This window comes from Coenobita brevimanus, chromosome 73 (assembly GCF_032717465.1).
Source record: "Coenobita brevimanus isolate Jiangsu-jjx chromosome 73, ASM3271746v2, whole genome shotgun sequence".
NCBI lineage: Eukaryota > Metazoa > Arthropoda > Malacostraca > Decapoda > Coenobitidae > Coenobita > Coenobita brevimanus.
Genome location: NC_137026.1, coordinates 34630604 through 34753307, shown reverse-complemented (window position 1 = coordinate 34753307; position 122704 = coordinate 34630604). Strand labels below are relative to the sequence as shown.

The window sequence follows — 122704 nt, the reverse complement described above, 5'->3', positions numbered from 1 at the left end:
ACTTCCTTCTCTTTTCTCCTGCCTCCTCTTTTCTCCCTCCTTCCTTCTCTTTTTTCTTCCCTCCTGCCTTCTCTTTTCTGTTCCCTCCCTCCCTCCCTCCTCCCTTCTCTCTTCTCTTCCCACCTTCCTTCTCTTTTCTCTTCCCCCCTTCCTTTTCTCTTCCCTCCTGCCTTCTCTTCTCTCCTTTCTTCTCTTTCCTCCTCCCTCCCTCCCTCCCTCTATTTTCTTTTCCCTCCACACCCACCCTGACCCACTCCTCAAGGCTGCTTAGTCACAATATAAACAAAATCTCATCCACTGCAGTACCTAAACACATTGTACACTTCCATGTGTATACCCCTTTTGCTTTAACTTGGCCTTAAATTGCCATATATCCATCTATAATCATGAGTTTTGCGATAGATTTACTTTAGAATATGATGGTCGTTACAAAGAAGTGCTGTGGAGATCATGTAGATAGCTTTGTAGAGTTCTTTTTAGCTACACGAAATAAGTTGTAAGAGGACAAGAAACTGGCCTTTGGTTCCTTCTTCCTTGCATTTGAAAGTAATGTTACGGTGAAAAAAATATAACAAATTTTCTGAGCCCTTTTTTATACCTATTAACTTACCCCGTACGAGAGGTCTTTCCAAAAATTTTATTATTATTATTATTATCATTACGCTTTGTGGTTACATAACGTTTCCTATTAACATACGTGGCTTCCTGTTATCCTCGTACATAAGTTCCTTGTTCAGTCCTATGCGATTTCCAGTATTATGTATTATTATGGCATATGTGATTTCCGGTATTACATATGATGGTAATTAACAACATGGACTTATAATAGTGTGTTGGCTTACCTTTTTTTATTCAGTTAACTAAGTTTATTCAGAATATTTAATTTATGTGGCAGTTTTCCGTCAAGTCCTTCTTTAGTTTACATGTTCCCGTTTTTTTATTAGTCTTGTATGGTAGTGAGACCTGGGCAATAAAGGATGAGGATAATCGTAGGCTCAGACATACAGAAATGATAATGATAAGGTGGATGTATGGTGCATCCAAGAATGCGAGGCCTAGGGGAGCTAGGTTTATGATGGAAAAGTTGAAAGGAAGGATGGGACTGGAGTGTGTTGGTGTTGTGATGAGGAGGGGTTGATTGAGATGGTTTGGGCATGTGGAAAGGATTGGGGATGACAGTTGGGTGCGGAAAATGGGAAGAGTGAACTTTGAGGGTAGGGTTGTGAGAGGCAGACCGAAAAAGACCTGGGACAAGGTCAGAGTGTGACTTCAAGGATAAGAAACAGAACAGGGAAGCTGCCAGAGATCAAGCAGCATGGAGAGCTGCCATTAGGTGCCTAAGGCCGATGCATAGAAGTATGTTGGAGCCTTTATAAATGATAGGAAAGATGCGATTCATTGATTAATTAATTTGTTTCTTTTCAGATTGTAGCAGCCGATGTGAGGGTGAGGCCACCATGGATGACAACAGTAAACGACAAGGAACCAGGTGAGGCTTCGTACTGGGGTTAATTAGGTGATTAGAGAGGTACTGAGAGGTTAACTGACATATTACACAGTTTAAGTTGGTGGTTAGAGGATTAATTGTGTGATTAGAGTTATGTGGGTGATTAGTGATGTTTTTTTCTGATTAGGTGTTCCTGGGGATTATTTAAGTAATTACAGGCTAATTGGATTGTTAGAGACTTAATTGGTCATTTGGGTTATTGTTTTGCATAGCCTTGGTGTTTGAGTGGTTAGACATAATTATAATTAGGGTTAATATAAGTTAGACTTCTCTGGGTTGAGTCATTAGTGGTGTTAAGTAGATCGTTAATGTATTTGGTTTGTTGGATGTGTTAATGAGTTTCAGGAGATTGATGTTTTATGTGCAGTACCTGTTAGAGACCATTTTGGTGATGTTTGATTATTTATAATAGATGTTAGTGGTTGGATAGTGTTGTTAGAGACTGTTGCAATAAATGGAAACTAAGTGGCAGGAGTTAGTTTTATCTTCTGTTTGTTAAATTACATCACAACCCATTGATTATTTTTTGGAGCATTTAAGAAGAATTCCATGTTATTATTATTATCATGATGATGATGATGATGTTGATTATAGAGTTCAGTGTTATTATTTTGAATGTGATGATGATAATGATGAATAAAGTATACATGGAAAGTTTTGTTAGTTTTCATATTCCAATGTTAACTATTGATCATATATTTTCAGAGTATTTAAGAAGAGTTCCCCAAATGGCAAGATCACGGTATACCTTGGCAAGCGGGACTTTGTCGATCACATCACGCACGTTGACCCGATAGGTAGGTCTTACTCATCACCACTTCGGCAAGCTCTCTCTCCCATTGGCTGTTTCACTGTTTTCTTTATGACATTAATGCCACTTTTGGTTCTTTAATGTGTATTTTCTAATTTCAGTGGCTGTTACACCTAACCTAACCTACCATACCCTAGTATCACCATACCCCATAACCTAAGCTAATCTAACATAACATTCTGCCACACCCACAGCTTGAATACCTATACTAAGTCAGTTATAATAATAATATCCCAGCCTTTTGTTTCTTAAAAGCACCAGGTTCTTCAAAGGAATTCACTATTGCATGAAACACATTTGCCCCATTACAAATCTATGATTTTTGCGACATTATTTGCATACGACACAAATTTCATCTGCAGAAGTGACAGTTGCCCAGTCTAATTTCTTTTCATAAACCCACTAACAGATGGGGTAGTGCTGATTGACCCAGAGTACCTGAAGGATCGTAAGGTGTTTGGGCACGTGTTGGCAGCGTTCCGATATGGCCGAGAGGACTTGGATGTGCTGGGCCTCACCTTCCGCAAGGACCTGTACCTCGCCTCAGAGCAGATATACCCACTAGACCCAGCGAACAAGAGGACACTTACTAGATTACAGGTGTGATTATGCCTAATTTTCCTTTATTTTCCATTCTTACTTAGTGATAGAATAAGACAATAGTACGGCTGTATATGTGGCAGAATAAGATAGTACTACAGCTGTATTCTCTTTCTGTAGTGCTTCTTCATGACCAGTATCATATTCTAGTGCTACTCTTGTTACTTCTCAGTGGTAGAAGAAGACAGTACTACAGCTGTATATCCTTTCAGTCTCACTTCAGTCATGAACAGCATCATATTCTAGTGCTACTCTCTAGTGAAAGTATAGGCCCATACCATGATGCTACACCTTTTCCATACTACTGTACCTCTTTATGACTTTAGTTCTTTCACCATAACTTGGCCCATATCTTCATCAGTTTTGCAGCTAATTTCATATGTCATTGGCAGAAAAAGACAGTGCTGTGGTTCTACATCCTTTCCATATTACTACTTCATGATTAGCATCATAATGTTAAACTATTATTACAACTCAGCATTCAAGATGGAGAAATGTCAGTTTTAGGCCAAGTTTGAGAAAAGTGTAGCACTAAATTCTAGCATCAGTGTGTTGTATTTTCTCCTCAAAGGAACGGTTGATCAAGAAACTGGGCCCCAATGCATTCCCATTCTTCTTTGAGCTGCCGCCTCACTGCCCGGCTTCGGTCACTCTACAGCCAGCCCCAGGGGATATGGGCAAGCCTTGTGGGGTCGACTACGAGCTCAAGGCCTATGTAGGGGACAACGTAGATGACAAACCACACAAACGGTGGGTAATACTATAGTTCTTTCACCTTGTTAATACTGTACTATAATTCCTTCACTTTGGTAATACTACAGTTCTTTCGCTTTAACTTGGTCCAGATTTTTGTTCTTTATAGGGGCGACCATTTGGTCATACGCACCCTAACTTCCTGGTCTGAGTAGCCTAGCCCCAGTTCCTGGTGAGACCGTAATGGGTTCAACAATCTGTGGATGGATGTACAGTAGCTTATTTCTTGTAACTCAGTGGCAGAAAAAGAAAATATTACAGCACTTCATCCATTCTATAGCACTTCTTTGTGACCAGCATCATATTCTAGTGCTAATCTGTTGTAAGAACTGAGCATTCAGGATGGAGAGATGGAAATTTTTGGCCAACTGAGAGTAAAAAGTGTATACTGTAGTTTGTAAGTGGTCATGGATACAGCCAAGGGAGGTGTTAAAACTGTCTGAAGTTTTTCCATACAATTAATACTGGACTTAGGGAGAAGCTAGCCAAGCAGTGGTATAAGTAGTGGTTGAATTTGAATTGTCAGGCTTTCTGTAATTTAGCTTGGACTTAAAAAAAAAAAAAAATGAAAGTAGTCAGCAACTCAGCTTATAAGGAGTTACAATAGAGATTGTGGAAAAACTGAGTCAAGCTCTAGTCTGATAAAAAGCAAAATTCTTGTGTAATGTAGATCTGAAGCTTCTGGATATATTCGACCTACTGTATTTTATCTCTAAACCTGCCTCACTTCCTTTTGTACATACCCTGTGACCTGCCGCACCCCCTATTCCTTACTTACGGTACCTCACCCTAAATTTGCCATACTTCCTCGCTTGCCTTACCCCTCAACTGCCACACCTCAGCCTTAGCCCTCACTTGCCTCACCTTAACCTGTCTAACCCCTATCCCACTTTTGCAGGAACTCTGTTCGCCTGGCCATCCGTAAGGTGATGTACGCCCCCATGAAGCAGGGAGACCAGCCCAGTGTTGAAGTCAGCAAAGAGTTTATGATGTCACCCAACAAGCTCCACCTTGAGGCATCGTTAGATAAGGAGGTGAGGCAGGAGCGGGAGAGGGAGATTGTGAGTGAGGTGGAGAGATAAAGTGTGGAGGAAGAAAGACAAGTGAGAGGAGGAGGAGAGGAAGACTGAGGGTGAGATGGAGAGATAGTTGCAACTCCAGGTTCAGCTGACATGTGAACCCAGTGGACTGCAGGCTTAAGTTGCCGATCACAGCCCACTGTCCTCCTGGGGAATAGGGGAGTAACTGAAGAACATTTAAACAACCAAGCAGTGGAGCCACCTGGTTGCATCTGTGCCCCCACTGGAAGATGATCCTTTGTAGTACCAGGTGGAGAGATGAAGTATGACGTATGGAATGTAGAGGGATAAAGTGGAGGAATATGCAGGTAGTTGATGGTTGGCTACCGTTGACTCAGAAAATTACCACACGATGAGTGAAATGTGGCTACAAACTTGGTAATTAGTCACAGAATGATCACTCTTGGGTAGGAAACATTCAGCCACATGTAATTAGCATTAAAGCTGAGAGTCTCATGTTGTTATGAATCTTAATAATCATTTTAGATTTCTTTTTCAGTGGTTTACAGCAGCCATTGGGAAGTACAGTAATTAGCTGGTTTTGGCGGTGTTATACCTTCCAGTTCATACAAACAGCACAATGACCAGTGTCAATATGGGGAGTCATTTAAAAGGAATAATGGCCTTGTTTGATTGATTGATTGAAAAAGAGTGTGATGATGACAGTATTCTGATAAGTTGTTGACAGTGATGATGGTGTTAGTGATGCTGTGTGTGATCATATGGATAATGGTGTCGATAATGGCAGTGCTGATGGTGATGATGATATGCTAAGCTGGTCCTTTCCCTTACAGCTGTACTATCATGGGGAGACAGTGGCAGTCAACGTCCATATACAGAACAATTCTAATAAAAGTGTCAAGAAAATTAAAGTATCAAGTAAGTAATAAGTTTTGTATTTTCTGTGGTTGGTTTGATTAATGAATAAATGAATGTGTGACTTCTGTTACATGGTATTTTGTTGAAAACTTTTGCTAATATGCTTTTTTTGAAGTAAGGTAATTGTTATTGGGGTCAGCGTGGTGATGATGATAATTATGTCGTTGAGTTCAAAATTTTAGTTGTAATAATGATGATGGCAAAGATGACAGTATTTATATTGTTGATATACAGTTGTTTACTCTCACCACCCTACACAGTTCGCCAGTTTGCAGACATCTGCCTCTTCTCTACAGCCCAGTACAAGTGCACAGTGGCGGAAGTTGAGAGCGAGTAAGTATCATCCTCTTGGTTAGCCTTTCATGTCAATCTTCATGTCCCCCTTGTAGAGCACATTGAGTTTGTTGACATCACCGTACATGTATTGCAGTTTACATTACCGTATATCAGTGGGTCTTTTTCTTGCTCAGTCTGTCCATTATAGGTTCTTATATGGAGTCAGGCACCTGAAGTTTTTGTGATATAAGTTGACAAGACATATCAGGTATTTTGATTTTCACTTATTATTGCATATGAGGACATAGTATTATTGCTTTTGTCAGTTGATTTCATTCAGTATAAAAAAGATACCTTTGTAGTGAAGGGGACAGACACAGCGTCCATTCACGTTTCGCTTCTCAGTACGAGATGTCATTTTATAGATAATATCATGATGGTTGCAGTTATATTATTAAGCAGGTGATTCGTAGTGAATAGATTAATTCAATTTGTACTCCATTGAGGTTTAAAGTTTTAGTCTGCATATATAGTGTATACCTAAACTGTGTGCTTAGAATCATGGATATCATATTTCCCACCATTAGTAACAATTAAGTGTTTTATCAGTGTGGTCATTGAGATTTAGAACTGAATTGGTGCTGTGTTTGTGGCACTTTGTAGAGCAATATACACGTAGCAAAACAGTATCATCACACTTTGTCTTAATCGAATCTTAAGTGAACATGTTCTTTATATGTTTCAGTTTGTCATACAGTTCCAAGTACACATATGATTATTTAAACAGGACATACATTAGTGTTTTAAAAATTATTCATCCTCTTTTGGGGGATTGTAAATACAGTATGTCAAGAGTAACAATGCTTTGTTTGTTGACGTTACCCCCGCAGGCTACCCCTCCTATCCCTTCTCCAAAGCACTGAACATCATGGTATCATGCACAGTATATTGTCACAGCACACCATTTATGTATAAATGTTTTACCAGCTTCTTTAAGTCAGGTTAGAGCTAGCTCCTTCAAAATGGAAGTCTCTCCTAAGATGCCTGAATCTCATGCAATGACAAAATTAAGATAAATAAGACATTATCATAGTGAGTGGATGAATGAAGTGTGCTTGCGTCCCCTTACTTTTAGGGCATTTAGTGAGCTGAGTAAAATGATCAGGCATTGGCAAGAATACAGAAAAGAAAGAAAAAAAATTGTTTTGAAGGAGTTATGCCCTTTTTTAGATATATGTATATTTTTTCCTCCATATTCAGACTACAGTAATTTAAAGTTTATCTCAGCTGCTTTGTTTATCAAAAGAATGCATTAGTATTGAAAAAGTAACATGTGTGCTTCTTAGAGTTTAGTTATTGGTCTTAAGTTAGTGTATTTCAGCTGACTAGTATGTTAAGCACTGTAAATATTATGATGTTATTTTATTTACATTTTACCAACAGTACTTTTCAGTTATGGAGTCACTCAGCTCATCCTATTTGTAATCACATTTATTATTGGCAGTACTGTATATTTATCATCTATATTTAATATCTACATGATCAAACATGGCTAGGATATCTAATTATAATAATGTTTTTATTTCCCTGTTTTTCCCTCACAGCTGTTTCTGTTGATCACCCTTATGATAATGATTGTATTCCAGTTACCTCGGTGTGTTTGAATGCTTAGATGGTGTCATGGCCTCTTGCTGGCCTGATTAACCCTCTCACTGCTGCTAGGATAAAATTAACTGACCAGTGGTAGTTGTAATGTCTTAGTACACCAATAAGCTATATTTTCTACCCATCCTCAACCCCCTGCACTGGATGAAGGGAAACAGTAGTCAGGACTTAACACTACACAAAAACCTGTTTCTGATACTGTAGTTGTATAAGATTTCTAGACCACCAGATACACTGACATTGTGAACTGCTCCTTGTGTAGTCTAGTAAAGCCCAGAAATAGATCTTCGTTTGACATGAAGCCCAGGTTATGACATCCCCCTGGCCTGGAGTAGGAACTGAGGGAACACAGAAAGGGAAAATATTGGCTGGGAGAGAGACACAGGTTAGAGCTTGAATGCTTTATTTTCCCTGACATATTAGGGTACGCAGAACCCATCTTTGGAGAGTTCTGTTTAGTCTGAAGCTTTAGAGAATATAAAGAAGTCAAGCTTTAGCCCGTATCTCTTTCCCACACTGCCTTTCCACCTGTTGCAATGGATCAGGTACACAGAAACTTTGGCTTGTGAGTGTACATGTGTGACATGGACAAGGTTAATATATGGCTTTTAACCCTCAGCTGAATAAATTGTTAGGTACAGCGCTAGCCATCACTGGAAGACTTAGTGAAAGGAGTGAGATAATGTTTCAGCTAATATTTCACTTCCAGCTGAATAAAAACAAAAATTATCAGTAAAACACATTAATAAATAGTGATATGCCCACAGCAGTGAGAGATTTAATCAAGGCAGCATTTAACCTTCATCTGTTTATAGTCTTTGGGGAGTAGTGGCAGCATAACACCGTGGTATATTGATGACAATGACAAGGTTAACACACAGTGAAAATAATTGCCTTGTGCCTGTGCCCTCCTGTGGGATAACCCTGATTGTGTGCACTCAGTATGCACTAACACTAATGCACTACATGTTGGTTGTGGTTTGAGCTGGGTTATATTGTTGTGCTAATACAATTGGTCCTCAGTATAAGTTGATGTTCATTTTATCTCGTAAAATCATTAATTGCCCACATAAGATTCCTTTTTTTTACATTCATTTTGGCCATCAAGGACACAATAAATTACTGTATACAAAAATTACCAATATGAGTTGCCATTTTTGGTGTTCTTTTTTGTTCTCAACTCCATAGTAAATTACTTATTGCAATTCCCATCCATGAATTGGAAAAAAGGTTAGGGTGATGATGATGGTGATGATGAAATTCCATTGGTACTTAAAAGCTCACATAAGATTACATTATACTTGTCTGTTAAAGTTACATTACTTGCCATAAATTCACAGTTATCTATATATAAATTGCCTGCTGAAGTTCCCCCAGTATGCCATACCACCCTTATGGAAAAACTTCTGTTTCATTGTAATATATCTATGACTTTTACTGAGGACTGGCTGTACTGCAAAAACACTGTGTGGGTATGATGGTGTGGCCTCTCCCGCTCTGCATGTCTAAATATGTTTTTCACTGTTATCCCTGTTGGCTCAGGAAACTCACTGGCATCGCATCCTTAGTGATTAGATTTTGCCTGTTGTTCCTTGGAATTCTGTTAGGTGTTATTTATGCTATTTTATCGTGGACAGATTCGATAAATAACAGTGAAGGGGAATATTGGCATTTACTGTACTACATCATTCTATTATTTATACCCTTTAATATAGGTTTAGATAGTTAAATACTCTGCAAGGGAGTATCGTTATGTACTTTGATATTTTCTTGTGTACTGTTTTGGAAATAATATACGAGGGAATATCAGTGTGCTTGGTATTTCTTGCACATTATTAAATCAGTATAAATAACAAGAAATATAAATGTGTAAGTCATAATTCTTTTCTGTGCTATTTATATCTTTTGCAGTATAGACATAGATTGCATAAATAACATACAGAAGAATATAAACAATAGTAGAAATAAATGGATAAGGAAGAGATGCCAAGGAAGTTCGTATACCAACAAGGATACTCCCCCTGCCTCGTGTGTTCCCTGTCAACCTTCAGTCTTGTGTCCATTTAAACTGAGGGTCATGTTTTAAGTGACATTGGAGATTTCCTAACACCTTTTTCTTTAGTGATTTATTCTGCATATTACACATCAGTATCCTCTTGAATGTTATTGATGTAAAGTATAGTACTGTACTGTATATTGATATTAAAATGCTCATAATTACTTAAAGGAGAATATTTAGGTGTAATATGCAAAGTAAATCACTAAGGAAGAGGTGCTTAGAGCCTCCAGTGTCACCTGTAATATGGACCTAATAAATGTGCCTATGTTATCTATAGAGGTATGGAGGTTACTTTTTGATGGGCCAAAGTCCGTTCGTAGTTACGTTTCATATTCTGGTAAGTTTACGCAACACTTTTTATTGACAGTAGCAGTTCTTTTATGCACTCTAGCAGTTGACAATTAAAGATTTCATAGTACATATTTAGCAGACCCCACAGTTGGAACTCCAGTAACTTGAAGTGTTTTCTGTTGATATCATACTGTTTGCTGACACTTTTCTTTCACACTTCCGATGCCAATTAACTCCTTCCCCTCCCCCCCCATGAGGTCATTAATCTCACTTGGGGGCCATTAATAGTCTCAGGGGTCATTTGCGACAGAAGTGTAATAGAAGAAAAGTGTTAGCGAATGATATGCAAGCAGAAGACTCTTAAAAATACAGTACTTGAATCCTAGTTGTGGCTGCCAGATATTATCCGATTTCACCACCAACACTGACAAACACATAGCCATCAGATATCTCCCATGGTATTAATGCTTTCAGTCTGGTGGCATTTAGTTTCTTTTCTTGCCACCCATGGATATTTTTATTTCACCTTAGAAGAGACCTTTCAGACTGCAGAGGTTAGAGCTTTAATACACCCCTTCGGTATGAAAGGCATTTTCAGAGTTAAGTAAAATTATCTGAAAGTGGAAAGAAAAGGCTAAAACAAATAGGTCATCAGAGTGAATGTGGAGGTAATATTAGTGGCATGCTGGTGAAGGGGGTACTTTGCTGTAGTTCAGTTGTAGTGGGGTAATAACAGTTCACATTGCAGGAACACAAACACACAATGTAGATCTTATTTTCATGGGCTTACAAGGCATCATATCACCTCCTTCTTACTAGTTTATTTGTGGCTATGGAATTTAATATTAGCTTGAATGTTATCAGTGCAAGCTTTGTTGATGTGAAAGTTGTATCTGTAACATGCAAGAGAATATTAAGATGAAATAGGCTGAATAAATATATAAGGAAGAGGTGTTAGAGACTGTCCTTAGCTGATGAGAATATATCATTATTTCTCCCCTCCAAGTTTAACCCCCAGTAGCCACACACCATACCTCTTTTCTGCCATAGTTTCCCTCTCAGAGTGTGGTGTCTTGCTTGACTGTACACTCACTGACTGGCAATAGTTTGTCCCTCCTCATCATCAACAAGAAGCATTGAGGTTCAGAACTGTTTCAGTCACTTAACTCCTTAGAAATATAACATCTGTCTTAGTTTCATTTAGGGCTGATCTGAACCTCATGATTAAATACAGTATAGTACTTTGAAATGAAACAGTTATCAAAAATTTATTTAGGGTTGATGTGAAACTTTCGTCTAAAATCCTAAAATGAAACTGTAATTTTAAGTTAATTTAGGGTATGATCAGAAGAAACTATATCTTGAGTTCATTTAGGGTTTGACTTGAACCTTCTGCCCTTTACTCAAAAATGAAATAGTGATACTGAGTTCATTTTGAGTTTAATCTAAACCTCGGTGCTTATGACTGGATGTGAAGAGGGAGAAACGAATTATGACGAGTGTGCATTAAGTTCTCACTGTAAGTCACTATTTTTTTTTAGTTTTGCCAACAAGTTCCTTAATAAAACTCCATTTGTACCTATAAATCTGATTTGCTGGTTCCCCAAATATTTAGTACCACGTGTAAAAAAAAAAAAAAAAAAAAAAAAAAAAAAAAATAGTAGTAGTATTTTGGAACACATTGCGGACTTACGATGAGGGCTGAGTGTATATCCATGTGTTTTTTTGTGTACCTGTCTAGCTTTTGATGCCCACTAGCCTGGGTCTAGGTAGTGTGTCCCGTCATGTGTCTCGGCTGCCACCTTTACTATCACAGTTGAAACCTAGCAATTGGAATAATGCACTGAAAAGTTTATTGAGATAATTATTGAAATGTGTCTACAACTAAAAGAATATAAGAACTTTCTGAAATGCACAGTTCCTATTCTTAACTCCTCTGCGATGATGTCTGGTATGTTTTATTCTTGCTACAATTAGACTGTTTTGGTTCAGCATATGGGAGATGTCTCATAGCAATATAGGGTAATGGAGTTTGTTCCTGATCCCTTCACTGCCAGATGTCTCTCCTAGTATGAGTAAGGCTGCATCCACACCAAATGTTTGTAGGTGTAGGTGGGAGTTTGGCATCACTGAAAGCTATACAGTTGGCTCCATTGGATGCAGGCAGTTGTGGACAACAACTTTTATGGGTTACAGTGATGCAGAACTCTGATCTGTGCCAGGAAGAGTTTGGTGTAGACGTGGGCTAAAATTGCCTGGAGGTAGCAAAAACAAAATATAAAAGACATTACTGTACAGAGAGAGTTAAGCTTCCTTTTTTGTATCAGTAATAATATAAAAGATGTATACTGTATAAATTTCAGTACTCTCTTGATACTGTGACTGACACAGACCCCACACACTGCAGCAGGATTCTGTGTATGTGTGTGTGTGGGAATCTGTGTGTTTGTGCGTAAAGTTGGCAGTGCGGAGTGAGGTGCGGTGGTGACGTGTGTATCTGGTGTGCGTTCGCAGGGATGGGTGTCCTGTAGGCCCGGGCTTTACCCTCTCTAAAGTGCTGCACCTCACGCCACTGCTTCTTAACAACAAGGACAAACGAGGCCTGGCACTTGATGGCCAACTCAAGCACGAGGACACTAACCTGGCGTCCTCATCAATGTAAGTAGCACCCACTCCACTAACCACTAACACATACTAACAAACACCAGCAGCAGCAGCAGCAGCAGCAACCAGTGGAGCCAGTACTGCAGCAGGAGATTTTAGTACCAGCATTGGAAATGGACCCCCTGCACCACACATGTGCCATATACACTTACATCTATACATACACCTGCCAAACACATACATACACATGTGCTTGTATGCATGCATGCATGTGTACTTGCAGACATTCATAAATATGTACATGCATATACTTATGAATATTTGTATTCATACATGTACAGCTATATGCATGTATACACACACACACACACACACACACACACACACACACACACACACACACACACACACACACACACACACACACACACACACACACACACACACACCACCTCATGCCTCCCTTTATAAGAAACACTTCATTATAATCTCAGACACCTCCTGAACTGAGAAGAGAATTGCATGGAAGTAAATGCATCATGATTTTTCATAATTAGCCTTTCCCTGCCATGGATGCAACTAGCTTGTTCATGCAGGATAAATATTGACCTTTTTATTTAGCTGAGGGATTTCTGATAGTTCAGGGTTTGATCAAGATATTTTTCAGCCTTCATACTACAGTACAGGAATTTGCCTGAGCTAAACAAAATGGTCATAAGGTATCCTGAGCAAAATAATTGCATCCACAGAAGGCAAAAGAGTTTAGGAGGATCTGATATTTGAATGAATGTTTTCTTAACTGGGTGGAAGTGTGTCCTGCTGGCTGATGGTGGGGTGCCTAAGGGCAGGCAGGAGAGGCAGTGAGGGTGGTGTGGTGGTAGTGTGGTGGCACTGTGGTGTGACCGTGGTGTGGTTGGGTGGTAGGGTCAGTGGTGACAGAGGGCTGGTTGTGTGTTACAGGGAAGGCTGCCCTGTGGGGCCTGGCTTCTCCATCAGTAAAGTTTTCTCGCTGACGCCGCTGCTCAGCAACAACCGAGACAAGTGGGGTCTGGCCCTCGATGGCCGGCTCAAGGACGAGGATACCAACCTGGCGTCCTCCACCGTGTGAGTACCGTTGCCGCGCTAGCACAGTCGTATCAACCGTGCGGCTGTCTGGTGATGGTAGTGGTGGTGGTGATGGTGGTGGTGATGGTGATGGTGGTGGTGGTGTACTGTACTGTACTGAGGCAGGACAGACACTCACCCATATTCTTAACTCCTTCACCCTGAGGGCTTTTAGGCAGTCCGTCCCTAAAGTCAGTGATGTATACTGGTGATATGGTATCATAATTGAAGCAGCTTTACGTGAACCTAATATTCAGTGACATAGCCAGGTCACCACAAATGAAGGCCATTGTGAGGTCAAGCCCTTTTCTTGGGGGCCCTGGGCCTGCTGTGTAAGTGTTTTTTCCAAATTTCAAATCAGTTTTTCAGTACATTGTGTACATATGAAATAATTTTGAGATTTGAAAGGGGGAGTTAGTGGTTTGATTGAAAGGGGCCAGTCTATAAAGCAGATTTACCAGTTTCCCCAAGTATACATTACCAGTTGTGTGGAAAATTGGTTGTAATAATTTGGAACACATCCCAGATGTAAAGGAAACTGCCCCTACTTTCAGATTCTCTTCTTTAACCAAGGAAAGATTTTTGAAAACTATAGGAGTTGGGTATAGCCATCATTAACCCCTTTGGTACAAGAGATCATTTTGAAGTTAAAGAAAATCATCCAGAAGAAGGAAGAGTCAGATACTTCCTGAGGCCTTCAGCTTAGGAGAGACTTTTGTATGTATATAAAATGAAAGATGTCCTGGGGTTGAAGGGGTTGAGAGTATGAGCATATCAGTGTGATGATTAGCCTGATGGCCATGTGTGTATGTGTCTTTCTGTTATTGGCAGTATTGACCCTGGCACATTCCTCGTCTCCAGCATGTGTGTCAGTATAGTGTAGGTCATATCTGTGTGTTGTACAATGTCCTGTGCCATGGTAAAGTGTCATGTCTTTTGTGCTCATCATGCAGTTTTATTTGTGGTGAAAATTTGGTAGGTTGGTCATCTACTTTTAACCATTTTAGTCCAGTGATCTAGTTTATAGTTTATTCTTGCTACCTGGAGGGGGATGCCTTCACATGGTGACACCAGTATCGCTGAGTGATTCCTCTGCTTGGTTATACAGGTGTCCCTGTATTCACTCCTTTCCACCAAAAGGAGGATGGTGGACTACAAGAGAAGTACATCTGTAACTTGCAGTCCACTGGTTTCATGTTTTAGATGAACCTAGGGCTACAGCTACTAATGTTACTGCCTCCTGATGTTTTCGTGCAGCTAAGGAGAGACTTATCAAATTGGAGGGGTTGGGTATTACAATAACCTCTTCATTACTAGAATGCTCTTAATAGCTAAATAAAGTCATCTTTGTAGCAAGAACAAAATGTAAATGAAGATCTCTTGTTGAGAGGGTTAAATGTTCTGGATTATGTTAGCCTTGCCTCACGACCTACACAAAGATGGTGGTAATTAGTGGGAATTTTTTTAATTTTTTTATTCACGTTTATATAGAGTTCTCTTTTAATTCATCATTCATTCATTCATCATCCAATCCTACGTTGCCCCATGAGGAGTGTAGGAGCCTGGGGCTGGGCAAGTTGATCCTGACATTTAAGATGAGAGTGACCAGCCTTACTCAGCCCTGAGTGGCATTACGTGAGCAGTAAACCCCAACCACCCACCTTGGATATAAACCGTCACCGGCTCAATCCAATTGGAGCACCGTAATTACCCACTAAACCACCAGGCACCAAAATTTATAAAAAAAATACCAGTGTATTGTATGGAACATTTGTTTCATTAGATATATAGTACACATGAGCCTTCTCTTACATGAATATGGGGACCCAGAAATCCTCTGTTTTTGTTGAATGAGATGAATTAAATTCTTTAATGGGAAGATTAATTTTGCACCAGACCCCTCTAGACCTTGGTCCATACACCCCCGTTAAATCCAACCTCCGCTGAACTTTTTCAGGCAAAATTTATAACTATGGCTTCAACAGATTTTTAAGTGTATTTTTTAAATGCTAGGAGCAATATTAATCACAAAGGAGAGGCAAAAGAAAAAAAAAAAAAAATGTCAACCCTGTAAGGATACCTCAAGATTAGCACACATTCAAACAGTCAGACTTATTGTTGTGTTGATCTGTACTGCTTCCCCTCCACCTCAGTTGTAAACCGATAAATGATTGGTACAGTAATTGATATTTTAAACCGTTGAATTACCCTACACACCAGAAATAAGGATGCTTCTCAACTTTTCTAAATTTTTCAGATGTGTATTGCTTAGGGCCAGATTATCTTGACATGAGAGGGAAAGTTAGAATAAGACACTTACCTAAAAGGCTTTAACGTGTTGACAAAATTTGAATGAGAGAAAGTTCGGGTGTACGGGATTTTAGACAGGCTGAAATTCTCGTACAGTTTCAAGCATACAGCCATATTCTTAAACATTTCTTTCCCTTGTAGAGGCATGGGAAGAAGATCCTTAAAACTACAGTACACTCGACCAGAAAACTCTTTACAGTATTCCATCTTTCCACTTTGAAACAGTGGATGAAACTTGAAAATATTCTCCTGTAAAATTCTCATGTTTCTGAATGCAAGCTATTTTACTTAGCAAACTATCAAGAAATAAGTATATCCAACATAATTATTAAATATCCATTAAGAAATATTTTGCCTGTAGAGGAAATGCGAATAACAGCATTGATGACCTAAGAGTGAGGTAGTTTTTTGGTTGAGTGTATGTGTATTGAAATTTAGCGAAATTTTCCAACGGTGTATCAACCATGGCCTCCAAATGTGATCTGTTGTTGTCTTGTAAATGTGTACATCGTTGTTTTGTGTGTTTGTCATGATGGATTTGTATTAGTAAGTGATAACCCATTCAGTGTAAGGATGTCTTTTCATTTGCCTGGAGATGCAAGCATAAATTTCTAAAGATATCCTTGACTGGACTGTGTAACCCCTTTAGCTTGAGGATGTTATTTTATATGCTACCAGATGATTTTATTCAGGTTAGGAGAGCACGCTGTAATTCTTTCACCTTAACCTGGCCTAGATTTTTGTCATTTTGCAGAGTATTTCAGATGGGTCAGTGGAGGAAGACGATAGTATCACAGCTCTACATCCTCTCCTTAGTACAGTAGAGTTTTGTTCATTTACTGCTTATTTCATGTAGGTCAGTGGAGGAAAAAGACAATGCTACAGCTCTATATCCTCACCTTAGTAGATTTTTGTCATTTTACAGCTTATTTCACATGGGACACTGGAGGAAAAAGACAATGCTACAGCTATGCATCCTCTCCATAGTAGATTTTTGTCCCTTTGCAGCCTTTGCAGTCGAGGAAAAAGACAGTACTATGGCTCTACTTCCTCTCCTTCTGATAGTACTTCTTCATGATTAATGTCATAATTTACCGTTAATTTGTTCTTACAGCTGACCATTGAAGATGAAAAGATGGCAGTTTTAGGCCAGGTTAAAGTAAAAGCAGTAGAGTAATGGAGGGGAAAGTGAGAGCTCTTTCTAACCCCTCCAGGTCAGAAAGTCTCTTGTGAATTTAAAATCATTTGGAGATAGCGAGAGTAAAGAATAAAACACAAGGCATTGCCATGTTGAAGGGGTTATGTGATTTTATGTGCAGATGATTTTGCTTGTACGATGGAGCCTGGATTTCAAAGGCCTGAGTGTGTATTTGGTTCATTTCACTGGGCAGGCTGTTTGATAGCTCTTCTACTTTTATGCTTTAACTTTCTTTTTATCTCATACTTAATACACCTCATCTTATCTAAAATAGGATGATGATGATGATGATGATGAGGAAGAGGAGGAGGATGGTGATGGTGATGGTGATGGGTAAAAATGTTAATTGATAGTGTGTGTGTTTATTCTTTTTGGTATGAAATTTTTTTTATTGTGATAAATAAGTTTAACTTGGAACCAGAGATTTTACAATAAAATTAAATGAAAGTATACTGTGCCAAGAAATCACTAATACGTGATATGTTTCTAATAATGAAGAGTGTTGGCCACTCATTTGTTTTAGAAATTCAGAAATTTGTGTGTGTGTGTGTGTGTGTGTGTGTGTGTGCACATGTGCCTTCAATGTAGTGGATTAGGTAGTGTAGCCTCAAGCCGCTACATCTCGAATGATGTAGTGTAGGATCAGTTTTTTACATTACAAAAAAGAAATTGTTTAAGTAGAATGGAGACACCAAGGGATCTGTAATAAGCTAGCCCCAGGACCTTACGCTTTACTGCAGCAGAAGTAAAATTTTAGTTAAACCTCTCCTGTTTGTTTCACAAGTTAAACAAAAAAAAAGTAGTACTCGTAGGGCAGTTAGTGTACTATTAATGTATCATACACATAAATATGGTTCAGTAATATTGGATTAGCTGTTATCGTTAATCTTTTGTTTTGAAAAATATCTAAAATTTGTGTATAGGAAGAAGCTATGACTTGTGGTAGATTTCCTGATATGAGCAACAGCAGGTGATCCAGCACTGCATCAGGAGTTGGTTGTTTTCACTCCTTCCAAATCATTAACCATTGGATGACAGGTGGTCTCTGGCAAGTAAAATTGTTTGATGTCACCTGCAGTAAATTGCACAGTTGTCATCTGCTGTGTCAAGGTTAATCAAGGTAGAGTTTATCCCTTGGAGGCTTCCTGGTGGTGAGTAAAGTTGTCTACCATTAGCCAGGGAAAAATGCAGTCATCAGTGGTCATTAATAGAAAAAAAAAAAAAAAATCAGCTGCTTAGTGGTAATTTTTTTAGGTAGATGGCATTCTTCAGTTTTATGATCACAGGTTTTACCATACAGCCCAGTGTTTGTTTTAGCATCGTGGCATGATCAGCCATACTGTAGGTCATTGGTAATTCATTTAACTAAATCTTCAGTATTCAACAGTCATACACTGCTCATAACAAAATAATATCAACAAATCTCTTAAATGCACTTTTGTATAGTGTGAAAGTAAAACAGTAACTCTATTTAGGAATGTTTTCATGAGAGAGAGAGAAATATTTGTGTATGTCAGTGTATGAGTGTGTGTGTGTGCATGTATGTACAAGTATGTGTGTGTGTTGATTTTTGATCCTCCTTGCAGCATCACGGACTCGTCCCAGAAGGAGAACCTGGGCATCATCGTTCAGTACAAGGTTAAGGTCAAGCTTAATCTTGGGCCTCTGGTTGGGTGAGTATTGCTTCCCTGCTTATAGGTGACAAAAACTTTCAGAATTTTTGCATTTAGCTCCTTTTCATAGATTGAGTTTTCAGTTCACAGTAGAATATAAACACACAGACTTGATGGGTAGTGATTCGGGTACCACATTTTTTCACTTGCAGTTTTTGTGACGTGGCTGTTCTTCACAGAATTAGGCATTTTGTCTGACTGTATTACATCTTACATTTACATGGCTTGATTGCCAGTTCAACATTTCAGTGCAGTATTTATTTGTAGGCATGTTTAAATACATCATGCACCTTCATGAATGCAGTCTTGGTGCGTTAATAATTTGGGAAGTTTAGTGCCCGAATAACATGATTGTAGAGGCCTTAAGTCGACATTAGCTTTGTTTAAAAATACGACGGTTGAAGTCCTTGTTGTGACTTGGTTTTACTTACCTATAACAAAAATTATGTGGACTGCTACAGCAGGGACTCAGGCCCTTGTGCTTCCTGGGCCTTCTAAGACTCTAAAGGGGTAATAAAGATTGGCTATCCCTGTATTTTTAAAGCAATGCACTACACCTGTGATGGAGCTGCAAGAAACATGCTTATAATGGGATATTCTATCTATCTATTGCCAGACGCCTCAATCCCGTTTGGGGTGGCCACAAACAAATCGCCTCCAAGTCGCCCTGTCCCCTGCCATTTCACTGCCCTGCTCCCAACTCACACCCCCCTCTCTCATATACCTCTCCACCCCATCCCTCCATCTCATCCTCGGCCTCCCCCTCCCTCTTCCCCCCTCCACCTCACTCACATACACTCTCTTCGTCAGTCTTTCACCCTCCATCCTCTCCACATGGCCAAACCACCTCAGTGTGTTCCTCATAACGCTTCCTATCACATCCACACCACAACGCTCCTTTATATCGTCATTCGTCAGCCTGTTTTGTTAAATTGGGTGTTCCTTCATTAAAAGAAGTGCTCAGTGAACAGTGGTAATTAAACCAGGTTTTTATAATGTTGGTGTTCATTAAGTTGTTTGAGGCTGTTTTGTAAAAGCATTTCCCTTATGTAGTATCAGTCTTATTACAGTATTATTGTGCTGTCATTAAATTTCCTCATGTGTGTTGCAGTGACCTGTCGGCCGAGTTGCCATTCACCCTGATGCACCCCAAGCCAGAGGAGGACCAAGAGAACAACAAGCCAGCTGCCCCCGCTGCTTCCTCACCCACACAAGACACAGATACCACCCCACCAGTTGACACAAACCTCATTGAGCTCGACACGTTAGTACAGTATTGCTGTTATGGCAATTTAAGGAATAGTTTTAGTTACTTTTTTCATACAGTATATACATATCCTTTTTTTTTGGGGGGGATCCAATGGTCTTTATTCATTATATTTTTCAGATATTTTCTCTATTTTCTTTACAGCACCATCATGCCTTTTGACACTCTTGACACATTAATATTGTTATTGCATATTTTAGGATGGTTTGGGGTATATATATATATATATATATATATTTTTTAAATCATGTAATGCCATCATGGGAAATATGGTGGTCACCAAACCTTAAATATACTGGTTTCCTGCCCTGGATCGCTGCACCCTGATGGGTTTGAAATTGGATTGTCTGTTAGCCATCAACTTTGGTGCTTTTGTTTAAGTTGGTTATTTTTTTTTTTTTAAGGTGTTCCCCATATCAGTTATTCACTGTACCCTTTTTTTTTTTTCTTTTTTTCTTTTTTTTTTTTTTCATAATCTCTTATTCTTTCTGTCATATCTTTTACTTTCCTTCATTCTTTCCATCCTTTCTTCTTCCTTTAATTTTTCCCCCACTGAAGTACATACATAACTGAAAGACACTGTTAAGAAGGGGGAGACAGTGAGAATATAAACTCATATTCTTAATATTCCCATCTCAACTTATGCAAAACTGTTGCAAAGCTTCTAATATGTATTAAGAAGGGAAGCAGAAAAAGTTTAATGGTTTACTGTATTTTCATCTGTATTTCAAACTCCTTAGGTGCATAGTTTCTTCATGGGAAAAAAGAATTAATTTGAAGTAATGAGTAGTTTTATTTCTAACTTTAATTTTCATACTTTGCTACACCCACTATACACATACAAGGTGGTATGATATTGTCTATGTGTTATAGAACTCTTTTCTGGTGTTTTTCAATAATCCTGAGTAATTTTCAACCCACGTGATTTGAACATTGCTTACTGCCCAATAAATAGATCCCTTACATAAGATTAAGACCCCTGTGTAGTGCAATTTCCTATTATAAGTTCTTTTTTTGATTGTCCTTTTTGGTATTACAGTACAGTGTGTTCAAATTTAAATACAGATAGTCCATTCACTACTAATAGATCAGTTGTGTCAGTACCACCAATTTACAGTATCAGTTGTATGGAAAAAGTTACGATATACAGTAAAACACCCATTAAGGCAGATTAATTGGGAGGAAGAGTGTCCGTCATGGCATTTTCATACAGCAAATTTATTGTATGGTACGGTACTAGAATTAGGAATTTTGCCTACGTATCAATTCACTTTTGTTTTTTTGTTTTTTCAGAATTTACAGTGTTTTATTCAGTCATTCAAAAAGAAAGAAAGAAAGAAAGAAAAAAAAAAGATAACTAAACAAACATTGGTAAGGTTTTGGTCCCACATTTGGTACCTTGCATATGGCCGTGTTTACTTATTTCAGTAATGCCTGTCTTGCTTTACATATTCACCTTAACTGAAGTCAGCCTCAGAGGGGTCCACCTGAAAGAGGGTTTTACTGTATTAGAATTTATCCCTGACCTTTAATGGGGTATGATTAAATGAGCTTTAAGTTCGCCATAAATTGTGATGCTAGAGGTTCGTATAACTGTAGGGTATTTATTTCAAGATTGCCCCAAACTTTAATGACAGAGGCACTTCCAAGGCAGTCACTTCGAGCACCTGCAACACTGATGTAAGCGGCAGTGACTGGTTCCACCTCCAGTCACTGGTGGCGCCGCTCAAGGCCAAGCTGGAACAGGTGGTGGGGAGGCTGGGTGGTGGTGGCAGTGGTGGTGGGCGGGCCAGGACAGGGGAGAAGCAGCCACCACCAAGTCCCCCTGTCCTCCACAACCCATATGCCTGTGAGGGTGGTAGTACCCCTGCTTCACCCCGTGCCTCACCCCCACCTGCCTCACTCCCCTCGGCCTCACCTGCTGCCTCACCACCAGCCTCCCTCCCTGACTCACATTCTGCCTCCCCTGCCTTCGACCCACAAGACCGGATACTTGACCTGATAGACCTGAGTGAGGCGGAGGATGGTGAAGTTGATGAGTGGGTACCAAGGGAACCTGCATGACACTCACCCTCCCCAAGCTTGATCGTGAACCCACACATGGCTATATGTTTAACCACTTTGGTGTGGCGAAGTTTTATTTGCTACCACCCAATGATTCTGTTTAACTTGAGACATGTAGTAGTTAGGGATAATTGGAGACTCTCACTCCACTACTAGACATCCTTCCCAAGCTACATAGAGTCATCTGGTGGTAGTTAAGACTAAAGTAAGCAAGATGTCATCATACTAATGGCGTGTGAGCAGATGGCAGCTCATATTATTGCAAAATCACATCTTGATACTAATGTCATGCCTTGGTGTAGGACAGTCCAAGGCAGAGAGTGGTGTTTTTGCTCACTTACAGTTTGCCATTCACCAAACAGGCTTGAACTTAGTTTGGAAGTTTGTATTGAAGATAGGAAGCAAAGGTAATTTAATCCATTATTGCCACATTTTAGTACATTGTTATATAGATACTGTATATCAGTGATGCTAAAAAGATTTCTCATTGTTTTGTTTTGTTTGAAAGTTGCTTAATTTTAGTTTCAAAATGTGTGTGTTTTGGTTATAAAATCCAAGTATACAGCATTACTTGGGCTCAGCCTTTGAACCCTGCCATGCCATTTGCAGAATAAGATGTCAGCTTTGGTACAAAATGGCTCAGATGATGCCATTGTGGAATTTATTACTGGTAGTGATTAAAAAGTGTCTTTTAGTGCTTATAATGTTTACCTTGTGTGTGTTTGGTCTTCCTCTTGGTTTTGAGACTCCAACGGTTTGAAGAGTGGAGTGTAAAATATTGCTATGCTATTTTTTGTGTGCCAGTGCAGGTAGAGCTCTCTTATTGAGCACTAATGCTTTGTGGCACCTGCAGCCTGGTGATATATTTTGTATTTAACACCTGAATATCTCCCATTGTCTTTTTGATAATGATGAGGATTATCACAATACATAAGCAGAAGTAAACTGGTTAGAAAGAGGTGCTGGTGAACCTCCATAGTTGACATCAGCCTGAGTTGTAATTTCAACAGATGAGGTTTCATTATAACTGGTGTGCTCTGAAGGTTATGACTGCTTTGCTTTACTTAATGTATTCAGAGATTATTTTAGGACAGCCAGATTCTGTTGTATTACCATATTACCTTAGTGAGAGCCAGGAGAATATGACGATTCTCTTTTATTATGATATCCAGATTCAGGCATATTGTACAGTAGTACCAACACTGATCTTATATGAGTCACAGTTATAGTGTATCCTCATCACCTGAGAAATATAAGGTGATGTTGTGTTAAGTGCCTAACTTTGATAGATTTTTGAGCTGTGTTATGTTTTAAGTTTTGTGCAAGACCTAAAAACTTGTGATTGTTAAATTAAGTGCATCACCTTGCTAGACTGAGGTTATGGTTCACTGTTAGGTTCAAATATTGTACAGTGCTAGGCCTCTGAGATTATGGTTTGTTTTGTTATGCTAAATTGTCTCTTCTGCAAGTCCTAGGGATTGTTGGAATTTATTGCTCACAAATGCTACTCAGGAGATTTTGATTGGTCCTATTGTCTTATTGTTTCTGTTATTATTTTTGGACTGAGTAACATATCCCTGGGGACCTGTGTTGGGGTAAGAAAGAATTGGATGATATATGGATGCATGGATTGGCAGTACAAGCCTACTTTACACCCCTGGTCAGATTTACCCATGTACAATCACTTACTTGCCCGGCAGGTAGTGTTACCAGCATATTTCATTGTGTTGTGTTATAGTTACCTGATAATTACCTGACACTTACCTTGCTCCCCAGGGATGGCACCACCTGCTATGCGGACCAAGATGATGACATAATCTTTGAGGACTTTGCTCGGCTGCGGCTGAAAGGAGAGACTGAGGCATAACCAGTACGATGTCCCTACCCTTCATCACCCCACCATAGGCACGCTCCACCATGTATGTTTCCCACTATCATGATATATTTTTTTACACTTACGAGTTAATATTTATTTTGTTTGAGTTTGAATGCTGGAATAACCCTGACTGTTGACAGATTGATTAGATAGTTGGCAGATTGACTTTATGTGGCATGTGTATGTAAAGTACATCTGTAAAGACATTTATTACCAAAAGAAACATGGAGGTGGTAGTGTCTGCAAGATGGCACTAGGATTCTGGAGACTTGTTGATTGTTCTCCTAATCTTGTGCGTCTTTTTTTTGTTTTCATATTCTACTGCATCTCATATTCTTAGATGGGAATAAGGACAGTGATGATTATGATGTCTATAAAGTTGATGCTCCCCTAAAACTTTATATATTTGTTTTGTCTTACCCAGGTAGACGGTGTCCACAACAGAAGCAGTATTTATTTAGGTATAAGTGAGAGCCGGCCAGCATGATGCCGCAGAGAGACGCCCCCAGAGCCACCGCCACCACCACACTGTTGTCACATGCACCGGCCCAGATCACTAACTTCACCGGTCACGTGTTTGCCGCCCAGTCGATTGTATGTAACTGGTTGACTGTCTTGTAACTAGTTGATTGTCTGGTGGCCAACCAATTGTCTAGTGATCAGCCGAGTCTTTGGTTGCCAGTCGACTGTCATTTAACTGGTCGATTGTCTGGTAGCTGGTCATTTATCTGGTAGCCGGTTGATTGTATGGTGGCCAAGTTAAGGCATCTCTCATTGCACTCTAGGGATTGTGTTCTTGTTGGATACCCTTGTCAGTGTGGCCATGTCCATTGTATGTTATTCCTGTTACCACCATATTATTTTATTCAGCCTTTTGGAGACTTTGCTACTGTTTTATTCAGGTTTTTGGAGACTTCTGGCAGGAAAACAGGTTAGTGGAGTATGTTTCAAGTCCACTCGCCACTAGAAGTTTCCTGTGATCTGAGTAGAATTGGTGGTATCAAGAGTAAAATAAAAGTGATGTCCTCAGGCTGCTGTGGTTAAGGAGACACTCTAGTACCTCTTTACTTACCTATTTATTTCTGTGTATGGTACTTTAATATTCTCTCATGTGTTATTTATGTCATCTGTCAGTAATAAAAAGAGGGGGAGGCCAGGGATGAGATGGAGGGATGGTGTGGAGAGGTATATGAGAGAGGGGGTGTGAGGTGGGAGCAGGGCAGTGAAATGGCAGGGGACAGGGTAACATGGAGACAATTTGTTTGTGGCCACCCCTTTCGGGATTAAGGTGTCTGGCAATAGATAAGTAGATAGAATAATAATAAAAAATGACTAATAATATAAAAGCATAGCATGATTTAGTATACAAAATTGATATTGTTTCCCCTGACCCCTATGCCACTGTTTTTATAAGGTAAAATGGGAGTAGCGGTAATGATGATGATGATGTTGATGATTGATATTAAAAAGTCATTACTGTAACATACAAGAACTCAATCTGGTTTAATATGCAAATTGAATAATATGAGAGAATAGCAAGGTGTAGTATGCAGGTAAATCCCTAAGCAAGATGTGCTGGAAAGCCTCATATCCCAACAAGAATACACACCCAGCTCTCTATACAGATGAAAATGCCTATTGTGCTTCATGTTATTGCTTCAGCCCTATACCAACTGTGCTTTTTTCCTCTCTCCACTTTTCTTTCTCTCCTCTGTCTCTCTAATTTGTACACTTGCTGTATATGAAATGTATCCTGATTACAGGACAATACTTGATAGATTTTAGTGTATGTCATAGATTCTATAGTGCGTTTGTTCTAACCTGACGAAGATTGCTAATCACTTTCAGCTCAGTTGATGGCCAAGTGTAGTCAGATTGGAGGGTTGACTTGACTATACTGTTTATACTCTAACTTGGCCTAAAATTGCCATCCCTCCATCTTCACTGGTGACTTTCAGCAAAAGATGAACACTAGCATAGGACGTTAATCATGAAGAAGTGATGTGGAAAGGATGTAGGGCTGTAGGATTGTCTTTTTCTGCCACTGGGCTGTGTGAAATAAGCAGCAAAAGGAGAAAAATTCTGGGCCAAGTTAAAGTAAATGAACTCTAACAAGCAAGGAGACTCATTCCTACCTCATAACTAAGGCTTATCAAATTTGAAGCAACCACGGCTTAGTACTCAAGCCGTGTCCCAGTTCCGTCAGGTGAAAACAAAGCGACTATAGTAGCTTCATCAACAGAGCACAATCAAAGCTTGTGTGAGCTAGGAGGAGAGTGGCCTGTCATGGATCTCTACCCTGTGACAACGAAAGTATTCACCACAGTACAGGTATTTTTTTCACCCCTTTTTAAATTATTTTTTTCTCTTATTTTTTTTAGGACAATATTAATAAAGAAACAATACAGTTAGTCCTCATTTAAAGTTGTTTCACTTAAAGTTATTTCACATTGATAGTGAAAACACCATTTTTCACTTAAAGCAGCTAGTGATTCATTAAAGAGTCTTTTAAAGCTAGAGATGGGTGATTCTTTGTGGTTTTAGCTTCCTGTGCGGCATCGACACCCAGTACTTGATGATGTAAATGGTTGCCGGAGGGAGTTTTGCATCATTCTAATTCATGCAACTGGCCCTGCTGGATGTGGATGAGACTTTCTTTGGGTTACAGTATAGTGATGTAGAGTTCCTCCCACAACTGCCTTCATTGGCTAGCATTCGATGTTGATGCAGACTTCATCACGAGCAAGAACCATGTCTCAGTTAAAGATGTTTGATTTAAAGTGCCATTTTGCCTCCATTCTTTGTAGATTTTAAGTGAGGACTGACTGTAGCTCTTCTGTTCCTTGGTTTGTTACAGTCGCTTATTATGACGCATCAGCCCTCATCTGGGGAATGATACATGGTAGTCAGTAGCTGTGCTGGTTTTATTATAAATTTTACCAGTCATCTTTGAAATACCTGTGATTAGTTTTTTTATACATCTAATAAACAGTAAGTCCTTGTTATAAGTCACCAATTTTGACGTTTTTATAATTACAGTACTGTAATTATTAACAAATTTCTTATTAAAATTTCATTGGTACTTGTAAAGCTAATTTTGTGGTTTTCCCCAATTTTTTAGTACTACTTGTATGGGAAAGTGGTAATTGTTTAACAGTATACTACTGTACTACAATATTACTTCCAATACCTATAATGTTGATTTGCAAGTTCCCCCAATTTACAGCCTCAGTTGTCTGCAAAAAGTCATGATCCAGTATCTTTTTACTCAATAAGACTTTGCCAGTTTTCTCTAATTCTCAGTAGTTTGCAAAAAATTGTGATACTGTATTTTAGAGCTTAACCATTATGCTGTACTTCCTATCCCCCCCCACTCCGTTTTTTTTTCTCTCTCTCTCTCTCTCTCTCTCTCTCTGTCTCTCTTTAGCATCTCCCTGATTTACAGAACCAGTTGTACAGAATAACCTTTAATATTTTGTACTGCATCCATGGCTTATAAAGAGGACTGTGTTTAGTTCCCTTTCTTTGCTTTAATTAGTATATTGGCATCAGCGTTTTCTCTCACCTGTGTGCAGCGTAGAGATTCTGTGTGGATCCAAGTGCCAAGTTCCCGTATACCAGTGCGTTGTGTGAGGATGATGATGATGATGATGTGGTTTGGCTGGTGAGTGAGGCAGACCCAGACTTTCACTACCATCTTGAGAGGCAAAGCTACCTCAGCGCATGTAGATTCTTTACAGCCCTTGTAATCGAAACCTTTGGGTTGCGTATTTTGATGTTCCGTTGTTAAATCCGCAGTGAATTACAGAAAAAAAAAAATATTAACTCCTTTAATGCAGGTGATGTCCTTTGTTTTTATTCTTGCTACTCCCAGATATTATTATTTAACATAAGGCTTATCATACTGAAGGAATTTGTTATGGCTGTATTTAACCCCTCCAGTTTGAAAAGTCTGTCCCAAGCTGAATAAGAGCATCAGGAAATGGCAAGAATAAAAAGACAGTCCTAGGTTTGGTGGGTTCAAGTTCCTTCCCCCAGTTTGTTGTATGGTAAATCCGTGCTAAATGGTGCTTATTTTGATTTTTTTTTTTTTTTTTTTAATTAAGCCCAAGTAAATTACAGGAAGATTGTATACTAAACTTCTGTTGCTACCTATAAAGCTAAGTGTGTTTCCCTAATTTTCAGTATAGTAAATCTGTGTTAAATAATTGCCTTTTTGGCTTTCTGTCGTTGCTACTAAATCCATGGTAAAGTGCAGAAAAAAGCTAATTAAAGTTCCATTAATATTTACAAAGCTGTGTAGCCAGTTTTCCCAATTTTACATTACTAGTTGTATGGAAAAGTTTTCATGTATTTGAACACATCCCTGTATCCCTATCTTAAAATGAGGATTGATTATATATTGGATATTACACCCTGTCCCTTTCAGTGGTGAGGCGGGATACCATCATGTGGTGGCTCCAGTATAGCTAAGTGGTGGGACTGTCTGGTTATTCATATGTTTCGTAATTCCCTCCCTATCCCATGAAAGGAGGATGGTGGACTGAAGAAAAAGGGACATATTTAGTCTATTGTCCACCTGGTTCAGGTTCAGATGAGCATTAAGTTGGAAATTCTCTACTGTTGCCTTACCCTTTCAGTACCATCATCATACTTTCAGCTACTTTTTGTTGCCCTCTGATGGTTTGACACAGTATAGTGGAAATTGGTGCCTCTATATGGTTTTGTGCAGCAGAGTGGAAATTGGCATAGCAACTTTATAGATGGTAATGAATCTGTAACAGGCAATTTTCCTTTAAGTTACTATGGATTTAATAGCAAATAAGAATGAAAATAAGGTGATAGTTGAGGACTAAATGTAAACTGGTAAGGACGAGGTGCAAGAGCCTCCTAAGACAGTGAAAAAAAAAGCCATTAGTGCAAAACAGGTGTTGTGAACTTGTAAAAAATATAATGTAAACTGTCTTGCAAATCAGTAACCTGTAATTATGAAGATGTGAGATGGTGAATGTGGTAAATGGTATGATAAACTACCTTGCTAATCAGTGTAACCTGTGTCCATAGAAATGTGAAATGGTGAATATGGTGAGTGATTCTGAATATGATGGTTTCAAGAGTTTACCCCTAAGCTAAATGTAACCTTCTGGGAGTAGGAAATAAGTAAGTAAATAAATAAAGCATCATCATCATAAAATAAGTAAATAAATAAATAATACATTGTGGTAAAGGAAGCAAGCATATAAATCCATGATGATTATTTTTCTCCGCATCAAGGAGGGATTTACCCACTCTGTTTTTTACTGTACGGGGATTTTCTGTTACAATAATGATGGTGAATAGGAAGTGAGAGTCTTGGTGTTTGGAAGTTAAGTCGGAAAGCACAGAATTATATTTTTAGAACTACTGCATAATAGCACAAAGTTATGATTATGTTACTGTTTTTACTTGATTTTTTTCCCTTTAGGTCTACAATAAAGCACAGAAAAATTGGCTGTTGCGGTACAGCATTGCATAATGACTCTAAGCTAGGTTGCCAGTGATGAAGTGTGTATTCCTTTGTTTCACTTATCTTGCATCACATTTTTAGCTGTAAAATAAATCATATCCGAGTGTTGTAGTCTTGTGGGCTTGGGAGGTGGTCTATCACCTCTTTTATGATTTTTTAGACAGATGTTACACTTTAATATTCTTTTGAATGATGTTTATATACTCTAATTTTGATATAAGTAATGCATTTTTGAAGCATTGGAAGCCTTACATTAATGCACTGTAGTTTGGATCCAAGAGGTGGCTGAGATTTTTGTCATGTTGTATGCTGCTAGGGACGTAGGGTAGTCTCCTCTGACTGAAATATTCTGGACTATTGTAGCCAAACCTCAGGCACCCACATGTCCCAGGCACTCCATGAGTCCTCAGAGGATAATAAGGAATTGGATGTAACCATTTTTACTGAGAATATTAAGGTGTCATGTGTAAAAATAAGTTGGCAAGGAATAAGTGCTGGGAAGCCTCCTAAACAAACAAGGCTACATCCCTGGGTACATCTTGTCTCTGTACCAGATCATCTTTATCCTAATCCATCCATTCTGCTTAACCTTTTAACCCATCCAATACAGTGACATCTTATTTTAATTCATCCCTGCTACTTCAAGATCATTATATTCATGTTATGGGAAAACCCGTATAGGGATAAATGGAACAGTGATGTCTTTAGCCCCTCCAGCCCCAAAATTCTCCCTCAGATGAATAAAATAGTCTAGTAGTAGCAAGAATAAGGTACAGAAGTGGCCATTGTACTGAAGGGGTTAACCATCTCTCAGAATCAAATGAAAGACATACTTATCTCTAAGGCACATTTTCTACCTTAGCGCTGATGTTTGTGTAGTGTATGGCAGATGACTTACTTTATTCAGATTAAGTATAGGAAGTATTTTATTCTTGTTTTCTTTTGATGATTTTATTCAGGTTAGGAGAGACTTTTCAGACTGGAAGAGTCATACAGGGTGGCATATGTATAACGTTCCTTGTCACTCCGCTAGGTGCTTTCTTGTGTGTTGTGGAGATGGTTTAGCCAGCATTAGCAGTGTCTGACCTGTATCATTTATTCATTTATTACTCCAGCTGCCACATCCATGCCCACATCAGCAGACTGAGCCATCCCCACAAAGCATAAAAGAACATCAGGTGGGTTCTAGTGGAGAACTTTTGCTGGCCACGCTTTATATATAGCCTTCATTAATCCCTTCGATGTGAGAGGCATATATGTATACAGAACAGCATATATACACTCCATATGAGGTACATGTCCTGTCATTAGAGTAGAAATCATCTGTTAGTAGCAAGAATATAAGAAATGTCATTGTATTGAAAGAGTTATATGCACAGTACATCCAATCCCAAAACCATAATTACATTTTTGTGATGTTCAGGATCACACCAGAAGTACTCATTGTAAGTTGCGTTTTGTATGGCTTTTTTTTTTTTTTTTAAGAGCCCTTTTGTTGTGAAAGCTGCATTTAACTACTCTTGTTTGAAGAGCCTCTTCTAAGCATAATAAATCATCTGGAGAATGTTAAAATGTAAAGTGAAAAATAAATCCCAAAGGAAGAGGTGTTAAAAGCCTCATACATCACTTAACATACATCCAAGGTTGCATACTTTACCCTAGGCCTTTCAGTAACCATTAGGACTTCTGATTTCTTGTCATAAGCCTCATATTCTCCACAGGTAAGGAAGCTCCATAACACCTCCTCCTTAGCAATTTACTTTTTAATATGACTGGTTGATATTGTTTTGTACTTTATTTCTGCAGAGTTTGGTGATATTAGAATGATTTAGATAACACTGAAGAACCAAAATAAATAGCTTAGGAAGAGGTGTTAGGGAGGCTTCCTTAATCGACAAGAATACAGGCCAAAGTGTCTCAAACATATGTAAATTTTTGAAGATTATAATACAACTTTCCAATCCAAAACATCTCATTTTTAAGGACTTCCACTTTCCAAAATATTTTACTGTGCAATGGATGGGTGTTGGTATCGTCTGTCCTTGCACAGTCAATATATATTTGAAGATGAAGATTGTGTAAGATGAAGTTTATTTGTAGACAAGTTTAGCAGCAGATAATTTACTATTAATACAAGGTACTTCATTGCATTCACTGCTCATGGTACTGTTGGCTGTTTTGTTTTGTTTTTTTTAACGATTTTCTTATTGTTATAATTTTAATTCTACTTTTCAAAATATTCCACTCTCCATAAAGGCTTTTGGACCCAGGCACTTTGGATTTGAGAGTTTGTATTGTAATTATCTTTAGTGAGACAGGGCAACGTGGAGACAATTTGTTTGTGGCCACCCCTTACATAATTAAGATGTCTGGCAATAGATAGATTAATGGTTTTTGAAAAGTAAAAACTAAAAAAAAAAATAAATAAATAATTGTGTATCCCAACATTATAATAAAGAAAAAATAATAATAATTGTATATTGGTAAATCAGTGTACTTGTAGGTTTTCTAATGCTGTAGGAGCTGGGTATTCAAGTTCCTTCTCTAATGGGTAATTCTAGTTTTTATACCAATTGTAGAAACTTAATGCAAAAAATTATGATCTTAAAAACAAATTTGTGAACTTAATTATGTCGGTAATTACTTAAGTCTTTCAGCCCAGGGACATCATTTTAATTTTGTTCTGGCCGATAATTCTCTCTCTCTCTCTCTTTCTCTCCCACATAGAGAAGAGTCCACCATGTAGTGAAGGGGTTAATTAAGACTGCATGTAGCCCTTCCATCTCAAAAAGTCTCTCCACAACTAAATATAATTGTCTAGAAATAGCAAGAATGTAATGTAATAAGTACCATGAAGCTGATGACATTTATTCTTACTACTACCGCACAGGAGAAAACCATAGTAGGGAAGGGGATAATAAATAGCCAATATCCTGTGTGAAAAATCTCTAAACTGAATAGCTGTGTGGGGATAGCAAGGATGGAATGAAAATGATGTTCTTGGTCTGAAAGGCTAAACTAAGTCACCTGTGTTTGTTCACCATTTGTCCCTGGTGTTTACATTTCAACGCAGGTTCTCGTATACTAACCATAACGTCAATGCACAAACAGATTTACACTCAAATTTTTTTTTTTAATGTATAATGGGAAGAACAAAGGACAGTACGAATCTTCTGCATCCTCCTTTGCATGTCTTTCCTGGAAAAAAGAATCTTTGGTAGTTGTCATAGATGTGATTTATTTTTTTGGAAGAACAAGAAATGTTTGAAGTTTTTGCACTGTGCTTGTCCTTCATGGAAAAAGAAACTTTAATTAGTTATCTATTATAAGAGATTTGTTTACCAGAAAGAGCAGTAGACATGGAAAGTTTCTACACTCTCATTTGCTTGTCTGCCCTGGAAGAAGAAATATTAACTTTGACAGGACATTGATCATGTCTTTGTGAATATAAGTCCTTGATTTGATTCACTTACTTAGAATCAATTCCTTGACATAAGGAAGATTTTTCTCTCAGGAAGGACAAGTAGGGACAGTAGAGTATTTTCCATGTATCCTGTTCATTTTGAAAAAATTCCAAGAGGAAAATGATCATAAGTTGCATTGTGAAATCTGTTCTAAATCTGTGTCTTTGTGAAGTGGTTTACCTTTCTCTAAATTACAAGTGTCACTAATATTATGTAACCAAAAGTACAGTACCACATGCCCGCCATATTACAAAGCCGCCTTCTGTATTTTATTCTTGTCACTGCTAGACGGGTTTATTCAACAAAGAAAACCCCATGGTCGTGAAGGGACCAGTGAAGATCCATATTTAACCCTTCCAGGCCCTAGTCTGTTCTAACATGAAGACCATCTAACCTTTTCATTTAGCATAGTCAGTCTGACATGAAAATTGTGTCTAACCCTTATAGCTTTTAAAATACAGTAATCTCATAACTAAATATAATTGCCTGGTGGTAGCAAGAATGGAATATAAAACAAGTCATTGAAGGGTTTAAAACAGGAAATACCATTTTGCCATTCAGTCATGATTTATTTCAGTGACTTTAAAGCACAAAAGTCAGCACAGTCTAGTTATTTAGGTAAGTTTGTTAAGCTGTACTTTCTGTGACATGGGAGGCTTTCTTGCACTTCTTCCCCACCAATTTATTTTTCAATTGCACCATTTTATTCTTTTGTATGTTACTAATAGTTGTTGAGAAATATGAAAAAGGCCAAGTTAGAGATGTTTATATTTCTGTCTTTATAACTAGAGCTTTAAAATAGCATATTGAACCTCTTGATTAAGTTACCCCATAAAAAAAGGTGGAAGGGAGGATTTTTGTTCATTATACAGGGTCACTTTAGACCATAACACATAGTTCTGTGGGTTAAGTCACTGCAGGTGGTTGGGCTTGTGGTTCACCCACTTTCATGATTGTTCTTGCACTGTATCCTACTTCTAGGTGGGAATAAGGGTCAGGATGATGATGATGATTTCTGTATTATTAAAATCTCTCTAATATCAGCATAATTTGTATCATTAAGAAATAAGCAACGTTGGGTCTGGTTAGTACTTGGATGGGTGACCGCCTGGGAACACCAGATGCTGTTGGCATCCCTACGTGTCAAGTGGGGTTGGTGGAGGATTAGTGCCCCTCCCTGTAAAACAATTAACTCTAAGCCCTAGCCCACCCCATCTGGGATACATGGCGTCTGGCAATGAATGATGAAGAAATAAGGGACTGAATAGAGGGTCTGGTAGAGATTGAGCAGAATGGAGAGCTGCAATTTTGTCACCAATGCCAATGTGTGCAATCATGTTGAAGCCATTATAGACAAAATTAATTGACACTAATGCTCTTGAGAATATTAAGGTGCAGTATACTAAATAAATCGCAAGGGAAGACTTACTACAGAACCTCCGAAGCCATTGTAATATGACTTACTTGGTTTTATTGACAGATCTTACAGTACATTTATATGTGAGGGTTCGAGTAAGTTCCCTCAGGTCTGTATTTTGCTGAGTTTCCATTGAGATGTTGTTAAGTTGGCCTTTGTTGTATGTTTATTAATCCTTTCATAATGATGGCGTCGCTTTCATTTTATTCGTGCTACCTCCAGATGATTTTGTTTCAGTCTAGAAGGACCTCTTATTGTGAAGAGATTAGTGAAGGCTTAATCTTTCTCTTCTTGCTCAAAGCCTCTCCTAAACTTAATAAATAAATAAGTAAATACAGTATATAAACAAATCATCTGAAGGTAGGAAAAATATAATAGAGAAACTGTCATTGTACTGATGAAGATGCAACCCGTATCCTGTGTCTCCAATTTTGATGTCAGTTCACAAAGTATGTTTACAGCCACAAAGGAATATATATACAGTTTATATATAAAATAATACAGTAACTCTGGAAAGCTGATAGTGTGTGTGGGTTTGGGTGTGCATATGGGTACAGTTGTGAGTGTGTGTTTCAGTTGACTGCTGTTTATTTAGAGTGATTGCATATTCTTGATGGTGTTATTTTTTTATTCCTTCAGCACAGTGACATCAGTTATATATAGTTTTTGTGACCTGGAGACAATTTAATTCAACTTAGGGGAGACTTATCAAAATGGAGGGGTTTAGATGTAGCCTTCTTTAACCTGCTCACTATTATGAGAGTCTCTAAAGGTGAACAGAAGTGTGATGTCTGCAAGAATGAATTACTGTATAAAAGAACTGTCAGGCTGGAGGAATTACTTTTAGTATGTCCTAATTTGTGTTGCTGCATAAAGATGGGTGAATGTAGAGTGAATGCAGCCTGGGTCCAGAATCATTCAACATTCTCAGTGCTGTGTTTGAACCATACAATGCCACACCTCACATCACAGAGCATCACCAACTATATTCTATTGCACTGCATCTAGGGTATAAGAGTGGATGTATGAGTGAAAAAGTGTACAAGCTTTCTGAATGAGTGTTTTGATTGACTGTGAATGACCATGAGCACTTTGACTGTTTTGACCACATGTGCTTTGACCATGGATCGTGACATTGACTATTTTGAATGTCCTGACTGTGACTGTATTGTTGGCGAGCATTTTAGCCGAGTGTTTTGACTGCAAGCGATATGTGGCCAGGTCTTTTGTATGTAGTTTGTAGCGATGTTAACCAAAGTGTTTGCACATGTCCAGCCTCTTTCCTAACTGTATATGTAATTGTGGAGAGGATGGTGATTCTGTGTTTGTAGGGGAAATGTCCAAAAGGAAGAAGAATCGTGTATGAATTCCCTCTTGCTTTGGGGGTCACAAGTTGGTTGTTTTTGTGCAAATTTCCTTCTAGTGTGTTCTTTTATTTTTTTCTGATTTCTTCTTACATTTTTCTTGTATTTTTTTTAAATTCTTTTTCTTATCATTTTTTTTCCTTCCCCATATTACTTTATCTTCATCCTTTGGTCAATAGTATTTTTTGGTATACAGTATACTTCTGAAATTCATTACTGTCATATTTTGTTTATTTCTAGGCTTATTACTCCTTCTTAGATGACATTTAAGCTGTTATCTCATTTACATTTCATAGTCATACATATTTCTCTCTCTCTCTCTCTCTCAAAATACTCTTCATTTAATGTTGTTTTACATAACGTTATATTACAGTATATAAATTACTAATGAATTAACACGCATTTACTTAAATATACATGTAATTCATTAAAAAGTTAGTTTAACATTAGAAATAATTGTTTTTAATCTTTTAACCCTAAATCTTGAACTAAAAACAAATCCTACCTAAAGGTTATTTAATTTAGAATACCCCACAAGCAAAACACCTCTTAGATTTTACGAGAGGGCTGTTTGTTTACATGGTATTGAATATTCTACCTCCATTAATATTTTGAATACAGTACATCATTTCATTATACCTACCTCAAGCCTTAAATTTTCCCCATATTAGTTCACTACCTCACTGTCATAATTATTTCCTTCTGTTTTTCCTATCGTAATTCACTACCTCAGTGTCATGATTTTTTTCCTCTACCTCATTGTCATGGTGCTGGAGAGGGGTGCCTTCATGTGGTGGCAATGATATAACCAGTCAGCTTCTCAGCCCAAGTCCCTCAATTCTCTTCCCATCACAAAGGATGATGGTGGACTGCAGAAGGTCATTTAAAGCATGCAGTCCTGTGGGTTCACTTTTCCGACGAACCTGGTGTTGCAACTACTGCTACTACTACTACCTCATTTCCTAATCATTTCCTCTTTTCAGTAACTCCTCCATGACCATACTTGTGACCTGCCCAGTGTGAGTATATGGGAAGCAATGGGTGTCTAGAAGTGTCTGTACTCTGTCTGCTTTAACTTGGCCTAAAATTGCCATCACTCGATCTTGAATGCAGAGCCATAACAAGAGATTAACACTGGTATATGATGCTAGTCAGGAAGAAATACTGTGGGAAGGATGTAGAGCCATAGTATCATCTTGTTTTGATATCGAAGTATGGAGAATGAGCTACAATCAGAGAAAAGTCCTCGCCAGGTTAAAATGGATGGACTATAGCCTCATAATAAGGAAGCACAGTGGTCTTTGTTGTTGGTAATCTATACTTAAAAAGGTTCTAAAGATGTGATAATGTAGGGTTTTTATTTTGCACATGCTGTCTACATATTTTCATCTCTCACAAATGAACGTTGCAGAAACATCAATCAAACTTGGAAAACACTTAAGCATTAGAAATATGTAAAATGTACTTAACTCTTTCAATCCAGAGAAATATTTCATTATTATTATTATTATTATTATTATTATTATTACTGTATTATTTTTTTATCATCATCATCATCATACCCCATCCTTAGGTGGAAAAATAGGTCTGGGTGATGGATGATGATGATAGTAGAACCAGAAGCTTGCTTTTAGCTTGAGAGTGACCACTGAAGGAGTTAGATATAAAATTTATCAATCCCTTCAGGACTAATGGTCTCACCTAAGTTAATTAAAATCATCTGGTGGCAACATGAATGAAATGGAAAATTACATAATTGGATTGAAAGGGTTAAGTATTCATTATTATTACTTAAAGGTGAAGCTGTGTCCATGAACATTCCTCACTGGGGAAAAATGTTGTCCTGAACTTCTCACTCACTCTCTTTCTCTCTCTTTCTCTCACTATCTCACTTACTCTGCTTCTCTTAGTGTCGTTCCTTGCAGTAATCCATCCACACTATAATATTTTGCAAGGTGTTAGGCAAATGTTTATCACATATATTAACCCACTGAGCTCGGAAATGTCTTTCTTTATTTTATTTTACGACTGCTATACTCATTTTGCTCTAACTTGGCCTAAAATTGCTCTCTTTCAATCTTGAATACTGAAGTGTATGTGTAGACTAGCACTAGAATATGCTGCTAGTCACAAAAAAGTGCTATAGCAAGGATACAGAGAGCATTATCATATCCTGCCTTCAGCAACATGAAATAAGCAGTAAAGGGAACAAAATCAGAGCCAAGTTAAGGTGACATAAGTATAGATGATTGACTTAACTTACGATAGACTTTGAAACTGGAGGGATTAGATATAGCCTTAGATAACCCCTTCAGTATGAGAGGCTGTTCTTAAGTTGGATAAAAATCTGATGAGAAGAATAAGGTAAAAAGGACATCACTCCAATAGAATGGGTTAATTGTGGTGGTATCAATGGAGACAAATGTAATGAAGGTGAATGGGTGAAGTGTGAAGTATTGTGCTTATTTTTGAGATAACTTGTATATACTTGATGATGTCACACGTTAAGGAGGAAATTGAAGACTTACTTACGAACGACTAGGATGTAAACAGCTGAAGTACAGGTAACAGGGAGGGATATTGTCATGCTTATGTTAACTATTACTAGTCTTTTTATAGCAAGTACTGTATGTAGGAGAAGGTTAGATTTGGCAGAAAAGTGATGTACAGTCAGTTAAATCAGTATCGACTGCCCTGTGGTCAGTTAAATGGAAAGTGAGTGATAAAGGCCACCATAAAATACAGCTCACAAATAATTCACTCTGCCAACACAAAATACAGCTTTCAGGACAATGCACACTGCCAACACAAAATACAACTTACAAACAGTCCACTCTGCCAACACATACTCCAACACACATATATTTCACTCTGCCAACACAAAACACAGCTCACACATAATTCACTCTGCTGACACAAAATACAACTTACAAACAAGCCATTTTGCTATCACAGTAATTCACAGTTCGCACCACAACACACCTATTAACCTCATACACCTCACTCTCACACTTCAGACAGCCTTTAACATAACCTCAGTTAGAGATCTTGTGAGTGCATAGCTAAAGTGGTTGGTTTCCCGCAGTTCATCAGGTTAATGCCTAGATGAGCCTGGGACCAGAACACTAAGAGTATTTTTGTATTTATTATTATTATTATTTTTTTAATTGTTGTGCATGTTGGGGTGGTTGATACTTTTTTATTGACTGTACTATCAGCAGCAAAAGTTGTGTCACCTTTCCTGCTCTTTCCATGGACTTCAAATAATCAGTCTGGTAAATCAGATGCCACTTGACCTATCTGTAGCCAAATAAACCCATCAGTGTCAGTTGCTCTGTATTGAAGAGACTGATTTTCAAAGTCCACAGATAGGAAAGTGGCAGAGGTGAGAGGACTGTTGCTGCTGATAGTTTGTGTGAAGTTCAAAAAGGGCCATGTCACACAAGCACTTTCTTCATGTAACATCTCTTTCTTGTCTTGGCAGTAACTGTTTTGGAATTACATGCAACTGTGAATTCCCAAATGACAATTGCCAGGAGATTACCACAGAAATAGAACTGCCTTGAAAAAAAAGCTTGTGTGACTTGGCCGTAGCAGTGTCAACAAACATGACAATACAGTAGCTGAAGTGTGTGTGTGAGGCCACTGCCAGTAGATCTATTGGCCTTTAGTCTTTTCATGGTCAGATATTTCCCCATCAATTTATTTAACCCCTTTAATCCAGTGATGTATTTTTGGTCTTGGTGTTGTTGCCACCATACAGTTTTAATCACCTGAGGATAGATGTTTTGAGTTGGAGGGGTTATAAGTATTATTCATTAACTCTTTCGCTACAAAATACTGTATAGCCTTAGTGGATGTAAAACTGTCAGGAAATAGCATGAAGAGACTAGAACATACAGGACTGAAGAGGCTAACAAATAGGATTGAGCTTAAATGAACCGCACTGACAGTGAAAAGGCTACAGACCATTTCCCTGGCACATCACTGCTCAGTTGAAGGTTATAACTGCGTAATGATTGTTAAGATAAAGCATCTACTTGACATAATAACTACCTGTACTTTCACACAGCAGCATTTCAGACAAATTCAAGCGTGCGTGGAGTACAGTAAGTCTTCAGTATATGTCATTTTTTTCTTTCTTTTTTTGTTATTAGGTTTTCAGTAAATTGCAGAAATGTTGCATAATCTATTGAGCCTGGGAATATCATTTAATTTCATTTTTGCCATCTTCTGATAATTTTGCTTAGCTTATAATGGGTGTTTTCAGCTAGAGGAGTTAAATATAGCATTGACAAACCCCTTTGACATAACAGGCCTTTCGATAGTTGAATAAAATTGCTTGGTTGCAGAAAGAATAAGAAAGACATCACCTTGGTTTGGACTATTAAAATTCTCTCTACCCCAATTTCCTTCAGTTTTCCAGTACCAGTTGCATGGAAAAAGTTATGATATTTTGGAACGCATCCCTGACATAATGAGGACCCACTCTACTGTCGTTGCATGTGATTAACTTCATGAGTCTGAGTGATGTCTTTTAAATATTTTTCTTGCTGCCACTGGATGATTTAATTCAACTTGCAAAAGGCCTCTTGTATTGTAGGGGTTAACTAATGCTTTATCTAATCCTGCTAGTTCAAAAACTCTCTGTCCTAGGCTGAGTATAATTATCAGCTGGTAAGAATAAAATGAAAAAGATATCCCTGGGCTCAGACAGTCAGTGATTATTATGAAAAGCACTCGAGAGGGGTAAGAACAAGCTCACACACGTTCAGCCCAATGCAAATAATACATAAATAAAAGCAGTTAAGTTTTGTGCAAGCCTATTGCTTATAGTTTCTACGCAGACTGACCTCCATATGCTTCAAAGGCCTCACCCAATGCTCTCCACTAGCTTTTTTATATTATGATTATTATTATTGTTATTATTATTATTATCATGATGATTATTATTAGTACCTCCTCACGTACGGGCAGATGATGGTCTTGTGATTAGGACGCCCCAGTGGGAGGTGTGATTTCCAAGGGATGACCTGAGATCATTTCAGTATATAAATCCACCAGGGAAGTAGGCTGGTCATCTACTCTTAAATATCCTGGACTGTGGTAGCCTAGCCTTGGCCCCTACACATCCAGGGGTACTGTAATATGGTTCCCCTTTGGTATGGGAATGTCTGGATTTTGTTCTTTCTACTTCCAAACATTTTATTCAGCGTTGGTGAATGCCAAGGTAGTGAAAGGAAAGATGTATCTAATTCCTTCTCTAAAAGAAATCTTCTGAACAGTATAAAAATCAATTGAGAAGGAATGCCATTTTCTAACTTTTTATTTACTTGTGTTTTAGTTGATTGCCATAGTACTGAAGGTTCCTCTAAGCTCATAAAACCTGTCTTAAGCTGAAAAAATTGCCTGAGGGTAGGAAGAATATATATACAGTAGAGGCATTACCATACCAAAGGGACTACTTAAATCTGGGTAACGCATAGGCCATAGAATCGTCATCAGCAGCTTTGGGATATTTTGTACAAACGCTCCCTGTGCTGCATCGCCACCCCTCTCACCGCTTGCTCATGTGACCCTTAGGCTGGTATTCCTGTGGGCTTATGAGTCTCCCTGATACCTCTTCCTTGATGGTTTATTTCGGCATATAGCATATTAATATCTTGTACTGTATGTCATCTTTTATCACCATCTTGTTAATAGTGTATCAAAGAAAAATTGCCTGTTAATATTGCTTGAACCTTTTCATTGGTGATTTGAGAGTTCTGTATGTTTTAAAAATATATTCTTGTACAGTAATTGTGCATTACAAGTGGTCTGATTTTTTTTTTTTTTTTTTTCACAGTAAATTATAGAAAAATTGCCTTCCACCTCTCACATGCCATTTTACACTTGTATTTGTCATTAGTAATAGCTACAGAATTACATTAAATAGGTTAATCTAATACCCAGTTTGAAGTCTGTCCCAAGCTGAATGTGTCTAATGGTAGCAAAACAGTAAAACACCATCTCACATAAGAGTTGAAGGAAGAAATACCAGAAGGCCTCGTATACCCACCAGAATACAACCCACTAGAGTGCTAGCTACGTTTATGAATCTGTCTGAAATTTATTATGTGTACAGTTTTGCCATACAGTAATTGGTCACAAAGTTTGTCCAAAAGTTATTTTATGTCATATGCATAAGACATTATTTTATGTATTTTCCTAAATATTTGTGTATAATATTGAATAAATGTAAGTGTATCACAAGACTTCAGTTATTTTCATATTGATTGTTTACTGGGGAGACTGAGGATGAGAGGGAAAGATGGAGTGGAGTACAAACTCTCAAATCCAAAACACTTGGCCAACAGGCTTTGTGAAAAAAGAAATGTTTTGAAAAGCAGAATCACTGTGATAACTATGGGAAAATCATGTTTTAAAAAACTGCATACAGTACTGTACAATACCATGAAGTGTCAGTGCAGTGAAGTACCTTGTATTAGTAGTATATCATCTGTTATACTTGTGCACTAATAATCTTTTTATCTTCAAATATGCATTGATTGTGTGAGGATAGATGATATCAACACCTTCCTATTGCACAAGAAATTTTTTTGAAATGTCCAGGTTTTTCAAAAGTGGATGTTCAGATTTGGGAGGTTGTACAGTACGGTATATGAGAATGATGTTTGATTTAGAGGGAGGGCAGCTAAATGGCAGAGGATGGGACAATGCTGTAGGGATTTGTTTGTGACCACCCCTTATGGGATTAAAGCATCTGGCTATAGACATGTAGATTAGGGGTTGGAATGCCTGAATTGGAGTGATGGCCTTACATAGGTTTTATCTCCAACAGGAACAGGAGGTGGTTTGATCATAATGCCAGCAAGGGACAAAGGTCATCCATCATTTAATGTAGTGGACAAGTTACATAGCTTGATTCCCAACATTTTGAAGAGGGTAAAATAGTATATGTGAGAAGAAAGGCCAGCCTGATGGCAGAAGGCAGAATGACATGAGGTGATTTGTTTGTGGTCATCCCTTTTTGGATTAAGCTATTTGGCTGCAGATAAACAGCCAGACAAATGAATATTAACCCATAGGTGGTCAGAGGCCACTTCTAAGCTAAATTAAATATTTGGTGAGAGAATAGTTTAGGTTTGGTGAGAGGCCACTTCTAGGCCAAATTAAATATTTGGAGAGAATATCTGAAATAGTTTAGGTTTCAGTCATTCAGAAAATTAGTGACTACTGACTTTATCCCTTAGATGATGAGAGGTAACTCCTAAGTTGAGCCAAAGAGGATTGGTAGGAAGAGTGAATTAGTTCAAATTTATGTGGTTGTCAGTGTCAAGCTTATGAGTATGCAGATGTTTTCAGTAAAGGTACAAGTTGAGTACAACAACTACTAGCATCAAAGTGAAAGAGATATTTTTAACCCTTCAGGACTTCTCTTTGCAGCATAATATTGTCAGAGTTTACCACAATTAAATGTCTCAGGTCTTGGGTTCTTTAGGTCCAGTTATAAGCCCATCCACTGAGGAAGGTCAGTTCGTGTCCTTTCAGATCCATTGAAGCCCATTTAGGTTAAAAAAAAAATATATATATATATATATCAGGTCATTTACATCTATTTAGGCTCAGTCATATGAATTGGCCCAGTTGTGTATTATGTAATATTGTATATGCATTGTCGGGTAGTTTATAAAGGATGCCATTATGTTAATCATGCCATCGAATGCTCCTGATATCGTATTCAGTGCGACAACACGACCCCCTTTTGTTTATGTTTTTAAGTGATTGTTTTTATTATTAATTCGGGAGGCTATTGTTGGCGGCAAAGTTGGGAGAATCAAATTCAGCTGAGTGACGGGTGGACCAGGGCTGGCGTTTAACTGTCCCTTCAGTAATATACGGTATCATAAGGTTTATCCACGCCAGTTTCATCCAGAAGGGCCCAGTCAGATTAGTTAAGTCCATTCATGTCTGTTCAGGTAGGTTTAGGCCCGTTCTGGCCATGCTAACTTTTCCGCCATATTAGAACCAGGAAGATTTCAGGCATTTCCATTCGCCAGGAAAGAGGCGTTACCATCCCTCTGAAATTGTAAGGGAACGGAAATCACAAATCACATCCTGGTACATTTCCACTCCCACGTGATGCTCAGGATAAGTATTCATAAAATTTCTTAAGCTTCAGTTGTATATAATTTGTGTATCCTGTTATTAAGGGCATCGAACATTTAAACTCAAATCGGAGTGAATAAATGCTTCAAAAAATACAACACAAACTAATTTCTGATTTATTTACTGACATGGGAAACTAAATGATGTAAACAGTCTTTTTTTGAATATCGATCCTGTGTTGTCTTGACGTCATCACCTTCACAGAAAAAGGGACAGTTTCAGCACCTACTTTCCTAGTTGATTATTATTTTTTTCTCGTTTTTTGCCGTTATCCGTGCTATCTTAACGGTCCTCTCATACTTAGTTGTAATAGTTGAAAAGCCCCAAATTGACAGGGGTAATCAGCAGCTGTAATTCAAAAATCTGTAGTAGTTCAACCTTGTTTATAAGAAACATAACGAAGATCGCTTAGCTCATTTATGTGTGTGTTTTAACCTTCTAGAGAAACTTCTAACTTATTTAACGCCACACGTTTATTCACCTGAGTCATGCGGTTAATACTTTCACCTTTAACCCTCTCATCGGAACGCCAAACGACCGTTCTATGCCTAGGGAGTCAAAGGAGCCTGTATTCTCACCTTTTCCTAACTGTATTTTGTTTATTACACCTTAGGCTACTTTCTCGTGCTGCATAAGAGAAGTGGGGAAGGTCGTTAAGCAGTAGAGTCGTTTTAAGATGCTTTGTTTTTCGATTGGCTGGTCAAATGGTATTTAATAACATTAATTAATTGAAAAGGGATGTCAGTACAGTCAGCCTACCTTCACAACAATAAATCTTATCAATCAATCAGCTTTAAATAGCAATGACACGTGCAGCGGGTATCTATTTCATTGTCACCTGTTATCCGCTTATAGCCTATTATCCTTCAGATTAACATTTCACTTCTTATATTTTAAAAGGAAAAAATGAACTATAGGATTCAACCGTTAGCGTAGGTGACCTATAAATCGAGGTGGATACTTGAAATTTGTGACGAGTCACGAATATTGCGTAAAGGCACTTTGATCAACAGAACCCACACCTCGTGGACATTTAAATTTTCCACCAATCAGGAAGCAGTTATTATTCAGCATAGACACGTTAGTACGGAGAGAAATAGTTTATTCCTTTTCAAACCAAGGTTGTTAAATTTCATTTTATTATTAAATAAAGTAGATGAATAAATTTGCAATTGATTATGGGCAGTATAAGGTGAATTTCTATCGCTTAAGTGCACATTACATCCATATATAAATATCCAGTTGTGAGAGCTCAAATTTAAATCGGCAAATCACCATTCCGTTGGTGATGTATAAACTAGCTAAATAATGTCAGAGTTTAGTAAACCCAATAGTAAGTGAATTTATATATCTAGGGCTTAAGTAAATATCGATATATGAAAATTGAATCCTGGCAGCTCAATTTTGAACGGACCAATCAGCGACCACCTTCCCGAGCCCTCTCATTCCCCTGGCTGAGCTGAGGCGGCGGACAGCAGACAAAGACCAGTTCCTCCGCTGCTAGGGTGAGTCTCCTGCAACTTAAACTACCGTGTAAATTGCCTATACGTAACACAGAAGGACTGTAGATTATTTATACTGTAGTTTGAAAGGGTCGTGTTGTGGGATTTATAAGGAATTGGTGTTTGTTTATGATGGCCACGCGTTCACCATGTGACCCCTAGATGGCCACCGGTACAGGATGTAGAATTTCTCCGTATATTTTTACTTCAGCAGGTCCCAGAGTGGATGTGTTAAGATTATTATATACCCAAGAGGCTGAGAATAGACTAGTATGGCGAAGGTTAAGGTTGGGATTGTATAAGGGTGATAAATGAGGCTATATCTAGGGTTGATGGCATAATGGGGAAATGGCCCCCCTAGGAAACGTGTCCGACCAACATCGTTATTTCCCACTTCAGTTTACCCGAAAACATGGTGGTTAAGAAATTTGAGGTGCTCGAGCCAGATTTTCACCTGCTTTGGGGAAAAAAATTTATCCATTAGTTAAGTAGTGGAGTATATTTTGATCTTTCAGTGTTGGATTTAGGGTAGGTCAGTTCTTGAGCATGTTTATTAATAGGTTTGTTTCTAGTGCGTGGCGTGATGATAGTATAGGGAGTAATGGTATCAATTTATATAGCCAGATTCCTTAATATTGCTTTGCCATACATTTTATCCAAAGTAGTTTAACATTTTTTCCATTTCAGTTGGCTTTATGGTATTTAATGGAGGAAAAACTAGTGCAGTTGTGTGCTGTTAATTTTTTTTTTTTAACCATATAATGTAGCTCCTGGAGGACTTGTGGTAATTGGTTTCAAAGTATTAACTATAATCAGCTTTGTTGACTAAGCTATATATTTATAGTATAATATATGTATATATATATATATATATATGTGTGTGTGTGTGTGTGTGTGTATATATATATATATATATATATATATATATATATATGTATATACTGTATATATATGTATATGTATGGAGAGACATGTCGACAAAATAATGAGGTCAAGGATCATTGTGGTGTGGATGTGATAAGAAGCAATAGGAGAAACACATTGAGGTGGTTTGGCCATGTGGAGAGGATGTAGAGTGAGAGACTAATGATGAGAGTGTATGTGAGTGAGGTCGAGGGGGGAGAGGGAGGGGGAGGCCAAGGATGAGATGGAGGGATGGAGTGGAGAGGAATATGAGAGAGGGGGGTGTGGGCAGGGAGCAGTACAGTGAAATGGTGGGGGACTGGATGACATGGAGGCGAATTGTTTGTGGCCACCCCTTACGAGATTAAGGCGTCTGGCAATAGATAGATAGATGTATGTATGTATATATATCCAGCCATCATCCGATCCTACATTGCCCCATGAGGAGCATAGGAGCCTGGGGCTAGGCAAATTGGCCATGACATTTGAGATGAGTGACCAGCCTCACTAATCCCTGAGTGGCATCATGTAAGCATTAAACCCCAACCACCCCTTGGATATACTGTGTGTATGTGTATATATATATATATTTTTTTTCTCGCAAAGATCTTCCAATGGATGCCTTTATTGCAATTATTTCCAGGTATTTATTATGTTAGTTCACCAGTTATATTTGTTGTAGGGAGGAGTAACAATATTGAATCTGAATAGTGAGTTTAATATGTTTACTCTGGATTAGTTTAATTAACCACGCTGTTAGATGCCCAATCCAGCCATACTCCAACAGGTACTGTAGTTCTGTCTGGCTTGGTCCCATGTATGTCATGAAAGATGCAGTGCTACCTACTGCCAGTTTTGGGTAGTCTCTACCATCACAGATATAGGACTTCATGCTACATTTTCCGAAACTCATTTAGCAGACATAGGTCTTTAGGAGTTACATTTGAATCTTTGATGAGTTTACAAATCTGAGGACCATCAGAGATTCCTGCTTTTAGTTTTTCAGTACTCAGTCCAAGGAATGATCTGCCAGTGTATTTGAAGCAGTTGCTATCTTTGTCCAAGGCCTTAACAATTTGCTTCAGTCCATGCTTGATATGGAGTGATGGGAGAATGATTTTTCTTAGTCTACCAATGGCCTGTTCATGATGTTCACTGCATTTAGTCTTGGTTTCCCTTGAAGGTCATGCCACTGCTTTCCAGTGATCATGCTTTGCTCTGTCCCACAAGCGGATGAAACGTACTGTATTTTGTGCATCCACTTTGCTGCCCAAGCAAGAAGTTCACCAACTTTAGGCCAACATAGATAGACCATTGGTGCACAGGATAGCAGAGCTTTTGCAAGACCATTTTGATATTTCCATATTCTTTAAGTTTTGTTGAGTGAGCAGTTGGAAGAGATGCATAATAGTTACCATTGTGCAATAAAATACATTCCTAGCTTCTGGTAGAGCTGTCTAAAAAGCCACTAATCTTCTGGTTGATATTCCAGTATTCTCATTTGGAGAAGTCTAGGGATGTCATTGCATTGTACAAGTTCTGCATCTTGGCTGAAGTAAGGAAGACGTGCCTCCTCTTGTCGAATAAGCAGTTAGTTTAGCTTCCAGCTTCAAACAGTTCTTTTCATTTAACCTGGATGCTAAAAGTTCAGATGATTCCTTTGACAGACTGAGGTCTTGTATCAGATCATTGAGCTCTTCTTGGGAAAACTGCTTAGGTGTTAAAAAGCTTCCTTCATATTAACTTCCACTTATACTACCTGTGCTACACTCAGTCCTGCATTTCAAAAACTGACAATGGAAAGTCAGGCAATGAGGCTCACTGTGTGGCACAGGTCACCTTGCTGATCCCAAATCAGGATACTCCCACTTATTGGGGTAATATCTTAATTTGAGGGGTATCCATTATCTCGAAAACTTGAGCTAGTTGGGCAAAACATGTCATTTTTTGATTCAGCACCCCCAAAATTTGTTCAAACATCCTAGGCAACTTAAAGAAAAAAAAATTGTTAGCCTGTGTAATCGATTGAAGCGCATGAAAATTCAGATACCTAATTGCCGGCTTCGCTCCCCCAACTCTCCCTCATCATTAACCATCCAGACTTCCACGAAAACCACTTCAAACTGGCCAGCCTCCTGCCTTCACAAGCCACTGCTGCTCATCCAGTTTGGCAAATTTTGGGATGCTGCTCACAACCTGGTGTTCACCTTGTTTTGACTGGCAGTGTATTGTTACACTGCTAATTGTAGTCATTCTTGTACCAGCACACTTGATTTCACTAGGTGTAACACCACGCCAGCTGAAAACTGTCATTTTGTTGGGGAAGCAAGTCAGGATGACTAAATTGTTATGCTTGAAAAATGTTTTGATATTATTTTTCTTTTACATTAATTTTTCAGGTTGTGGAGGGTTGCTTGCGATAGTGTCAGTACAATAAGCCATTAGGCTGGAGCCCTCAAGCAGAATGGTGGCGCCGGCAGCTGTGCGGGACAGCAGCCCTGGCCCATCACGTATCAGAAGCTTCAAAAATGCCGGCAAGGATATGGAGGTACGGTATACAATGCTGGTTTTTTGTACAGGAGTCTCATGCAGTGTCTGAGATGCTTCCAGGTTTAGTGGTATGGTCTTATCCCCATCTGGATATTAATCTTGTGAAGTGCAGGAAACAATAACTTCAGCTGAGCACCTAAACAAACCATGTTGGCTTAATGTTGAAGGTGTTTGTTGAGCAAGTGTCGAGTTTAATGAAGGGCTGCATTAGTGAAGCTTGATGCTTTGGTAAATTTGAATGAATCTGACAAACTAAGTTCTTTCAGTTCACCAGAAACAGTGAGGATTGTACCATAGAATCTTTTTGTAAATATTCTGTCATTGTGAATGTTAAGTCTGGGTTTAGGATGCTGTACATGGAAATACCAGTGCAGATCATATTAGGACATACTGGTACTCCCTCTTTGAAACTTAAAATGTCTGTGCAGTACTGAAATTGGCATAGTAAAACTTTTATTTGGTCTGGAAGGTTGAATAAGTGTCCAGATTAGCTAACTAACCCTTGAACATGAGTTATTTGATTCTGCATGGAAATTGAAAGCTTTGTCATATGTTGCTCATGGCTGGGGCATAAATATTCGTGTCGGGTTCCCTTCCTTAGTACGGTACTATGTTTGGCACTGTACCAGTCTCGTTACTGTCATAGTATTGTTTTCTTTTGCAGGAGATGAGACGCAGACGGCAGGAAACCAGTGTAGAACTTCGTAAAGCCAAAAAAGATGATCAGCTGTTGAAGAGAAGAAATGTCACCTTAGATGATCCCACATCACCACTACAGGAACAGAACTCATCAGTATGTGTATATTTGATTCTAGTGGCTTTCTTGATAGTTTGGTCTGCTTCATTCTGTGTGCCGGGTATCCCACTTTCATACTTTATTTCTGAATCTTAGTGTTGGGATGCATGGTATTTATTAGATATGGCTATAATAGACCATTATGTTCCATTTTCTCTTTGTTATTAAATTACAGTTTGTGAAACACACACACAAACTTACTTTTCCGTCTAGATTGTAATACCTGCATGAACTCTTGCAGGGCCCATTGATGAGCTTGGAGGAAATAATTAATGGTATCACAAGCAATGACAGCAGCAAACAGGTCATAGCGACACAGGGTGCACGAAAAATGTTGTCTCGGGAACGTAACCCACCCATCGATGCTATCATTGAAGCGGGCATGGTTGGCCCACTCATTGAATTCCTCAGCAGAGAGGACAAGTGAGTTCAGATGTATACTATGATTTCTCTTTAACCGTGGCTGTTATTTTATCACTGTGACTTGGCTTTGATTTTCGTCCTTTTGCAGCTTCTGACAAATAATTCAGTGGCAGAAAGAGTGCTGTATGTGTGCACCCTTTCTATAGCATAAACTTTTTAACTTGGCCCAGATTATTTGTCATTTTGTAGCTTATTTCACATAGCTCTGTGGCAGAAGAATGATTTGTCTCTACATCTTTTCCATAGCACTTTCTCATGACAAGTATAATTTTCAAATGTACTGGTAAGTCTGCAGTAACTTCATTCAAAGATGGAAAAATGGCAGTTTTTAAGCCAAGTTAAAGTGAAATGAATGTTACATCAGTGTTAATTTTTCATCACAACTAACCCTTTGAGAGAAATGAGAATGTGAGGCCAAGTTAATGTTGAATGCTGCATAACCCCTTCAGTCCTGTTGTGTATTTTATTACCAGGGTATTAGTCTAATTTTGAATGGTAAATTATTAGTGAAGGAATTATTTATCTAGACTCCCCATGCTGATTAATTGCTTAGATATCAGAGTATAATTAAGCTAGATAAACATCATCCATCCATCATCCAATCCTACATTGCCCCATGAGGAGCGTAGGAGCCCAGGGCTAGGCAGTTGGTCCCGACATTTAAGATGAGAGTGAATAAATGTCATTGCCCAAAGTAAATGTAAAAAGTCTATTGGCTGAAGGGGTACCTGTTTTGTGTATTAAACCAGATTTTAGTGTATTGATGAACCACTAATTTTTCACATTCACAGTATACAGTAATCCCGCATATTTCGCGGTAGTTAAGTTCTTGTAACCCCCGCGAAAATTCAATTCCGCGAATACTCTATTAACATTTGAAAACTTGCACTTATGTCCACCATGCTGCCCATCACACAGTCCATGTCCATACTGATTGCGAGACAATTCGCCGTCAGACAATTCCCCGTCAAAACATGGACGATTCCCCTTCAGAACAATTCGCACCCTGGACGACTCCCCGCCATTCTATAAATATACTAATCAATACTTTCATCAATATACTTATTATTAATTAATCAATACTTTAATAACTATATTTCGGGGGGATCCAGCAAAGTCTATGTTCAGTAGCGTAGGTTCTGGATATTATTTATTAGTTGCACCTTTAGTCAATAATTAACTTCTTCCTTCCTCGCTGTAGTCGCCTTTGAATTATATTCTAGCGTCATCCATAGCTATCTTCATTAATGAAGGCGAATTGTATTGTGTTTGTTGTGACTGCGAATTGTTCCGAAACCTCCATACTCATCCCGAAGTACCTTCTTACAAGATTGAAAGCACATACTCCATTATGAAGGAAAAACGTAAACACCGTACTGTAATACACAATTATCTACACATTTATTAACAAAACAGTACAAAATAAAAAGATGCATTAACTGGTGATAGCAAACACTCGTACGGTCGTTTCTTAGCTTGTCCAGTAACACAATTTTCTCTGCTAAGGTCATAACTTGATCGTTTTGTCACTTTGGAGTTCTTACTAATTGTATTATTAGCCTTTGGTGAGGCTGGCTTACGTCCTGGGGCCATGTGGAAAGCAAGTGGGAGGCAAGAGGCTCATATCATAGTGTGGTTACAACCACAACAACCACTTACGGCAGTCAGGCGTGGACTGAAGACTGCGGGGCAGAGAGCAGTGTTGCCATATCCAAACAACGAAATTATGCTAGGGCAATGAAAAAATTATGCTAGATTGAGCATATTTGTTCCAAGTAAAAAATGAATTATGCTAACTTGAAGCTAAATGATAAAATTCTATACATATTTGTGCAACATATTAATTATGTACTGTATTGTTTACTATGAAAATATTAAAATGAACCTACATACAGTAAGAGGATAAATATCGGTATCTACCCATACTGCTTTTTCCCACGAAACTTACGTTTTTCTGATGGATTTTGATGTGATTCGTTCGATTTTGAGCATCATTTCCGTCGGAAATAACCAGATTTTGAGATATGACCCCCCCCCATCCCCTTGAAATAATGAGGGATCTTTGGGGAATCGGGGGTTATAGGGAGGGGGGGAAACAGAAAATAGTCATTTCCGACTGAAATGAAGCTGAAAATCGAATGAATCATACCAAAACCCATCGGAAAAACCTAGGTTTCATGGGTAAAGTACAAAGCTCAAACTTATCCGAACCTAACCTAAAACCTAACCTAACCTAACCTAATCCAACCTAACCTAATCCAACCCAACCAAGCCCAAACTGAAAGTAACCAACTATTCAAACATCTTCTAACCTTATTCGTCTCTCTCTCTCCCTCTCTCTCTCTCTCTCTGATTTGTAGCTTTTATAAAATTATTCTAAAAATATTCCATTCCATTCTACATTATGCTACAATGATTCTAAAACTTCTAATATGCTAAAAAATATTCCAGACTCGAAAATTTGATCAAAATTATGCTAAAAGAATAAAATTATGCTAGATATGGTAACACTGGCAGAGGGGCCACGGGAAAGGGACAGAGGGTGGCGTGAGTTTACCGCGCTACAATTGGAAGCTGCGGGAATTTCATTTTTTTTTTTTTTTTGGATGTATATTCAAGGATATTTTTGTTAAACTTATTAATGCTAAGAAAATCCGCGAGAGGGCAAAACCGTAGACAAAAAATCCGCAAAAAATGCGGGATTACTGTACCTTGAATTTGTCTCAGTAGCTGATGAATGTTATTTATTTTGTATACCAGTTTAGTTAGGCTGTAATATTGAATGATGATTTACTGCACATGCGCGTCATCTGATGGTCGATAAGTGCCCTGTCACTCCTGCCTTGCACGTTCTGTGTACTGGTATGGTTGTGCTCAGGGTAACTGTCACCTTTCATGATTATAATGTGCATCTGATACTTAACCTACTGATAACATTGGTGAGGTAGTAGAGCCATTCATAATAAGATGTTAATCCACAGTCCAGCTCTTCAGTTCGAGGCAGCGTGGGCCTTAACCAACATTGCCTCGGGAACATCTAAGCAAACACAGGCAGTTGCAGGTGAGAAAATGAACCAGTATAGTCATTCATTGATGTTTTCCAGTTTTTGCCTTTATGTACTGTATTATCAGTACTGGAGATAAATTACTTTTACCTGGGACATTTTTATAAGTCAGTCCATTTTATTCTAACAGTTTAGTAAGTGCTGTCTTGCTGCTACATACGCAGTTACAGTATATCTTTCAAATGAGTTTCCTTTTCCTAAATGTTTTAATTGATCATAAACAAGGTGAGCACTGAACAACCTTCCTGGTCTGGTACTGTGATGTGTCAGCTAATGGATGTACAATAAAACCTGCAGTGTGAGCGATTTCTAGTGGCACGTTGGGTTTAATTTTTATTACAGAGGCTGGTGCAGTGGCATCATTTGTGAAGCTCCTGCGTTCCCCCCACACCAACGTAGCAGAGCAGGCAGTGTGGGCCCTGGGAAACATTGCCGGTGATGGTCCCAATCTCAGAGATTACGTTATAAAGGCAGGCATTGTTCAGCCGCTTCTTGAACTCATCGGTCCTGACACAGAAGTATGTATAAAGGAAAGCAAGTAACAGTAGACACTTGAGGTATTCATAATTATTATGCTAAAAGGAAATTAAGATTCTACTCAGCCAGATTTGATAATCATAGTGTCAAATCTTTTCCAGCTCAATGATGTCCCTTTTTGTGTATTGTTTCTGCTACTATGTGTTTTTTGAAGGGCTCTTGTACGGAATGTTTTGTCATTGCGTCATTGAACCCCTCCATTTTTAAGTATCATAAATGAATAAAAAAATGAGATGGCAGGAATTAGTGGAAAGGATGTCCCATTGCAATGTGAGTGCAGAATCTCTTGTAGGTACTCTGTACAGTATTTTAATATCTTTCAGTTCCCTGTTCTTTTGTTTACACAGTATCCATCTATTTCTGAAATGATGTAGTACTACGTGTTAGCTTGTCCATCCCTCCGGCCTTTGGTTTTTTATTCTGTCTGTGTCTTAGTTCCATGTAATGATAAGTGGCTTTCATATAGAGATGTTCTCTGCTTCCAAAGTTATCATAGATTTGTGTGTGTGTGTGTGTGTGAGGAAGAAGGAACCAAAGGCCATGAGCCCTCAAAACTGTTCCTTCCAAGAGAAAAACAAAATACAAGAGAGAGCCAAATTCAAGATCCATTCATTTTGAGATGCCTGGACACACTGCGTTTGAAAGACTGGAGATCATATGAAGCAGGAAATACAGACAGAGGGAGACAGTTCCAGAGTTGACCTGTTGCATAAATGAAGGACTGGGAGTAACAGTTAACTCTTGCATTAGAGAGTTAGACAGAAAAGGGGTGAGAGTTTGCTGCTAGACGGGTGCTATGTGCCCGTCGTAGAAGTGGAGTAATGCATGTAGACAGTTCAGAGGAACAGTGACCATTGAAGTAGCGATAGAAAAGAGATAGAGATGCAACATTGCGGCAAAGAGACAGAGGTTGAAGGGAGTCAGCAAGAGGGGGAGAGTTAATGAGACGAAAAGCCTTTGACTCCACCCTATTGAGAAGAGCTGTATGTGGGGAGCCTCCCCACACATGAGAGTTGTACTCCACACGGGGGCGGATAAAACCCCCGTATAGAGTCAACAATTGTGCAGGGGCAAAGAAGGAATGGAGTCGGCTTAGCACACCCAATTGCTTGGAAGCAGATTTTACAAGAGATGTAATATGATCTTTCCAAGACAAGTCCTGAGCAAATGAAACCCCAAGCATGTTCCAGGATGATGCAGGATTAAGTTGAGTATTATTAAACATAAGTGGGTATACCTGTGGAAGATTTTGTCAGGTTGATAGGTGCAAAAACTGAGTCTTTGATGCATTAAAAACAACCAGATTATTTTTACCCCAGTTAGAGGTACGAGCCAAGTCAGACATTAGGTGTGCCATAGCCTCATCCCTTGCCTGTTGAAGTAACTGCTGAGATAGACGTTGTGGGAATCGAATGGAAAAGTGAAGGGTGGAGTCATCAGCGTGTGAGTGGATAGGGTTAGATGTACAGCTTAGAAGGTCATTGATGAATAAAAGGAAGAGAGTTGGTGATAGGACAGAGCCCTGAGGAACACCACTGTTAATAGATCTAGAAGAACGATAGCCGTCTACAACAGCGGCTATAGAACGACCAGAAAGGAAGCTAGAGATGAAGGCACAGAAAGAAGGATAGAAACCGTAAGAGGGCAGTTTGGAATGCTGGGAAGCTCTGCAGTTACTATCTTCCTCCCTACAAAAATTATCTTTAACCTCACTTCATTTGTCCATGTAACATTGTGGATCCCAAATAGGTATATTGTAAGCGCCTGACCTATTTAATAGAGGGATAGAGGGCATGTTTAGGGTTAAGTGGGAGTGTGACATTTGAGTGTAAAATGTAATTAGGTTATTTATTTATTTTATTTATTTTTGCCCAGCACACATTCCTGCGCAACGTGACGTGGACGTTAAGTAACCTGTGCCGTAACAAGAATCCATCACCGCCCTTCCAAGTGGTCAAACAGTGTCTCCCTGCCCTCTCACACCTCATATGCCATCCGGACAAGGAGGTTCAAGGTTAGTATTCATACCTTCACAATGGATGGGGTTGTCTTATCTGGGCAACATTGTCTGGGACCTGCAGGCACACTATAAAACAAGGTTATTTGACAGATTTCTTCCCTGTACAGTTCAATTTCCCTTCAGGACCATAAATGTACCCACTATTAGGTGTCTGCAAGTTGCTATGGTGCAGTTTTCAGTTCAGTGATGAGACTAGAATAAAAGCCAGCTGTACTTGTTGAGCTTTTTTTTTTTTTTTTTTTTTAAGATCCCTGTGCAACTCTGGGTCTTTCCCCTTTATGGGACTGTTCTCTGAATCACGCAGGAAGATCAAAGGAGGGCGTTTGTGCTGTGCACAGTTTGTGTGCATTAGCTTTATTGCCGTCGCACATTTATTTTAGACACCAAGTTTTATGTCATGCTAGGTGGATATTGTATAAGGTATGGTTGGGGTTTATTTGTGACTGCCACTCATGAGAGTAACTGGATTCTTGCTGTCTGTTAAATTTGCTCAGTATTTGAGACAAGTATACCATTAATAAACCCCTTCAGTTACCAAGGCCTTTCCAGAATTGAATAGTGTGAAGATAACCACTACTGTAATTTAAGTTATTAATGGTGTGTTTTTGCCATAGCGGATGCATGCTGGGCATTATCATACCTGACGGATGGGACCAATGAAAAGATCCAGGAAGTGGTTGATGCTGGTGTCGTGCCACGACTGGTGGAGTTGCTGAACAGTGATGAACTCTCTGTAGTCACACCTGCACTCAGAGCCATTGGAAACATTGTTACCGGAAATGATCTTCAGGTATGATTTTTCACTTTTTCCCATTGGAGTTGGGAAGGTCTGTGGCTACGCAGGTTCTTCATTTGTTACTGGCAGTGATCTTTGGGTTTGATTTTCACACTTACCTTTGGCAGTGAGGAATATCTGGAATTACATATGCTTTTCAGTTACCAGCTTCAGGCCATCCATGTCTTTTATTCTTGTTCTGTCATTAATCATTAACAACCACTGCTTTAGTGGTGTGTAGTTGAGTTAAATAGTGGTAAGTGAAAGAAAGAAATGTTAGTAACATCTCTGAAGAGCAGTGAGTCGTGTTGTCAAGTAAGAGGTGATGGTTGAGGTACTAAGTTACCATATAATAATTACAGTTTGAGACATTTCTGATTAATTATTAGATGTTCAGTTATCCACAGTATGATCAGACTGGTTTAGACAATAGTTTTAAGTGTAATAGTACTTGTATTTAGTTTATCTTTAATGTTTTAGCTGATTTTTAACATGATTACTTTGATGTTCACATCCTGAGGCCCATGATGAACCTTTTTTGAATGATATCGATAAAGTAACAAACAAATCAAGGTTTCCCCACACGTGTTTGCTGAAGCCCATTGTCCCCACACAGACTGATGTTGTGATAAAGGCTGGAACTCTACCCATATTCCCCAAACTGCTGAGACACAGCCGCTCAAACATTGTCAAGGAGGCAGCCTGGACCATCTCGAATATCACAGCTGGCAATGTTGAACAGATACAGGCAGTTATTGACAATGGACTCATCCAGCCCATTGCACAAGTTTTGGAAAAGGTAAGTCATTACTTTTTTGTGTTAATTGCCAATTTCATATTCATCTTCTAATGTAGATGAACAGGCTAGGTTACTATAGGCTAGTGTTATAAAATGTGGATTGTAGTGGCCTCAACTTTGGTCCCTACATTATAATTGGAGTTGTTTGGAATGCATTATTACCAGTATTCATTTAGTTTCATTTTAGAATTTTCTTGGTCAGGTAAGTTACTGAGCATTATCTTTTAATGAATACTGATGCTTCGGATGATCATGGCAGGTGGATTTTTCATACCAAGTACTCCTCAGACTAGCTAATTAGTTCACAGCATTTGTAAACTTTTTCTGGTGGTGGAGGTGGGGGTGGGGGCTAACTCAACATCCCTACCTATTACTGCATGCACACCAAATACTTGTTGGTGCTGGCAGGGGTTCTGCATTACTGTAACCCATATGTGGGTCCACTAGACACAGGCAGGTACTGGCCTGAACTGTGTGTTACAGTGCTGCAGAGCTCAAACCTGCACCATCAAGCTTTTGGTGTGGACACAGTCTTAGTGTGATAAGGTAGTTTAGTTACTGAGCTTGGTACATTTTACTTAAGGTATTGTCTTCCAGGGATGATGGTAGTAGTTACATCTGCAAGTAGTTGTCTCCCAACCTGATTGAATAGTTTGAAGCTTGATTAGTCCTCATTTCTGGCATCACATTGAGTTATTAACTGATCCATATTGCAGTGTGGTAGTTACATTGACTACCAGACTCTGTATGCAATGTTGACTGGTTTGTACATCAAAGGGAAAAACATTGTTGCACTTAAACTAGTGTTTACTTTCAGGGAGACTTCAAGGCTCAGAAGGAAGCAGCATGGGCAGTTACAAACTTCACATCTGGTGGTTCACTGGAGCAGATTACAGAGCTTGTGAGACAGGGTGTCCTCGAGCCTTTCTGCAACCTCCTTACAGCCAAAGATGCCAAGACTGTTTTGGTGGTTCTTGATGGGATCTCAAATATCTTCCAAGTAAGTCAAGTTGTCTCTTGTTAACCTTCACCCATCTGCAGTGCTTTAGTTTATGTATAAGCACTGAGCAATGTATTCTCTGTTGATAAAGAACGATATAGAAAATGAATGGTTTTTACATAGCAAAGACAGGAAGGAGAGGTCTGAATAAGACATTTTTCCCTATTTTTAGACTGCTGAGAAATTGAATGAAGTAGACCGCCTGGCCCAGATGGTGGAGGAATGTGGTGGCTTGGACAAGATTGAGGAGCTACAGAATCATGAGAATGAACAGGTATACAAGAAGGCACTGGGCATTATTGAATCCTACTTTGGAGAGGATGTTGAAGGAGCAGAAGTTACCAGCACCACCAATGGGCAGGCCTATGACTTCTCTTCTGTCAACAATGTTCCTGATGGTGGATTTTCATTTTAGATTACATGTTAGCTAAAAGGGTGCTAGACTGCATTGTTCCTTGCCAGGCACTGGGGTTTACCAAGGCAGCACAACCTTCTTGGGCCCACACGCTTGAACATTCCCTTTATGGTTTGAGTTAAACAGTGGCCCATGCTGACATCTAAGTTTCTGCTCTTAGTTCAGTTTGTACTTCCCTCTGCAGAATTCCAGACTATTGAAACTACTTTCGGAATTGTCTTGTGTTTGTTTTTTTCAATATGGAGGGAATTGATAGTTTAGCACGTGCATAAAGTTACAAATTTCTAGCAGTTTATCACTAACATTCCATGAGGATCTATTCAAACAATAGGTAGCTTTTCTAATGTGAATCCATGAGTTATTCATATAGTAAGAAGTTTTTCTAATGTGAATTAGGGACAATGTTAGGAACTGGACATGTATTTTGTATGGAAGCCTTTTTAATATTGTACAAATCTTATGTTGCAGTAGGTGATCATACTGATGTCTATATCGTAGGTTCTTCCTGCCTCCCTGGTACCTTGACTAGGGTGGTAATTTATTAAGACAAGATGTGATATTGTTTTTTATCAAATCTCATTAATATAAGTACACTTGATGGACAGTTCAGGTTACAAATATTGCATTGTTTAACTGTAGAGGGAATGTAACATGTATGATGCATAATCTTGTACGGCTTTTTTGTATTGTGCTTCATAGAGCTACTACAGTTTTCCGATGTTCTCCTGTGGTTTTTATACAATTTTACATGCAGGTACTAGTAATGGATTAGAATTTTTTTTCTTTTTTTTTAGTATTTTGCATTTATACATACCTATTTTCTATCAGTAGGGACCAAAAGAAATGGCACGGATGTACAAAGTTTAGTCGTCCAGTGCAATATATACAGTACTTCCCTTTCTGTCCAACTTATTTTCTTAAATCTTTAAATAAAATATGATGTTTAGCAAGACATTTCAATTATCAGTTAGGCCAATATGACTAATTTACTCTTAGCTTGGCCTTGATGTCCTCCCACTTGCAGCTTCTTTCATGTGGCCGAGTGACAGACGATACTGTGGCTCTACATCCTTTCCAGAGCCCTTCGTAATGATTAGCACATTTTGACTAGAATTCTGCATTCAAGGTGGTGAGAATTTTAGGCCAAGTTAGAGTAAAAAGAATGTGATATTTCCTCTGGTGAGACATCAATCCTTTTTGCCTGAGAGTATTAGTAACCAGAGGAGAGTAAAGCAGGTAAAATATTTTTGTCCTATGGGTGACTTGTTTCCTGTCTCTCCCTAAGCTTTGACATTTTTACTGATTCTTAAGCAGTGTCCCTGATATGTGGCAAAATGCTTGTTGGTGTCAGTTGACATGGTTTCACATACTTGATTTCCTAAGTCCATGGGGGAGAGAGGTTCATCATGCATTGCAGGCAGTATACTTATGGAGCGAGTTTTGTCAGTTACCTGACAAAGCACATCTGAAGCAATTCTGTTATTGCTGTTCTGTCGGGAAAATCTTAGAGGGACAAAATGTTGGGGATGAAAATCAGATGCAGCATATTACTGTTTTCAGAGAAATGAAGTGCAACAAGTAAGAAAGGTTGCAGGTTCTTTGCTTTCATTGATAATAGGGAAGTGAACATGGAAGTAAGAAAGTTGCTGCATGAAATTGTGATACCAACTTTAATGTATGGAAGTGAAGATTGGACCTTGTTGGAAGGATGCAAGATTGAGAGCAGTGGAAACAAGTTATTTTTAGGGGAGCATGTGGAGTTGCTTGGAGGGAGACTGACAAATGAGAAGTGAATTAGTGTTGTGATGTGAATGTTATAGAATGTGTTAGGAGAAATACACTGGTGGTTTGTTATGGAGAGATTGATGAGAAGGGTATGTGAGTGAGGTGGAGGGGAGGCAGCAGGAGTTAAAGTATACGAGAGGATTGTGAACTGGAGGGAGGGCAATGAAATGATGGGGGATGGGGCAAAATGGAGTCTATTTGTTTGTGGACACCGCTTTCGGGATTGAGGTGTCTGGCAGTAGACAGATCGACTATTTTGGACTAAGCTTAAGCCTTAAATTGGAGAGAGAGAGAGAGAGACCAATTTTTGACTTTGCGAACACTCACATGCAAAACATATTTGGCTTTGCTGACTGAACTCAGTACCGCAGAATTCAGGCAAATCAACTGTTGTAGGTGTTCCAAAGAGGTCAGCATTAGTAGCTTTCTGATCATTTCCGAGGAAGCATATTGCAGGGTAATTGCAAGACAGTATCAGGCATATACATTATCTGGGTGAAAACATTTTGCATTCAACAGCGAAAACTAAAGTGCTATGCAGATTACTTGTGAAGGTTCTTAATTCATTGTACCCCCCAAATAACAGTTTTATATTGAATTTGGGAAAGAACTTAAAACTACTTTTATCATTTGTAAAATTGGAATCTCCATATTTTTATTCTCTCTGGAAGAATCTTAAATAGTGAAGAGTTAGGGTATATTAACCCCTCCAGTTTGGTAAGTATATCCTATGCTGAATGAAATTCGGATTGCTGTGTATATCAACAAAGTCACTTTCTGATGGAGGTAAGTACCATGAAAGTATAGTTCTACCATAATTATAATACTATGACAATTGAAAATATTGAGGTAATAAAATGTTACCATGGAAGAGGTACCAAATATTCCCCTGATGCCAATGACAATACAGCCCTTTGAGATCTACTGTTATAGGTATCGGCTAATTCGCCCTTGGGGTCGAATGCTCATCCCCTCAGTCCATTGTGTGCATTTTAACTTTTTGGAGTTCTATTTATATCTTCAGTCGTAATGAAGGAAGGAAGGAACAATAAATTTGCACCGCATATGAATATGGTAATGTAAGGGTACTGGGAAAGTAAAAGCCGGAAGAAACTAATACTATGAGGTAGGGCATTAGAGGACAGCATGAAAAGAAGAGAAAAAGGCCCCGTTAACCTGACCATCTCTAACCCCGTAACAGCTCGACAGTATTATAGCCTGAGGGGTTATCTGAGACTCATTCCTGCATCGTAGCTGAATTCACTGAATTTCAAGCAGCCACGACTTATTACCGAAGTTATGGAAATGGCCCAGTTCCTTCAGATGATAAACCTACTACAGACTCAGTTTTCTTTTCATCTTGCCATGTCTATTAAAAATCATTTCGACTTAGAGATTATTTTTTCAGTATATTCGTTTTAACTTCGAATGAGACAACTAAGATAATTATATGTTAATGCAGTTTCGAATGTCCCTTTAGTCAGTGTTGTTCACAGTTGGAAGCTTCATCACTCTGCGAGGAATTTTTTTATTTTAATCCATTATATTATTGTGATGCACTCTCTTATCTGGTAAGCATTGATCGTGATTATTCTGTGTTATGTAGACAAGGCAATTTCCATAACCTGAGTGGTTGCGTGGGTACGAATCTCAGTAGCTGTATTTCAAATCAACCCATTAGCCTGCCTGGACATGGCCATCAACTGAATTGAAAGTAGTTAGGGTTTTGTCAGGTTAGGAATTCTAACTTACACAGTGTTACATCACTATTCATTATCTGTTCATTATCAGGAGACACGTAGGCCTACATTAATTGTTATTGTACTGTAGCGTATGCTGCTCGAGGAAAATCGGGAGTGGCAGTAGAGGGGTTTGGTGTTATTGGCTATAAAACTGTGGGGACATTAGCGCCAGCATTCGTAACCTGACGCCACTTGACAGGCATTCATATACCAAGGGTAACACCTTCCCAGTATAGTGGAGGAATAGGCCTAATCCGCCACATCCTCGAAGGCCATACAGTACTGTGGCTAAACGCTGGCCCTCAAACCGCCTGCCCATTTTTCCTCGCCTTTAATACCCCCCCCCCTTTTTTTTTCTCATCAGTTCAGGGCATTATTTCCTTTAGTCTCAAATATTTCAAAACCAACGCAATATCAAAGCCAGCTGGAGGAGTTATCTGGTTCAACGCCTATAGAGAAGGCACTGATGTAGTCTACCTTCGCATAAACAGACTTGGTTTAGTAAGGTAAACTTTTACGTTAATGTATCTGAATATTTCTTAAAATGTTCAAAAGGAAGAATTGTTTATTTGAAGGATAATCCTTCTATACATGATGTACTTCTGCCATTCAGTGTCTGGGAGAGTGGGTTGGTCTGACGTGAGGACTGTTCTGTACTGTATTAAATTTGCGTATAGAGTTTGCACCGACTGCCAACTTCGATTCACTGACGAGTCAGGAAATTAATGTGCACAAATCACTATAGGCCTACGCGGAGTGTACTGCAAAACTAATTTTCGTCAAAACGGTAACAACTGCAGTGTAAGAGTTAGACCAGAGAGAAAAAGCGACTGGTATCTGCATCCTCTGATGTGTTAGACATCGTTCCGGTCTTCTCAGCAAGCCCACAAATACCCGATGGTCTCAGGTAAAATGTCTTATTTTTATAATATTCTTTTTGGATGTATTAAGACGCTGTAGTCAACCAGTTACCGAGAAATGTGTAGTGAGGGCAAAGGTAGCTGGTTAGCCTTCTTTACCAGTTAATCTAACGGCCGTATGCTTGAACGACAATGTGTACCACTTGTCGTGTACCATGTGTGTACTTCATGAATGTGGGTTACGATATGGGACGGTAATAACTACGAGAAAATACTCATTCACTTTCATAAGTATTACTTTGGTTCAGAGCAACAGGATGTGTCTCCTTTCCTCATTGTTTATGCTTTCTCCCCGATTTCTAACTTACTCGAAGTGTTTCTGTCGATCATGGTTGTCCTAACAGCCGTCGACATGGGAAGAGCTTTCCAGTTTCTGTTTTCGGACACTTGTTTTCGTCGGTAGTAGTTTAGCAATAAAGGAAAAGAACAATGAGAACCTATTGCCAAAATCCAGCACGTTTATTCTTCCGCTTCAGATACCGTCCTACAACAACTTGATTCTGTGCACCATCACGGTTTATGTCTGGCTATTAGCGCTTTTAAATCCTCCCCAGTGGTAAGTTTCTGTGGTAAATCGGGAGTTCCTTCACTTTTCCGTCGTCGTGCTTTGTTTTCTCCTTGTAGCTATGCTAAGTTGCACCGTTTCCCAAATATCCCATCTCTACTTTCCCTCGGTCCTGACTAGAACGCCTTTTCCTTCCATCCTATAGGATTATTCACTCGGATGTCCGGTGACCGCCCTCCCCTCTGCACTCGTTGCAATACCCTCTTCATACCCCATATTTTCCTTGTTTGTCCCCTTTACGCTTCACAGGGATATGTTGTTTTTCCCTTCTTGCCTCTCACCTTTGAAGTCCCTACATTCTCAACTTCCTTCGAGAATCACCCTCTTATTTCCTTCCGTAATAAATGTCCTTCCTTACCTCTATTTGTCTTCCTTCTTACATTTAATTCCGTTCCCTATTTCAGTAGTCCCGTCAGTAATACTTCCGTTAATAGGCTACATTTCTGTAATCACGCCGCGCCAGTGCTCGCGGCTCGCCCAGCAACTTGTAGCCGATGATCCGGTTTACTCACCTGCTTTACTCACCTGAATCAAGTTGTTGTAGGACGGTATCTGAAGCGGAAGAATAAACGTGGCAACCAACCATAATCAAGTTTGGAAAGGACGAGAACAGTCTGGAGGCAAGGAGAGTAGTTCGGTCGGCAGCCCACGACACATACGACAAAGTTTGCAAGAGGCGGAGGCGCTGCAAAGTTGAAATTTTCGGGGAGGCAATATGGTCCTTCCAAGTAAGACGAGAATCAAAAATAAGGCCAAGAAAGGAAGCAGAGGTTTTATATGGGAGAGGAAAGCCATAAAGAAAAAGAGGCGGTTGAGGAATAAGGCGAGAAAGGGTAAAAGTGATAGCATGAGACTTGGGAGGAGAGAATCGAAAACCATGGGTAGTAGCCCACTTTGAGGGGGCGGAAACTGCGCGTTGAGTAAGATCACCAAGGGCAGAGATGTCAGAGTTTGAGGCATATATTGCAAAGTCATCTACATATAAAGAAGAGCGAACACCTGCTGGGAGGCAAGAAACAATCCCTTTAATAGCCAAAATAGAGTAGTGCTGAGAACCCTACCTCAGGGAACACCTTCATATTGTTGGAATGGATCCGAATAAGTATGCTGAACACAGACTAAAGAAACGAGCTAATAGAAAATTCTCCATTGCATTATAGGTCTACATCCTTTCCATGACACTTCTTCATGACTAGCATCATATCCTAGTTTTAATTTATCGTTACAACTCAGTGCTCAGGATGGAGAGATGGCATTTTTAGGCCAAGTTAGAGTGAAAAGGATGTATTTCTTCGTTACTAGTTTATATTGCACGATATTAGCCTCTCGTGTGTTGGATATGCAATCAGTATCCATACTAAAATAGCCATATCAGTCATAGAAGATACTATTAAGGTAAAATGTGCTGAATAAGTCGTCAAGGAAGAGGTATTAGACTCCAAAGCACACGAGAATGTACGCTGTGACTCGTTTCCCTTGGTCTATCACATGTTTGGGCAAGTGTGGTCGCACCCTAAAAGTAAGGCCCCAAACACGGTCAGTCATTATTGCGCAAACATGATTGCTTCGTAACGCCCCCTTATCGATTTATTCTGAGTATCGGTTTTTATCATCTTGTTACCGTTAATGGAAGTTGTCAACGTCTAAAAGTATAGTACAAATAACATAGGCTGTTAGAGATTAATGTGTACCACGGTGGGAAAGGAGCGTATTGGAGTTTACTTAGGAAGAGTAGTAACGCCTCTTCAATTTATCCCATGCATTACTATTTTATGAACCTTTGTTATGTTAATGATGCAATAAATATTAATATAAATAGCATGCAGCAGAATATATATAGCATTCAGCAGAATATAAATAGCATACAGCAGTATACAACAGAATATTAGGATGTCCCGTACTATAAATGAAATAAGAATATCATCACTGATAGCATTCGTAACGCCTCCTTTTCATCAATTTATTTTGTGTTATAGCTTAATATCCTCTTGTTAATGCTACCGAAGTCGATACTGAAATTATATAAATATTAAAGAGAGTATACCACACGTAAATTCGTAACGCTTTCTCTTCTTCAATTTGTTTTACGTGTCGTACCTTTATATCCTCACCATGTAACGTAACATTCAATCGGTGGGAGAGAGAGATGAAGAGTGTAACAAAAAAGTAATATCAGGGTGTAAATATGCAAAACAAATCGCCAGAGACAAGGTGCTACACAGAGGCTCGAATTTTCTTTAGCTTAGAGGTTGTCTCCAGTGTTAAGTTTCTTGCTTTAAATTGTTTGGGAATAGCATTAAATATTGGAAAATACGTCACTGTAGCTTATTTGTGTTATCCAGTGCGAAATATAGGTGAGAGAGAGAGAGAGAGAGAGAGAGGGGTCAGATCACGGGCTCACCCAGGAATTTTCTAAGTGGGGGGGGGCGTAGTGAGGTGAAGTCAGGTAATCCGATAATTACTGGGTCACATGCAGTTTTAGAGTCAGGCAGCTGCTGGCTCATGTGTTACTCTTTGTTTGCACTTGCCAATTTTTCATGTTTTGCTGTTATCGAAATAAATATATATAAATTTTTAAAGGAGCCAGAGAGCTAAGGGGGGGCCCGGCCCCCCCCCCCCCGTGCGCCCCTGGGTCAGATAGGCTGTTTCTTGGAAAATGCGATTATGCGAAGTATGGGAAGGGGAAACTTGAGGATGAGAGGGGGGGTCAGGTAGGCTGGTTCTTGGAAAACGATTAGGAGGAGAAGGGGAAAATTTTAATGATGAGAGAGAGAGATTCATCTTAGGAAAGAGGCTGAAACATGCTAAATGGAAATGCGTTTCTCTAAATCTAGGGACAAAACAGCTAAACTTGTATTAATTCCAGTGACCCGCTAACAGGCCGACGCTCTACCTTCCATTCTCTCTCTCTCTCTCTCATACTCCAAGTAAACAGCTTACCTGGCATACCTTCTCTCTGCTCACTTACGTAGCTCTCATTGTTCTACCTACCGTACTCTCTCTCTCTCTCTCTCACCAAGTAAACAGCTTACCTGACATACCTTCTCTGCTTAGCTTTCTTTGTTCTACCTACCGTACTCTCTCTCAATCTCTCTCTCTCTTTCTCTCTCTCTCTCTCTCTCTCTCGGGTCAAGGTAAGATATTTATCGCTTCATAGATATTGCCACGAGAGACAGACCATTAATCTACCCCTAAACTCTTCAGTACGATGATGTCAATTTATTCTAGTTACCTGAGAAGAATTTTACTGACGAATTTATACACAGGAAATGCCTCTTATATTGAAAGGTTAATTATTCTGGGCTGCGGGAGACTAGCCTAGGGTCTTTACTCTCTCCTTTTGAGTCGAGACCGTTAAAGATGTTGGCTGGTGCAGAGGGAAGGGAAACACTGGCAGGGCTGTATCGACGGGGATGGTGTGAGGTCCCTGAGGTTGTCGCTTCCAAAGAATATAGACTTATACTTTGGTTGCTTCCTCCGTCCTGGATCAAAGAAGAATGGACATAACCTACGATATCTTCTCACGTACACAGACTACTGGGAGGGTAATAAGCGAGTGAAAATAGTCCGCGAATATGCCTTCTGTAATGATGGTTTATATTTTATAAGTGTAAAGAATTTTCAGTTACGAATAGGGCCCCCAATCGTAAGCAGAGGGAGGTGGTGGTGGAGAGGGAGGGGGAGACCGGGGAGATCGAGGATGGAGTAAAGGAGGAGACAGAGGATGGGATGGAGGGAGAGCATCGTAAGAAGAAAGGATAACTGCAGTAGGCTAGGTGGTCTGTACTAGACAACGCCTATGAGTGCAACTGAATTACTAGAACAAGACAAGGATAGCAAAGTACTGGGGAGTGGAGAGATGTATGAGACAACGGGGTGTGTGTTTGAGGGAGGACAGCCAAATGACAGAGGTCAGGATGACGTGAAGGCGATTTGTTCACGACCACTCCTTCCGGGATTAAGGCAACAAAGAGATGGATTGTTTATGTATTATCTCTTCCTGGCTCTGAAGAAATGTTAAGGAAATGATGTATGGGTGTAATTGAGGGATTGATGAATGGGTGTAGTATTGGTTAGGGAAATGTATGGGTGTAGTTGAGGGATTGATGAATGGGTGTAGTATTGGTTAAGGAAATGATGTATGGGTGTAGTATTGGTTAGGGAAATGATGTATGGGTGTAGTATTGGTTAGGGAAATGATGTATGGGTGTAGTATTGGTTAAGGAAACGATGAATGGGTGTAGTATTGGTTGGGGAAATGATGTATGGATGTATTTGTTAGGGAAATTATGTATGGGTGTAGTATTGGTTAGGGAAATGATGTATGGGTGAAATTATGATCCTATTCTGCCATTAAAAACCAGATAATTGGTTACAAGGAGACGCAAACCTTCGGCAGATACCAGCAGAATGACTACCAAGTTACCAACTAGAGAGAGAGAGAGAGAGGGATTAATTCGTACCCGCTTCCGTTGCGCTCTCTCTCTCTCTCTCTCTAATTTCTCGAAATTCCCTCCCTCCTTCCCGTACCCTCTCTTGTTCGTACCAGTTCATATGTACTCTTAAGTTTACTCGTACACTCTCTCTCTCTCTCTCTCTCTCTCTCTCTCAGTGGACAAAATCCAAAACATAAAATATAGGATATAGCCCTTCGTTTATATAGACCACATCGCCTAAGGGTATCAAAGAATGACAAAACGGAAGTATCACATTGTTTCATATAGTCTCTCATGATAAGGTAAGCTGTATGACGGTTAAACTGATCCTTACTTAGCATTTTTTTAAAACCTGGCAAATCACTGTGCGTCGGTTGGCAGATAAGTTGGGAATATTTTGCAATAAGCTAGAAGAGTTGGGAAAAAAGGCTAATTAATTCAGTTATCAGAGTGATGTATGCCAGTTAAACGATTCTGATAGTCGTTGACTATACTATATTCTTTTTACTCTAACTAGGCCCAAAATAGCCATGTCCATCTTGTGTGCTCAATCGTAACAATAGAATATCATGAGAGTACAGTGCCAGTCACGATGAAGTGTTATGGAAAATGTAGAGCCGCAGTATCATCTTTCTGCCGCTGAACTACCTAATGCAAGCTGCAAAAGGAATAAAGCAAGCTAGGTTAGAAAGTTTGAAGTCGTACTTAGGAAATGAATATGGAAACTCAGGTATGGGTACGTTCTTTGGGTCCGTTCTTTTCGTGCCTGTGGTAACATGGGGTTAACGCCCACGCTAACTGGCAACACTCACGTCACCACACCACCACACCACACCCGTCACAACCACAGCCCTGCAGACACGTTCAGGCTTGCTGGATGTGTGTATGCATTCCGCTTTCATCACACCTGCTTCCTCTTTCACCACTTTTGAATCATTTTACAGAGTTTTGGTTTATTATATGTTTTGATGGTCCAATATGGTGTTCTTTAATGACTAGAAGTGACCGTAGAATGAGTACACACATTTGTTATGAATAAGGTGCCTTCATTCATTGTTCTAGACAAAGGTCAGCTGTGAATGAATGAATTCCGTTAATTTTTCATTCTTAATTTATGTATAAGTGTAATGGAAGAAGCAATGCGCACATATTAATCAAGGACAAGAATAGATTGGAGTAGTAAAAGCAGCATTTTTTGTTGCAATTATCACTAGTTCGCATCTACGTACCAACATTATGGTGCAACCTTGTATTCTGGATTAGTAAAACTCTTCCGCAGATGCTAGTAAAAACTTCATATTTAATTGCAGGTATTAATAGATAATAAGATGCAGATAAATAATGATTATAGGAAACGTATGAAGTTAAATTAATAAAGAAAGTAAAAAGATAATGTTGGCAGCTCTGAGGCTACACACACGGGCAAAGTTACAATCCAGCTCTTTTCGCTAGATTAAGAGGTGTTCACTTGCATTTAGCGGGTATATTTAACGTCTAGATTCAATAAATATAACGATATTTTCGATATTTTTTACAGTTTTAACACTGTTAGAGAGATTCAATCACTCCATCTTGTGATTGTTTTTCTAGAGATTTTACATATATTGACCTTATTTAAGGAGGATATAAGCCAGTTTGCAGATATCAAAAGCAGTGATTATTAGTAGAAATAATGTTGTTTTTCGTGCTTAATCCACTCTAATATGCACTTTCGTTTTCTTGCGATGTGTATGATAGCTGTATTTGTGAGGATAAATCAATAAACAGTTTTATTTACAAGGCGACATTCTAGCGTTTTATTGAGGAAGTTTAGCAACTGAACGAACAGAGACAGCATTTTGTTTCACGTATTTTTTTCGTCAGCATTCACGCCAATTTACCTTATACATGTATAAACTCTGCATGAGGGAAGAAAAAGAAGAGATACTAGTGTATAATGAAAGGCGACATCTTGGTGATTTTCGATAAGAAGTTTAGCGGTAGTGAATTTTGACATGGCCACCCTGAATACAAGTTGTAGCAGGACGTGTGTATGTGTGTGTGTCGCAAGCCGTAACCTCCCTTGACGCCTGTACCAACGTGTTCCCCAATCCGGTATTACCCTCACACGGGCAGGCAGACGGCCACACACCTCATCCCGAAGTGAAGAGGTAAGAGTGTGAAGGTGGAGTGAACAACCCGTGTAATAAGGACGGTGTAGTGGTTATCTTGGACTTGGCATGGCAGTGGTCTCAGGGCTTCACTACGGTAAGTTCATTATGTTGTGGCTAATTTATTCGGGATTTATATATTTTAGGTAGATTTTTACAGTTTGTTGGGCGATTTAGGGTTTTGATTCATGCACATAGTCGTAAAATGGTCTGTGATAGTATTTTTAAATTATTCCAGGCATCCTACTTTTGTGTGAATTTTAATACGCAAATTGGCAACCTAAATTTAACCCTTTCACTACGAATATGTAATTGAATATTTTTTTATATAGCAAGAAATTTATATATATGACTGAGGAGAGTTTTTGGACTTGAGAGGTTAGATATAGTCTTAACCCCTCTGCTGCAAGGAAACTAAAGCTGAATAAAATGATTTGGTGGTACCTAGTAAGAATAATAGGTAAAAAAGTGGCCCTCTTATTCAAGGGGTTAATGGCTAGTGTCTTAAAGTGGCCAGATATGGAGAATTTATCAGTAATGGGATGTTTCAGTGTTATCATGTACCGTACAAGCTACTGACTGAAGTAGTGAAGTGAAGTGATTTAGGTATATTTTAGTTTGATATGTTACCCTCAACTACTGGCTAATTTATTCAAGTTATGATGTAGGTGGATAATATGTAACCCTAATGTAATTATTTTATATTATTATTTATTTGAATGGTGTATATGAAAAAGGAAAAATTAAACTGTATTGATGGAGTTCCTTGCATGACCTTGAGTAGTGCATTCTCACGATATTAATGTTTTCCTCTTTTTATTTTTTGTTAAGTGTACGTGCAGTTTTTATTGCAGCTTATTAAATTTATGCTACTTTTTTACATTGAGTTAAAAATCCTTGACGATCTACAAAATAAATTGTAGTTTTGATTTCAAATACGGAAGTTTTAAAGTTAGGATGTTTAAACTCTGATGAAAGGAGAATGTTGCCACTTCAGAGTTGGAATTTTTTAGGTACCAATTACCAGGGTTGTATGTTTCTGTAGCTGGTTCAGTTTCATTAGTTCTGTTTCATTCTTTATTGGTATTATTATTATTATTATTATTATTAAGCAACGTTGGGTCTGGTTAGTACTTGGATGGGTGACCGCCTGGGAACACCAGATGCTGTTGGCATCCCTACGTCAAGTGGGGTTGGTGGAGGATTAGTGCCCCTCCCTGTAAAACAATTAACTCTAAGCCCTTGGCCACCCCGTCTGGGATACATGGCGTCTGGCAATGAATGAATGAATGAATTATTATTATTACAAGTATTAAGGTATTATTTGATTTTAATAATTTTATTGATTAATGTTGTTTGTCTCTACAGAATTTGTTATTTTTTATTGCTTTGGCCAGTAGTAATAAGACTTTTAGCATGGATTTTTGTTTGAATTTATAGTTGCCTGTTTAATCTGTGGCAGTTTATTGAATGGTAGCTTGAAGTGACTAAAAATACAAGTTTGGATAGTATTTAGGAGACAGCATTGACAGTATAAACAGTTGCCGTGGTAGTGCAATACTGTACTCGTGTGTTGAGTGTAAACAAACAGTTGCCTTGTTGGTGCTGTACCGTACTTGTACATTGCCACAGCCAGTCAGGAAGGGTTGTGGCAGAGACGTTCTTGCTCAAATCCATTTATATTGATGATGTCATTCTTAATCTACTTGTGCTGTCTTCATATAGTTTTATTTAACTTTGGGGATGTTTCATAAAGGATGAGTTAGATGTATGTTATCTCCTTCATTGTCAGGAATTTTGCTGAGGTTAGTGAAGATTTTATCTGTCCCCACCAGTCTAACAGTTCTCTTTAACTGAATAAAATTTTATGGATGTAAGAATAACAAAGAAAACACTCAAGGGTTAAAGTGCATTTTTTGAAGTAATAAATGAATTTTCTCATACCATACCAAGTTGTATGGGTTCATAAGAGTAATGCAGGGAGGGTTCATAGGACTTGGTACAATATTACGTTTTGTAGCCATATGATGTGTTACTTGTTATCTGATACTAGTATTAGGGACATTCATTTTATATTCTACACTTGCAGGTCTTCATTTATGTCATTAACTAATATTTGTGTATGTTTCAGGCTGTATTTAACCTATTGAAGCCACCCCTTAAGGGATTATGGTGTCTGGCGATAGATAGATAGATAGATAGAATCCATTAATGTATTTTCCTTGAGCATTTTAGTGCCTCATAGACAATTCTACTCACATTAGGGTAGACTATTTGAACTCCTGAGGTTAGGTATGGCCTTTGTTAATCTATCCAGTACAAGTGATATTTACTAAGTTGAATGAAGCCATCTGAAAGTAGCGGAAGTTAAGTGAAGGTTATGCCACTGGGGTCAGAGTTTACCATGAACAGAATAGAAAACTTTCATTACTATATTCAAACTGTTGCCAGATTGTTAAGAAACATTTGGATTATTTTGCTCACCTTGAGATTTTTTTATTTTTTTTTTCTCCCCAAGGGTTAGATATAGCCTTCACTAATTCCCGAACTACAGAAGGTCTCTCGTAACTTGGGTAAAACATCAAAATATATTCAGATTTAAGAAGTTTGGTCATTTTTATTTATTTTTATTTTATGTGGTGAAGATTCTCCATATTTCCACTGGTAGTCTTGGAGGAGGACAGGATAAATACCTGACAGTTAGCAAACTAGAAGACAGTGGTAGCTAGTTGACAGTCAGTATGGTGTTGGTTTTAAAGTCATAGGGGCTTAGGAGGAGGGTAGGACAGATACATGGCACAGATGTTGAAATAAGATAATAATAGTAAACACTGGTAGGGGTTTGGTTATGATAGGAAGGTAGGACAGGTACAAGGCATAAACGCAGAAACAAGATAGTAAATAATATAGTTTATGTTTGGTTATTTGATTGGTTTGACCCCACTTTAATTGTTCCTTTCCATTCTCTCCCATGCTTCTCTTCTTCAGTCCTCTTACTGTCTTCCCACCCACTCTCTGCCTTCCTTTCTATAGGCCTAACTTGTACACACCCACCTTTCTACCCTCTCCTTCCCCCCAGCTCCCTGACATTCCTCCTCCTCCCTTACAGACCTTTTCCTTCCCTTGCCACTAATTCTCCCCCACTCCTCTCCCATTCCCCCTTTTGCCTTCCCTAGTATAACTGCCATGCACACAGACTTTCACTTTCCTTCCTCATCTTATTGTTCTTCTCACCTCTTCCGTAACTTTTCTTTCTCTCTTCCCTATGCACCTACTGTCCTTCACTTGTATAATTTATTGCTCACTCTTTTTCACACCTCTGCTTTCTTGTTCTCTCATTCCTCTACTCTCTTACTCTCCCACACTCCTTCCTCTCCTCTCTCCCCCTCCCACCCTTGCCATCCTTGTGGGCACCCATTTTCTGCTCAATCCTTTCTCTCTCCCCAGCACTATCCCACCCTCTCTGCCATCTGAATTGTAACTGTCTTACACCATTTACAGTACCTGGTACACCCCTGCCTTCCTCACTCTCCCACCTCCTTCTTTGCCGTATCCCTCCCCCGCATCTCACTTCTTTACCCTGTCCCTCTCCCTTCTCTCCTCCTTCCCTTTCCCTCTCCAGTCCTTCCCCCCCCACCCCTACCCTTTCCCTCCCCCCCCATAATGGCTCTCCCATCCTGTGTCCTCTTATTGCTTACCCTCTCCTCCCTCAATACCATTCCCTTCCCCCTCCGTTTTCCTTTAATGGGCCCCACTTTCTCTGCTCCTCCCTGCCATCTGTCATTCTTTGCTACCTTTCTCCCATCTTCCTCCCTTCCTGTACTCTCAAACTTGAAGGTAAAGTCAGAGGAAGTTAGAAGGAGGATAAGACAGATACAAGACACAGACAATGAAGCAGAAGGTGGTTGAAATAAATAGTGGTATGGTGTAGATTTGGTTACTACTCTGCCTGACCCCTCTTTCTCCCTCCCTCCACTCTCTCAAGTCTTCTTTCTTTCCCTCCCCCTCCCTCTTCCCTCCTCTCTGATGCTCTGCCTCTTCTTTTTCCTCCACCCTTTCCCCCTTCCTCACTTTCTTCCTTTCTTCTTTCTCCTCCTCCTCCCCTTTTCTTACCACCCATTTCATCCTTCCCTCTTTTCCCATGCTCTTCATCCCATCACCACCTTCCCTCCCTGCATTCCCTCATCCTTTCCTCCTCCTAATTCCCTCATCTCCGTTTCCCTAAGGAGAGAGGAGGACATCCTGTCCTCCTCTCTCCTTCCCCCCACATTCCCCTTCTACTTATCCCCACCTCATCACCCCCTCTACTTCCTCCTCCACCCCATCATTTCCCCTTACTGAGCCCCTCACTGAACCCCTGACTGGCCCCACCTGAGAGAGAGGCGGTGTAGTGTGACTGGACTTGTCTCAACCTGGTGATAGTGGAGGGGGTGTGGGGTGGGGGGTGGAGATATGCTTACACGTTAGAGTGGGAAGGGGGATAGTAGGGGAGTGAGAACCATTTACACCATACACTAGCAGCTAGTTCTTTGACGCTGTATTCCTCACCACAATCCGTTGTTTGTTCAAGATATTGCTAAGTCTGTTATTAGTAAAGAGAAGGAAGGAGTCAGGAAGTGTTTAAATCATAAACTTATACTTTGACATTGTTTCCCACCACTGGCCTGTTTTTCTTTAATTTCCTGTCTTTTTCCCACTAGATCTATGATTAATGATAAAGAAATGGAAGGGAGGAATACTTACATGGTGGTGCACCAGGGGTAGGGGGTGAGGTGGGGGGATATGATTACACAGCGGAACGGGGGTGGTGGTGGTGGTGGTGGTGGTAGAGGATGAGGAAGCGTTAGGGGGAGGATGTTTATGGTCTGGGGATAGGGGATGGAGTTGAGTAGGAGTGGAGTTATACATGGTGGAGCAGGGATGGGGTGGTATGGGGGTCAGGAAGTGTAGTGGGAGAGAGGAATGCTTACTCGTGCACTTGTGGTAGTGTCATGCTTAAATTGGATAGTTTGGGTTGAGAATAAGCGTGGGAAGGGGTGAGACTGAATTGTAGATATGGGTGGGATGACATTGATATATGTACATGTTGGAGCAGAGGGATGATAGAGGGTAAGGAGGTGTTAAGTGGAGGGGTTAATGCTTACAGGATGGAGAAGAGGGTGGAAGGGGGTGAGGAAGTGTTGGGTGGAAGGAGGAATGCTTACAGGGTAGAGCAAGGAGGAGTAATTGGGCTTGGGTGGTGGATGTAGGTATCAGGATAGGGAAGGCAGAAAAGGGGATGTGGATGGAGGAGGTGTGCTTATTTGGTGGAGGGCTAGGGGATGGGAGAAGATATACTTACAGTGTGGAGTTGGACTTGGCACTGTTAGGCTTAGGTAAGGCAGGGTTAAGGATAGGCAAGGGGAGGAGGGGGGAGCTGGATAGAAACACAAACATGCATGATAGCTGCTTCCCGCAAAGCCTCAAAACACTGAGGGAACCTCCACCAATATGCACATATACTGACCAATCAGCAGTACCTGTATTTTAGCTTAGCTTTAGTCACATATAACACAGCACCATATGTTATGTTCACACACACCCACAGCTCACCAGGGACAGGGATATATAAATAATGTGCCATAGAAACAAACTGGTTACCATAAGTGTAAAAAAAAAGGTACCTGTTATATACACCATACGCCTATGCTTTAACAATATGTTCCTTTTTAACCCATTGACCCGAACCTCTCATTTCTTCGTCAGCTAAACCCGTGATTTAAAAAAGGGGGGGGGGGGAGTGGGAGAGATGGGAAAACATGGAAAGGTAGAGCTTGGGTCAACTGAGGCTGGGTGGAAGTAGAGGAAGGGAAAGGTTTTACTGATCTTTTTAATGCCAATGGACATTTCAGTAGAATGAGGAACAATTCCAGGCCACATTTAGTTCTGTTGTTGTATAATTTTGCATTCCTGTCATTATATGATGCTTCATTGCACCTCTTCCTTAGAAGTGTACTTAGCATATTGCACAGTACATATTGCATGGAGGTTAAAGTTATAGAATTCCAATGGGGATATAGATTACATAGACATCACGGTAAGTTCTTGTAAGGAGTTGTCATATTTAAGGTCTGTGTTGCTGTTAAATTCACAGTAAATTGTAGTAGAATTGTGTATTAAGATTTCAGTGGGACTGTACCAAAAAAATCTAATTTGCCAATTTTCTGCAGTTCATAGTGTAGTTGTATGGAAAAAGTTATGATATTTGGCAACACATCCTAACATTGTCCCTCAGTTGACTCCGTATCCCCCCGGAAGGAGGATGGTGGTCTGCAGGAGGAAGGTAACTTCAACCTGTAGTCCAGTAGGTTCACATTCAGATGAGCATGAGGAAGAGGTGCCATGCAAGCCTCTTAATATGCAAGAATAGGACCCATAATGCTGAGAATACCATTGCTTATAATATTCTTTCAGCACAGTTCATGCTGTAATATATTGAGTGGTTCAGGTCAATAACACCACATCATTCTTTTAAGTATTATAATGTTCTTTTTCAGCGTGTGTTCCATCTTTGTATTTTATGGTACAGCATGACCTAGTATGATGTATGCATTATTACAGTACATTCTTCTAATGCTCTTTTTTTTTTTTCAGCATTTAATTTGTCATTATACTTTTATAGTAATATGTCACAGAGTATGGTTGATATTGTTAGGATGTTGTTCAGATGGACTTCGTTAGTCAGCCATATTTCTGTCTTAATGATTTATGATACTTTCTCGTCTAGTGTAAACTGGAGTACAGGACAGTATTAAGGATTTCTTTTAATTGTTTTCAAACCACCTTCCTCCCCTTCTATTGCATGAAGTATGTGTTTGGTGTAGTGTTCTGTAAATATGGTATTTTCAGTTCAGCACTTCCAATCCAGTCAGCCTACTTATCATGCCAATACAGTTACAGTGTATGTGTAGTCATCACGTACAGTAGTTATGTTATATTGAAGCGACTGATGAACGTTAATTAATTTTTTCTTGCAGAATTGCTCATGATTCAGTGTAAAGTCTCTGAAGAAGTTAATAATTTTTTAGATAAAACTTGTCCTGTACAGTGAAAACCAGTGTCATGGAAATGAAGGAGTTAAGGAGGTAAATGAGGAGTATGGGTTTGTGGTAGCACATGGGTAACTATTAACCCTCTTGGGAACGGTGACGCAAATTGCACCATATCAGAGTTGAGCTGAAGGGTAACCAATTCTGTGGCAAATAAAATTCAAGGGAAAGTTTTCCTTTGTGCGTGGTCAGAGGTCATGCTATTCTCTCTGATCATGTCACAGAAACTTACAGGAAACTCATGATTCCCGAGAGGGTTAAGCTTTCCTCTCATAGACAGCTTCTGTATTCTTGCTGGTTGAGGAGGTTCTTGAACACCTCTTTATGAATGTACTGGTATTTATGGATTTGGTACAGTATATCAATAATGTCTTGTGTGCTATTTATGCTGTTAATGTAAGAATAAGTGAACAGCATACTAGAGATTGATAAACTGTAATATATAAAATGAATTGCTAAAGAAAAGGTGCTGAGAACTGTAATATATAAAATGAATTGCTAAAGAAAAGGTGCTGAGAAGCCTCCTTAACTGATGAGAAATGAGCATTGATGTATTGCATGGATTACCCAGGGTGAACTAAAAAAAAATTACATTTAAAGAAAACCTAACTTATTATGGTACTGTTAATGAAAATGTATATTGCTTGGTTTAATATCATGCACACACCCAGTAATATCCTAATTATAATCCCTTATCCCCACCTCCCCTTTTCCATTTCTTCCCTTTTCCTCTCTCTCAACCATTTCTTTTAGAGTTCTTGCAATGCTTATTTTAACACTTCTGTACTGTATTGTATTTCTGTGGCTGTTCTGTTACTCCTTAATATATGATAACTTTTGGGGGTATTACTTGATTTTTTAAATTTAAAGAGTAGATGATGGAAATAATTGAAATCTAACATTGAAGAATGTAATAAATAATGCGTTGGTCATAGTTAACCTGTTCGGTTCAGTAACTTATTTTTAAAGATTTTATTATGCCATTTACCTATAATTTTTATGATTAGGAGTGATAGGCCAGTAGCTTTCATTAACTTCTTCACTACTTGAATGTTTAATAATGAGTATGGTACAGTAATAATTATTCTTGATGTGCCTTTGCTACCAAGCGCTTAGTTATCGCATTTCTGTGCCAAACTGCCGTACAGTAGAGTATAGGAATGTCTGTGTTTCCAGTATGTATGAGAATTATTACTGATGCTTTGCTAGTAGTGGCAAGAAATTATGTCCCTTGGAAAGTTTGGTATAGTATTGCCCCACAAGTTCATTATTACCAACATTTTACGGTAGTGTGTTTATTTTTGATGCTGTCACAGCTGCATTTCAGAAGTAGGATTCTCAAATATATTTACAGTTCATTTCCTATTGTAACTTAGATCTGATTTTTGGTTGAAGAACTGGAGACATAAGATCTGCAGTCTCATTTCCTAGTTTGTCCTTCAGAGAATAAATTTAGTTACCCTTGATTATTCTTTTCTTGGAACTAAGGGTTGTTTCTATGGTAGGAATCAGAAACATGGGAAGACTCAGCACACACACACACACACACACACACAGACTCTCTCTCTCTCTCTCTCTCTCTCCTCCCCTTCTTGTTCATCCTGCCAAAATTAATTGTATTGTGATGACTGACGAAATTGTTTTTGAATAACTCTTACCTCTATTCATATTGGTTAAGGAAGCTCTTCAGCACCTCTTCTTTTGCTATGATTCTTTGGATATGTCTGGTTGATATCCATTTGTACAATATTTATGAGGAATTTGGTGATATTTGAATTTATGCAACATGGAAAAGGATAATGAGGTGTAAGAGTCGGAATAAATCAGTTAGGAAGTGGTGTTGGGGAGCCTCCTTATCTGATGACAATACAATCATCATTCCCTGTTTCCTGGTCTTTCTTTTCCATGAAGTGCATGTTGATCAGGTAAGCATTTCCATCTTTTTCATGTGTCCTCTTTGGTTGGTGTGCCTGATGAAGTAGTGTGTATTAAACTTTATGCATTAGTTTGGGTTTAGGGTTTTATTTCCTTTACTATAATGATGTAGATATTTAGTTAAAGTAGATACAGTGTCATATTACTACCACTTGATTTTATTCTCAAGGGTTAGTCGTCTCTTAACCATTTCAGTAGCATTGCACTAAGTATATTTTATTTATTCTTGCTGTTACCAGACCATTATATTCATCTTAGGAGGGATTTCTGATATTAGAAGATATAATTACACTACAGACTGCTAAAACCAATTTGAGTAGTACCAGTATGTTTCTGTGTCAGTTGGATCACCTGTGGATGAATGATAAGAAAGATAAGCATGACAGTTAGTGGATATCTCTTCCCACACACATGGTCTTAATCTCACCATTTATAGTACAGTAACTCCTTGTTGTATTGGGCTTTGCTCTTGTGAGAGAGCTTATACCCTGCTGAGTTCCTTCTGTTTTCAGGATCAGATACAGCCGAAAACAGGAGAGAGAGAGAATGATGCTAAAGTGTTTTGTTTTACAAGATATTTGGTCTGTTAAGTACATGTTTCCCATTTAATGTCTGTCTTACCTGTTTTGATTTTTCAGTATGCTTTAAAGTGGACTGAGTGATATACCATTCTGAAATAATTTCTCAAGCTGAGTAAAATGTCTGGTGGTAGCAAGAGTAAAAGCAGAAAGGACATCATTAGACTAGAGTTGTTAATTTGCTGTGCTGTACTGTTGTTTAGAGGTAGAAGAATGCAGTATATGATTCTTATTATCCTATGGTAGGAGCAGCTGGCATGGTTAGTTACGATGGACCTTCCTCGTCATCATCATCATCCTGACCCCGATGCCATTTATATATCGGGTGGGTAAGGTCCAGAAATGGGAAAAGGGAAGGCACAAAATTAGGACTGTCATCAGAGTGCCTTGTAAAAATGGACCCTTACTGGACTCCATCTACTCATCATTCAAGCCAACGAACTTGGTAATTTATTAAAATGTAAATTAGGTTTAGTCTTATGACCCTCTGATAGCTGTTGTCGTTGTGGTCACAGGCTCATGTGACTCTTACCCTGATGGTCTGTAGGTTGAAGTTGCCCTTCCCTGCTGTCCACCATCCTTCTTTTGGGGGATAAGGAACATTTAAACAGTATAACTAAAGAGCTTCATCACTTGGTTATATTTTGCCTCTGCATGAAGGCACCCCATAAGTGCGGGTTTTGAAACATGCAGCCAATCCTCAATTAAAGTATGTGGTGTGTGCAGCCAAAATACTACTTTAAGTGAAACATCTTTGAGTGAGACATGCTTTTGGTTTATGAATGAGAAGTTAAAAAAATCCAGTTCTAATTTCTTACTTCAAAGCAACCTAATAATGAATCACAGGCAGTTTTAGTGAAGAATGTGTTAATTCTGTCCAACAACTTTAAGTGAAAAATAGGTGGTTATGCATTAACGACTTTAGTGAAACAGCTTTAATTGAGGACTAATTGTATGTGTAAAAAAAAGCAAACAATATCTTGTCATTGTTATTATCTTTCCAACCCTAATTTCCAGCAAAGAGATGTTGTAAGGTTATGGAATAAATTGTAGATTAATTTGAATGCTGTACACCAGGTCCTTGTTATATCATTGAGGTGTTCTCAGGTATCGCAGCCCCACATCATTCCATCCTCTGCTATTTTGCTGCTCTCCCTCCAACTCACTCCCCCCCCTCCCCCTCTCATATCTCTCCACTCTGTCCCTCTATCTCTTCCTTGGTCTTCCTCTCCACCATGCTCACATGGAGTTAGCAAGTACAGCAAATATTTTTCAGCAACATAGAATTTTGAGGCTTCCCAATGCATAGTTTTTTTTCTGTTGTTGCCCTGCTTTGTTTTAATTATTATATGCTAGACAGTTCAGTACAGTGTGTTTTTCTCAGCTCTTTATCGACACTAGTTTGGTTCTCTAGTTTCATATTAGTAAGTAGGTTGCAGCACAGTATACAGTAGCAGTATGTAGACATTTAGCTGCAGCATGACCCCTTCATACCTAAGAAAGTAGTCACAGTACTTCAATATTAAAGCAAGGCACCTCAGTTTCATGTTTTTCAGTAGTCTTGAGTGGTAAGTGAGTATACCAGAGAATTCCACAATATTTCTTTTGCACTCTAACTTAGCCTAAAAATGACATCTCTATCTTCAATACAGTACTTAGTTGAAACAAGAGCTGAGCACTAGTATATAATGCAAGTCATGATGCAGTGGGGTGTATAAAAGCCTGCGTTGCCTAGAGGCAAAGTGGCGATCCTCTCATTGGTTCAGTGGTAACATGCGCGTGTATGAAGCGTGGGGGCCTGAGATCAAATCTTGGGCAGGACAGTGATTAATTTGTTGAAAAATCATTTCGGTTATTACAATGAAGTGCTTTGGATAGAATATACAGTTATAGTATTGCCATATGCTGCCATTAAGCCATGTGAAGCAAGCTGCAAAAGGACGAATATTTGGGCCGAGTTAGGGTTAAAGGAGTATAGGGTAGTATTTGTGTAAACAGTCCTGCAGCTCAGTGTGGAATGTATTGCATCGTTCCATTCATTCCTCTGCCTGACAAGAAGGATGGAAAACTGATGGTAGACATTGTTAAGTTTGCCTTTGATTTATTAAAATAATGAAAGAAAAACTGTGGAATCTAAGTACTGTACAGGTATTTTGTTGACGCAGTTTTAACCCCTTGTGTATGATAATGTACTTTTCCATTGTATTCTTGCTATATACAGATGATTTATTTCAGTTTGGGAAGTATCTCTTGTACTGAGGGGTTTAATGAAGGATATATTTAACCCTTCCAGCTTGTAAATCTATCCATAACTGGATGAAATCATGTGTTACTGTCAAGGATGAAATGGAAGAATATATCATTGGATTGAAGGGGATAAGTTATGCATTCCCTTCATGGGTGGCTACAAGCATTGACACTGTATTGAAGGATGTCGTACTTTGTGACTGAATGCCCTTCCTTCCCTGCCCTAGCCCATTGGTGGGATCAGATGTGCTCTAACCAGCTATACCCTTTTTACCATAACATGGCATAGATTTTTGTCCCTTTGTAGCTTATTGCACCTTGCTAGGTGGCAGAATAGGACAGTGCTACAGCTCTTTATCCTTTCCATTGCACTTCATTGTGACTGGCATCGTGATCTAGTGTTGGTCTGTTGCTTCATCTTGCCATTCAAGATGGAGAAATGGCAGTTTGGGGCCAAGTTAGAGTGAAAAGAGTACAGTATTTTATATCCAATCCATCCATCATCCAGTCCTATGTTGCCCCATGAGCAATGTAGGAGCCTGGTGCTAGGCAAGTTGGTCCTGACATTAAGATGAGAGTGAAGTATGTACCTATTTTTGCCCTCTAACTAAGCTTAAAACCCATCTCTGCATCTTTAGTATTTAGTTGTTGCAATAGAGTAGTACTAGAATATGGTACCAGCCACAAAAAGGTGGTGTGGAAAGATGTAGAGCAATAGTATTGTCTAGTCTATCATTGAGATGTGTGGAATATGCTTCAGGAGGATGTAAATGTGTCAGGCTAAAATAAAATGACTGCAGATTGGGGCAGATGGTTGTAGATAGATGAATAGCTAAGAGGTGGTGCTGTCTTTTGTTGTTATCTTCATCCCAGCCAGGTTGATGAGTCATGTGGGTTGGGTGTACATTATTTGATAGCTGGGTATTTTTATTCTGGCAAGTGTTATGGAGATATTGTCACAATTTCTTTACAGAGATTTCATAATGGGACCTAAATTGATATGATGGTAAGCCCTGCAAACACAGTATCAGTATATTTTCTGAAGGCTGTGTCTTAATGCAGGGCAGAGTCCAAATTACTTGTCCCCAGTTTTGTTCAGGGACATGAATGTCTGCCTAAAATGCAAGGCTTTATTGTGGTAAGCATCACATGACATACAGGAGGGTCTGTAAATAGCACTGCACTAGAATCCTGCCTGGTGGTGTCACATGTCGTGGGGATGGCTCAGTCTGCTGGTGTAGGTGTGGCAGTGAGAGTAAGAAATGAATAAGTAAAGCAAAGTAGACACTGGTAACATTGACTGACCCATCTGTGCCGCAAATGGTAAATCACCGGACAGAGTGAAGGGGAAGTGTTTTATTTGGATCACCCATTTTGTGATGGCACGTGATGTAGTGCTGCCTACTTCATCCTTAGTCTTTATCATTCTTTTTCTGTGCCTGCCCTCCTCTCGTCTTATTTCTCCCATCTTTCCTGTCACTTCTTATTGCTTTTCTTTCCTTTACAGATGGCTTTACATTGAGTGACAAGCCAAATGGTTTCCTGTAAGCCAAGAAATCATTTACAACGCTGGGTGGTAACCATATAACCAAACCATACGTGCTCCCTACGTGTCAACAAGTGGGTTGGTGGAGGGTTAGTGCCCCTCTCCATAAAACAAGTAACTCAAAGTCAAACGGCCACCCTTTATGGGATTATGGCATCTGGCAATAGATAGACAGATAGATGTTCTTAATGCAGAGCAGGATTTTTTGTCCCCAGTTTTGTTCAGGGACTTAATGATTATAATCCATTGTTTTATGTTCAGCTTCATGTGCTTTGTGAAGGTTGAATGTCGTAATGCAGGTCAGTTTCTAGAGTTTTTGTCCCCAGCTTTGTTCAGGGATAGTAATGATGACCTAAATTGATACACTCCATGGTCTAATATCCTGGTATGCCTCACAGTGGGCACCAAAGTCACAAATGCATGGCATTTATGAAGTTTGACTAAATCCAGGTCAGTGTCTGGATTTTTATTTCAGTTTTGTTCATTGAGTGGCTTTATGACTCATGAATGTATGATAAAAAAGCGTAACATATTCTGAAGCCCCACAATGTGCACAGCATAAAATTGTGAGGGTTGGACGTCATAATTCAGGTCAGAGTCTATGGCATCCTTTGAAACCTAAGTTTATGTAATGCAAGGTATAATATTCATCAAAGCCTCCTAATTCAGCAGTGAAGGCTGAAGATGATAATTGAGGTCCATTTATGTGTTTTCTTTGATACCATTCATTTTCAAGGGCTCAGTGACGGAGATCAAAATTTATATAATGTGAGGCATAATATTCCTCCAAGACAAGCAGTGTGCATGGTATATGAATTGTGAAGGCTGGATATTTCAGTGCAGGTCTGTGTCTCTGAAGTATTTGGTACTATATAATGTTCAAGGACTCAGTAATTAAGACATATGGGTATTGCATAAGGTACGGTAAATCTCCATAATTGGCACCAGACTTATAGTGTGCCATATATTTTTGAAAACTGACTTTTATTTATTTATATATTGTGTGTGTTTCATTGGTATATTAATGAGAGGTTTGTACGATGCAGGGTTTATACTCTGGTAAGCCTTTATATTCACTTGGCTTATAGCTTGTGAAGGCTGAATATTGTAATGCAGGTATTTATCTGCATTTTATTTCATTTTTTTATTCCAGTTGTGTTCAGAGACTTAATGATGATATTTCAGATTATATGATGCATGGTTGGTATTCAAGTAAACCAATACAGCCACCAGAGATCCCCCCTCACCCCCCCCTTTTTTTTTGGGGGGGGGGGCATGCATGCCAAAATGTGTAATGATTTTGCTATCCAGACATGTACATGGGGCACACCTTATACGGTAACATTAAAAAAAAAAAAAGACAGGACTCTTGCAAAGCAGAACGTGTCTTAGCAGCTTGACAGTTCGTTGAATGTAACTGTGTCATTATTTATTGAGAGCATTAGTGGAGAGATGATAGTACAGTATACTTTAGGGAGAGTGAGTCATAAGAGGGATCACAGAGAAGCATAGGCTGGCACTGGTCTTAATATCTTCACCCATAAATCTAACCTACATAACCTTGTAGGGGGATAGAATAAAATTGGTGGAGTGGCTTAATTTGATGGGAGTGTCCTCATGACCTTTGGTGGCTTAGTGGTTGGAATGCTCCAGTCAGAGTGGCGGCCTTGACTCGTGCATTGGTTCAGTCTCCAAAACGTGACTGGAGGCTTTCTATCATGTAATGCCATCAAGGGAAGTTGGCTGGATGTACTGGATGACAGTAGCCTAGCCTCAGGCCCCTCCACCTCAAAGGGGGTGTTTTGGGATTTGCTGCTGGTGTTACTGTTTTCTCCATGGGAGAGCCTGCTGTTTACTGTATGGCTAGGGACAAAAGTTTGCATACTGTTCCACTGCGTCTGCTTCTCACTTGGGGCCTGTCATCACTTTCCTCCCTGATGCATCATACCAGAAGTGGGTCATCTATGGGAGAGATACCTACCAGGCCTCTCTCTGCAGAGGAATAGCAGGGGAAAGTGTGAAATAGAGGAGGTGGAATATCAGATGAACTTTTGTCCCCAATTGTGCACCCGAACCCCTGTTCGAGTATAAATGTCTGACAGGAACCAGATTATAGTGCAGTACTTAAATCATCACTGGTTCTTGAAGGGTTAAGTCATGTACAGCAAGGCCCCATTGATATCCAGCCCAAAAGGAAACCGTCCCATTCATACAAGTGATAACATATGGGCTGGTATTCCAAGTGGCATAAGAGGCTTCATAGCACTTTTTCCTTAGTGATAAAATGTATTTTGCATATTACACCTTAAGATTCTCTTGCATGTTACTTTTATTGTTTTTATACTGTATTGATATTGTTAATGAGGGATGCTGTCATATGGTGACACTGAGATGACTTAGTGGTGGAGCTGCCTGGGTATACAAACGTCCCTTAGACCCTTTCCAATCTCCTAAAAGGATGATTGGGCAAACAGGGCCTATTCAGCCTGCAGCCCACTATGTTCACATTCAGATAAGTCAGGGGTTGCAGTAACTACTACTGGTATTACTGTATTGACAGGATGCATCAATATCCTACAAGATATATTAAGGTGTATAATGTGAAGAATAAATCACTAAGGAAAAGTCTTAGGAAATCTCGAAAGGCACTTATAATACAGCCTCGATTATGAAGTATCTCTGGTTCCCTTCAAGTGTGGCATAAAGAAGTGGATCCTAGAGAATTATGGAATGATCCATGAAAAAAAATAATTCCTTTAGTTCCTTTCTGGTGTGACATAGAGGAATGGATACTAAAGGATGATGGAACATAATAGTGAAGTTTATAGTGTGCTTAATACTCCCCAGTTCCCCCCATTATAAGAGTTTTGGTTGTTGGATGATGGTGATGATACCTGGTCAGAGAGAATGTCTGCTCCTGTGCTTCCTGTTTTAGCAAAAGAGATCGTTTTTTTTCCTCTGTTGGCCCTGATGGTCTCTCCCAGCATCAACCTCTCCCTATATGTTATGCAGTGCTGGCGGTTGGTAGATGTGGCACCTTCATTGAGACTTTTTGTTGAAAAATATGTTTAAACTGAGTTTTTTGTAGTCGTTAAATTGGCTGTTCAAAGAGATAGCTTCCATGGATCTTCTAAAAAAAAAAACAGGTAAAAGTGACAGCTGTTTGAGACCCATAAAAGTAGCAGTTTAAAGCGATGCTCCCATGAGATTTATGGAAGTAACTGATTGAAGTGAAAGCTGCCTTAAAACTCGTAAAGTGACAGTTGTCTGAGACTTATTAAAGCTGTTTAAGGTGCTAGCTCCCTTAGCACGCATAAAAGTAAACAGTAAAAGTGACAGCTGCTTTGATACTAATGAGATAACAGATAAAAAGTGTCACCTGCTTTGAGAATGGCAAAGATAACTGGTGAAAGATGTGTAAAAGTAACTGGTCAGAAATGCAGTTGCGCTGAGACTGGGAAAAGTGATTGGTTAGAAGTACAGTACTCTTCCTTGAGACTAGTGAGATTAACAGATAAAAATAACACTGATACTAATATAGGCATACCTCTTGAATTAAATGAGGGAAAGTTATGTGAAAAGTTTGGGAAAAATAACTTATTCCTAACAAAATAAAAGCACTCTTACTAATTGCACATTGCTTTACAGTCTGATAGTATTTCATTTATCTGTCTTTCTAACATGTATTAATATTCTGATGGTTTCCTTTATCTTCCTTTCTAACTCATACTGAAGGTAACATTAATGTGCTACAAAAAGATGAGTAGTTTTCTGTTAGACAGTTACAGATCTGTTTTTACTAAGATGCTGGTGAATATGCTTAAAGGTGCCAGTTATATGTGTTCCTGTTGGCATAAGAGACTTGTTACCATTTCATCCTTGGTGACTCATATTGCATACTACACATTATTATTATTATTATTATTATTTTATTATTATTATTATTAGTATTAGTATTTTCTTATATATTATTATTATTATTATTATTTTTGGTGAGGGTGGGTCATTTTTAATATTGGTATAGAATGACATACCAGAGGACTTCACTGTGGTATACTGTATATATTCAGTTCACCCAGGATACTAAGAGACTTCGGGTGGTATTGCAAGTGGATTTGGAGATTCTTTACACCAATTCCTAACCAATTTATTCTGCACATTGCACCCCAGAATCCCCTTGTATGCTAGTGATGCATTGTCATTACTAGAGTTATATACTGTAAATAACGTACAAGAAACTGGCATGATGTAATATGTGGAATAAATCGCTAAGGAAAATGAACTTGGAAGCCTCCTGTGCCACTTACAATACCTTATTTTATTCAAATTGGGAGTGATTTAGCAAACAGGGCAAAAGAAGGCAGTATCTGATGCTTCCAATGCAGAAGACTTCCCCCCAAACTGAAATATATGGTGTGCTTGTGGTGAAAGTAACAAGAAGTCATCAGAGTGAAGGTATTAAAGTACATATTGTGGCCCCTGACTCATCTAATGTGAAACCAGTGGACTTTAGGTTGAAGCTGCCCATCTCTTTAGTCCACCTTCCTCCTTTTGGGGAAGAGTGAGTGAGGTGAAGGTAATTTCTGTGCCATCAGTACTTTTTTTGTTTTTTTATAATAACAAAACAGAAGAAGGAATAACAAAAGAATAAAAAAAATAATCCTTACACCTGATTATTGGTGTTCTCCATTCATTAGAAATCTGTAGCAGTTGGACTTGAGCAGCATGAAGCCGTCCCTGTTCTGCACCATGTTGTGGTGTATAGTGCCAGATAAGTCACTGAGGAGGTGGTGGTATGAAGTCTCTGAAGCTAATATGAATATGGTGTAATTTGTGTGCATGACAGAGTGAATGATGAGGCATGTGGGTGTTTCAGGGTGGAGAGGCGGTGAGGGAGTAGCCATGCCACCAGATCTTGTACAGTCTGCCCGCCCAGTGGTTGTGCTATCCAGTGGTGGTGGTGGTCACCCTCTTGCCACCACCACCACCGTCACCACCACAACAAGCTGTGAGGGTGCTGAGAGGAGGCAGCACACCTGTGCTGGGGATGTGACAGGGCTGAGTCCCATGGAGATCTGTTCCACCAGTCAGTGCACTACCACTGCAAGCCATGTGGTTGGTGAGAGAGGGCAGCATACCTTTACGGGAGGTGGAGTGAGGCCAGGTGCAGGGGAGATCTGTTCTGTCACAACCACCTGTACCACCATAAGCAATGGGGTTGGCGGAGGGGCACAGCATACCCTTACAGGAGGTGCAGTAAGACCAAATGTGATGGGGATTTGTTGTACCACTACCACCAGTACCACCAACAGCTGTGGGGTTGGTGGAGGGGGGCAACATATCCAAATGGGAAGTGGAGTGAGGCAGGGTTCAACGGCAATCTTTTCTGCAACTACCACCTGTACCACCACTACCACCACCACCTCAGTCTATGGGGTTGGTGTAGGTTTGGTGAGACAGAGTATGAATGTGACCCAGACCAGTCCAGCCACAAGCACCACACCCAACTACTACCTTCTGAAACCAGCTCTTAAAGCAGCATTTGAGCCAGTTGGAGCCACCGACCGCCCCTATACTTTCAAAGAGGTACCTTGCTTCTTCTTGTCTATACTGTCTTACCATTTATAGCACTGTCACATAACTCATACTGTCATTTATACCTGTACCACAACCTTCCTATCATTCTCACCAGTGATTCTTAGCCTATTTCATTCTCACATGACTTCAGTTTTCTTCTCACATGACTTCAGTTTTCTAAGTATTTACTCACCTTTGTCAAAAAGCAGTGTTTAGCGGTGATATATTTCATAGCAGTAATGACAGACATGGCTAAAATGTAGCAGTAATTCATTTGATAACAGATTAGAATGCAGGAATGTAGCCAGGCATTTTGACACTTAAAAAATTTTTACTTGTAACTTTGTAATTGGATATGCCAGCCTGTTTCCCAGCGCCAAAGATGACATTTTGTTCCCCAAGAAGGTGAATCCCCCACAGGATAAGAATCACTAATGTACACCTTCCCTGCATTAAAAAAATAAATAAAAAAGTCATTATCATTCCATTACCAAAGCCATTGTATGAGTTACACCATCACCACATTCATTCCCACAAGTCACCAGTAGAAAATGTGGTAAACAGTAGTAATTGCTCTGGGTCATGTACTTTAATTTGTTCCTGTGTTTATTTATCTTTTCGTATTACTGTACTTGATTTATTAGAGTAGTATATTACTGTGTGAAACCTATTTATATAGGAAGAAAAAATATTAGTAGTTTTTTTTTTTTTAGGTTATTGATGAAGCAGTTTGCAAGTTATAATAATATACAGTATATAAAAAAAATCTGACATGAGATAGTATTCTGGGTGGGATAGGAGGTTCCTGTAGCACCCCTTCCATTGTCATTTATTTTACAAAGCACAGCATGACATTCTCTTTAGGCTGTCGTTTTCATATCAACATTGTTTTTATCATTAACATACAAAAGGATAGTGAGGTGTCATGCAATTTTTTGTTTTTTATTGTAGTTACTGATAATTCTTCGTATGTTCTGCAGTCATTCTTAAATTTGCATATAGCTTGAATAGGTAATATGCAGGAGAATAATTATTTGTCATATGCAGAAGTAAGGTGGAATGGAAAAGTTGTTACAGAGCCTCCTAAGGTGAAAGTGTGTGTGTGTGTGTGTGTGTGTGTGTGTGTGTGTGTGTGTGTGTGTGTGTGTGTGTGTGTGTGTGTGTGTGTAATTCAGTGTTGAGGACATGATGTTACAGTATATATATTTTTTTCCTTGTTGTGGCTCCAGGTTATTGTGAATATGAACCCTGTGGACTGCAGGCTGAAGTTGCCTTTCTCCTGCATTCTTCCATGTCCATTTTGTGGGATAAGGAGTCGAGGAAAATGTGCTGTATAACCAGTTTGTGCTACTACATGAAGGCATCCCTCTCCAACACGTGTATTTCTGTAGTGTTAGATTAGATACGGTATAACAGTACTTCATGTCGCTTGAATACCAGTTACAGATATACAGTAATTCTAGTATTCATGCTCTGTACTTATTATTATCTTCGTTTATTTTTTCTTATGCATTTTTGTGGCCATTATGAATAAGCCTGGTTTACGGAATGTTAATCTAGATCATTTTTTTTCTCATTTTATTCATACCCTTCTTTAACTTCTCGTCAACGTTGAAATACCCTCCTTTTTGGTTAGTTTCTGAATGACCACTATGATGATGCCCTTCATATTTTGTTTTTGAAGCTATCCTGTCTGTTCAGTGTAGGAGAGATGTCTCGAAGTGATAGTGTTATTCCCATCACTTGTTTTTCATCTTAGGGTCAGAATTGTAGATCTTTTTTACCACTGTCATGGGTGTTTGTATTTCATATTTAAAGAAAAAAAATATTATATATAAGATATCAGAGTTTAAAAGCCTTGTTTTGTTGAGTGGTCAAAGTACTTGTTTTATGTTCATCACGTTTCAAACACAATTGTATTTTCCCTATGTATTTTGTATTTACACCTTTATGTATGATGTAGTTATTGTAGGTCTAGGTTCATCCGGAATGTGAACCCAGTGGACTGCAGACTGAGTTCCCCTCGTTCTGCAGTCCATCATCCTCCGTTTGGTGGATAGGGAGGAAACTGAGGGATGTTTGTATGACTGGACACTGGAGCCATGCTTTATACATGTTGGTTCTAATGCCTTGATTTGTTGACAGGTTCTTATGCTGCTGAAAAAATACCTGTTCAGCCACACACACTTGTTTGATAAGAATGACAGGCTGTGGGTGAACTGCGCAAATGACCCCTTGGGAACCGCCATGGGGGTTAGCCGCTTCCACTACAGTCAGGTCAAGTAAGTCCTACATGTTTTAATGCACAGAGATTGGGATGTCTTTTTCCCTCTTTGTTTTTCATCATCTAACTGTTTTATACAGCTTAGAATATACTTTATATTTTTAACTGGAGAAGTTAGATACGGGCTTAAATAACCCCCGTCAGTATGAGAGGCCTTTCCCAAGTCAAGTAAAATTGTCAGGATGCAGCAGGAATATTAAAGCAGTATATTAGAGGAGTATAAACAGCATGATACAGAAGAATGGTGGGTAATATCAAAGATAAGTTGCTTTGAAATAGGTGCTAGAAACTCTTCTAAGTTGACTAGAATATTGGCCTTAACATAATCTTGTAGTAAAGGGAATAAAAATTGCTGTATCTAACCTCCAGTTTTAAAAATTTCTAAGCTAGTTAAATGGAAGAATGTACTGCTGGATTGGATGGTGGCTGGAAAGTGTTAATAATATGCTGAGATGTTTTAGTCATGGGAAGAAAATGGAGGAGACTGACTAAGAGAGAGTGTACGTATGTGAATGAGGCGGAGAGATGGGATGGAGAGGTATGTTATGTGATTGAGGGCGATACAAGTTCCAGGAAGGGTAGCCTGATGGTGGAGGATGGGATAACATGGAGGTGCTTAGTTGTGGCCACTCTATCTATGGTTAAGGCATCTGGTTATAAATATTATTTGGATGATTCCTTTGTCACAACTTTAATTCAGTTTTACTGGGCAGTTGTTTTTATGTTAATGTTTGTCTCTTTTGCAGGTATTTGATGAGTGGATGTTTGGTACTCGCGCAACGTGGGGAGTGTTCAGGTTCATCAGTGCCATCTGGTGCAGCCCCAGTGGTGTCTGAGATGGCTAGGGGTAGTTCTTTTCCCTCACTGCCCTTGGTCGGTCAGAGGATTGTTCCTGTGGTGACTGATATTGCCAGGAGCAATTCTCTTCCCATGCCACCCCTAGCCAGTGAGAGAGTCGCTGCTGTGATGTCTGTTAGTAATGTTACTGGAGCCAATGACAACACGGGGTTGGCTGGCTACAGCCGTAAGCTGACTCCACCCCTCGCCCCTCTCATAAATCCAGCCCTGATTAGGCAGTCGAGTGTGGAGGCAGGATCATCTGGAGGAAGTAGAGTTAGTGGTTTGGGTACCAGGCGTGCACGTACAGTTGATATCACGATCCCTGACATCCCAGATAGCTCTTCTGACGTGGAGTCCGTCTACAGCTACCAAGGATATGAGACAGGTTAGTTCACTCAAATATGAAATTGCAGATTTTACAGCATATGAGAAAGGTTAGTTCACTCAAATATGAAATTGCAGATTTTACAGCTTATCTTTTTGTCACCTTGGTCTGGTATTGATTAAAATGGTTATGTTTTGAGAGTGTCATCAACAGCTGCCAGGGATATGAAACAGATTTGTTCACAGGAGTATGAAACTGCAGGTATTATTGTTTGTTTATCTTCAGTCACCTTGGTCCAGTATTGATTAAAGAGGTTATATTAAAGAACTGTCTCTGTTGTAAGTTGGAGTCCGGATTCCATGGGCATAAATGATGAGTGAATCAGTATGGCCCCTTTGGTTGGGTAGACTGGTTAGTTTCTTCTCTCAGGTTTTTTCCTTGAGTGTGAAAAGAAGTTTGGATGATGATGATGTTAGAGTGAGGTGCCTGAGGTGAGGAAGAGTTGTGGAGTGAGGTTGCTACATTATGGTGAGGACATAGTGGGTAGTTTGTGAGTCATAATTTGTATGGGTAGTGAAGCAGGGAGAGGTACGAGTATGTGAGGACAAGAAAGCCTGGATGCAATTCCATCATTATCCCATGTTTGGAGTTGGGCAAGAGTGAGGTTCCCAGCAAGTCATTGGGAAATCATCTTGATAACCTTGAGAAAAAGCTGCAACTAATGCATAGGTAGTCCCTTATCACTACATCCATCCTCTCAGATAAGGACCCAGATTTGTTCAATAAGGATCCTCTCAAGTACTTACCAGTATAGTACAATCCCAGTTAACCGAGATGTTTGGGGAATTTACCTTCCCGGTTACCGATTTTTCGCGGGTATCTGATATTATATACTCATACATAGACTTTATCATTGCAGTACAGTATATACAATATCACTCGTATCCAGGGCCGCACTAACATTTTTCCATTGAGAAAAACTAAAACACACTGCCATTGACGTAACGCACTTGGTTGCAATGTCTTGTGGTAGTGCAAAGTGCACACAGTAAGTCTGTTTTGTTGAATATTATTCATTACACAGTATTTTATTCATCAGACAGAAAAATAAACTAAAGTAATAAATCTTGAGCAATTATTGGTGAACAGATGATTTGGAAAGAAGTGTTCTACAGTACAGTTATCATGACTCCCTTGCTCACAGTTGTGTATACGTGTCATGGCCTGCCCATTTTATTCCTCACTTGACTACCGTCACCATGTGACCATCCGTCACTCGCCACTCATCTGTTTTGCATATACTGTAATACGATAAATATGAAGGAATTGCAAGCACAGTAGCTAAAATAAATACTTCATTTCTATGAGCTAGAGTTTTTCTTCTCTGCCATCGCAAATGTATTCCAAGTTGACATCGTCTTAGAACACATTTGATGAGTGCCAATGCAAATGCGTTCTAATATGACATCAGCTTAAAACATTTGATGACAGTGCAGATGCGTCCTAAGATGACATAATCGTAGAACACATCTGATGACTGCAAATGGGTTCTCAGATGGCTGTCTTAAATCACATGATGCTAATGCAAATGGGATTTAATAGGACGTCATCTTAGAATGCATTTGATGACAATGCAAATACATTCTAAGATGACAATTTTGGAACACATTTGATGTCAATGCCAATGCAAATGCATTCTAAGATGATATAATCTTAAAATACATTTGATGTCAATGCAAGTGCGTTCTAAGATAACATCTTAGAACGCATTTGATGACAATACAAATGCATTCTGAGATGACATAATCCTAGATATGCATTTGCAGTGGCAGAAAAAATAAACTCTAGCTAATAGAAGTGAACCATTTGTTTAATTTGATGAAATTACCGTACTTGCAATCTCTTATGTATTTACTGATTTATTTGCAAAACAGCTGGGTGGCAAATGAGGGGTGGTGTGATGGCGGTTAGTGAGGGCATGTACACACAGCTGAGCAAGAGTCATGAACCCCTGATTACTATAGAACACTTCTTCCCAATTTGTCAATTCACCAATAAATGCTCATGCTTTATTTCTATAGTTTATTTTCCATGTTTTTTATGAATAAAGTGAATAATATTTAAGAGAATGGACTAGCTGTAGTACAGTACTGCAGTGGTTTCCAACCTGTGAGGCACGCCCCCTAGTGGGGCACAAATGGCTGCCTGGGGGGGCGCGAAGGCATGATAGAGAGGGTAATTATATTTGAAAACTATGAATTATGATGGAAGTCAGTAATTTCTAAATATGGAGAAAATATTTCAGATATGAATAAGAAATCTAGTTATTTGAATATATAAACAATTTCAAAGAATAAGAATCCATGATATTTATTGACACGTGCCAACTATGCCAGTAAAATACAGTATTTGAGGAAGGGGGGCGCAGGGAACGTGTCATTCAGTGAGGGGGGGACGAGAATTGGAAAAGGTTGGAAACCACTTCAGTACTGTAAGATGCTGGAAGCTTATGGGTAGTTAGAGTCGGTTGGTTAGGTAGAAGACTGCACTGGTACCACACATTTTTGGCCAATGAAGAGTACATATACTGTACCTTTTTTTCAGTGGAGTTTATTCATCTTGCTTTTCACACACACACAGACACACACACAACACACACACACACACACACACACACACACACACACACACACACACACACACACACACACACACACACCAAAAAAAAAAAAAAGCTTAGGTCCCTGGGATTTCGTATCATAACTCGTCGAATTTCCTACGTTAAATTCTGTTATCAGTCTTACAATGTTCACTATTATCAAGACTTGCATTTGTCCAACTTTTGTTTTGAGGTGACCACAATGTGTTAAGATCTGTTTGCACTTTAGGCTTCAGAGTACAGTACGAATCTTTAATCAGAACACGACAACACACGATAGCACAACAGCGAGAGTGCATGTTTGCTGACTGACGGCGGAAAGCTGACTGGTGATTTGTGGAGGTATGTGGGGTGACTAATCTATAGGGGGGGAGGACTGGAAAGGGGATTAACTAGGAAACAACTTGACCAGAAATGCCTTCACTTCACATCCCCAACTTTACCCAGTCTCACATGACTAGCCCGTGCTGGGGTGGCCAGTGAAAGTGGCTACTTGCCAGTCCATGAATTTTCCCGTTTGTCTGATCATTCCTGTAGCCTTGTAACCAGATAATTGGGATTATACTGTATATAGAATATCCAATAACACAGAGAATAATGCGATCTGTAATGTAATAATTTATAAAGGAAGGGGTGGTAGGGAGCCACATTAAGGGATGAGAATGCAGTTCAAGGACACTATGATATTCAGCAGTCTTGGCTTACCTGATGTCGTAATGGACTTTCAGGTTCACTGATGGATTAGAAGTGATTTATTTTCATTCAGTCATTCATCATCTAATCCTGTGTTCCCCTGTGAAGAGCGCAGGAGCTTGAGGCTAGGCAAGATGTCTTGACATGTAAGATGAGAGTGACCAGCCTCACTCATCCTTGAGTGGCATTACGTTAGCAATAAACCCCAACCACCCCTTGGATATAAACCTGCACCAACTCAATCCAATTAGAGTGCCTTAATTACCCACTAAACCACCAGTAGATAGTTGGAGGAGTGCAAGTATTCACCCCTCTTTGCCTGTCCCTCCATTTGATTGTTCACAATATATCTCCAAAAGGTAGTGACGGATTTCAATGAAATTCTGAGGATATGTGGATGTGGGTCATGGTCCAAGGAAGAGTTGATTAAATTGTGGTGTTGATCTGAGTTTGAATCTCGGTTCAGGATTGTTTTTCATTTTTGTCCACAAGAAATCTAAAAATGTAATTGATAGATTTCACTGAAGTTTTGTAGGATGCTGATCATGGGTCAAGGAAGAGTTGGCATAATTTTATTGGTAATCTGAGTTGTACCAGTATGGTTTAAGCATTGGCAGAGATATGCACTCTTTGAGGACTGTATTCTTGTTTGCACTGCGCAGTTGACCGTCGTGCGATGTGGTGCGGTGAGAATCTTTCCCTTCTCCGCATTGGGGCTAAGATGCTAATGAATGTGTTTGAGCGAATGAGTAAATTGGGAGTGTGTCGTCTTGTCTCGGCTACCTCCCTTTCCTTTGGGGGAAGCAGCCTAGATAGATTATTGTTTCATTACTTGTGTCTTTATGTTGATCTGTCTCTGAGCATAGATTTGACATCCCAGTCCCAAAGACCTAGTAGTTCTCTGTATGACCTTCACATGTCACCACTTCAGCACTAGTACACACCATCCATATTGAGTACATGCCTGGGGTGTCTCAGAACTGGTGTAATGACTTTAGCGGGGGTGTTGTGAAATTCATACCATTAGACTATTTGCTCCCCCAGCCAGGAATCAAACTCATGTCCTTTCAAACAACACACCAATTCACTAACCATTTGCCCACACTTATTACCCTGTGCTATCCCACCATGGGATTTTGTGTTTTTCTCCAGTTGGGTATTAGCCTGTTCCATCTGATCCCAGCAAATTATCCATTTCATTCCATTGGTGTATTTTTTATTTTGCACTTGTGATTTCCAGACAATTTTATTCACTTAAGGATAGATTTTTCAGCTTGGAGGTGTTAATAATGGCTATGATGGTGATTCTGGCTGTGGTGGCGATGATGATGATGTTGATGTTAATGGTAGTGATTGTGCTGATAATAGTATGATGATGATGAAGATGCTGTCAATGTTATGTTGATGATGATTATATTGCAGCATATTGCCGGAATACGGAGTACGAGACCAGTGATGAGGAAGAGGTGGAAGTGGAAGTTGATACTGTGCCGTTTGAGGAATATGAAGTAGTCTCTGATGATGCTAAGGATGAAGTGCAGTCAGAAACAGAATCCATAATTGAGGTGAGTTGAAACAATTATCCTGTCAAGTCATTAGATTTCATAATTGAGGTGAGTTGAAGCAGTTATCCTACCAAGCCATTAGACTTCATAATTGAGGTATTAGTTATCCCAACAAGCCGTTAATGAGTTGGTTTCAGTATTGCCATAGTCCCCTTTAAGGAATACCCATACTGAGGATGACCATGGAGTAGCTGAATTTTTTTTAATGGACTGGAAGCTAACCCAAGTGCCAAAATCAGTTCAGTTACTTCCTGGCAGTTGCAGGAAATTGTTTAATTAGATCCCTGATTAATGACCACAGACTCCAGCAACTCCACTTTTGCCAAGTAAAATCATCCAACACCAGCTTGAAAAGAAAACCAGTCAAAACTGTCAAAAAGATGACTTACTGTTGTTATTGTGACCGATCTGGACATGAACACAGTTTACTGGAGGCTAAAGTTGCCCTTCTCCAACATTCATATGTCCTCCTGTGGGGGGATAGGGAGGATGATGATGTTTATATAACCAGGCGGCAGAAAAAAAATAAATAAATAATTTGGTTTTACGCCAGGTATCCCCGAAGGGCTAAGGCGTTGCCTCTGGGTAGAGGACTTTTGAACTGGAGCATGTAGCATTTTATGACCGGATGCCCTTCCTGATGTCTACCAATGACCCTTTGGTGGATTCGATCCTCCGACCCTTCGGCCAGAGAGGAGCGCTCTAACCCACTGAGCCACGGCTGCTACACTGCCCAGTTATATTTCTGCCACCATGAGAAGGCGTCTCCCAGCACCTGAGCGACTCATGACAAATACTTATTGTATTAAATTTTTTTCAGGATGTAGAGGTGGCAGTACTGGCATATGCACTGGAGCAGGATGGGTCAGGTGGGGAGGAGGCAGATGATTCTGACACAGAGGACCAGTCAGGGGATGACCCTGAGCTGGTGGGTGAATGCTGGGACTGTCTCACATGTGGCGTTCAGAACAAGCCATTTGTGCGGTACTGTGACAAGTGCTGGCAGGTGAGTCACGGTTGTTTTTATTTCAGCACTGAGGTATTGGAAAGAGGGGGAGATTAAGATGAAGTAGGAGAGAGAAACTAGTATAAGACACTGAAACCGTTCACCACATCCTTATGATAAACCAGGGAAGGACTATTAGAGTGAGACATAGACATTAGAATCTCGGCAGCTTATAATATAAATACAGTACAGTGAGACCTCACTATAACGGACTAATTGGGGCCCAAGGCATTCTAAAAAAAACGAAAATCCGATAAAACCGACATCTGGACTTCCGCCTGCTAATCTGGACTTTTTCTGATGTATCAGACATTAGTCCGGATTGCACCAACGGTTTTTAAACTGTTTTCACTACCATTGCAATACTGTACTGTGTTATACCTTCACTACATTAATCAAATGGTATAATATATATAATAATACAGTACTGTACACTGATAAACATGTCTTTTATGTACCTTATTGTGGTGAACAGAGGCTGAAGTGGTCAGTTGTCCAGACTGCTTCTGGCTTTATCGGACACTCTCCAATACTGTATAACCAAATTTTGGCGCCTGGTGGTTTAGTGGGTAATTATTGCACTCCAATCGGATTGAGCCGGTGAAGGTTTATATCCAAGGGGTGGTTGGGGTTGATTGCTCATGTAATGCCACTCAGGGATGAGTGAGGCTGGTCACTCTCATCTTAAATGTCGAGACCAACTGCCTAGCCCCGGGCTCCTATGCTCCTCATGGGGCAACGTAGGATTAGATGGTGGATGGATTATTATTATTCATCCATCCATCCATCCATCATCCAATCCTACGTTGCCCTATGAGAAGCGTAGAAGCCCGGGTGAGAGGTATATGAGAAAGGGGGGTGTGAGTTGGGAGCAGGGCAGTGAAATGGCAGGGGACAGGGTGACATGGAGGTGATTTCTTTGTGGCCACCCCATATGGGATTAAGGCATCTGGTAATAGATAGATAGGTAGATTATTATTATTATTATCATCATCATCATCATTATTATTATTATTGTTATTATTATTATTAGTTATTATTATTATTTTTATTATTATTATTATTATTAATATTATTTTTATTATTATTTTCTAGTGTTGCAGCTGTACGAGGCTTACATGATGGAGTGTTAGTGCCAACATTAACATAAGGATGTGAGACTATGGTGTGGCAAGAAAATGAAAAATCAAGAGTAAGAGCAATGGAGATGGGACTGCTGAGGAATGTATGTGGAGTACAGAGAGTGGATAGGATATGGAATAATGTGATATGTGAAAGATGCAGAATAAGGAAGTCTATGGATACCAGAATCGAAAAGAGTGTACTGAGATGGTATGGTGATCTGGAAAGAATGGATGACAATAGAGTGGTGAAAAAGGTATATCTGAGTGAATTTGAAGGAGGGAGGAGGTGAGGTGGGCCAAGAAGAAGGTGGAGGGATATGGTGGATGAGTGTGTGAGGAAGAGAGGTGTGGAAGTTGGTGTGAATAAGGGACTGACAAGAGACCGAGTTGGCTGGATGAATTTTGTGTGAAGCGCATAACCAGGGATTTGGCACCTCTTGTTAACGTGACAGGTATATGTGAAACTACAGAATGTGGTGATATTTTTTTTGGCCCATCTGATGGAGCCAGGATTCTGTGGGCTTGATGATGAGTGAATGGAAGTGTGGCCAATTGAATTGGGCAAACTTTGGCTGTCTGGACTTTGCTACTCCTCACCCAGCCTTAGGGTGGGAATGGAGATCCATATGATGATGATGATGATTATTATCTTCTCAGTTGAGGAAGAACTGGCTCCCCGATCGACCAAAGAGGCGAAAGAGGAAGCCACGACCAAAGAAGAGGCACCTGCGACGAAGGACGGAATCATTGCAGAGTGACGGCCCTACAATTGAGGTCACTATTTCCACCGCATCATTACCACCGCCAGCCTGCTCACCCTCCAAAACCAACACCAACACTATAGACACTGTGGATGGGTATAATGAACTTGCCAGGTCAGATACTCCCACCCTTCCACCACCTCCAGCACCAGCTCGTTCCCTCTCACTCACCTCCAATGCTTCCACTACAGACAGCTGCCTTGAGTCCTGTGACTTCTCCAGAACCTCCTCTAATGCCTCCACCGTCTCGCTGAAAAGTCCCACCCCAGAAAGAATTTATCCATTGTACCAAAACTCGCAAGACTCAGGAATTTCCTCCTCCCAAGATTTCACTGAGGAAATGAATATGGTGGAAAATAACGAGGATCCTGTTGTGGAGGAAAGGCATTCAGAGCCTTCAACCAGTACGAGTTCTTCTCAGTGCAGTCCACTGAACTCACGTATAGATGAGGCTGGGGCCACATCGAAAGTGAAAACAACAACAGCCCTGTCTTCTGCAAGTGCTAAAGCATCATCAGAAAGCATGTCACTAGACTCCAATAGACTTCCCGAACCTCAGAGCAGTGGCAGGAAGCGCAGGTCATCTAGTCTAGAGGAGAGCAGGTCAAGAAAAAGGCGCAAGACAGCTGAGGAACCAGAGGAGGACCTGTATAGCTTTGAGGCCAAGGCTAAGGACTTTATTCTAGCCTTGCAAGCCCCAGTTGGACAGGAGTGGCTTAAGTCAGCAGAGGGCAGACATTTCCTCTCCTTACCATGTATACAGGCAGGGGCAGCACGAGCCTGTAGGAGAGATATTATGGGTGCGTGTAGTAGTCTAGATGACCTGGAATCCTCACAGCTCTGTTCCTTGTGCTATCTTAGACCTAAGAATGCCTCAATCATACACGGGCGACTCTCCCACCAAGCCACGTGTTACCAGTGTGCACGTCGCCTCCTGAATGCCGGTGAACGCTGCCCCGTCTGCCGGCGCAAGATACACATGGTCTGTAAACACATACTGGTTTGATTGACACACAGCTTCATTTGATAGGTATTTAAGTTCAGAATATGGCAGGATCTCCACTTGTTTGATTTTTGGGAATTTGGCAGTTTATTATGTTCAAAGTACTCCAGGATCTCAGTTATGAAATTTTGAAAGTTTATGTTCTAAGTAGTTACTGCATGATTCCAAGTGATTGTTGATGGATTATTTATGTTCAAAAGTACTGCAGGATCTCTATCCATGCAATTTTAAGTCCTGCAAGGTTGAATTCTTTTTGGCTAAGGAGGCTCACCATAGCATGTTTAGACTGACAAAGAATCCTAACCCTTTTCAGTTCAGTTGATGGACAGATGTAGTCTGAATGGTGAATTTAAGTAATAACCAAAGAGACTAATGTTTTCTCAAACCTTTATCAGTTCATTTGATGGCCAGATGTAGTCAGAAGGATAGATTTAACTAGTAACCAAGGAAATCAATTTTTACTATATCCTGACAAAGATCCGTAGCCCTTTTCAGTTCAGTTGGTAGCCAGATGTAGTCAGATAGGAGGGTTGATTTGACTAGTAACCAAGGATACTAATTTGAGTCTCCTAACTAAGGCTGATGGAATTTACTGCAACTACCCCACCTTTGTATTAAAGTTGTATTGATTGGCTCAGTTCCTTCAGGTGAAAACAAATTGAGTATCGCCTTAGATTATTTAGTTATTATTATTTATTTATTTGTTTATTTTTATTTTATTTTTTATCACAAGACACAGTATACCAGAAAATACTAAATCTTCAGTATAGTGACATGCTTAAATTAGTTTATTCTTGCTGCCTGCAGATCATTCTATTCAGGTTTTGGGAGACATGTATTGAAGGGGAAGGATACATCTAACCTCTCAGGTTCAGACAGTCTCTCCAATAAAATTGTCTCGTTTTATTTCATTTAGTTTTTGAAGGTTCCAACATGCTTGCATGCATCAGGCATGGTCACCTAATGGTGGCTTTCCATGCTGCTTGATCTTTGGCAACTTCCCTGCTCAGTCCCTTATCCCTGAGGTCACACTTCTGTCTAGGTTCAGTAATAATAAAATGAAAAGTACATAAGATTGACCAGACTTATTTTTGTTGTGGCCCCAGGGTCATCTGAAATGTGAACCCACAAGATTGCAAGTTTAATTGGCCCTTCTCATGCAGTCTGTCATCCACCTTTCAAGGGATAGGGATGTTTGTGTAACCAGGCAGTTGAATTGCCCAGTTATATCAGTGCCACAACATGATGGTATTGCTCTCCATATGCAGAACAAGAGGGCCTCTTTAGCCAATAAGAATTCTGTGCAAGCGAGCCTTAGATTACAGTGTGTTTGTTCTAACCTGACAAATAGGGTTGGGCCGATTAATTGGCAGGTAATTGGTAATCAGCCTCGTCAGCCACTTTGCTGATTAATGAGCAATTGGCCTTTTGACCAATTAATTGGGGCCGATTAGTTGAAGATGCTTATTTCTGTCTTTTATACTAACCTGCATAACATATTAATGTGAGTATGGTGATGTTACCAAAACTCTGATACCCTCTCCAAAGTATTTATTTCAAGTAAAGTTTCTATGCAAGTGTATACTAGTTACCATACATTATCTATATCAGTTATATGTGCTCCTTCGGTTTATTTTTACCAGTTCCCATAATATGATACAGATAGACAGGTAATGAAAATAAAAGAAGTTTTTCATTGTGTTATACTTCTTCATAAAGATTGATACATTTTCTGTACGCCATTTCTAGTAGCATCTAGGATCACCACAAGGACAAGAAAAATGGCAAATTATAACAAATTACAACCAGGATGCATAGAACAAGATGTTGTAACAAAGCAAAACTAGATTACAGAAGAGTGGCAGATGACTAAAACTATTTGCCCTCCATACAGGAGATGGCAGTTGGGCAGTAAACAGTCGAAAATAACATAATGGTGTTGTCTTTAACTTTGTGCTACCAATAATTTCATGAAGATTAATCTATCCATCCATCTATCATCCAATCCTACATTGCCCCATGAGGAGCGTAGGAGATTAATCACACTTAAAATTGCTTGATTATTGACTACCAGTTAATCGGTAATAGGCAAAATTGCTTATCGGCCCAACCCTACTAACAAAGATCTCTGCTTTCAGTTCAGTTGATGGCCAGGTGTGGTCAGATTGTATTTAGTTATTAACCAACGAGTCTTATTCCCATCTTATCATCAAGGCTTACTGAATTTCATGCAGTCACAACTCTGTATTCAGATTCTGGGAGTAACCCAATTCTGTCAGGTGAAAACAGACCCACTGTAGAAATGGAGGACATTTATTTGGCTCCTAAACTCAAGGATCTCATGCTTATCTTACTTTTAAGCACATCCCTCACCTCCAATTTTTGCCACCTCAAAATAATTCCCTTCATTTAATTCATACCATACATAGGGCATATTATGAGCAACTTAAACATACATAGAGCATAGTTTGAACAACCTAGCAACTGTTTCATACAGTGAATGGTTGTAGAAGAAAGTTGTATTTTGATAATTCTCATCAGCGCCAAAGCTCAAAGATCTCAATATTATGTGACTTTTCAACCCTCCATCCACCCCTACAAATACTCCATGTATATACCTATTTATCCATCTCTCTCTGTGTCAGTCTGTCTTTACCCAAATGCTTTAATTTTAGAAGGGTTGACCTCAAACAGATCTCCAATAGTTTTCATCAGCACTTAAAGATCTCAATAACATGTGATTCCATAACTCCCATCCTCCTCATACTTCTGCCTTCAAATAATCCATATTTATCTATCTTTGTCTCTGTATCTCTATATCTATCTATCCATGCCAAATGCTTTGATTTTAGAAGGGGTAGCCACGAAAAGCTTTATCTTTTTTTCTCATCAGCACTGAAACTCAAGAATACTCTTCTGTGACTTCAACCCCATCCACCTCTGACTTCTCTCTGTCTGTCTTTCTATAGCCAGATGCCTTAATCCCAGGAGGGATAACGACAGACAAATTGCCCCCATGTTATATTGTCATCTGCTATCAGGCTGCGCTCTCTCCAACTCCCAGACTCCCTCATGTATTATACCTCTCCACCCTGTTGCTCCATATTATCCTTGGTCTCTCCTTCCCCCAGACTTTTACCCACAAATAAGTCCTTTCATTTACCAGTAACAAGAAAGAACCTCAAATGAAACAGTATATAATAAATGTTTGCTTCCCAAAGTTGTGCAAATGGAGATCTTGCTGTATTTGTACCTAGTTATTGAAATTCACGTTACCTGATGATTATCTTATGCTGAACGGTTCTAAAAATTGTACTTGGAACAGTCTTCACTTTCATCTTTTTTGTGATCATATTGTTCCAAGATCTAAGTACCTTAAAACTGTGATCACCTGTGCAGATACAGAGATTAATATTAATTCGCATCATTACCCGATATAAAGTGAACAATGACTTATGAATCCTGTAGACCCGAACAGACTTTTTAAAATGTTAGTATTGTTCATCTAAATAATGAATTGATATTAATGTCTGCAGTTGTACAGTATAGTGTTAAATATGATCAGTAGCAGGTTTAATTTTCACACTGCTCTTCCCAGTATAAGCATTATGGAAGCAAATAAGGAACATAATGCAAAACAATGCAATATTTATTTAGTTTGTATATTAGGTATTGTTTGCACAGACTAATCCTTTCAAGTCCAAATACCTGTACACCATTTATAATTTATTTTTTACCAACACCAGATGAGTTTATACAGCTCAGGAAAGACTTAGATATAGCCTTCAGTGACTTCTTCTCCATTAGATGACTCCTTGAAACCAGACACAAAAAATGGAAATTGAGAGAATATAGTATAATATATGTTGTGTTGGGGAGATACTTTATATTTTATTCTTGAAACTTCTGTGAGGTTTTATTCAGTTTTGGAATGATCTCTTCATTCTCTTTTGCTCTTGTCCTTTCCTCATACCCCTGCTGTTTGTCTTACGTCTGCTTTTCTCGTTCTTCTCGTCCCTTTTCTCTCTCTCATTTCCTCCACTCCCCTCTTTCTCCCTCCAGCTCTCTCTCTGTACCGCACTCTTTCCGTTGCTCACCAATTGTTTCTTTCTCCTCTCCCCTTTGCCCACCATCTTCCTCCTCTTCCCTTTGCCCACCAACTCTTTCTGCCTCCTTTCCCCTTTGCTTTCCAACTCTTTCTTCCTCCTCTCCCCTTTGCCCACCCACTCTTTCTTCCTCCTCTCCCCTTTGCTCACCAGGTCTCTCTTCCTCCTCTCCCCTTTGCTCACCAGCTCTCTCTTCCTCCTCTCCCCTTGGCTCACCAGCTCTCTCTTCCTCCTCACACCATTGCTGTCTTCCCTCCTACCTTTCGCCTCCTCTTTTCCCCTTTGCCTTCTCTGTCTCTCCTGATCTCTCTCTCTCTCTCCTGTTGCCATCCCTTATTTTCCCTTTTGTCCTTGTCTTTCTTGTATTTAGGGGTTAATGAAGGCTTTATCCAACCACATTAATTCAAAATCAATCTATAAAGCTGAATAAAGTAGTCTGTAGATCATGAGAATTAAATAAAAAATATATTATGTTATTGACTTATTGAAAGGGTTAGTCAATGTATGTTTGCTGTCTTAATGAGGATTTTTTTTTTTTTTTTTTTTTTTTTTTTTTTTTTTTAACTGATTCATCACTTACAGGTACAGTAGGATTCCCTGTATTATACAATTGAAGGATTTGGTCTGCTAAATCCTTCAGCACAAGGATTTAATTTTTTGTTTTTTCTTGTTGCCACCACACCACATCATTCGGCTTATGAGATCACCGTACTGTAGTATTGAAAGGGTTAATGAAGGCTATATCTAACCCCTCCAGTTTGAAAAGTATCTGAGTTGAATAAGGGTTAATGAAGGCTGTGTATGATTTCTCCAGTTTGAGAAGTCTCTGAGCAGAGTAGTGGGTTAATGAAGTGTTGTCTCGGACCACTCCAGTTCGAAAAGTCTTGAGGTAAATAATGTCTGGAGTTAGGAAATATATAACACAAAACATGTTCTTGGACTAAAGGGATTCATATCCCATTGTGCTGGGGGTTATTTATTGCATTATACTTCTGCTGCACCCCACCCTGCCCTAAGGTGTGAAAGGAGGTCCGGATGATGATGATGATATACTTTAGCTCTCTGCCAACATTTTTATTCAGCTTAGGAGAGAGACTTTCAAGTGGAAGGGTTAGATATAGCTTTAATCAACCCCTTTAGTATAAGAAAGGTGCTGGAGAGGATCCCATCATGTGGTAATACAGACATAAACAGGTGGCCTAGCTGCCTGGTTGTTCAAGTGTCCCTCAGCTACTTCCCTATCCCCTGAAAGGAGGATGGTGGGCTGCAGGAGGAAGGCAACTTCCTCCTGCAGTCCACTGGGTTCACATTTAGGTGAACCTGGGGCAATAATAACAGTGTGAGAATCATTGCCTAAGTTGAATATCATGTGGTAGCAGCAAGAATAAGCTAAAAATGACCCCCTAGTCCAGCTCCACAAGTGCTGCGTGGTATGTATGGACTGCGTATATTGCAAAGTGTGTGGCTGGAGGTGGTTCACGTATCATACCACCCCTGCCAGTTATTCAGTTACGGAAAAGCCTTGCAAAACTGGATTATTTCATGCAGTAGATTTCTTTATGTTTATTTGATACTGCGGAATGTTGGGTGGTGACCCTATTGGTGGCAAATGATGCCTGGATGTAACCTGTAAGACCAAAGGGTGGTTGGGTTTTATCACGTACATAATGGTACTCTCGGTTTGCACTTAATTACCTTTGTTTTCAGTGCTGTCACTCATAAAAGTTCCAGACACTTCAGAGTCAAGCTAAAGTTATTATGAAAGTGAAAAATGAAACATACACACACACACACACACACACACACACACACACACACACACACACATATATATATATATATATATATATATATATATATAAAATCATTAACTACTGGGGGGACCTGTGTATAGTAGAAGTTTGCTAAGATCCTTCATGAATAAAACATTGGATGTATAATGAGAAAATCCCCCCCTTTTCGTAGGCATCTAGGTTTGCAAGGCATTTTTTCTTTCTTTCTCTTTTCCCCCTTTTTTTCCAGTTTTGGGATTTGACCTAATAAGATGGAGATGGTACGCATTGGTACATCATCCTGTTATATTTTGGTCTCCCATTAGGTTATAGGTTAGCTTTGTGAGGAAGGAAGTTATTACAGAATATCTTTTTCATTTAATGGGAATAGTTGATGTTTATAGTCACATTTATTTATATTTTTGGGCTGTTAGCAAATGTATTCTGTAAGTACATCATTTATTGCTGAATGTTGTTTATTCAGAATGTGGACTGAAATGGTTATTATGACCTCTGTGTATTTATTTTATTTTTTATTATTGATGTTTATGGTAATTTTTATAACTTTTTCATGATTGTAAGCCAGTACAGTAAATAGATGATTAATTATCATATATCCTTTTAACTTTTAAAAATGTTTATAGTAATTTTTATATATTTTTTCATTTGTGTTTGTGTGGCAGTATGGTGTATAGATTTCATATCATTTATCATATTAATTTTTCCAGCTTAGCTAAGATATCCTTCATGGCCAGCAGAACTTCAGTCAGGGGTAATTTTTTAATGCTGTCCAATTCTTTCTTAGCAGCATCAGGATGAGAGGTGTAGCCTAAGATGAATAAGACTGTGGGTTATGTACATTTGAAGTTTGCTGTGATACCTAATTGTACATGCAGCTAATGTGCAATATTTTTTTACAGTGAACATAGTAAAGAAGAAGCCTTCCGTGTCCTGCAGTCCAGAAAATAAATTTCTCAACTGGACTGACAACTAAATATACAATCAGTTCTCTGTTAAAAGTTTTGTTTTTCCAGGACGGATAAGAAGAGGAGAGGGAATAATAGAGATATGCTTAGTATGGCAGGATAGCTGAGGGTGAAAGTTTGCCTAATATTCCATTGTTTGTTTTCTTCTCTGTTTTCTTTGCTGGGTAGTTATAAAAGCTGAGAGAGAGCTGATTGTCTGGTATGTTTGTCTGCCCATAAATGATTCAGATGTGATATTTCAGAGAAGATTGTTAGGCATCCCCTAAGTTTTAAATAGATGCAGTGGAATGTTAAGCCAACTTTGATTCCCAACTATACATTAATTTCAACAAGAAATTTGGGTATTGTCACATTGATTTGCCTTATTTACAGACTCAGGTCAAATGGTTATCAGGAGTGTGATGTAACCAAAATCTTTATACTCTGAACACTAATTGGAGTCCATTCTTTCACAACAGAGTATGTGATAGGTGTCTCTGCTGAAGCTAAAGGTTTGGGTTGTCTGAATCATCCTTTATTAGTGTTTTTCCTTTGACATGATTTTTTTCCTCCTGCTGGAGATGATTCCTCCCACCTGTCCCCCCAGATATGTACAACCAACCATCAACTAAAGAAAGTATTCTCGTCCTGGCTACGTATTTTTAAACTTGAAAAATTTTGAGATGTATTTGTTCTTTTTAAAGATCATGTACTTTTTGTTTCTTTTTCATTCATTAAAGTGAATTAAAATGGATGTATCCTGAATTTTTAGTTGCTTAGTATTACCAAGGGCACCAAAACACATTTGAATAATTTTCTCATGCTCAGATTATTTTCTGGATGCTACCTAACTCTGTCATTTGATGGGGGGGGGGGAGGAACGAAATTTGGGGCGTGGGTGATAATGATGAAAATGAAGAACCATGGCTTAGGACCTTTTTCTGTTGATCCTTTGGGTAATGGTACTACTTTTATTGACTGTACTGATTGCAAAATAAGTGTCTTCCCAAGGATTTTAGTAAATAAATTATGGAAAATTAAGTAATTTGAAAAGACAATAGTCAAGATAAAGTTTCAGCACTCTGGCTTAAAATTGTGGTCTCTCCATCTTTATGGCTGAGCTGTAAAAGAGAATAATAAAAAAAAAACATTATGGAGAGGATGTAAAGCCATGGTATTTTAGATTAAGTTTTTCTACTCTGTTTCCTTAATTTGGCCTAAATTTACTTTCTCTCCATCATGATTACTCAGCTGTAGAAGAGAATTTTCAAAAAATGTTATGGAAAGAATTTAAAGCCTTGATATTATTTATTCCTCCATTGAGGTATAAAAAATAGCTACAAAATTATGAAAAACACCAAGTTAAGGCGTCTGAATAATGTTTTTCTTTTTTTTTCCAGTTGTAAATACTGGACTGTAATCTGGAGACAAAATTTGGATGGTAGTTGGTTTTGCTGTCTGTATAATTTATCCCCACTTTGAGGATTTTAGGGTATGCTGCCTGGATAAAGCTTTTTTTTTTTTTTTTTTTTTTTTTTTTTTTTTTGAGGAATATTGGCAATACTCGTAAAACTGGGAATGTGAAGGGAGAGACAAGCCATTATTATTATTATTATTGTTGTTGCTCATATGAAATGAATGATGATAGAATGCATTTGGCCTGTTTATCATCTTGCTGACTGGATTGTTTACAGTTATAGGATGCAGACTAATTAAATCTTGTTGTCGCTGGGACTCTACAGTCTGATAATAAGTTGGGGGTTTACTCTCCCTTCGCAGTTTAAGTTTTAAGCATATTGTCATCAATTTATTTATAAATATATTTGGTGCTATATTTGGATGGTTGCTATTATCTTGAAATTCATGCTAAAACTGAACTTCTTAAATTTCAGAAGCTATTCAGGGCCATTGCTGAAAGAAGCATATACAATTTTTGTGTATAATTTTGTCTTTCTTATTAGTTTAAAAATTTCAGGGATAATTGATGTTGAGTATCCTGCTTCAGTCTTCCCTTGGTTTATGTAATAAGATGTACAGTAGAGTCTTCTAAATCTAAACAGCTGTTATCCATATTTGACTTGTGATAAAATTTTGTACTTAGGTCAATGATAAGGAAATTCTGAATGTACAAGTAAATATATCAGGTGTTTAAGATTCTAAAACTGTAAATCTCATGCACAATCACACTATGATTTTAAAAGGAGGATATTGGACATTATAATCAGAACTTTTGGTTCCCTGGAGTTTAGGTTTGTAAGACTCCACTGTGTTAAAGGTTCTGTTTTTTGTTTTTTTTTCCCCCCAAACACCCTGGCTGCTGGTCTGGTGAAATGCTAAATGAAGGATTATAAAACGTATGGAAGATTAATGGAATATGTACAGTTGTTGTCAATGGTTCTTGTACGCAAAGAGGATTCAAACTCATTTAAAGAGAGTCACACATCTTTGATTATTTCTGACTAGTTTGACAAGAAAACAAAGAGTTAACTCCTTCAATCTGATAATGCATTTTTTTTTTCTACCTCTAGTTGATTACATTCAGCTTAAGATCACCCAAGTATTGAATGAGTTAATGAAGGCCATATCCGAGGCATCTACTCCTGTTGGTTAAGAAAGCTTCCTAACACCTCTTCCTAAGCAACCTTGTTCCCCTTCATATTACGTAATCATTCCACCATCACCATACTCAGCATAGATAATGTGCAAAAGGATGATAGAGTAACCAGCCATATCCAAAAATAAATCACCAAGAAAGAGGTGCTAGGGAGTCTCCTCAACTGATAGGAATACAGACCTAACCCCTCCAGTTCCAGAGGACTCCTTAGCTGTATAAAACCATCTGAAGGTGTGGGAATAGTGTGTGACCATATTTCAAAGATTAAGTTGAATATCTCATTCTTTACAGGTATGGTTGAGATGGAGTATTTTCTATTTTTGTCACCTTGATTGATACTGGCACTAGAAATCCATTATTCAGTTTAATTTGCTACCTTGAGACAGTTATATCCAGCTTAGAACAGGGGTTAATGAAGGCTGTATACAACCTTGCTCGTCTGAAAGGTCGCTTCAGAGGCACCAAAGAAGGGGAGGGGTTAATGAAGGCTGGATCTAGCTTCTCGGATATGAAAAGTCCTAAGCTGAATAAAATAATTTGGAAGTAGCAAGAATAAAAAAAAAGTCGCTGAATTTAGGGGTTTAAGTTTGAGATCTCGTCATGCATTGACATGCAATACTTTTGAGAGAGTAAGCAAAACGGTGACAACAACTGTACATTGAACCAAAAAAAAAAAAAAGTGGAATTTTTATTTATTTTTTTTCATAATGTATTGATGATCATATTACAAATTATTACGGTGACATGAAAAAATAATAAAAGTGGTACGTACTTTTTGTTTTAATGTAGAACAATACATAATTGATTAGTGATTACCATTACCATCATCATCCTGCCTCAGTTTCCCACCTACAGATGAGAAGTTGAGTGGGACACACACACATCCACTCACCATTCAAGCCTCCAGAATCGTGACTCACCACACAGGCACATCTTTCTATGATATACACTTTTCATAAATACCTGTCAGACAGGGCCAATCCTATTACTGTCAAATTGAAAGAGATACCAAACCCTTACGTCTTCTTTTAACATATCATCCAGCTTAGTCACTTTTCAGTTCTCTATCCTCAACCCCCATGCTTCTCTCCCTCGTATATCATGTCTGCCCATTATCCCTGCCTACCTTACCTCCTTTCATCGGATTCACTCATACGGTATACCCTTTTTCACCATCTTAATTATGCCCATTCTCTCCATGTAATACCATCTAAGCACATTACTCAACCTTCTTGCCCAGACTTCCATACTCTGTCTTATATGAATCACATTATATCTTAGCCTTTCCACTCACTGCACTCCACATAATTATATTCTTAATAACCCTATCTCCACTGTTCCTACTCTTGACTTTTCATTTTCATGTCTCAGCAAGATCTGATACCCATATGTTACTGTGGGTACTAATACTTCATGCAATGGTAAGTACAGAAATTGAGGATTGAAGCTGTAGGGAAGTTAGAGAGAGGAAACTGAAGAACAATGCATGACATTAAGGATAAATTTGGAGGATTCTTTAATGGGTTTGGAGAAAGGGAGCGAGAAACTGTTGGAAAGTTAAAGGCAATTGAGAGTTTTTGTTTGCCTTCAGAGCATTTTTTTTTTTTTTTTTTTTTTTTAATGGTAGCTCGAATTACCAGGATTTTTCCATTTTCGACACTGCATCTGTAAAATGAGAGAGGATATATAAACAGGCTCCCGTGCTGTCAGTTGTATAAAATTATATGATGTCAGTAGGAATAGAATACGAGTTGTCCACATCATGAGAGAGTTAATGGTGACAATATTCTCAGGTTCGTATGTAGTGCCCAAGGGAGAAGTCTCTGCTGCCTGAGAACTCAGTGGAGGCCCAACACTTGCTACTAACCCAGGTATACTCCTTTTACTTTAACGTGGCTTAAAAATTGCCATATCCTCCACCTTGAAACCTGAACTGTAGCAAGGATTTAACTCCAAAATATGCTGGCAGTAGCATAAAATTGCTATGGAAAAGCTGTTGGGTTGTATGGTATTTCTCTGCCACTGAGGCTGAGCAGAAAAAGTAAGTTAAGGTATGAGAAGTATGGTGTAGTGACCCTATGGGGGGAGCTAACGATGCCTCAAAGCATCTGGATGAGCAATGAAATAACTTGAACTAGAAATGGTAAGCTAGGAGTCTAAACGGGGAGATTGGAAAAGTGACTATGATACGATAGTGAGTAGGATTTGATCTCTTTCTCCAGCAAAAACTTCATAATACTTTGCTCTTAATTCTGTAATTATTATTCAGTGTCCCTTGCATATCTCACAAGGATTTGTCGGGCTTTCTTTAATAAATGACTGACTATTTGAATTTGGCGCTTTGGCCATGATTTCAAATAATTCCAAAACCATGAGTTGATTTGGAAGCGCACGTTCTTCTAAAAGAGGGAATTTGGAACGATTTGGTTTAATCTGCGCATAAATCTGTACGTAAAATGAAAAATCAATGGCAATTATTATTTATCTAATATGATTATTCACACAACACATAATTTTCGTTTCGAATACTCAAAAAAATAAACGAATACTTTTCAGAAGACCGTCATGGCGATGGGGGCAGAGGAGAGCGAAAGGTTCAAAGGCCGCCACGTTATTCCCGCCAAGCTTTTGCACGAGTGAGGAGTGTATCTCGCTCTCTGGGTATCATCTAGCCGGCTGCATCCTTCTTAACAAACCAGGTAAGTGTAAGAGGTTAATGCTTCGTGAATAATAAGTTTTAGACGGCGTTATGAGGCAAGTATGGAGAAGCCGGAAGACGATATGTTGACGCCACGACTCAATAACGTCAAATTCTTGTAAAGGCTGTGGCACGCCGCAGGTAGTACTGGGGATGTTAAAACCCAGTTGATAAATAGGAAGCTTGCCTTGATGGTAAAATGAGATCAACGTCCGCAGCAAATACTTGGTTTTATTATATGGGATGTGAAAAGCAGGCAGTTGAATTAAAACCCTTTATTTGATCCTATTCCTCCTGGATGACATGAGCCTCACGCATGGTTTCCGCCTCTATATTTTTGACAGATTTCAAGAGTTTCTTTGCATTTTTATAATAATGGGGTTGAAGATATGGTGTGAATCTTTTTTGTCAGCCACAGTTAAGTTTGCCAAATGGAACAGCGCTGACCTTAAGTAAGTTTGGGTTAGGGTAGGATTGGTTAGGAAGTATGTCATTATGGGTACAAAGAGGGCAGCACAAATTTATCCCAGTCAAAAAATACTTTCCAGCAAACCTAACCTTTCCCAGCCAAATCTAACCAGACACATGAGACTGTGTTCGGGATAAAGTAGGGTCAGTATTTACAGATTAGTAATTTTTCACTTTTTTTCTTTTTCCCCCAAATCCAAAAGAACATATAGTGGATTTCCCATTATACTTCATCATGGCCTTTGTCTTTGCTATCCTTATCTCATTCTAGTACAGTTACTCTTCTAGGAGCTGCCTCGCATGGGCCAACCGGCCTATTACCATTATCCGCTCTTCATATGTTCTGATGGGCAATGATTGATGCTCATTCTCACCAAGCACTGTCCCCTTTAAAGCAGGATTGAAAGGTTAGGTTAATATAAAAATAATTATTGTTTCAACCCCTAACAGAATTACGAGTTTTTTATCCATTTTTCTCTATTTTAGACAATTGACAATTCCTCTATGACATTTTTGTTGCAAATTTTTATTTTACTTGAACATAACCTTCAGGAGTAAAATAAAAATAATTTGCAACGAAAATGTCATAGAAGAAAAGTGTCTTAGATTATCTAAAATACCGAAAAGATGGATAAAAAATTTGTAGTTGTTAGGGGTTGAAACGATAATAGAACCAAAAAAATTTCCAACAACTTGCGACATTAAATTAACTCACATTGGACTAAAACAAGCTTGAGAGAATGGATGAAATAAAGCTCGCCAAGTGGGAGTCATCCTGGAAGTTTAACACTGTAAAGAATGGCTTTGGATGGGATGTGGTGGCATTCTTCGGCTGCTTTAGAGATGAAAGTTATGTTTACTACTGTTCATTCCCAGTAAAAACTATTGGTTCATTTTCAGTTTTTCCATGTGTTTTGAAAGGTGGCTCGGTTTTCATTATTTTTTCATTTTTGACATCGGCACTTTGTTTTTGAAATGGTTTCTTAGATTTTCAGTTGTGCTCTTTTATTATTGGATTATTGTTGATTTATTTTTTCATGCTGCTTTGTATTTTTTTGGAATGTTGCCTGTTTGTTTCTAAGTTTTTGAAAAGTTGGATGGGATTTTGTCATTGCTCATTCTTCATGTTAAGTACAGTAATTTAGGTTGTGTTAAAAACAGAAAAGATGAATGCAGAACATTTTGAGAATGCTAGTGAAGTACTGTATGGGCTTTTGTTGGTGAAATACAACATGGGATTTCACTCCAGCAAACTCCCATACAGTAAAACCTTGATATAACGGATGGTATTATTTTACAAGTGGACAATATGTAGTTTTGGAGTTTTAGCACCATTATCATATCGTATAATCCCTAAGGATCACAGATAACCCCCATTACCCCATTCAGAAATTATTACTCCCCTAAGATAGGTTAGGTATGCTGGGTTTGGTTTGGTTAGTTTTAGTGTGTTCGGTGAGGGGCATTTCCGACAAAAATGGTCAGAAACATTCGAATCGCATCAAAAACTGCCAGAAAAATATATTGCACTACTTGGGGGGTGTATTGTCCACTTGGAAAAATTTGCCTAAAGGACTTCATTAGACCGGAATTCAGTTTTATTGGAATGTAGGAGCTTCCGGACTAAATTCTCATATACTGTGTTGGAAAATGTCCGATAATGCTAGACACAATCCGGACAGCCTGACCACTTCAGCTATGTTCACAACAATAAGGTAAATAAGACATGTTTATCAGTGTACAGTACAGTATTATTATATATGTATTATACCATTTGATTATTGTAGTGAATCTAAAATACTGGACAGTACTGCAATGGTAGTGAAAACAATTTTGGAATTTTGCATTTTTTGGAATTGCTTGGGACCCAATTAGTCCATTATAGTGAGGTTTTACCATATAGTACCTCACCAGCAAAATCCCATGTGGTATTTTGCTAGAGTACTTTGTGTTCAAATCTTTTCATTCATTCATTGCCAGACGCCATGTATCCCAAATGGGGTGGCCAAGGGCTTAGAGTTAATTGTTTTACAGGGAGGGGCACTAATCCTCCACCAACCCCACTTGACACGTAGGGATGCCAACAGCATCTGGTGTTCCCAGGCAGTCACCCATCCAAGTATTAACCAGACCCAACGTTGCTTCAGGGAGTTAAAGTGAAGCACCATAATAAACATGGCCGGTGATTCACCTAGGCTCGTATTCTTACTGGCTGGGGAGGCTCCTTAGCACCTCTTAATTTATTTTTCAACCTACCCATTAATGTCCCTTTTTTTTTTTTATTGTACATCTGATAGTACAGATTGCATGAATAACTCACAAGAATATAGTAATGGAGAAGAATCGGAATTAAACCAGTAAGGACAAGGTTTTAGGTGTGAAAATCCCCTGGGTGTGACTGGCCTGCTGCTGGACATGCTCCCACACATTTGAAATGAGGTTCTTAATCACAATAGGAATAAATGAAGTCTGTATTGCAATTCAGTTACCCAAATCCAAAATGGTCATATTGGAGAGGCTTAAAAATACTTTACAGTATTACTACTTTTTTGTCAAACTAATTCATTGTAATCATTTGACATGCTTTATGTTCACCAGTAATTATCTATGCTGTAATTTTTTATGGTACAAGTGTGAAAAAAAAAAAAAAGTCCACAATGCCCCCCAAAATAATTAAATCTGCCTCATGGTTCCAGCCTGAGATAACTTGGGAGACTGTCTACTGCAGCACCTTGCCAGTGTAGTAGCAACCTTGGAAACTAAACCATAAGATCCCCCCCCCCCCCCTTGGCTGCAACAGTTCTTTTGGAAGATGGTTATTTTCAGAAAGAATATAGCTTTGGGGAATTGCACTTATCCCCCCCTCCCCCATTTTATAGTTACTGGAGTCTTCAGTGATTAAAAAATAAGCTCCGTTACTAACTTTGAAGTTGATTTGCCCGTTTCCAAAAATTTGCAAAAGCAATTGTATAAAAAGTTGACATTTCTAGAACTCTTCCTTGATATATGGCAGTGCATTTCCAGATCCTATCATTTATGTGCAGTTCAGTATTGTGCAATGTATTCATACATACATATTTTGCCAGACGCCATGTATCCCAAATGGGGTGGCCAAGGGCTTAGAGTTAATTGTTTTACAGGGAGGGACACTAATCCTCCACCAACCCCACTTGACACGTAGGGATGCCAACAGCATCTGGTGTTCCCAGGCGGTCACCCATCCAAGTATTAACCAGACCCAACGTTGCTTAACTTCGCTGATCGGACGGGAAGCGGTGTACTCAACGATAAAATTACATTTTTCTTTTACTGCACTGTATAGACTTATCACAGCCCAATTTCTTCCCTTGGAATGTTTACATTTGAGCCCCACATAGGCTGTTGAGATTTATCAGCAGTCTGAATATGCTGGTGCTGGAGTGTTTTACCTTAATCAGATGGGACACAGATAAACAGGTTGCATTACTGTTTGGGACCATAACCTCACAACCACCTGCTTAGTGAATGGTCTGTTTGGTGGTGTGATGGCTGTTTTTTAAATTAGAGTATTGCCATTCTATTACCATTATTATTATTATTATTTTTTTTTATTTTTATTTTTTTTTCCAGTTGCCGCTATGATGATGGAGCGAGTGGATGATCCATACTTTGACCAGCAGTCTGCTTATCGTAGGATGGAACTGGGTCACTCCATGGCACTCACTTGTGGTTGCATGAGGTAAGAATGACCATGGTTACTTTAACTGGTTGGTTTTAAGCTGACAGAACTGAACCAGCCACAAATTTGAGTATGGTACTGAGTCATTGTTGAAATTTGATGAGCCTTAGTGACCAGACAGGAATGGGACTCCTTGGTTGCTGGTTGATTTCCAGCATCAGTTTATTTGGTTGTGGTGAAAGGAGTTAAGGGATCTTTGTCAGGTTAGAGGATATATGCTGTAGTAATGTACTGATAGAAGCTGGAGTACTGGTAATGACTGAATGGATCCTGGACAGTAGCACCAGGATACACTTTAACAGGAGATAGAATTTTCTGTACCCCTGTTAACACTTTCAGTATGGGTGGTGGCCTTGGTTATTTTCTTTACCAGACATATTGAAGGAGTCTATTACTGTATGTATAACAACATTTTCTCAATGCCTGTGATATTTCTAGATATATTAAGGGTGTTTATAGCTATGTACATGATGTTAGAGGACTAGAGCCAATTGTATAAGAATATTTAGGAACCCATCCTTGATATTAAGACTTGATGTTCCAACCTCATTTTTCCATACAGCACGGCACCACTGTACTGTTTCATTTGGCTTGAGAATAGACCATTTACAGTATATTGAAGAGGTTATTGGGCACATGACTTAATTCTCCAGTGGGATATTTAAGGATCAGATTAGTACAGTGCAACCATGGAAATTTGAATGTCTACAGTTCGGAAACATCCATAGTTCGAATAACACAATGTAAGAAGTCTGCCATTTTCATTTTTTATTATTAGTTCTCAGATGACTGCAAAAACTAGTACAGTATTTATGATGTAAGACAGTTGGAAGCAGCAATTTAACAATAACACAAGCATTTAATTTCTCCCTAGTTATATATCCAGTAACAACACTCAGTTGCGCAGCAGAAACTGAGTGGGAAGTGGGTGCGTTTAGTTACTGGATTTCAAGATGGCTGTGTGTTTCAACTCTTGCATTGTGCTTTTGTCGGTTGCTGATAGGGTTCCTTGACCTGAGCTGACTCATGTCCCATACCTGCCACTGCCTGCCTCAGTTGTGTTGTGTTTAAAAGCATTTATTTCTTCGCACCTCGTTTCATATCAGAACTGAGCACATGGTTCCAAACTAACTTTAGTTATGCCTAAGCACCCTGTCAGTGTTAAATTCTAGAAAAGCATTCATTCCCAAGGAAAAAGTAAAATTATTGATAGACAAAGTGACGTGTGGTGTTGGAGCTTAATGCCAACAAGGGCAACATTTAGGCAGTTGGATGAAACGAGTCTGGTGTGCTTATGATGTTTTTAGTCTCTATAGGAGAGTGATAAAAAACATAAAATGTTAATAATGATGGAGGAGTAAAATTAACATTTTTACAATCAGTGCAATGAGTGCGAAAAGGGCTTTGTGGCAGATCTCTACGAACTGACTGCCTCTAGGCTAGAACATTCGTCTTTCGGTTTATGAAGTCTGTGTGTTGGTGTAAGAAGTTAGGTGACATAATCATAGGATTACAGTTCTTTTGAGTTGTACTGTCATACAAATTATACTGCTTGGCTGGTTTATTCAGGAATCACTTCATGGATGTTTGTCAGAAGTTGTATGCATTCACTCCAAGCGGATGTTTTAGTATATTTATTTATTTTTTTTTTTTCCCCCAGTTATTGTAGACTAATGAGACTTCCAAAAACAGTTTCACACTTTGGGGTGGGGGGCCAATTTTCCAAGGGTTGAGTAGGTTAGAAGTTTTTACCTGGTTGGCATTGGGGGCTTTGAAGGTTAAGCTTAGTGACAATCCTGGGTGGTTAAGGTTATTGGGGTGGCAAAACTTAGTGGTTAGGTTAGGATGCACTGATTTGTCCCGTTGGCGAGATGATAAACACACTGCCTTGGGTGTCTCGAGGCACTTGCAACAACCGTATACTGTATATATATATATTTTCATTCTTCTAATCCAGTGTTGCCCCATGAGGAGTGAAGGATATATAAAAGAAAGAAAGGCTTCCAAAACCAAACCCCCAATTTTCATGTAAATGTCAGGTTTAGCATGAATTTCATTCAGTACGAAGTTGTGTAACTTATCTTGTGTTGTATGAATACTGTAATTGAACTTTGGATGTATCTAGAGTTGATGACTACACTTATGTTCTAATTGACCTGTAGTAAGTATCTGGACTTTAATTATAAAATTCTTTCCTCCATGTGGTCAAGAGGCCCATTATTTGGTTAATTATAAACATTATTCAGATTTCACTGTGGTTATGGCTAAAAATAATAATAATAATAACAATAGTGCAGCGCTTTGAAAAAAGTACGCAATATAATTGTCACAAGTACGTAGTTTATGCGTGTGTAATGAGCTTTTAGTGATGGATATGCGAGCATGTATGACATGAAAACGTGAAAATGTAAGATTTGTACAGACTTCAGCGAGTAAATAACTATCTTTGCACATCTCATAGGCAGTGATGGTGTAACACAGTAGTATTGATGGTGTTAGTAACACAGTAGTATTGATGGTGTTAGTAACGCGGTAGTATGACATTAAAAAGCAGATTTGGTAAACAAAAACATGAGGTGGATACCTGCTACTAGTGCAGGGTGGCTATGAAAGATGTGTATTCATGTTGTTTTAAATAACTGAATGCAAAATTTTCCTTTACAGCTAATGGATGGACATTAAATATGAATACACTTTTGAAGAAAAATTTGTGGTTAGTAATATTACACTGATAATTGTTAGAGTTAATGGATAAAAGAAAAAGCTTATGAAAGACACTGGAAAACAGGATTCATGAAGTAAGCAAGTTAGTCTATACTATGAGCTCATCTCAAAAGTATATCTAAACCATGAAAATTAAGATAAGGATAGCCAGATAAATGCTCCATGTATAGTTAGAAATTTTCAAAAGTTCAAATACTGTAATGTGTGGACACAAGCACTTCAGATTTTAGAGTTTGCACTGTACAGTTTGTGTTGGTTCATGGTGGTGTATTGGTTAGAATATCCCAACTGGAGTGATGGCCTTGGATAGGTTTGATCAGGGTGTGACTGGAGGTGTTTTAAATGCTACCACTTTGATGATACACCCGTATATATACAGGTATACCTTGATATGCGATACCTCAGCTTAACGATGGGGGTAGAAGTACCACCACACCCTGCCTGATGATGGCCAAACCCCAGTTTAACAATGGGTTTTGATTGTTTAAAACCAATTTTGATGATATTTTAGACTAAAATTGTGTTTAGGTTGATTTATACACTGTTTTTTAGACTTAGCTTAATGTGTTTTAGCCTTAGGTGGGTGAATTTTGTCTTTGGGGTACAGTTTATTAAGCTTGATTTTTTCCAGACATATTTGATATCATTTTATTTGTTGGTTTTAGTGAGATTAGGCTTAGGTTTCCATTTTTTACAGCTGTTACACCATTTACTGTAGATTGGCTTTGAACTTGGGTTTGGGCTCATTTGGGTGGGTTTTGGACTTGATTGTCAGGAAACCCAAGGCTTAAAAATGCGTCCCATTACTTTACGTGTTAAATCTACCGCAATATATGCCTCACGATGGGTTTTTACCTAACCAGTTGCATCGTAAACCGAGGTATACCTGTACGGGATTACGGTAGCTTAGCATCAGGATCCTACTCCTTTAAAGGGTAAGGGTTCTTTTCCTGCGGAGCCCTTTGGTTAGGTAATAGATTGCTGTTCTGCGTGAGGTGGTTTACTTCATCTTTGAAGTAGCAGCTTAGTATTTCCCTTTTTGAGAAATATGATATGGTGGATGGTTTAAAGGTTTAATTGCCACTTCTGCATATGGATTTGTTTGTCAGTGGTGTTACAATTCTTGTAAATTTAAATATGGCATATGTTTTGAGTGCAAGTGAATTTCTTTGGTAGATTGGCACTTTTGAGAAACGTATTGCTGTATTATTATTGTTGAAATTGGACTGATTGAGCTTTGTACTTGAAATCCATGTCAAGAATTTAGAGCATGTCGCTCTTCACTCAGTGTAGTATTTACCTGCGTGTCATAACTTTAAATGACCAAATAATGCCTTAGGGCTGAAGAGGTTTATTCCAACTTTTTTTTTTAATTTTTCAGTGGACAGTACGATGCAGGAGTGACTGGATGAAATGATGGAGTGAACAGATGGACTTGAGTGGATCATGTCCATTTTCAAGGTGTCTCAAGGTGCGCAACATGGCCAGATAACACCCCACTGAAGGACAAACTTAGTGACAACCATGTGGCCCTAAAATATCTGGCACTTACGTGAGCCATTGGTGTGGACATCTTGAGAGGGAGCAATTGAGGAAGAAGTGTGGGGTCAGCTGAGATATAGAAGCATGAAGGCCACCATGTTCAATGGCATTGGATCTGATCAAGGATTCCACCATGTTCTGGTATGCTTTATTTTCTCTCTTTCTCTCTCTCTCTCTCTCTCTCTCTCTCTCTCTCTCCAGTATACTGTATTAGATTTTCTTTATTACAGAATTTGGAAGTTATTGGTGCATGTAATAATTTGCTCAATTTGTCTTCTGGGATATACAGTAAATGACCATATTTGTGCATTTTTTTTTTTACAATAAATTACAGAAATTTTCATTCATTCATCCATTCATTGCCAGACGCCATGTATCCCAAACGGGGTGGCCAAGGGCTTAGAGTTAATTGTTTTACAGGGAGGGGCACTAATCCTCCACCAACCCCACTTGACACGTAGGGATGCCAACAGCATCTGGTGTTCCCCGGCGGTCACCCATCCAAGTACTAACCAGACCCAACGTTGCTTAAAATTGCTTATCTATT

General features: G+C 39.1%; 3 protein-coding genes and 1 pseudogene across 3 annotated transcripts; 3 read left to right on the top strand and 1 right to left on the bottom strand.

The window, feature by feature from the left end:
- The first annotated feature begins 1457 nt into the window (after positions 1–1457).
- On the top strand, positions 1458–24561 carry LOC145407572 (beta-arrestin-1-like). Its single transcript, XM_080278497.1, has 13 exons — positions 1458–1489; positions 2213–2304; positions 2728–2918; positions 3490–3668; positions 4570–4705; positions 5545–5629; positions 5890–5962; positions 12435–12578; positions 13485–13628; positions 18723–18809; positions 19921–20073; positions 23917–24059; positions 24441–24561. The coding sequence occupies exons 1-12, from the start codon at positions 1458–1460 to the stop codon at positions 24005–24007; spliced, it is 1407 nt and encodes a 468-aa protein (XP_080134623.1). The 3' UTR covers positions 24008–24059; positions 24441–24561.
- Positions 24562–45390: 20829 nt separating this feature from the next.
- On the top strand, positions 45391–59529 carry Pen (karyopherin subunit alpha). The gene is made up of 11 exons (XM_080278468.1): positions 45391–45441; positions 48741–48889; positions 49556–49684; positions 49929–50110; positions 53092–53171; positions 53518–53693; positions 55588–55726; positions 56347–56522; positions 57124–57306; positions 58124–58306; positions 58479–59529. Exons 2-11 carry the CDS (start codon positions 48806–48808, stop codon positions 58719–58721), a joined length of 1575 nt encoding a protein of 524 aa, XP_080134594.1. The 5' UTR covers positions 45391–45441; positions 48741–48805; the 3' UTR covers positions 58722–59529.
- A 10809-nt stretch (positions 59530–70338) lies between these two features.
- On the top strand, positions 70339–101592 carry LOC145407556 (uncharacterized). The gene is made up of 7 exons (XM_080278482.1): positions 70339–70416; positions 88590–89299; positions 91436–91572; positions 92321–92799; positions 97514–97656; positions 98477–98662; positions 100444–101592. The coding sequence occupies exons 1-7, from the start codon at positions 70389–70391 to the stop codon at positions 101551–101553; spliced, it is 2793 nt and encodes a 930-aa protein (XP_080134608.1). The 5' UTR covers positions 70339–70388; the 3' UTR covers positions 101554–101592.
- Positions 101593–117357: 15765 nt separating this feature from the next.
- Positions 117358–117477, bottom strand: LOC145407584 (5S ribosomal RNA; annotated as a pseudogene).
- Positions 117478–122704: the final 5227 nt, after the last annotated feature.

What these genes read in the sequence shown, in the direction of transcription:
- LOC145407572 (XM_080278497.1), top strand. Translation starts at nt 1,458, where the DNA reads ATGGATGACAACAGTAAACGACAAGGAACCAG. An exon ending in CACGCACGTTGACCCGATAG is followed by an intron (nt 2,305 to 2,727) that starts GTAGGTCTTACT and finishes ACCCACTAACAG; the next exon opens with ATGGGGTAGTGCTGATTGAC. An exon ending in AACCTGGCGTCCTCATCAAT is followed by an intron (nt 12,579 to 13,484) that starts GTAAGTAGCACC and finishes TGTGTGTTACAG; the next exon opens with GGAAGGCTGCCCTGTGGGGC.
- Pen (XM_080278468.1), top strand. Translation starts at nt 48,806, where the DNA reads ATGGTGGCGCCGGCAGCTGTGCGGGACAGCAGCCCTGGCCCATCACGT. An exon ending in TTGCACAAGTTTTGGAAAAG is followed by an intron (nt 57,307 to 58,123) that starts GTAAGTCATTAC and finishes GTTTACTTTCAG; the next exon opens with GGAGACTTCAAGGCTCAGAA. An exon ending in GGATCTCAAATATCTTCCAA is followed by an intron (nt 58,307 to 58,478) that starts GTAAGTCAAGTT and finishes CCCTATTTTTAG; the next exon opens with ACTGCTGAGAAATTGAATGA.
- LOC145407556 (XM_080278482.1), top strand. Translation starts at nt 70,389, where the DNA reads ATGGCAGTGGTCTCAGGGCTTCACTACG. An exon ending in TTCCACTACAGTCAGGTCAA is followed by an intron (nt 91,573 to 92,320) that starts GTAAGTCCTACA and finishes TCTCTTTTGCAG; the next exon opens with GTATTTGATGAGTGGATGTT. An exon ending in CTACCAAGGATATGAGACAG is followed by an intron (nt 92,800 to 97,513) that starts GTTAGTTCACTC and finishes ATTATATTGCAG; the next exon opens with CATATTGCCGGAATACGGAG.